This window comes from Ahaetulla prasina, chromosome 1 (assembly GCF_028640845.1).
Source record: "Ahaetulla prasina isolate Xishuangbanna chromosome 1, ASM2864084v1, whole genome shotgun sequence".
Classification (NCBI taxonomy): Eukaryota; Metazoa; Chordata; class Lepidosauria; order Squamata; family Colubridae; genus Ahaetulla; species Ahaetulla prasina.
Window position 1 is genome coordinate 177678357 of NC_080539.1, and position 144179 is coordinate 177822535.

The 144179-nt window shown below is 39.6% G+C and overlaps 2 protein-coding genes, 1 long non-coding RNA gene and 1 pseudogene across 4 annotated transcripts; 1 reads left to right on the top strand and 3 right to left on the bottom strand.

Annotated features, from left to right (window-relative positions):
* Positions 1-25629: 25629 nt before the first annotated feature.
* LOC131197204 (uncharacterized) lies at positions 25630-77668 on the bottom strand (annotated as a pseudogene).
* On the top strand, positions 48735-53487 carry TMEM17 (transmembrane protein 17). 2 transcript variants are annotated; one of them, XM_058182676.1, is made up of 4 exons: positions 48812-49059; positions 49698-49801; positions 50086-50199; positions 52505-53487. In XM_058182676.1, the coding sequence occupies exons 1-4, from the start codon at positions 48951-48953 to the stop codon at positions 52856-52858; spliced, it is 681 nt and encodes a 226-aa protein (XP_058038659.1). In that variant the 5' UTR covers positions 48812-48950; the 3' UTR covers positions 52859-53487. The 2 variants fall into 2 exon arrangements, with proteins under 2 accessions (XP_058038667.1, XP_058038659.1); XM_058182684.1 differs by lacking the exon at positions 50086-50199 and having other exon boundaries at positions 48735-49059.
* Positions 77669-83202: 5534 nt separating the features above from the next.
* Positions 83203-88744, bottom strand: LOC131198199 (uncharacterized). The gene is made up of 3 exons (XR_009155041.1): positions 88345-88744; positions 85467-85598; positions 83203-83912 (listed from the first exon to the last, which is right to left on the bottom strand). It is a non-coding gene; the product is annotated as an uncharacterized LOC131198199 (long non-coding RNA).
* A 9844-nt stretch (positions 88745-98588) lies between these two features.
* LOC131198163 (uncharacterized) lies at positions 98589-113140 on the bottom strand. Its single transcript, XM_058182667.1, has 8 exons — positions 113103-113140; positions 105232-106773; positions 103722-103787; positions 103009-103109; positions 102407-102495; positions 101911-102056; positions 101646-101798; positions 98589-99123 (listed from the first exon to the last, which is right to left on the bottom strand). The coding sequence occupies exons 2-8, from the start codon at positions 106538-106540 to the stop codon at positions 98789-98791; spliced, it is 2199 nt and encodes a 732-aa protein (XP_058038650.1). The 5' UTR covers positions 106541-106773; positions 113103-113140; the 3' UTR covers positions 98589-98788.
* Positions 113141-144179: the final 31039 nt, after the last annotated feature.

Genomic DNA, 144179 nt, shown 5'->3' on the forward strand with positions numbered 1-144179 from the left:
GTATTACAGTGATACTGTACCTGAAATGTCACAGAAAAAACTATTAAATATAGTACATGTATAATGAAGGCAATGTACTGTATCTCCATATATGGAACAAAGTGTTGGAAATTCACAAATATATGCTATTACAGTAGAGACACATATTTTACTGTGTTACATCATGAATATAAGTAAGTTAAAATGTCTTTTATTTTTATAAAAGTATAACTATTACCGATATATCTCATGTAGATAGTTTTTAAATTATCAATAATGAATGATCATTCATTTGCATTTGGAAATACTTTGTAAATTAGTTCTTCACATAATGGATTGGTATTTTAATTATTAGTGACCCAATGCACTGAATTATATCAATTATGAATAAATATTTTTGATAGTATTATAGATTGTATAATAGAATGGTATGCAGTAACATTTTGACTATAATTATTAAAACTCTCTACAATATTTACTACTGCAAGACAACACTCCACAATTCTTTTTATCATGCTAAATACGTATAAATTGCAATATGAGCCATTCTGAACTGGTGCCAGTTGAGATAACATAGAAGCCTTAAAGCCTTAAAGAGTGAATAAACAAATTGAATGTTAGTTAACGTTATACCAAAATCTATTTTGCAATTTCTGAAAGTTTTTCTTCTCCTCTGAAAGAGACTTTGCTTTCTCATATTATTCTTAGTGTATTTTACATTTTTTCCAAATTTCCCTTGGTAGTGCTTTTGGAATAGAAATGGTGTTGTAGGTTTTAATTATACAGCTTTCTGAAGTGTCCTTAGTGCTCAAATGTCCAATCTGAAAAACACAGTAGGAGGAATTTCTTCATGATGTTCTCCTTTGAGATTTAATTGACACCCGAGAAAAAAGAAAGTATATGGGGAGCCCTTAATTACTTGGTTAAAAAAATAAGTACAGAACACCATGCCTATGAAGATTTCACCCCCCTTTTTTTCCTCTTTTGAAAGAAATTTTAGAAGCAATGTCTCTTTCATCAGATCGAATGGCTCTGATGGAACAAAACGGAGAAGTATTCTGCACAACACTATCATCAATCTTACTTGACTTTCCTTATCAAAAGATATTTTATTTGCTTAGCTTACATCTCACCACCTGGCACTACTTTCTCAAAATACTAGGAAGAAGATATAGTAACAAATCCCATACACAAACTAATTCAGATAAGTGACACTATTTCAAAATTGTAAATCATATGCAACATTAGCCAGGTGATTTTTCCCCCCTTAATGCAGAGGAATCTTTCCTACTCCCCTGCTGTATGTCTAGACTTCTTGCAATTGATGGATTAACTGGGCTTTATTCTTCCACTGGATGCTAATCCACCAGTTGATGAACACCAATGGCTATAAACAATGTATTTTAATATGTCAATATTTAGCTCATGGTTATTGGATGAATTACAATTTAAGTCATGTGTCAGTCACTGTAATATCATGACTGGTAGACATATTCTATATATTCAGGCTTTTTTATTAATAAATATGGAAAGATACGGAAAGAAAATATTAAGTTTGAGTTACTTAACTCACTTTTCAGGCATGAAGACAGCTATAGAAGAACATTACATAAGTAACATTTGAGAAAGGAACAAAATGCAGCAGAAATTGAAAAGATTCTTAAGATTAACAAAGCACGGGACAACTTTAACAGAATCTTGGGCTAGGAAAAGTAAAATTAAAAACTGTCAGTAGTGTTTTAAATATTAAATCTCTTTAATACTGTTTAAAGGGCAAAGCATAAGCACTACTAAGATTTTATAAACAAATGAAAGAATAAAACCAAAGAATGCAGATGATATTTGCCAAACCTTCAAGTATCAGTACTGCGACAACATTAACAGTGTATTTAATTTTGCTCTGAATTTACTTATGCGAAACCTGGAGAATATAATGTGTTTTTAGAGTTATGATATATAAGGAGTATGTTTAAAAATTGTTGATCTTATAATTTCTGGCATATTTTTTTAAATTATTCTATGGTGTGTCTTCACCAACATGATCAGGTTCAACAGCTGCTTTAGACAGGCAATCATTTATTTAAATCCTGTTCAGACTTTATGTCAGGGCTAGGCAAGTAAACTTTTGTGTGTGTGTGTTCTGTTTCCCTCCCCCAATACTCCCAGCAAAGAGTCAGTCAGAGGCCTCCTTTTCTAATTTAATTTACATAGATAAATGTCCTGGCCATGTCTACCCACGGGCCTGCCAAGTTTCTGGAGATAACGAAGAAATTATAGATAAGGCTAGAATTACTCACGAATATATTCTTCCCTCCATTGATACAGTTTGCCCGCGCAAATTCATTGCTTTGTCCAAGACAAAAAACCAGGAAGTCCCGCCTCCTATTTATAGTCTCTGCAGATGTCACTGCATGACAATCATTACTTGGCTTTATCCCAACGCTGCTTCTGCTGCGCGCGCCGATCACGTCTGCGCAGTCTTGCATCACTCCAAAACTGTTCTTGGGGCGTTGCCAAATCAGAAGAAGGCTCCAGAGAATCAGGCCTTGCTGGCCCCTCCTCCTCCCTTTGAGTGGGTGCCAGGGAGGGAGAGGACTCAAGAGAAGCAGGGCTTGCCAGGTCTTCTCCCTCACTTACTGAATCATCCGAGTCCAGGAGTCCGGGTCCAGGAACCTGGGTCACAACAGTGTGTGTGTAAGAATTTGGAGAACATGTCAGAACTGGGCAGTGGTAGTGGTGGTGTAGGGAAGATGGTCAATTCACAATGTTAGTCAGCACCAGTCACCTTTTACTAAACAGCCAACTCAGCAGTGAAATCCAGCTGGATCTATCTGGCTCGTGCAAACTGGTAGCGCCAGTGGCAGGAGGCTCCATCCACCCACCGGAATGTCATTATGTCCCATTTTTGACCCTCTGCGCATGTGCAGAGGGGTCTATGCATGCATAGAATAGTCGCGCATGCTCACACTCCCGAACTGGTAGTGAAGGTAGGTGCTTTTCGCCACTGAGCCAACTGGTGAAAATGTTCTCTTCTTTTCAAGTCTACCACATTGCTGTTTCATGGGATAAGTGGACATACAGTTTGCCAAAGCAAAGGGCTACAATCATTCACTGTTTTTATTTTCTGAGAATTATGTCTATATATGGAGGTTAAATCATGAATAAAAATGATTTAGACGGTGGGGCTTTGCTTTGCAAAATACTAGTTTCTAATTACTGTAAAAATGCTAATTAGGTGAATCCGGAAGTCTTGAAAATGCCAAGGGAGGTATCCACAAACCCAAAGTTTGCCTACACCTGATAGATAAATATATTTGTAAGTCAGTTCCCATGGATCTTTCCTTGTTTATTCTAATGAATAACTTTTTGCAGTGATCTTGAATTTTATTTATCCCTTGAAATTGATTGCCTTTTGTCTTTGGATCCCAGCATGCAGCAGCACATACCTGCCTCAGCTGATTTCTGAAATGCTCAATAGGTTCAGGTATGTTTAATACATAGATGGGAGGCCACCAGAAACACCCAAGGCTGTAGACTAAAGCAGGATTAAATCTCAACAAGATCAGTAGGAATTATTTCTGAGTAGACATGTATAGGATTGTTGCTGCAAATTTTCCCAATCCATTACTACCAGTATATAGCTATAGAATGTACACCAAGATAGTATTGGAAAGTAAGTGTTTAATATCATGGGCCATGCAAGCCAAGATTCCTACCTCCAATAATAGTAGGACTATAGCAGAAAAAAAAATATGGCTGAAATAACAGTGTTTGGAGATATTGATGCATTTCACAGATTCTAATGACATTCCAAAAATGTTTAAAATATGATCTCAAACTTTAGGGACATAAAATTATCATTTCCCTTGATACAAATGATATGAACTGAAAAAAAGAAAAATATGGCTATAAGACATGTTTACCAGTTTATTATTTGGAACATATATTATTTACAAGTATGGGAAAGATTGAAATTGTGTATCAGTTCCATTGAATCACATTAATTAGAATGGTCTTCAAATTTTACACCAGCACAGCTACTGCTTTGAATTGTTGCAAATGCGGTGATTAAAATCTTATATGGGAAAAATCAATTTGACAGATGGGGACATAGGTTTACATAAACTATAATATTAAACTATCCATTGTACTGAAAACAGATTAAGCATATTCAAAATTAGAAAAGAAGTAGGTTATTGGCCAGACTTATACAAAGTGGAAAATGAAACCAGCAATTTGGATTTGTCCATAAACAAGATTTGCTGAACCCACTTTCTGTATCTTTTACAAAGGTGGAATAATGTACAAAGATACCAATGCCAGCAAACCAGATATGAGTTTGACAGTGCCTCCCCTTAGATAGATCAAGATTTGTATATATCTCATCCTGAAATAGAAAAACACAGGCTTGGTTTACATATTACACTAAATCATATAGTGTACTTTGTTAAATTATAATTTAGTGCAATTATGACATTTATTCAATAAATTAAGCCATGGCTTAAGATGTTATGAGAACCGGATTACTGAAGCATTTTATTCAGTTATTATAAGATCCTATTTGCCTGTCAATTGCATAATGTCATACATCTTGTATGACATTATGCATATGAATCTTGTAAAATACATGACATATCCACATAAGTACAGGTAGTCCTCAACTTACAACAGTTTGTATAGTGACTGATCAGAGTTACAATGCCACTCAAAAAAAGTGACATATGACTGTTTTTCACACTTAGACTGTTTGTGAACCCATGTGATGGGAGAACTAGCTGACATGCCTGGCAAGGCTATTACACAAAGTGTCCAATGCTTTCCAGTGGTGGTATTCAGCTGGTTCTATCCGGTTCAGGTGAACCGGTAGCGGCAGTTGCGGGAGGCTCCACCCAGTCATGCACCCATGCTCACATTTGCGAATCGGTAGTGAAGGTAAGTGAATACTACCCCTGGTGTTTTCCTGATATGTTGTAAATATAATTCTTCCCAAGTCAGCATGAAGGCTGGGAAATGTAGACATTGTCCTGTCCATACATCTGGAAAGCATTACATAGGGACGGCAACAGTAGAAGTTTACAGCACTACCGACCTTCTGCTCACAGAATAAGATGAGAGCACGGTTGCTATGCTCATAGTCTGAGGACTGCTAAATCCCAGCAAATTAATTATTGACCATATAGTACTGCTGAAAATCAGCAATGACAGTATTTGTAAAAATAAGGTCTCCAGAGAAAGAGCATGAAGAATGGCTGATTCGCTTCTCATAAAATCTAGGTGGGATTAGAGAAAATCTGAGATCTTCTCTTTTTAATTTTAAGCATTATTATATTTGAGTCAAATGAAATCTAAGCCAGTGCTGTGTCCATAAGAATAAATTTGAAAAGGAATCTCACGAGATTAGACCAAAAGTTCTGCAGTGATTTTATGGTATTCTTATACTTTTGGTCTAATAGTGAATTTACTGTGTATTCTATCTTAGCTGACACAGAAAAAGTAAGATATGAAATATAAGCTATCAATTTTCAAGGCCATAAAATGTGCAATAAGTAATTTATGGCATGTTCTAAATTAGGAGATGTAATGCCCTAATTTGTATTTTGGTCCTGACTTTTAAAAATAGGCAGAACAATACTTTTCTTTAAAACCTGTCAGGAAAACATTATGCGCATTTCTGCCAATGCATACACAGTAGCTCAAGAGCTAATGCGTATGAAAGCTGTTGGCTGCATTATTAACTTTAGAGTGATTAGCATGCATCATTTTATAAAAACAGAAGGGCCACTTCAGTCTGTTCCTTTTGCACAAGAACCATGTCAGTTATGGCTTCCTGCTTGTAGACCACCTGGCATTATTTTTGCCCTTTGGCTCCAGGCTGAAATTCTGTCCCTCCCCATGACATATCATATTTTAAATGTGACTAGATAATACATTGTATTGAGTAAAGTACGGGTGGGAGAGGCATCAGGATTTTAGAGATGCTTAGGTGGGGCATGGCCAAAAAAAGGTTGGGACCCACTGATCTAGATAGTCCTGATCTATCTGGCGAGCTATGTCAACTGCTACATTACCAGCTTTCCTGCCATGAGGAGTTGAGCTACTTTCAGCAGTACTTTGACCCCTTCTCAATTTGATCCCCAAGGAATGTCATCCTTTAATTTGCTTGTATTTAGTGCCTAACTGAAGAATAACAAAGCAACTGAGGAGGGCAATTTAATCCCCCAAGGCAACTAAAATTATTTAAGTGTAATGGCCCTTCATATGGCACCCTTGTTCATCCCCACTGATAACTCTTTACAGACCCCTAAACAGTGGAGATGTATAAAGATACTTATATCTAGATATAGATATGTAGATACAGATAAAATAAAAATCTAATCCCAGTAACTATCATCCAATCAGCATCCTAAATATGCTGAGTACTTATTTTTTTAAAAAATTGACTGAATAGTTTGATTAAAAGGTTAACAAAGGAATAAGGAAGGAACAAGCTGATTTTATATAAGGTTACTCAACTGCTATCTGGCCAGTTGCCCTACACTGTTTGGCACAGAAATATTCCAGCTCCCTTCAAGATTATCCTGTCCTACCTTCATTGATCTTTTGATTCAATTCCCTATGAGGTTATGAAGGAAATTAGTAGCTTGCACAACATTGTTATGCAATTCATAATGATGCTCCATGAGAATTATTCATGTATGTGAAATGCAAGGTTAATAACAACTTGACATTCTCACTCCAAAGGGGTTAAGAGGGCTACATTCTGGCTTCTCTAATGTTTGTGTCAACAGCATTACTCTGGCAGTTGCAAAGTGTGAATTCCATTCCAGTTTCCAGTTTCCATTCTCTTATATGTTGATGACCACCATAATATTACAAGTAATCCAAATAGGACTTTGATGAAGAACTCAAGTGCTAGCAAGATGCAGTGATGATGGAAAATTGAAAATTAAATATTCAACATTGAATAATACATAACTGGAAATTTCATATATATACATATACATATACCATATACATATACACATATATACATATACACATATATATTCACAACATGAGCAAAAGGGGGGGAAAAGCCATCAATTCAGTAATCAGATTGGCAGCTTATAAGAGCAATAACTATTTCCCTACAGCAATCCAATTATTTAAAGCTGAAGTATTAACTCTTCATCTATATTGAGCACACTTTTGCACTTATAAGGATTTAATTCTTTTGGAAGCAATCCAGTCTAAATTTATGAGAACCATGCTACATGTTTCCCAATCAATAGCAAATGTATTTATTTGACTAGAATTTAATTACTTAATTGTTGAAGCATGTATGACTCTCGATGTATGAATCAATGGATGAAGTAATTGTTTGAGGAAGTCCTTGTCACAGCTTATCTTGCTTAATAGATACCATTTTTCTTCTAAGAAGTGCATGACCAATGACAGTTCATTGACCATGAACTTTCAACTCATACTTTACTTATATTGGGCACAGATAAAGCTGTGGCAGAGATTAAGCAGACAGGTCTTGACTTGATGCCTATGGAGATTCTCAGTCATCCAGGTCATGGTTGTCCCAAAGGTGAGAGAGTCAGAGCTGAAGAAGTTTCTTGGATGACCAGCTCAAATCCCCCTGCAACTCAGACTAATCTGAGCACAACCAAGCCCCCACCCAAACAGGACACACACCCATCCAATCAGAGCACAAAAAAACCCCATCCAATCAGAGCACAGCCAAGCTCCCACCCAATCAGTTCAAACCCTCACTAGCAGTTAAAAAGGAAGAAACAGCTGCAATCACACATTGCTCCCAAACCTGAAGCTGAAGCCTAAAGATGACGATGAGACTTGCCGAACGTCAAGACACTTCCAATTTTACGCGGGAGAAAACCCGAATAACCAAAGACCTACATATAGTGTGTGTGTGTGTGTGTGTGTGTGTGTGTGTGTGTGTGTGTGGTTGTGTGTGGTTGTGTGTGTGTAGGTCTTTGGTTATTCGGGTTTTCTCCCGTGTAAAATTGGAAGTGTCTTGGCAACGTTTCGACGAAGTCTCATTCGTCATCTTCAGGCTGGTGTTTACAGCTTCGTGCTTCTAGGAGCAACATTGCTACCAGTTAACACTGGATCAGGCGCCCACCTACCCAGACGCTTCTGCGCATGTGCAGAAGATTTTGTGCATGCACAGAAGTGTCATGTGCAGAAGCACGTACGTGTCCACGTACCCACGAACGAACCGGTAGCAACGGGTTTTGAAACCTGCCCCTGGTAGAAGCCTCATCTTTGGAGGAAGGGAAATCACCTTCTACACAGTCAAATAGGGCATAGGATTTATTGGTGGAGATTGCAAAGAGGAAAGGGGGAGAGGAAGGAGATTTATATACTATGTGCTGGAATAAATCCTTCAGTTTCAACTATCTGGAGATTGCTGCTGCCTTAGAATGTTCAGACTGCTTGGAATTTTCTCTTTACAACATCTTAGGCTTGTTGTCCCTTTAATATTTTTCTTTGAGTTATTTTTTGTTCCTACCTTGTAGCCATTGCTGCCTTGCATCATTGGCAGTCCTCCGGTGCTTTTAGACTCCAGATTCTAAAATATTCACTAACTTTAATTCTAAAGTTTAAAAATTGCTAAAACTTAATTCAGGACTGAAATTACTAAATAATTTTAAATAAGATTGTTAAATGGGCTGTTTTACTGCTAAATAAAAAAAAAGGTTTAAATAAAAAATTAAGAGCTCACTGAGATGCTGTTACTTGGTGGCCATGTTGCTCTGCCCCCACAACCCCCTGTCTCTTTCAACTTTCCTGCTCTTAACCATTGCCAGATCTTATTATTATCTGTTTCCCCTATTTTTAATGTACTGGCCATGTAATGCTTTGTCTTCCCATGCCTCTTTTCGGTTCTACATTTGCTTTTAAAGATCGCTTTGGTCATTTCAGTACTAAGTAAGTCTTTCTGGTATACTAGCTTCAGTGCATCTTCTTCACTATCCTTGGAAGATATTCTTCCAATGCCCTTTTCTTCTTCTTCAACTATCTGATGCATTTACAAATTCCATGCCCACTTATTTCCCTTGGTAAGTAGAGTCTGTTAACATATGATTCATTGTCATTATTTTTCTGGCCTTCCTATCCAGAGCTTTTAGTTCTGCTTGAGTCGAGTCCACTATTCCAGCTGTGTATCTAATGACTGGAATTGCTCAGGTGGAATTGCCTTGATGATATTGCTTCCACTTTGTTTGGATTGTAGGATCTTCTTCATTCTTTTGATGTATTTATTTCCAACCTTTTTCTTGGACTTCAGTATGCTTGGTATTGTCAGCTTGAAAGATGCTGAAGGACATTTTGTAATAATCGTCACCATCCAGATTTTTGATGTTATTTCCATAAGGCATCCTGATTCCTTCAGTTTTCACTATTTTTCCCCATTTCATGGTGAGTGTGGCACATTTGTTCCGTCCAGATGCTATTGAAATCTCTTGGCTGTATGTATGGACATGTTAATCAGCAACTCTATTTCAGACAGTGATTTTCCATTCAGTTTCAAATTGTCCACGTAAAGGAGGCAGCTGTTTTTGATGCTTGATAGCCACGGCCTGAGTTATCCAGTATTGTTGACAGAGAAATCAGTGCAATGACAACAGTAGTAGTGATAGTGATTCTCCTTGGAAAATTCATCTCTTTATATTAACTAACTTCTCCCAATCTATCAACATTGACTAGCAACTGTGTCTTCCATTGTGCCATCAAACTTTGCACAAAGTTTCTGATGTTTCTACTGACTTCTGTTATTTCTAGGCATGTGGCAGAGAGTCAAATGCCTGCTTGTAATCAATCCATGCTACACTGTTGTTATTATTATGGTTCATTGCACAGTCAGCCTGATGTTCAGACTGTATTTGGTATTTTTGTCCACGTATCAAGTTCTTCCCAAGGACCTGGAATAGACAAATATGGATGTTTGATGGTGTTACAGATGCCATCACAGAATGTAAGCTCTTCCAAATAAATTATTATTATGGTTAATAGTAGTAGTAGATCTACAACTGATTTTTTTTGTTTCTGGTTTCAATTCTTTAGTTAGTTCTTTTTTGCCTATATTTGCCTTGCAGCCTGGTGCATAATATACTTGGAAGCCATTCTTCCTTAAATTTGGTTAGACTTCTTTTTGTGATTGAAAATATGCTGTTAACTTTTGCCATTACTGCATACTCACCAAATGTAAGTTCCTGCTCTGATATGTCTAATAACTTACTGTATTGCTTTTCCAGCGCTGTGCTTAATTTATTCTTTTAGCCATAAACACATGTCTGTATACATTGTGATTTTTTGGGGGGGGTTCATATTTATTGGAATTATGCCTAATAATTTTATTTCTAAAATTCTTTGAATAGTGCTATGTATTTCATTCCTTTACTTTTGAGAGTAAATTGTATAAATTTGTTCCATGGGTTTCCATTCTTGTGTTCTAATTAGAAAACAGATGTCTAGATTCTCCATCTTTGCTCCTTATCATCACATCTGAATATTGCAAATTATGCGAAGCCTTGTTGATTTTGTAAAACAACCGTACATACTTTTGGTTCCATGCCAGTGTTTTGTTTTTTTTAAATTATTTTTATTTATCAAACTTCTATACCGCCCTTCTCCCGAAGGACAAAGGGCGGTGTACAGCCTTCATTTAAAACAATTAATATACATATTAAAATAACAATTAAAAAACTTATTCAATAAAAGGCCAAATTAAAACCGTCGATTGACCATAAAAATACCCAATAAAATTACCATTAAAAGTTTAAAATTTAAATTTAAAATTTAAAAATCAGGCCAGTCCCGCTTGTATAAATAAATAAGTTTTCAGTTCACGGCGGAAGGTCCGAAGGTCAGGCAATTGGCGTAAACCGGGGGGAAGTTCGTTCCAGAGAGTAGGTGCTCCCACAGAAAAGGACCTTCCCCTGGGGGCCGCCAGCCGACACTGCTTGGCGGATGGCACCCTGAGAAGACCCTCTCTGTGAGAGCGTACGGGTCGGTGGGAGGCATGTGGAAACAGCAGGCGGTCCCGTAAGTACCCGGGCCCTAAGCCATGGAGCGCTTTGAAGGTGGTAACCAAAACCTTGAAGCGCACCCGGAAGACCACAGGTAGCCAGTGCAGACTGCGCAGGAGTGGTGTTACCCGGGAGCAACGCGGTGCTCCCTCAATCACCCGCGCAGCTGCATTCTGGACTAACTGCAGTCTCCGGGTACACTTCAGGGGTAGCCCCATGTAGAGAGCATTGCAATAATCCAGTTGAGAAGTGATGAGAGCGTGAGTGACCGTGCATAAGGCATCCCGGTCAAGAAAGGGGCGCAACTGGCGGACCAGGCGGACCTGGTAAAAAGCTCTCCTGGAGACGGCCATCAAGTGATCTTCAAACGACAGCCGTTCATCCAGGAGAACGCCCAAGTTGCGCACCCTTTCCGTTGGGGCCAGTGACTCGCCCCCAACAGTCAGCCGCAGTTGCAGCTGACTGTACCGGGATGCCAGCATCCACAGCCACTCCGTCTTGGATGGATTGAGTCTGAGTCTGTTTCTCCCCATCCAGACCCGTACGGCCTCCAAACAACGGGACAGCACTTCGACAGCTTCGCTGGGGTGGCCTGGGGTGGAAAAGTACAGCTGGGTATCATCAGCGTACAGATGATAACTCACCCCAAAGCCACTGATGACCTCGCCCAACGGCTTCATGTAGATGTTGAACAGGAGAGGCGAGAGAATCAACCCCTGCGGCACCCCACAAGTGAGGTGCCTTGCGGCCGATCTCTGCCCCCCTGTCAACACCGTCTGTGACCGGTCGGAGAGGTAGGAGGAGAACCACCGATAAATGGTGCCTCCCACTCCCAACCCCTCCAACCGGCGCAGCAGGATACCATGGTCGATGGTATCAAAAGCCGATGAGAGATCCAACAGGACCAGGGCAGAGGAACAACCCCTATCCCTGGCCCTCCAGAGGTCATCCACCAACGCGACCAAAGCCGTCTCCGTGCTGTAACCGGGTCGGAAGCCGGACTGGAACGGGTCTAGATAGACAGCTTCCTCCAGGTGCCGGGGAAGCTGCCATGCAACCACACTCTCTACAACCTTCGCTAAAAAGCGAAGGTTGGAGACTGGACGATAATTACCCAAAATAGCTGGGTCCAGGGAAGGCTTCTTGAGGAGGGGTCTCACCACCGCCTCTTTTAAGGTGGCGGGAAAGACCCCCTCCATCAAAGAAGCATTTATAATACCCCGGAGCCAGCCTCGTGTCACATCCTGAGTGGCCAGCACCAGCCAGGAGGGGCACGGGTCCAGTAAACATGTAGTGGCATGCAGCCTCCCCAGCAACCTGTCCATGTCCTCGGGAGCCACAGAATCAAACTCATCCCAAACCACATCAACAAGACGAGCCTCAGTCATCTCATCTGGATCATCGCAATCTTGGTCCAAGCTATCCCGAAGCTGAGCGATTTTATCGTATAGATAACCGCTAAACTCCTCGGCACGTCCCTGTAAGGGGTCATCCCGTCCCCCCTGATGAAGAAGGGAACGGGTCACCCGAAACAGGGCGGCCGGGCGGTTATCTGCCGACGCAATGAGGGAGGAGGCGTAAGAACGCCTCGCCACCCTCAGTGCCACTAGGTAGGTCTTTGAAAAAGACCTAACTAGTGTCCGATCAGCTTCGGAGCGGCTGGACCTCCAGGCACTCTCTAGGCGTCTTCTCCGGCGTTTCATCTCTCTCAGCTCCTCAGAGAACCAAGGAGCTAATCGAGATCTGCGCCGGGTCAGAGGCCGCAAAGGCACGACACGGTCCAAAGCCCAGCCGCGGCCTGTTCCCAGGCCGCGACTAGTTCTTCGGTCGTGCCGTGGGTAAGATCCTCAAGGAACGGCCCAAGCTCCGTCTGGAACCTCTCAGGGTCCATCAGGCGCCTGGGACGGAACCAACGCATTGGTTCCGTCTCCCTGCAGTGGTGAGTAGCGGTCTGAAAGTCTAGGCGGAGGAGAAAATGATCTGACCATGACACCGGTATTGTCACTAAATCTCTTATTACCAGATCATGGTAATAAATCATGGTAGTAAATCTCTTACTACCAGTGTTGGCAGCCAAAACTTGAGGTGATGAGACGACAGAAGGTATTCACATTACATTTTCATCTGACTTGATGGTATTCAAGTGGTGTTCCAGATATTTTGTGATTGTGTCCAAGGCATCTATTACTATTGATACTATCTTTGCTTTCTTTTGGCATATTCATTCTATGTCTATTTTCAGGGTCCATATTTGTGTTTTGTTTTCTTCTCCAGTTCCTTCTCTTATATTCTGCTATCCCCAGGTACTGCCACATCTACTATCCAGACTTTTTTGTCTTTTTTATTGACAATTGTTATGTCTGACATGTTATGTGGCAGATGTCTGTCTGTTTGAATTCTAAAGTCAGAGCACTTTAGCTTCTTCAATTTTTACTACTTTCTATGTTTATGGTGTTCCCAGTTGCAATGTATGGCTGTGAAAGTTGGACCATAAGAAAAGCTGAGCGCCAAAGAATTGAGGCCTTTGAACTATGGTGCTGGAGAAGACTCCTACAAGTCCCTTGGACTGCAAGGCGATCAAACCGGTCAGTCCTAGAGGAGATCAACCCTGACTGCTCTTTAGAAGGCCAGATCCTGAAGATGAAACTCAAATATTTTGGCCACCTAATGAGAAGGAAGGACTCACTGGAGAAGAACCTAATGTTGGGAATGATTGAGGGCAAAAGAAGAAGGGGATGACAGAGAATGAGGTGTCTGGATGGAGTCACTGAAGCAGTAGGCATGAGTTTAAATGGACTCCAGAGGACGGTAGAGGACAGGAAGGCCTGGAGGAATGTTGTCCATGGGGTCGCGATGGGCCGGACACGACTTTGCAACTAACAACAACGTTTATGGTCCCACCAATTCTTGCTTGCAGCCCTTCCAATGCACTGCTCTTGTTACTTTGTCATGCTGATGTTCATAAATCAGTCTGTGCAATCTTCTTAGAGCAGCTAACCAGGTGGTCCACAGTTTCTTCAGTTTCTTTACAGAAGTGGCTCTTGCTATCTGTTGCTGTCTTCTTAATTCTGGCTTTTTATGAATGTGTTCTTAAGGCTTGGTCTTGTGCAATCAGAATTAACCCCTCTGTCTCTTTCTTCAACTTTTTGCTTTACCGGTTATTTTTTTTTTTTTATGTACTGGCCATATAATGTTTTATCATCCCATGCCTCTTTTTTGTTCTTCTTCTTCTTCATCATCATCATCATTATTATGGTTTTCTCTGCTCTATTTTCAAAGCACTCCTAAGAGACTCCTACAAGTCCCTTGGACTGCAAGGCGATCAAACCGGTCAGTCCTAGAGGAGATCAACCCTGACTGCTCTTTAGAAGGCCAGATCCTGAAGATGAAACTCAAATATTTTGGCCACCTAATGAGAAGGAAGGACTCACTGGAGAAGAACCTAATGTTGGGAATGATTGAGGGCAAAAGAAGAAGGGGATGACAGAGAATGAGGTGTCTGGATGGAGTCACTGAAGCAGTAGGCATGAGTTTAAATGGACTCCAGAGGACGGTAGAGGACAGGAAGGCCTGGAGGAATGTTGTCCATGGGGTCGCGATGGGCCGGACACGACTTTGCAACTAACAACAACGTTTATGGTCCCACCAATTCTTGCTTGCAGCCCTTCCAATGCACTGCTCTTGTTACTTTGTCATGCTGATGTTCATAAATCAGTCTGTGCAATCTTCTTAGAGCAGCTAACCAGGTGGTCCACAGTTTCTTCAGTTTCTTTACAGAAGTGGCTCTTGCTATCTGTTGCTGTCTTCTTAATTCTGGCTTTTTATGAATGTGTTCTTAAGGCTTGGTCTTGTGCAATCAGAATTAACCCCTCTGTCTCTTTCTTCAACTTTTTGCTTTACCGGTTATTTTTTTTTTTTTATGTACTGGCCATATAATGTTTTATCATCCCATGCCTCTTTTTTGTTCTTCTTCTTCTTCATCATCATCATCATCATTATTATGGTTTTTCTCTGCTCTATTTTCAAAGCACTCCTAAGAGACTCCTATTTAAAGAAAACTAACTCCAACTAATTCCTCCTGAAATTTATGGGAGCTAAGATAGTCCTGACAAACCTATTTCCCCTCTTTCACTATGATTACATCACAGCTATTTTTTCTGGCCCCCTTTTGCTCTTTTTTCTTGCTATTTTTATAATGGTTACAATTGTCAAATTTTATTCAAAGGTCATCAGCAAAATTGACATTCTAATTAAGATCAGACATTTGTCTGTGAAGCAAGGCTAAGTGATGCATTTATATCATCATAGTATTCATTAGGCTGTGCATCACTGGCTAATTTTCTCATCAGATTGTTTGGCCTAGAATTGGAAAGAGATGAGATAAATCTTCCAACCAGCACCACAATCTTGATTACACTATAAAAATAATAACAATTATTATACTCCAGAATTTACACCTTTTAAAGGTTAAGTTCTCTTAAGATAAAAATTTCTGCCAACTCAAAATATGCTCCAGTATACTTATAAATTTTGTCAATAAATCACTTGATTAACCCATTTAAAATTAAGCCAGTTAAGCAACTAGATCAAATGACAGTATGAGTGGTTTGGCTTCCAATATTTTAACAGGGTTATGAGAGAGAGAAATTGAATACATCCATTGTATTGAATCCAATATGATTTTACATTTTTGCAGACAGACATTATTTACCCTTAAGGAACAAAAATAAAATAAATTGCAATTCTGACATATTTATGAAATGATTAATATGGCTATAATTGCAAAGTTCAGAATTGTTCTGAAATTGATGATTCTAAGTACCTGATAAGAATGATTCATGAGCATCATGAAAAAATAAGTTTCAAAAGTGTGTGATTTAGTGGGCAGAAATTTAAATAAGGAATAGAATTGAGCATTCATCTTTCATCACTGTTGCCAAAATCAGAATGACAGATAGTCCTTGACTTATGATCATAATGAAACCTGTCCATTATGCTCGTAAGTTGTGGCAGTCATTGAGCAATATACCCATGGGGTTGCCTTGCTTAATGAACACAATCCCTGCTTTCCTGTGGTCATTAAGTTGGTTATTAATGCCAGTGTAGGGCATTAAATGGAGTATGGGTTGCCTAGGGGGTGGAGGAGGCACTGGGAGGCCTAGTATGGGCCCAGGCCCACACTATAGCACTTCCCAAGCTCACACATGGTCTCCCAGGGCCTCCCACACCCCATGAGGCATCCTATGCTCTGCCTCCCATCCTGTTGGGTCCCCACAGTCTTGAGCCAGTTTCCCACCCTGCTAAGTCTCTGCAGGCTCCGGGCCTGCTTCTCACCCCACTAGTTCCACACCTTCCCTCCCACTTTCAAGAATGGTTCAATCAACTTATCAGGCACCATTTGGAGAGTGGTCATAAAGAAGTTGATTGCTCCAAAATGGTGCCTGTTCTGGGATGGTGCTCATGACCTCTCTATTGCTTAGTGAGGCAGAGAAGCCAGCTGTCCTTCCTAAACATGATCTCCATGTGGCGCCATCCTGGAAGCAGGCAGCAATTCATTGCAGCCATTCCCAAAATGGCACCTATTTCCAGGGTGGTGTTTGTAATCACCGTGTAGGGAGACTTCATGGCAGACTGGCTGCTTCCTAAAGGAAATCTATGAAAAGCTAAATGAACAAGCTGTGATGGGGGGTGGGATCCAGCAGGCTGGGCAGCAAGCTCAGGGCCTGCAGGGACCTCGCTGGATAGGGGAGAAGATAGGGGAACACTGCCAAGAACTAATTTTTGTTCATGTGACTATGGGAGTGCTGCAGTGGCTATAACTTTGGACAGGGATCATAAGTCCCTTCATTCAGCACCATTATAATTTCAAACAATTGCTGAACAAACAGTAATAAATCAAGGACTACCTGTATTCAAAGTTTCTGGCCTCATCACACCCTTCTTCCTCTGACTGTTATGTACAACAGAAAGATACTTCAAAAACAATAGGTTAGACAAATTCAATGTTTTTAAAATTGCATAGAAACATTGTCTAACATAAAATACCATGTTCTAGTAGTAGATTTAGACAGACCAAGTAGTCCTGTTCAGAAGTCTTGAATTTTAACTCCCATAATCTCAATGAGCAAATCTGATGGTTGGATCATTGGATTATAAGGTTATAATCATAATCATATCTTCTGATAGAATGCAGGTTATACGCCCACTGCTGTAGACTTTTTACTTGATTTCATTTTACATAATTCTAATATTTTAATAGCAATGCACTCCGTTTTTGGTTCTGACTGAGTGGTAAGAAAAATGTATTTTCTCAGTGATTAATCAAATGGTTCTTACATAAAACACATTGTTTTAAAAATCTGGTTCACTGATGAGTTGAAAACATTTCCTGTTTTCTTAGAAAATAGTTACAGTGCTATGAAATTATTTTGCTGAAAAAAATATTGAGAGCTGCTCTATAGCAGGGAATTCTATGGTGAATAGAATGCTCATTGTGTTTTTAAGGTCAGTTCTGCTTAGTTTTGAGGACCTAGCAATTTGAATTCCTAACCCAGATACAAAAATTAAAGTCAGCTATAATTTATATTGTCTAACACATATTACTCTTTCTCCACAAAGTGTATATGAATATCATGTATCATTAGTTATCATTAGTTATATCATTAGAACCAATAAATACTAATAGAGCATAATAATTTACATACAGCTTCAAACCAAAAGCATATTTAAAGCATTCCTTTGCCTATTATGTTTTGTTTTAAATAATAATATGTTCCTGTCTTTTTAAAGTTTATTAGAAAGTTTATCTACCACAGAGCCCCTGCTGAGTTTCATATTTCAGTCTTTGTTTTCAGAATCTAATAAAAATTAAATTTTAATTTTGGGGGAAATCTGAAATGAAAATATAGTTCTTCATTGATAATAATTTAGGAATATTAAAATTCATGCACAGTAGGAAAGGAGGAGGCTATGTCTATTTTGTATATATAGTACCTTTGCACTAATGACTGGAATAATATGGGATATTCATTGCAGATCTTGGAAAGTTCCTTTTTTTATTTACACACACAAAATACTAGCCTCTTCTTCTTGAGGCTGTGAACATTTCTATGTGGAACAGAAACCTTCAAAAGGATAAGTAGAGCTGAATAGCATATTTAAGGGACAGGGACTTAAGATTTATGTTCATTATCTTTTTCCTCATATACAAAACAAACAATGTCCCCCCTATTTAATCTGCAAAGTTTGTGTACATAATAGTAATGAGCTTTTCAGTTACATTTGGGAAGGAACTTCATTTATTTCTATACTGAATAGACAGTATCCCTAGGCAGATTTATAAATTCTAATAATTTGGAAGAGCCTTCTGCTTGAAAGACCTACAGCAGCTTCACTGTATTGTGTTAGTCAATGAACACAATTAATATACTCAGTGGTTGATTGTATTCTGTGTCCCAGTTTGAATGAAGTTGTTGTTCATGTGCTGGCTCGTATACAGATGTTTCTGTTATAAAGACTTGAGCCACAGTTCTGAAAGGCTTATTTATCAACAGATCAGTGCTGGAGTGAGATCAGTTTCAACAGGGTTTTAAGATATTTCTTATCTGCCTGTCCATGTACTAATTCTAGTGGAAGTCAGAGTTTAATGTATGTTTTATCAATAGGCTATAGTCAATATTATTTGACTATATACATTCTCAAATTTAGTCTGAGGTCCCTAGCTCTCTGGGTAAAATTTGAGACATACAGAACAGCAGGAGCAGAAGGAATTGGCACCATAAGATACAACTTAGCACCCCTCCCTGAAGAAGAAATCTTGTGTTCCTTAGAATAGAAAATTCAAAACAATTGCATTGGAAGTTGCAGTTCATATATTATTTCACCAGGTGTTTTTTCTGAGCATTCTGCCTGTTCTGATTAGAATGGGATAAATTGTCACAATTAATTTTTATCTTTGCAACATGATATACAATAATGTTTTCCTACTCCAATGTCCGTTACACTGAACCAAGTCAGGGGTATATTGTTTCAAGTAGATTTAATTGTAAGAAAGACGCACAGCAAGCCATCATTACAGGTATATATCTACATATGACAGGAACCGGAAATACCTCACAGGAGCAGCTGAAGGCAACTCCTCGAGAGGCAGGGAATACATCTCAAACTAATCCTGCCAAAACTGCAGACATAACCACTGTAACACCTTCCCTTTTTCATTAATACAACCATCACATTTTAAAACATTATAAAACCTTATTAACCTTATAAGCATTATATATATGCATTAAAATGATATAAAATATTGTATTATTAAAACATTATGAACATTATAAAACATTGTGAAACATGCAAAGTTCTGATGCAAGCAACTGTAACATATATGGTGATTAATCCGTCATCGGAATAGCGAATTGGGATCAAATGACCCAGCTAGGTAAGCCTAAAAATTTAATTAGAGCTGCAAAGAAAACAGTGTCTCTTTGGGTAAATCATGAATCAACCATAACAACCAAAATGTTGTCTGGAGTATTAGAGGATCTTCACCCTTCAACAAGAAAATTTCCACTTCACATGACCCAGGGCTGTACTACAGTTTGTAGGGATAACACACACACACACACACACACACCGTTTCTTGGGCTGTAAAGAAGACAGCAGGAGATCTGTACTTTCAGACTTGGAAGATTTTGTTAATGGAGCCTTACAATAAAATAGAATTAGCTCATCTGGTCATGTTTACTGTCTGGTCTACTTGGGAAGGCTGACAATATCCAGAGAAAAATAAACACAGAGCACATTTTGCCAGTAACTATAAAAACTGTCAAAATCTTTTGATATTTTAGATTATGTTATTTTATTTGGTTGATAACAAAAAATGTGTGAGGAACGTTTCTGCTTTAGAAGAAAAAAAATCCCCAATGACACTCTCCTTTAAAATTCTTGATTTCTAATTCCATGAAATTTATTGCTAATTTCTTGGAAAATGTAGTTGTATGTGAAGTATATAAAAACCCCAGGGTTATTAAATGCAGACATTTAGTAAGGATCTTCCATAAAAATCACTGGAACATAGTATTCTGCTTTCTGGAAATGTGCAGCTCAATCTTATGTATTAAATTTATATGTATTATGTTATTTACTGTCTCTCACTGTCAATAAATCACATAGATTTATGGTTACTCACGCACTCGTGACGTCTCGCCTGGATTACTGCAATGCTCTCTACATGGGGGTCCCCTTGAGGGGCATCCGGAGGCTACAGTTAGTCCAGAATGCAGCTGCGCGGGTGATAGATGGAGCCCCTCGTGGCTCCCATATGACACCTATCCTGCGCAGACTGCACTGGCTTCCTGTGGCCTTCCGGGTGCGCTTCAAGGTTTTGGTGACCACCTTTAAAGCGCTCCATGGCATAGGGCCGGGTTATTTACGGGACCGCCTACTGCGACCGAATACCTCCCACCGTCCCGTGCGCTCTCACAGAGAGGGTCTCCTCAGGGTGCCGTCAGCGAGGCAATGTCGTCTGGCGACGCCCAGGGGAAGGGCCTTCTCTGTGGGGGCTCCCACCCTCTGGAACGATCTACCCCCCGGACTTCGTCAGCTTTCGGACCTTCGGACCTTCCGCCGCGGGCTTAAAACATACTTATTTAATTGTGCAGGACTGAGCTAGATTTTAAATTTTGGGTTTTAAATTGGGTTTTATTTCTATTTTTAATTGGACGGGCTTTAGAATAAGTTTTTTAAATGTTTTATATTGTATTTATATTCTATTTATCTGTTTTTAGTGCCTGTAAACCGCCCTGAGTCCCTTGGGAGATAGGGCGGTATATAAATATGATTAAATAAATAAATAATAAATAAATAAAATAAATAGATCAGGAGTCCCCAACCCCAGGCCACAGCCCACTACTGGGTTGTGGCCTATTCAAAATTGCCATGTGAGTGGCTGGCTGTGCACACAGCTCAACTTGTGCAAATGGCGCACTGGCGGGCTCTCGCATGCATGTGTGCCAGGCCTCTGCTCACGTAGCCTAGTTCCCCTCTCCCCCTCCAGCTGGCCTGCCAATCCGCAAGTGTTGGAGACCTCTGCCGTAGATGATGCAGTCTTAGTTGTGGACACTCCCTCTTTATAGCTGTGGGAGCTGACTACTATGGGTTGAACTGCAGACATTAGAGACATCGCTCCACTCCTCTGAATACAACAAAATACTTTATGCCACCAGACTTGAAATCTTGGGTTTAGAAAACTTAGAACTCCGCCGCCTTCAACAGGACCTGTGTTTAACTCATAGAATCATCTATTGCAATGTCCGTCCTGTTGAAGACTACTTCAGCTTCAATCACAACAATACATGAGCAAACAATAGATTCAAACTTAATGTTAACCGCTTCAATCTTGATTGCAGAAAATATGACTTCTGTAACAGAGTTATTAATACTTGGAACACACTACCTGACTCTGTGGTCTCTTCTCAAAATCCCCAAAGCTTTAACCAAAAACTGTCTACTATTGACCTCACCCCATTCCTAAGAGGTCCGTAAGGGGCGTGCATAAGAGCACAAATGTGCCTACCATTCCTGTCCTATTGTTTTTTTTCATTATATCGAATTAATATAGTTATTGCATGCTTATGCTTATATATATATGCTTATATATTATATAGTTACTTTCATGCTTATGCTTATATATACTGTTGTGACAAAATAAATAAAAATAAATAAATAAATAAATAAATAAATCGCTATGTTGGTGTGTTTACTGAGACATCAAATTGTTTGGTCACTTTAGTAAACACCTTGATCTGTTTCATTCAATAATTTGTTTTAACATTTGATTACAGTCAGGTATGAGAAAGTTTACATATCAAAGTTTTAGTTAATCCAGCGTTCTTTTCTCGCCTTGTCAACCAGGTGCCCTTGGTATACTCATAAATCATAAGGCATTACCTGGGATTCTTCTGTAATTGGTGTTGAGAGGCCTACTATTTCCTCCACTCATAAGATATATCTATTATATATGCTAACCATTCCTACCTTTTCCCCTGCCCATTACAGTGTTAAGTTGTGATAGTCATAAAAGGGATCATCAGGTGACCAACATTTTATGTGCTGGTCATTAACTCATTGATCATTAACTGAACTCATTGGTCATTAACTGAACTCCATTGCCACTGAGTTCCACAGCTGTTAAGTGAACCCATTGTTCATTAAGAGAGATTTTTGCTGAAATATATGTTGCTTTTAGGCAAAAAATCATAGTCACATGATCACGGAACACTGCAAACAGCTTTAAATGTAGGCTGGTGGCTGAGTGCCCAAAATGTCACATGGCCGTGAGACCTATCAGAACTGGGTCATAAGTACTTTCGGGGCGGGGGGGATCTGCTGTAACTTTGAACAGTTGCTTAACAACCAGTCATAAGTTGAGGACTACCTTTACTGCATTTGTGTTTGCTCTACCAGCAAGCAAAGGAAAAGAAATTTTAAAAATGAGCTAGGAGAATATTGTGGACAATTGGGCATGTACATTTTCCTGCTAGTATGCCTAATTCTCCAGAGGTCTGCTGGTATCTCAGGCAAAGCATTTGCTAATAGAAGTTCAATTTTCCAAGCTTTTTCTTGAAGTTGGAAACTGCGGGGAAACTTCTTTGTCCTAGCACAAGAATCTTGTCAAGAAAGCCAAACAAACAAATGCCTTTGCAACAATTCAATTAATTTAACTTTGTTTTTTTAAAAAATAAACTATTCCTGTGGTAACCACAAAGGATAACAATTCATGGAGCAACATTGTTTCAATCTGTTTACTTTCAAACTGCAATAAACTGTGAGGATTATATAAGATTCCTATTCAAAACTATATGACATAGAAATATGTAAACATTTCCTGGGCTCATTTATTTTAAAACCTTTCCCATATATGAACATTTGGCTTTCTGTAATAAAGCTTCAGCCTAAAACAATTCTTTGGCCCTTTAACAGATAATTCTTCATGGTTCAGTTCAAGAATTTTTTTTTAAATGGTATGTGTCTGTATATGATACACATATGTATGCGAGTACACATATAGATATGTATGTATGTATAGATATGAGGTGCTATTCTAGCTCCACTTAGCCACCCACAATCTTGTAGGGAACTCTAAATTAAACAAATGAACCAAATAATTGGCCAGCCATAGCCTTTAGTAGCATTTGATTCTGTCTTAATTAATTGGGCTTAATTAATAAAACAAGACAGGTTTCCTCCTAAGTAATCATGCATAGTTTTTTAGTCTTTATAACAGAGCATGCTTAGGGAACCTCTAACCTGAATGTTGAATATGAACCATAGGGGACTCTTGGTTGCTTGTTGCCAGTCTACCTCACACTAAATTCCTACACCAGGGCTATCAAACTCCTGGCCATCAGACCAGATGCGTCATGCGCTGGCCTTGCCCATACCTGGTTTAGCAAAGGGGGAAAACGTCCTGATACGTCACGTGATGCTGCCGTGACGATGTGAGTTTGACACCCCTGCCCTACACTGTCTCTCTTGTCCTGTTTACATACTATACCTTTCTCAGTCCCCTTGCTCAGGCATATTCTGATGACATATAAATAGTAATAGTATATAACAACAGTTCAAGATAGCTGAGACAATTATATCAGTTTAATGCTTCATATGTGACATTCCCTTTTATTGGATATAAATAAAAGGGAATACCCCACATGAATTGCTTTGCTAATTTGCTCATTCAAATGAGGTCTATGGATTCTGTTAAATTTATGCACTCGGTGTGAGAGAATTCCTGCTTTAGATTGGCTTTATTCTCTCTGTACCTTTGTATGTAAAAGACTCAATTGGCTGCTTTTTATAACTTACAAACCCACAAAAAAATTTAAATTTTATTCCATGATATGGCATTCCAATATGGAGACCATTGACGGTCTATAAAGGCATTGGTCTGTGTCCTCAGTTAAACAGCCAGCTTCTGCTATAGATTCAAAGTATTTACTTCCATTCATCTGAAGATAACATACATTTTCATCTGAAGATAGCATAAAGTCAATAGGACTGAGATGGGTGGATATAGAAATTGAATATAAATAAATAACATTATCAGTATAAAAAAGAGGTAAGAAGAAATATCTTTTTCTAAAAAAAAAAAATTCTGGAGAGACAAATCTCAAATTCAGCAAAGATCCAAAAATAGCCAGTTTCTACTTCAAAAATTGTGGTAATCCAAAGAATATGAAGTTAGTCAGAGTTTGGAAAGTAGAATTTTATCCGCCATAAAGAGTTGATCAAACCTCAGTATCTCTTTTATAGACCCAAGTACCAGCTTGTCTAATTTGCTGAGTAATTTTCGCCAAATAGACGATTTGAGTTTCTTTATTCATCCTTTCATAATTTGTCATGTACCGTTGAATTCAGGACCTTCCCAAATCAACTGTTCCTTACAAACACAACTATCAAGAAAAATATTTTTTCCTGTATTTTACTCATTTAGTTACAACTGTACTTTAACTATTAAATTTATTTTTACTGAGGTCAGCAAACCTTTAATTGATAGCCCCTCAGAGGAAATCACTTAAATTGAAGAATTAGACTGGTCTGCTTTACATCCAATTATTTAGAAGGTCACTTCTAAATAGCTTGTTCCTAAATAGAATACTTTAAGACTTTGAAAAGGGGGGCATGTTATATATTCATATGCTTCTCCCTAAACTCGATTGCAGAAAATACAACTTCAGCAACAGAATAGTCAACGCCTGGAATGCACTACCTGACTCTGTTGTTGCATCCTCAAACCCCCATAACTTTAACTTTAAACTATCTACCATGGACCTCACCTCATTCCTAAGAGGTCTGTAAGGGGGCGTGCATAAGCGCACCAGTGTGCCTACCATCCCTGTCTTACTGTTCCCATTTATTAGTACTCATTTCTTATGTTTATACTTATACCTGTTTATATTTATATGTTTATATGTTATGTTTATACTTATATGTATTTTTTCATATATGCTTGACAAATTAATAATAATAATAATAATAATAATAATAATAATATAACTTATCATCACAAATTTTAAATAGCAATATTGTAGAATAGTGAGTCATTAATTTGCAAATGATGTAAATATTGACAGAGTAATGTTTGAGAAACTGAATCAATGAATAGGGAAACATGAACACTTTGTGTAACCATAGTTCACTATCATTGTCTTCTCCCTCTGACTCATATTTCTGGAAAATAGTTTCCACTGAGGATCTTGTTGTCTTTTCACAAGTTCTGCTCTTGCTAAACAAAAGAGGAATCTAAAATAACTCATAGTTTAGAAGAATGCCATGATCTATGGTATTGAAAACTGCTAGCCTAGTATGGAGACATTACCTGTGTGAACAATGCCTTCTTGGTGCTATATCCTAACTAGAAATTAAATTGTAAAGGGTTTAGTTCAGGGCTGTCAAACTCCCTGTCTGCGGGCCGGATGCATCACATGTTGGCCACGCCCATGCCTGGTTTAGTGAAGGGGAAAAAAGTCCCGTTACGTCACATGATGACGCTGTGACATGAGTTTGACACCCCGGATTTAGTTCATCCACTTCTTCCAAGGCCTTTAAAACTACAAGCCTATCACTTTATCAACAAAGTTCCCTAAAACAGGAAGGATGAAAATCAGATGAAAATTGTCTACACAATTGAATGCCACAATGGTGTGTTCAGGAGGGGATGAACCATTGCTTCCTTAAAGGCAGGTGACACTGTCCCCTCCTACAAAAAAAAAAACCATTCATCATTGCTTAGATCTGATGTGTCACTTCCCCTAAGTTGTTAACTAACTATGATGGGCATGGATCTGAAGCACAGTTGGAAGAACTCACATCCCCAAGAAACCTGTCCACTTCTTCAGGACCAACAGGCTCAAACTCCTCTAAATTAATTAAGCAAGACTATGCCACAGTCAGTCCCATGGGACCTGCAACTCAGCAAATCTAACCAAATTTATCCAACAGATGCTAAGAATAATTTTTACAATGACCCTACAGTACTCTTGACATAGGAAGACAGATCCAAAATCATCAAACAATTTAAATAAAATCCACATAAAACAATTTAAAACATATTCTTTCTATTTCCCTCCATCTCTCTCTTCCCGCCCCCCTCCCCGTGTGTGTGTGTGTGTGTGTGTGTGTGTGTGTGTGTGTGTGTGTTCATCAATGTTTTCTTCACTCATTCTTGGCAGCGGAATTGGGAGCCAATTCAATAGACCTAAAGCAAGTCTCAGTCAACAATGCTGAATCTACAATTCCTCTGTTTTGCAACAGACTGATTACAATCTGGTCCCTGGATGCACCTCTTATTTGAGGAAGCATTACAAGCTCCCCACCTCCCCTGTCCTTTATTTATTTGCTTCTTAGCACCATATGACAGAACAAAATATAACCTCTCATCACTTGGAGATCTTCTCTCTTGTCAAAGCAGCAAGACAGGGGGCTACAGTTGGTTGCAGAACATAATAGATCCTCTGTCTCACATAAACGATTATCTGGTGAATCAGCATCTTGATACAATGGTCTGATAGCAAAGGATGCAGAAGCTACTAACTGACAATATGTTTTGCTTCTGGCTCCAACACAGCCAGTGACAGAAAAATGCTGGCACTGGCTAATGGATTTGATGCATGCCATATTTTGCTAGATAAATCCTGGCAAACATAACTATGTTCCTGATGTCACCTCCCCTTTGCTGACATGAGTTGGGCAGTCCATAGGGACAGCATGCAGATAAATGCCTTAACTTAAATTGCCCAATAATTGCCTTTACAACTTAGTGTAGTAATATCCTTTTCCCATTTAAAAATAGAATATATAATGGCAAGTCATACAATTATTGCAGGGAGAATTGATACAAAATGGCTACATTTTGTATGATTGTGTACTTCTTTTCAATACTAATACCTTTGCAATTATTAGTTGATAATATAATAAATAATATTTTACCATTTAAGATTCTTTTACAACAAACCCATCTTTTACAACAGACCCATTACAAATTCCTCTCCGAGTCCATTTATCTACTAATTAATTAGGTCAGTTTACAAATCAGAAAATTCAAATCAGTGACAGTAATAAGTGGTTAAAAGAAAAATGAGTCATTGAAAATATAGGATGTGCAACCAAATACAAAATCTGCAGATGGTCCCTATTTAAGGGTTCTAACCAGAGAGCCAACATCTGCAATTCCCTATCCCTAATCTGTTTAACCAGTGCATCTGTGTATCCAGTCAACTTTGGTTTTAATGAAGGATTCAGAAGAACATTGGAATTCATCCTTTTACCCTCCAATCTCTTTGTCAACAAGTGATTAGTACTATTGCAAATACGTGACAGGAGGCATTTTTAGACCAACCAGGAGTTGCCATTTGTGCTCCTCAGCTATTCTTAGCATTTTCTGCTTGTATGTGTGTGTGTGTGTGTGTGTGTAAATAAATTTGTGTGCTATGTTAATATAATGCAAAGAAATTGCAAAATAGCAGCCGGGGGGGGGGGGAGCAATAGGAACTCAGGAGAAATTGTCATAATTGCTCCAGTGGCAAATGGAGCCTTTTCAAAGGACAAGAAGTTAACCCTCTTCCCTTGCTAGCCTTCTTTAGAAATTGCCTACAATATGAACAGCTTCAAAGAAGTTAGAGACCTTCAAAATGACAAAGTTGGAAATACCTGGGAAGTGCCTTCAGTCCTTAATGTAAGAACATGAAGATCTACTTTTATGATCCTTGAGAATTTAGAATAAACAACAAAAAACAAGAAAAGGTTTTCAGAAAACATTGGAATATTGGATTATGAATATTATGACCTTGAAACTACTTTTAAAGAATAGATGCCTGCTTGTGGGAAAGAAAAATGGTTCTTGATATTAGAAACTTGATAAAACAAGTAATTTACAATGGCATTCAGAAATATCTTTGGGGAATTCCACCAGGATCGCAATCAGACTTTGAATCATTTATGTCAGCTATCGTACTTTTTTGGAAACAGTCTCTTCCCAGAAAAAAGATGTTACAGAACAAGATATGTGACAAAATTTACCTGAGAAAAATATGAACCAGGCTTTAAATAAGAACTTGTCATCAGTTACAAAGAAAAAATTGGATGAGGCTTTAAAAATTAAGAAGGAAATAAAAATTTAACCCCAGAGAGCAATGAAATAATTATTTATTGGATGCAAAAAGAGACCATTTAAAGTACTGAAGAAATTTATAACAAGAATCAATAATTATCTAAATGAATTATAGAAAGAATTTTTCTGTTATAGGAAAAATGGAATACAAAATCGACCTATTTGACCAAGGATAAAATAGGGCATATTGTTATTTTGCGTGGCGTATTTTGGACTTGCTGACATCTTGCCTAGTAAAATATAGTACACTGGATTTGCTTACACTTAATACAGTAAGATATTTAAGTATTTTCCCCTATAGTTACTGTATGACCCACTTTTCAAATAGACAGCTATTTTAAAGTTATAACTGCCAAAACATCTTAGGGAGATATTTAGGCAAGCAAGATTCAATGGTCACATATGGAAGATTCCATTCTATACCCTATAATAGACGTCTCTGCATTTGCGGAGTGGCAGAGGTAGAAGATCTGGCTCACATCCTATTTGATTGTTGCCTGTATAAGAGGGTGAGAGACAGGTACCTTAATCTATATACCCAAACAAATGACCCATTGGGATCCCCATATCAAAACAACTTATTTATGTGAGGCCAGAATCTGAAAATAATATTTAACACAGCACAGTACTTAAGCAAAATGGTTCAGTTGAGATCTGCATATGTGGGACTGATTGGGGTAGATTGTAGTGGTGACACCAAAATATAATTTTATCATATTTCATCTATATCTTAAATTATTATTGTATTTTATTCCAATTTCATTTTAAATCGTATTTTATTCCAGTTCCATTCTAAATTATATTTTATCCAATTCTATTTTAAACTGTTTTTATCAGATTTTAGTAATAATTTGTTATTGGAACTGTGCACTTTGATATGGCCAAAGGGCTAATCAATAAAGTAAACTAACTAGTGTACTATAAAGTCTCCTAACTTTATAGTACTTAAACTAGCTTTGTATCTGACTTTTTAAAATGGATTTGTCTTTTTAAAGGAGAAATTATCTCTTATGTTAAATTCAAATCTTTTATTTGTATGAGGATACTGGGATTGCTTTACATTCCTGAAATGTGTATTTCTCTATTGTTTAGAGTTGAATATATTTGAATGAGATAAGATGCAATTTGGAGTGGTTTCCTCTGGAACTTCTGGTATTTAGAATTGGAATAATGTTGTGTATTGCAACTTGCATTTGTAAAGGGGAAATAATCTCTATTACTGTATGTTAAACTTTGCCTTTCTTTTATTTTGTTTACATTAGGATTTGGGGACTATTTTATGCCTTTTAAAAGGAATTTTGCTTATAGCTAAGAATTGAAATGTGGAATATTGAGCTTTGTATATGTTGTTGTTGTTGTTAGTTGTGAAGTCGTGTCCAACCCATCGCGACCCCATGGACAACATTCCTCCAGGCCTTCCTGTCCTCTACCATCCTCTGGAGTCCATTTAAACTCATGCCTACTGCTTCAGTGACTCCATCCAGCCACCTCGTTCTCTGTCGTCCCCTTCTTCTTTTGCCCTCAATCTTTCCCAGCATTAGGCTCTTCTCCAGTGAGTCCTTCTTTCTCATTAGGTGGCCAAAGTATTTCAGTTTCATCTTCAGGATCTGGCCTTCTAAAGAGTAGTCAGGGTTGATCTCCTCTAGGACTGACCGGTTTGTTCACCTTGCAGTCCAAGGGACTCGCAGGAGTCTTCTCCAGCACCAGAGTTCAAAGGCCTCAATTCTTTGGCGCTCAGCCTTTCTTATGGTCCAAACTTCACAACCATACATTGCAACTGGGAAAACCATAGCCTTGACTATATGCACTTTTGTTGGCAGGGTGCTGTCTCTGCTTTTTAGTATGCTGTCTAGATTTGCCATAGCTTTCCTCCCCAGGAGCAAGCGCCTTTTAATTTCTTGGCTGCAGTCCCCATCTGTGGTGATCTTGGAGCCCAGGAAAATAAAATCTGTCACTACCTCCATTTCTTCACCATTTATCTGCCAGGAATTGAGAGGGCCGGATGCCATGATTTTACTTTTCTTAATGTTGAGTTTCAAGCCAACTTTTGCACTCTCCTCCTTCACCTGCATCAAGAGACTCTTTAGTTCCTCTTCGCTTTCTGCCATTAGAATGGTATCATCTGCATATTTGAGGTTGTTGATATTTCTTCTGGCAATCTTAATTCCAATTTTTGATTCATCTAGCCCCGCCTTTCTCATGATGTGTTCTGCATATAAGTTAAATAGGCAGGGTGATAGTATACAGCCTTGCTGGACTCCTTTCCCAATTTTGAACCAATCAGTGGTTCCGTGTCCAGTTCTCACTGTTGCTTCTTGACCCACATACAGGTTTCTCAAGAGACAAATAAGATGGTCTGGTACTCCCATCTCTTTAAGGACTTGCCACAATTTATTGTGATCCACACAATCAAAGGCTTTAGCATAGTCAATGAAGCAGAAGTAGATGTTTTTCTGGAACTCCCTAGCTTTCTCCATGATCCAGCGTATGTTGGCAATTTGATCTCTAGTTCCTCTGCCTCTACGAAATCCTGCCTGTACTTCTGGTAGCTCTTGATCCACATACTGCTGGAGCCTAGCTTGTAGGATTTTAAGCATAACCTTATTAGCATGTGAAATGAGTGCAATGGTGCGATAGTTTGAACATTCTTTGGCATTGCCTTTCTTTGGAATTGGAATGTAAACTGACCTTTTCCAATCCTGTGGCCATTGTTGAGTTTTCCAAATGTGCTGGCAAATTGGGTGTAGCACTTTTACTGCGTCGTCTTTTAAGATTTTGAATAGCTCAGCTGGAATACTGTCTCCTCCACTTGTATATGTTAACTAATGTTAATATTTTAGAGCTGTTTGGTTGTTTGTTTGTTTTTTGCTAATAATTGGATTGTGAGTGGATGCTATTTATTTGATTTGTCTATTGTTAGGAGATGAATTCTAGAATGAAGAGTTTTGTTTGTTAATTAAGAGGAAGTGAAGAGATTATGTAATTGATTATTCTTGTCATGATTGAAGTTGCTTCCTTGGAAGTGTGAGATTTTCTTTCAGATACAGATAGAACCTTTCTCAACTTCCTTTTTATTTTTAGTTTGTATTATCTTTTTATTGTTTTATTTGAAAATTTTAATAACATTTTAAAAAAATAATAACAATAATAACAATTGATCAGTCTTTTAATTACGCTATTAGATAGCTAATTCAAAAATAGAAAGTAAACATATATCAGATTAATTTTGAGATGTTGTCTTTCCATATTGAAATTTAATTATTTTTTCTGTCTCCCCATGCTTTGTAAATCAGTAATATTTCTATAGTGATGGTTTCACATTTTTGATATATAATTCAATAGTGCATTCACATCTTTAAATCATATTATCTCTGGAATGGTATATAAAGGTATTAAACCTTTGTGAGATATGCTCAAATAGTGGGATATGCTCTTAGAATAGAATAGAATAGAATAGAATATTTTATTGACCAAGTGTGATTGGACACACAAGGAATTTGTTTTGGTGCATATGCTCTCAGTTTACATATAATAAAAGATACGTTCATCAAGAATCATAAGTTACAACACTTAATGATAGTCATAGGGTACAAATAAGCAATCAGGAAACAGTATCAATATAAATCGTAAGGATACAAGCAACAAAGTTACAGTCATACAGTCATAAGTGAAAGGAGATGGGTGGTGGGAACAATGAGAAGATTAATAGTAGTGCAGACTTAGTAAATAGTTTGACTGTTGAGGGAATTATTAGTTTAGCAGAGTGATGGCATTCAGGAAAAAACTATTCTTGTGTCTAGTTGTTCTGGTGCGTAGTTTATGTCCAGGATGTGAGGGGTCTGTAAATATTTTCATAGCCCTCTTTTTTACTCGTGCAGTATATAGGTCCTCAATGGAAGGCAGGTTGGTAGCAATTGTTTTTTTCTGGAGTTCTAATTATCCTCTGAAGTCTGTGTCTATCTTGTTTGGTTGCAGAACAAAACAAAAAAATGAAGAAACAGTTAAAGCAAACCTCTTTAACACATTCTTTGGCTCAGTCTTTGTTAATAGTGATGACACATATCCGACATTCCCAAATCGTACCAGCAATGAGTATGACGGCTTAACACATATAGATTTCACAGAAGATAATGTTGGAAAAGCTCTTCATAACTTGAAACCATCTCTATCTATTGGACCTGATGGACTATGTGCATACTTCTTAAAAAAACTTTCCACTAATATAGCAGAACCCCTAAGCATAATCTTAGATAAAGCTTTCATGACCAGTTCCCTTCCCAAACTTTGGTCACTAGCCACAGTCATCCCAATCTTCAAAAAAGGAGACCCCAGCTTAGTTGAAAATTACAGACCAATCTCTCTCTGCTGCGTCACCTGCAAAGCAATGGAATCAATCATCAACCAATCCATTACCTTCCACTTAGAAATAAACAACCGACTCTCTAATAAACAATTTGGTTTCAGAAAAAAATTATCATGTAATTTACAACTGCTTCACTCCAAAAACATATGGACTACAAATCTTGATCAGGGCAAAGCAATAGATACAATCTACATAGACTTCTGCAAAGCTTTTGACTCAGTAGTACATGATAAACTTCTCCTAAAACTAAAATCCTATGGCATTTCAGGACCCCTTCACAATTGGATAACTGCTTTTTTGTCTAACAGACAACAAGTGGTCAAAATTGGCAATGCTCTATCAAATCCTGTTCCTGTCAAGAGTGGCGTTCCTCAAGGTAGCGTTCTTGGACCAACACTCTTCATACTACACATAAATGATCTTTGTGACCATATCGCAAGTAATTGTGTTCTCTTTGCTGACAATGTCAAACTATTTAACACCACCGACAATACATCTACCATTCAAAAAGACCTTGATCTTCTAACCGCTTGGTCTAAAACTTGGCAACTCCAAATCTCAACCAGCAAATGCTCAGTCTTACATATTGGAAAAAAGAACCTACACACTAAGTACATGCTTGATGGACACTACCTTACAGATGACCCCCACCCTGTTAAAGACCTTGGAGTTTTCATATCAAATGATCTAAGTGCCAAAGCCCACTGCAACTACATAGCAAAAGAGACTCTAAGAGTTGTAAACCTAATCTTGCGTAGCTTTTTTCCCAAAAATACTACACTACTAACCAGAGCATATAAAACATTTGCTAGGCCAATTCTTGAATACAGCTCGCCTATCTGGAACCCATACCACATTTCTGACATCAATACAAATGAACGTGTCCAGAAATATTTTACAAGAACTCCTCTGAAAACAACAAAATACCTTATCCCACCAGACTTGAAATCCTAGGTTTAGAAAACTTAGAACTCCGCCGCCTTCGACAAGAACTAAGTTTAACTCATAGAGTCATCTATTGTAATGTCCTTCCTGTTAAAGACTACTTCAGCTTCAATTGCAATAATACAAGAGCAACCAATAGATTTAAACTTAATGTCAACCGCTTTAATCTAGATTGCAGAAAATATGACTTCTGTAACAGAATCATCAGTGCTTGGAACACATTACCTGACTCTGTGGTCTCTTCTCATAATCCCAAAAGCTTTAACCAGAAACTATCTACTATTGACCTCACCCCATTCCTAAAAGGATTATAAGGAGCGTGCATAAGAGCACAAACGTTCCTGTCCTATTGTTTTTTCTTACATATATATGCTTATACTTCCTTATATTTCCTCATATATGTTTATATACTATATAATCATTTTGTGTAATGCTTGTGTATATTGTTGTGACAAAAATAAATAAATAATAAATAAATAAATAAAATAAACAAACCAAAGCAGATCTATCCCCTCAACCTACTTTAGACTTCCAGCATAAGGACACTGATTGTCAACTCTTTTAAACATTCTCTTTGGTGTCCAAAATGTGAATAGAAGTGAATTAAATCTCATTTTAAGAGTGACCACTTGTCTTTATGCTAATAGTGTTGTGATCATAAAAAGCTCCCATCTCAGGGGATAAAAAGATTGCAAACTGCATAGTATACTTGTGTTTGCAGTGTACAAGCTTCTCAAGATATTCCAATTGGATTTTAAGCATAAAAATACAGTTAGTACTTTTTTTATTTTGTACAACCAGATGCTATTTGAAATGCAATCATAAAATGAAGTGAAAAAACTCAGATCATAAGTGGTATGAAAAAACAGAACAATACAACAGTGCATTTTGTGAGAACAAATAGAACAGCTCCACTCTGAATACAAATACATTATTCATTTCCAAAGTGGACAGAGAACATTGCTCTATTGTTAATGGCGTTTGGAGCATTGAATCCCTAAAAATTCCAAGATGTTTTAGGAGAATCTTAACATCATCACAAAGATGAACAACTGACCTAAACCATTAGAGAATATATTACTCTCTCAAGAGTTTAGGCCTAAAGTTATTAGTATTGGCTTTATTAATATGCTGATGATAACATTCCACTGTTTACTGATTAAAATGGGCAACTAGGGAAGAACTAGTTATTTGGTAAATGGAGAGCAAAAAATTTAAAGAGAATCCAGAGGTGAAGATGATGTTAGTAATAACTATCCAAATGAGTTGTAGATACAATCTGTATTATCTTTATCTGATCAAGCAAGTAATTTAGAAATATTTCAGGATATAAATCTGTTGGTTGAGAAACAGATTGGAAGTATAGCACCATAGCTTTTTAAAAATCTTCATTTAGCAGAAAGATCTGTTTTTCTACCTACTTTTTCCTTTCCTACCTTGGTTTGTAGATCCATGCTTTATAACTTCTGGTTGCTTATTGTAATGTATTTAATGCACTAGAGCCGTGATGGCGAATCTATGGCACATGTGCCCAAAATGGCATGCGAAGCTTTGTCACCTGGCACATGCAGCCTTGCCTGTTTGTCTTCCGGGTTTCTGGCGCGCATGCATGCGTGACAATCAGCTGTCCTTTGCGCGTGCAACCATGCCAAAAACCGGTGTGTGCATGTGCGCCAGCCAGCTGATTGTCAGGTGTGCATGCGCGCCAGAACCAGGAAGCTCGGCTTTTCTGGATCGTGATCCCTTTGTACACGACAGTGCTGAAAACCAGCCTGCACATGCATGCTGGCCAGCTGATCATTGGATGCGTATGCGTACTAGAACCCGGAAGGTCGGCTTTTCTGGAATGCAGCCCTGATGAGTGTGCATGAGTGACGTTTCCGTGCAACCTTTCTGGCACTCAGTGCCGAAAAGGTTCGCCATCACTGTACTAGAGCTATCCTTAAGGACAATTCAGAACCTTCAGCAGATACAAAATGCAGCTGTTCAGCCCTTTCTGGCTACAGGGAAGGATGTCTATATTCTGGTCCCCATTTATCATGCCAATTCTGGATTCACTTTCAGAAAATACTTTTAGCCTTTCAAACAACATGAGGTCTAGAAGGTAAGCAACTAAAGATGTTTCGTACCACTTGTGAGTCCATTCCACCACTCCTACCAAGTTAAGGAACAGTCATTGCTGCAAGTGAAGCTCTTTTGCATCTTTATTAGGTTCCCATAAAGGTGATATATCCTTTTCAATCAGTATGTGGATGAATTGTTCCCATCTGCTATTTTGAAATGCCATTTATTTTGACTGAATTGTTATTTTATTTTTAGAGGAGTCTTAGTAAAGGCTTATTCTAAAACGATGATTAACAACTTGCCTAGAAATGGGTTAAACAAGCAAACAAATCTAAAGATTACTGAAGATTTCTACAAGGCAGCGCAAATGTCATAGGGCTCATGCTGTTTTAAAATCTGCTTCTTTTTATTTGTTCTCACAATGTTTGATAAATGATGGTGTCTTTAATTTATGCAGTAAGCCTGAGGAATAAAACATCACTTGCTGCCTTTCCCTTTCATAACAAGACAGGGCAGTAGAAGCTTCTCCTGTTCTATTCTTGAGTTTCTATGAAATGGGCTTGAGGCAGAAGATCTTCCCTCTCTCCCAATGCCAAGTTCTCTGCTCTTCTCAGAGAAGCCTAGGGGATGGAAAATCTTAGGTCTTAATCTGAGTTAGGTATCCTGAAGGCATATCAGAAACACCTCTGAACTTCCCACCTTCGCAGTGAAACCAGAAATAACATTCTGTAAGGCTATCCTTAGAAAAATATGCTGATTGTCTTTGGCTAGCATAATCTTATCTTCCTGGTCTTTTCCTCCATTGGGTAAATTGAAGCCTTCAGATTCATTCTTTTATCAAAAATATAAGCTAAAATGCTTTGTTAGAAAGAGTAACAAGTTTATGCTTAATAATATGACATTCTATAATTCAACAGCTTTTGCCAACTCAGTAATTTGCCTCTACAAATGCATCAACACTGATTTTCTCAACCACTTATTTGCCTACCAGAACACTGTTTTTAGATTGCTTCTGAGAGGAAGAAGTTGCAAAATATTGTGGTTGGTTGACTGTTTCCTGAGAGCAAGCAGAGGCAATGGTAGAAATTGTAGAAATAATGTAGAAAGCTCCATGATGGGAGCTCCCTAAGCAAGTCAGTATGAAGTAGTAACAGGAATTTGTAACAGTTCAGCAGGGGTAATTCAAGAGGGGGACCTCCATTGTATTTTAAATGGGTTTTAAATCGGTCTTTGACCGTTTTAGTTGTTTGGCCATTAAATATTTGGTTTTAATTTGTTTTTAAATATTGTTATTTATATATGTATTTTAATATGGCTGAGTCCTTCGGGAGAAGGGCGGTATAGAAATTCAATTATAAATAAATAAATAAATAAATAAATAAAACGATTCTGTTAAAAAAATAAAATGGGTTAGAGTGCACCTATAGATTGTACAACTTTGAAATGAAGAATGCTTTTCACTTTGTACAGTATTTATATGGCTGTCCAAATAGAAAATACATTTTCTTGCTCCATAATAATGATTTCCTATTGGAACTGATTTTTTTAAAAACAACAACAAAATAACAAGAGCAAGGAACTATATACCTTGATTCAAATCCTATGTTTTTGACTCTGAAAAACCTTGCCAAGAAAACTGCAGGGACTTGTCCAGGCAGTCTCTGAGAGGCGGACATGATTGAACAGAATTTTTTAAAAATTACATATGCAGATTTCTCAGCGTGATAAGATACATGCATATTTTTCTATCTGAAGGCAAAACGTAAAGCAAATATAAACTGACTGTGGGGTCTTTGGTGCTTTCTGAGCTTGGGAGCCCCCCCTCCCCAAATGAAATAGGTGGCATCATCAAATATGAAGTGACATTTCTAGCTCTTATCCTATTTAGAAACAAAGCAAATCCTGTGGAGTTTAATGGACTTTACTACTAAGTATGGAAGGACAATAATCTTAAAAAGAAAAACATCTGGCTATGTTACAGCAATTGCATATGTAGGGGGACAAGAGGGCTTATAATATATTCTATATACCTATGTCCAACAAATGATTTTATTAGTTACTGTCTTGCAAAAGGGTGTAAATGCTGTTTCCTGTTTCTGAACTAATTAACGCCCAAAGTGGGAATCATGCATTCCACCCAAATAAACATTTTAAGTGGAAAAATCATTTGATTTTTTTGAACATTGTCACAAATACTTTGATTTTTAGTCAGAAAAGTTCAACAATTGCTTTTTTGCAATTTCATTGTAAGACAAAAGCTTTTAAAAGGCAGATTTCCAGCTGGAAATCTGAAATTATTTCTGATTCACCAAAAATGAGAATACAAACCCAGTAATTTACATGCCTATGAAGTGGCCCTGATAGCCATCATCAGCAAACAGCTCTGCATTTTTATCTTGGAAAAAGACCAAATACGTTGCCTACCTCCCACAAGGACTAAGGCTCATTTGAAAGCAATTTTAAAGATGTGCTCTGTTCAAATGATGAAGCCTATTTGCTTCTGGCTAGCTACAATGTATTCAAAACAATTAAAGTACCGGTACTTTTTAATGTGGATCTTGTGGACAATTTATTTCCCATCTATAGAGATGCTTGCCTTTCTGCCTACACAAATGTTTAAGTGCAAACTCTCAGCTCCTTCCCCATCATAGGAAGTGCTCAGATTATTTTACATATGACCAGAAAGCTCTACAAAACATGAAGAAGGAATGAGGCTGTAAGCCATGTGTACATTTGCTCTTTGCTTGAATTGAGATGAGAGGGTATTTATTACTCTAGGGCACGCAATAAACAAGGAAACAATTTAATTAAGTGTTTTAAGGAGGGAAGAAATGAAGATTATATTCAATTTATTTTTGCAATATTTAGGAGTACAAAATGTGGTGATACCCAAAGTCATAAAAGAGCAGCTAGTACAAATCTATTTCAAAACGGGAAAAATATTTTGGAGAAAATTTGATGAGTCAATGCTGCTTTCATGCTTAAGGAAAAATTAAATGGCACATATAAGAATATTACCCAGACCAGAATAATTTCAAACTGATGAAATTGGAAGAGCAATGCAGTAATTTACTAGTATAGGGTTATATTTGTTAATATGGAATGAAACAAGTTTCTTTAATTGGTTTTTCCTTTTCAGTTCCAGCATCCAGAGTTATTTTAGAAATAGAAAACCAATTTTGCTGAGCTGGAAATAATGCTTCATTTATGTATATGAAGAAACTTCACATATTTAGGGGGTGGGAAGTAACTCTTTTTCCCCACAAAGAAGTCCTTTCCCAGAAATGGTCATTTTGTGGTTGCTACAAATAGGGATTGGTTATACCCAACAGTGTATTCATTATTTAATTTCCAGAACACCTGATGCAATCTCTTTTCCTCCTGCTACTTTCTATGATTTTATGAGGCTTCTTTTGCACATTGCAATCTTCATAGGCTGCAGAGTACAATATGTGTTAGATTTAATATCTACCAGTTTCTCCTGCAGGAAGCTGTTGTGTGTGTGAATTATTACACTACTGCTAGGAAAACGTGCCTAGCAATAATCGCAGCCTATAATAGTAGTATTGAACTATTTATCAAATTTATTTGGCTGCCTATGTCATGTAAAAGTGATTATTTGCAGTGTTCAGACAGGACTATAAAAATATTAAATATATAAAAACAATTACCGTATATACTCGAATATAAGCCGATCCGAGTATAAGCCGAGGTCCCCAATTTTACCCCAAAAAACTGGGGTAAACTGGGGACTCGAGTATAAGCCGAGGGAGGGAAATGAGGCAGCTACCGGTCAGGGAAAGCCTCCCTCCCTCAGCCGAGAAGGCTGGCGGCTCCCCCGCCCCGCCCTCTCATTGCACCGGCAGGGCTTCCCCGCGCTAATGCAAAAGCCCGCCAAGTTTGCACCATCCGGTATAATGTGAAAAAAAGAAGAAAAAAAAAAAACCTCGAGTATAAGCCGTATATACTCGAGTATAAGCCGAGGGGACGTTTTTCAGCACAAAAAACGTGCTGAAAAACTCGGCTTATACTCGAGTATATACGGTATTATTAAAATGTTTAAAAATCATTTTTTTAAAATTATGACGCCTGAGAGAGAACGCAAATGTCAGTAACAAAGTTATTTATATTGTTTGTTAATTGCCAAAAACATTTTAACTTAAAATATATTGGGTTTTTTGCAACCTGCAACAAATTGTGGAAGGAAGTAGTCTGTCACCGAGAATTCCTTTAAAAAAATTTTTTTTAAAGGCCTAACATTTCCTGGTAGTTTCTTGTCCAAGCGCTATCCAGGGCCAATCCTGCTTAGCCATTTTTTTAGATTAGGGGTGTCAAACTCACGTTGTCATGGCGGCATCACATGACATATCAGGACTTTTCCCCCTTTGCTAAACTGGGTGTGGGCGTGGCCAGTGCGTGATGTTTGACAGCCCTGTTTTAGATCAACCAAGTTGCCTGGATATTGCAAAATACATCTGCCAATTCTCCAAGGTTATAAAATCTTGCCTTATATTGTGTTATAAATGTTTTAAGAACTTTTAGCTAATTGTTGGTTATATGCCTATAGAATAGGAATTGGTTTTAAAAAACACTTAAACCTCACCTCTGCCACTATGTCATAGAATGACTGAAGGATGAAAATTAGACAGGATAAAAAGTATATCCTACTGAGAACAGACTTCCTACCATTCCTGGACTATAGATTTTTGGGATGAAACTTAAATAATTTTTGAAGTCAAATACGGTATCTAGTGTTTTATCTTTGATAGAACTTGCTTATAGCCAACAAACCATGCTTTCGGTAGAAAAATTAGTAGAATTAGATTCACATCTGGGAATTCAAAATTGGACCTTTTATTAATCCTGTGACTTCTACAGTAACAACAGTTTAGTATTCCCTAAATTAGATGGGCTAGGCCTCTGGGCTTTGCTGGAATGTGCTCATTGCCAGTGTGGCTAGTAAAGTAGTGTGGTTTCATCATACAACAGGCAGGGACCCAGACACTCAGGTCTAGAAATAGATTCCAAGATGATCATTGTTGGATTGTGGTTTTATCCATTTTATATGAATACTGAAATATCGGACCTTTTGAAAATACCATGATATTGTTTTTTTCCCCACTATTGACATTAAGGTTGCCCTCTTTACAATATGATGTAAGGTCCCAAAGGAAATGCTTCATGTCACCTTGAGGACCGAAAAAATGGCAACGTCATCCACATCTAGGAGGATTGACGCTCATCTTTTAACCAATGTAAGTAGATGGTTTCTTCTTTTGACATAACAGTTGCCATAAAAATTTAAATAAATAAAACATTTAAGAAACAAACAAATCATATAAATATTGAATAAATTCTGAGTCAGGATATCATACTGTTTCATCCCCCTTAGGGTTGGTACTGGGGGAAATATATATATACAATATGGTCTCAGAGGCCCATACTGAATATGCATGACATTAATAAATTTGCATTTTTATAGTAAATTTGCATCTTTTTCCAAATAATAGAAATCACAGTTGCATCTTATGACCTAAACTAATGTTCACTGGGAGACATGCTACTGGTTCGCCGAACCGGTAGTAAAAAATGCTTAAAAAGTTTTTTAAAAAAGGTCCAACGATCAGCTGATCGTCGGAACTTTTTTTTTTACATTTTTTTACTACCGGTTCGGCGAACCAGTAGCATTTTTTACTACCAGTTCGGGTGAACCGGCTGAACTGGTAGCATTTCACCTCTACTTTGCCCCTATGATCTCAGAGAGGTAGAAACAATAGAACATGTCCTTCCTGTTGCTCCTTTTATGGAGACATCTGAAACAGACTCATATGTCCTCTAATTAGCAGATAGCCTGGTCACCAAGATTTGGCCTATGTCCAGGTTCTGCTGATAGATGAAGTATCCCTTGTCACAGCACATGTAGCTAGGTTTTGTGCAGTAGTACAGAGGTTCTGTCAAACCCTGATGAGTCAACATCCTGTAACACATTCCCTGTAACTATAATTCATTTAAATTTTAGATACTATAGCTTAAATTCTTTTAGTTTGTTCTAATTTTAGATGTTATTATATTTAAAGTAATTTTGGTGTTTACATTATAATTTAACATAGGCTACATCCTGGATCTCACTTATTAGGTGTTAGCAGGGTTGAAATGCTCCCGGTTCGGACCGGATCGCCCAATCCAGTAGCGATGGCAGCGGGTGGTTTGGAGAACCGGTAGCAAAAATCCCTGCCCCCCCCCCCGCCCAGCTGACCCACGCGATCATCAGAGGTTTTTTTTTCTTTTAAAAGCATTTTTTCTTCAGCCGAAAAAATGCTTTTCAAAGTAAAAAAAAAAGCCTCTGATGATCGTGCGGCTCAGCTGGGATCGTCAGAACCTTTTAAAAGCATTTTTTCTACAACCTCTTTGGCCGAAGAGATTGTAAAAAAAATGCTTTAAAAGGCTCCTCTGGTGATCCCAGCTGAGTTGCCTGATCGCCAGAACCCTTTAAAAGCATTTTTTACAACCTCTTCGGCTGAAGAGGTTGTAGAAAAAATGCTTTTAAAAGTAAAAAAGAAAAGAAAAGTTGGCCATGTCCACCCAGTCATATTACCCCACCACCACCAAGCCACGCCCACAGAACCAGTAATAACAAATTTTACATTTCATCCCTGGGTGTTAGTTAGGTTATTTTAGAAATGCATTTTAATTTTGTCTTAAATTTTATTGTTTTTTTATCTGTACTGGTCTTTGGCTGCAATAGATTGAATTGAAATTGAATCAAGTAGGGATGTTAAGAATCAAAGTCTAAAATCGAATGGAGATACATACCATTTACTGACTTAATCCAGGCCAAAACACAAAAAGTGAAAATTATTAACTGTGATTCTTAGACATCTGGGAAATGAATTTTAAACTGGTATTTTACAATCATATCTTAAAATAAATAAAATATTATTCTTGACACTTTATCTGCTACTCATTCACCATTGGCTGAATATGCAGAAAGCAATTATATCAAGTCTTTAAAAAGATTAACAAGATGAAGTCATGGATGGTTGAATTAGTGTTGTTAGGACCATGAGAATAGATAAAATTTAACCCAACACTACTCAGTTTAAGCACTACAATTCTGAGGAATTGAGTCCTATGACTGCATGATAATAGTATAAAAATCATCCTTCCTGAAATGTCTTCAAAGTTTAGAAGACTGGGTGTTTTGTAATGGAATATTTAGCACCTCCAACTACAGGTAATCCTTGATTTATGACGGTAATGCAGCCTGCACATTTTGGTTGTAAGGCGGGAGGACGTTAATTGAAACTCATGAAGTGAAAGAGCCCTCATCCTGAATCACCCCAATGCATATGCTAAACGAATGTAGGGGTGAATGCAGGGGTCATTATATATACATGGGGTGCCTCAAAGATGCCTTCCTTTGGCTTCCCAGGCCTCCCTCACCCCGAGATACTCCACTGCTCTTCCTTGGGGTCCCCAAAGCCATCTCCACCCTTCACAATGCTTTGCTTACTTTCCGGAGATCTACAGAACTCAGTATTGTAGGCCTGTCTTACTGGGCCATGTGGAGCAGCCATTTGCAAACTGACCTTGGCAAAGCAGCATTTCCCCTGCCTTCTGCCTTTCTACATGGCTTCTTTAATTCAAAATAGGATAATGAATGAGCTATAGTTTGTGCTTTGCAGTTTTAAAGGAAGGGGGAGAAACAAGAGCAGTGGGACGGAGAATAGACAATGAAGGGTTGTGTTAAAAGGGTGCTGCAGAGGAACCTGCTTTGATTTGTTTACAACCTGACCTGGAAGGTAAAGCTGCTCTTGCCCCTTCCTCTGCATTGCCCAAAGACTAAGAAAGACTGGGTTACACAGTCAAAACTTAATAACATGCTCAATTTGGTACTTTGCTGGGATCAAGGAATTATTCTGAGCTTTGGGATGCCTCAGGTTTCCCCATTACTGGGAATAGATCCCTATCTTGTTAAGGATGTATTTGTGGCTAACCTTCACTCCAAACAAATAATGTATTTATTAGTATGGTCTGCCTGGAAAAATCATTGGATGCATCTGGATTTCAAAAAGAATTTGGAAATGTTTAGAGTTGGTTCTACCAGTCATTCTCTCGATGTCCTGGCTAATACCAATAAGAAAAAGTTTGCTGATGATCAACACATTTTTTCCGAAATATTCTTTTTGAGGAATATTTGAGGAATAGGGGGAATAGCCACTACCAAGACTATCATAAAATCCTGTGAACTAGCAAAACGACCTTAATGTTGCTCTGGCAGTAGGATGGTAAATTGATTGGCCATCTTTTAAAGAATACACACAAACCACTATGATAATTGTTATTTACTTTTTTTTTTGCCTTGGTAACTAAAAAGCAGTACAATCAAAAGCCCATGAGTCATGTACTTGAATATCGGTACAGAAAGTAATTTTTTAATGGGTACAGAGAACCACTATTAAGCATTGATTCAAAATAGCAATTTTTCTCCTTGTAAGAAGTAGCACTCACATTCATTCATGGTTATATTACAGCAATTTATAAGCCACTCAGTTCTGAAAATGTTCTAAGTAGCCTTTTTTGTAACAAAATGTTATATTAGTACTAAAGATCATTATATTTTTGCATTGATTCAGAAGATCCTCTTTGTTTAGCTTAGGTTGAAAATAAAATACTTTGTTTTCATAAACTATTATTTTAGAGATGTGTAATATTACAGCTTACTATCTGTCTATCTGATACAAGAATGCACCAGGTAATCCTGTTTAATCAGTGTTTCATTTAGCAACAGTTCACAATTATGATAGTGATGAAAAAGTAACTTTACAGCTAATCCTCACATTTATGACTTATGCAGGTTTGTAAAACAAAGGAAAGCTGAAGTAAGATCATTAGCAGAGTTACATTTCACTTAGAACCGCTTTGCTTAATGTCTGAGTTGCCGGTCCCAACTTTGGTGCTAAACATGGACTGCCTATACAAGCTACATCCTTTGATGAATTAAATCCAGAACCTGCCTCACCAAAGCAGGTTGCAGCACCAGCCATTGGTTATGAATCCTTTTTAGAATCAGAAAACTACGGTAAACAGAACTATCAGCTGCTCAGTGGTAATGCTGATTCTCTTCTAAACAAAAAATCAAATCATGTTATGGAAGATTCTGGTGAAACATTAAACCATTGGCTTGCCTATGCTTAAGTGGATGCTTGTGTTTCTAGATAGGCGAATGTAAGAACTGCAGAAGATTTGTATATGATTTAGTTACAATGCATCTACATTTATAGTCCTGTGCTGCTGCCAAACATCCCCAGGACCTAAATCTGGGAGCACAGCCAGTGACCAACTTATTTAGTTGAACAAATGCATTTAAAAAAAACAACAACCAATATTCTTTTTGATAAAAATAAAAGATATGTCTTTGCTCTATTTGTAGAATATATACATGACAAAAACAATAGCAATTCAATGGACATGTGCCTTTCCCATTTTAAAGCCAAAAGTGCAGCAGATATGGAGATTTCCATTTTATTGGCCAGTAACCTAACATTCAAAAATAAACTACTGAGAATAGAAACTTACAAATAAGTTTGAGAGTAAAGCTCATTAATCAAAAATTGCAGAATGTATTGGACTCCCCAAAGAATGTAACTGGAAAGGATGACACCAGATTTTTTTCCACCTTTGTTTACAGAAAATTGGAGGGATTATGATGATCTGGTTCTTTGGTATCTTTTTGGAAAAGTATTTCAATATAATGTATTCAAGCAGATTTATGAGGACCCTCAATATTAAAAAAGTTTAATATGATACTGAATTTTATACTAAATCTCTAAAATCTGACTGTTTATGTTTTATGGTTACAATAAGGTTATTATCATGCACAAGGGTTAGCAAAATGAATTATGCTGAAACACTGGGAAAGTGTTATTATTCTAAAGGAGCAACTTTTGGAAATTTGCAATTTATCCATTTTGGAAATGGCAATATTTTCTACTCATCGAAGAATAAACCAATATTTTTAGCATTCATTTTATATTTTATAATAGATAATACAGTGGTATCAATTTACAATTTCCACTTTTTACCTATTTATTATATAGTATTATAAGTTATAATATAGATTTTTTTTGTAAGCCAATGTCTACATTTATTTATTTATTTATTTATTTATTTGATTTTTATACCGCCCTTCTCCCGAAGGACTCAGGGCGGTGTACAGGCAAGATAAAACAATACAATATACAGATTAAAATACCATTTAAAAAACTTATTTAAATTAGCCTAAAATTAAAAAATTCCCATACTAAAAACCCCGTTTAAAAATTGATAAAAAATAAAATTCAATTTAAGACAGCCCCGCGCAAATAAAAAGATGCGTCTTCAGTTCGCGACAGAATGTCCGAAGGTCAGGTATTTGGCGTAAACCCGGGGGAAGTTCGTTCCAGTGTGTGGGAGCCCCCACAGAGAAGGACCTTCCCCTGGGGGCCGCCAGCCGACATTGCTTGGCGGACGGCACCCTGAGAAATCCCTCTCTGTGAGAGCGTACGGGTCGGTGGGAGGCATGTGGTAACAGCAGGCGGTCCCGTAAGTACCCAGGCCCTAAGCCATGGAGCGCTTTAAAGGTCGTAACCAGCACCTTAAAGCGCACTCGAAAGGCCACAGGCAGCCAGTGCAGTCTGCGCAGGAGCGGTGTTATATGGGAGCTACGCGGAGCTCCCTCTATCACCCGTGCAGCTGCATTCTGGACTAACTGAAGCCTCCGAGTGCACTTCAAGGGGAGCCCCATGTAGAGAGCATTACAATAATCCAGGCGAGAGGTAACGAGCGCATGAGTGACCGTGCACAAGGCATCCCGATCAAGGAAGGGGCGCAACTGCCGAACCAGGCGAACCTGGTGGAAGGCCCCCCTGGAGACGGCCGTCAAATGATCTTCAAACGCAGCCGTTCATCCAGGAGGACACCTAAGTTGCGCACCCTATCCTTTGGGGCCAATAACTCGCCTCCAACATTACAATAGGCTTAACATATTTGTTAGATCTTTAGTTTCGATCTAACTCTGATCTCTTTGTTTTTAATTTGATGTATTTTATTAGAGGTTTTTGAGGGGGGTGTCTTTTAATTTTTTAATTTTCAATTTTTTAATCCTTCTTTTCTTTATTTCTGAACTGCCCATCACCGCCAAAGATTTCTTAGATTGATTAGTTTGATTTTGCTACCGTTACAATCTGTATTTTGGTAGTCTGTTTACATTGAATCTTGGGTTCTGCAACTCAACAGACACAGACTTCAGAGGTTAATTAGAACTGCAGAAAAAACAATTACTACCAACCTGCCTTCCATTGAGGACCTGTATACTCACGAGTCAAAAAGAGGGCTATGAAAATATTTATATGTCCCATCCCGGACATAAACTGTTTCAACTCCTACCCTCAAAACGACACTATAGAGCACTGTACACCAGAACAACTAGACACAAGAACAGTTTTTTCCCGAACGCCATCACTCTGCTAAACAAATAATTCCCTCAACACTGTCAAACTATTTACTAAATCTGCACTACTATTAATCTTCTCATCGTTCCCATCACCAATCTCTTTCCACTTATGACTGTATGACTGTAACTTTGTTGCACAGATGTTGAAAAGTCAAGAGACTAAACAATCCTGAAACAGTCCCTGCCTCTGCTGGATAAATGCCATTTGCGCATTCTATAGCAGAGGTAGTTTGCTCTGCAATATTCTTGCCTTGCAAAGCCTGCTTCAGTTTGCATAATATGATTTTAAGCATTATTGATGCTTTTGTTTATTTTAATGTGTATTTATTTAGTTAACTGAGGGAAGTTCAAGGATTGTAGCAAAGCAAAGGAAATAATATTCACAATCGCATAGCATAAAGCTATCAAGAGCTATTAAGTATGGCTACATATATTATTTCCAGTATCAAAGTGGCAGAGCTATTGAGACTTGCTACTAAGCAAAGTGAGTTTTATCAACCTGCTAGGTATTATATGTTATGAACATATAAGAACAGTTTTTCCCCCAAACGCCATCACTCTGCTAAACAAATAATTCCCTCAACGCTGTCAAACTATTTACTAAATCTGCACTGCTATTAATCTTCTCATAGTTCCCATCACCAATCTCTTTCCACTTATGACTGTATGACTGTAACTTTGTTGCTGGCAATCCTTATGATTTATATTGATATATTGACCATCATTTGTGTTGTAAATGTTGTACCTTGATGAACTCTTTTCTTTTATGTACACTGAGAGCATATGCACCAAAACAAATTCCTTGTGTGTCCAATCACACTTGGCCAATAAAAAAAAATCTATTCTATTCTATTATAGACACAGAATGTGGATTAATAACACCAATGGCATGAATGCGGACAACTCAAAAAGAATGCTGCTTTTATTCCTTTCTTACAAATGCACTAACTGGCAATATACCAAACCATTAGGCTTAATTGCACACACAGGAGCTGCACCCACGCTAGGAAAATTCATTCCGTTTATCCCTTGGGTCCAAAGGGAGCAAAGTACTGTCTCTATCTGATATGCCACTGAGTGATTATCATTCAGAGCTGTGTTTTTACAGTATTTTGTATCTCGTCAAACTTCCCGGAAGAAGGCAAATGGCAAATCATTTCTATTTCATTGCCAAGAAAAATAGACGGGAAGTCACGGGAATCAAGCTCAACTCAAAAGGGGATTTGTTTAGTTCAGGAATGACTGAAGGCCGTGTTCCTAGGTCGGCAGGATGCTCACAGCAGTTCTCTGGTTTAAAAATTATTGATGAACAATTCCGAGGGAATTCATTGTTAATTGCCTTAAGATGCTTGAGCCAATGCAAACCGTTTAAGAAACACACCGCCCTGCTAAAACTCGGGCATCAAAGGCGACTTCGATTGCAATTCTTCTAACGCGGTCCCTCAGTAGTAAAGATTCAGTGAACTACAAACGGCGCCGTTTCCAATGCCTTGTTTATGAGCACCTCCTCTCTTTGCCTTCACTAAGGAGAACTGCAACTTCTCCTTAGCGTTTCACAGAACCACACTGTCGCTCAGCGCCGTCAGCATCTTTACACAGCACTGACGCTTATTCTTCATAACTTCATTTCTTTGCAAATGAAGCGAACCAAACGAACTGCTTGCCAGACTTCGATTTCCTTTCTTTCTCTGCAAAAAAAACCAACCGCCTAAGAGAGACAGCCCCGAATGGAACGCCGAGGGTTGACCCTCCCTCTTGCCCGGTGTCGGGCAGAGCATCGGAACCGGAAGCTACGACCGCGCGGCCATTCCCCCAGGCGACGGGAGCTTGCACTGACACTGCGTCGAGAACTTCAGCCGGGCCCCGTTGCCATAGCAACGGCTCTCGAGCGGCCGTTCTCATTGCTCCATGTCGTTGCCGGAGCCGGTGAGAAGGCGACTGAGTTCCTTCAGCCGAACTGTTTTTACGGACAACAACCGCACGGGACCCGATAACAGAGGCGACGCCAGCCCCATTGGTGAGGGAGTGTCCCCGGCGTGGTGCCAGCTACAAAGATGGCGGTGTTGGCACTGTCGCCGTTCTTTGCGATGGTCGCTGCGAAGCTACTGCCAGACTTCCTGGTAGAGCCTGGATCTCGATACAGTGGTTGGAGCGTCTGGGCTCTGGAGAACCTTTTAAAATTTAAATCAAGGATAGTCCTTGTTTAAAATTACACCACCTTCCAAAACCAATCTTTAAAAGTATATAAACTATTCAAACGCTCCTTTCGTTTTCTTAATATGACACTATTGCCAAAAAGACCAGCTGCAGTCGCGGTGCCCTCAGCACACAAAACAGAAGATAACCTCTCTACTGCAGCCCGAGATGTGAACTAAAGATAATGCCCGTATTTAGGCTAGAAGAGGTACATGATCATACAGAAAATTATTACCACTTGGGGCACAGTGCGAAACCACAATGTCTCAACTCTAAAGGCTGATTAACACAGGTTCAAAAATATGTCTGCATGACATGTGGAATGGCAGTGCTTCGAAGCCACTGTTTCAGCACAAACCTATAGACATGCTTAGGTGAGAAGAGAATAAGGGATCCTGCCAGCAGAATATACTGTACCTCACAGGTTCCTTATGACTGTTTTCCTGTCTGTCTCTTCAGATAATGAAATCGTCTCCAGTTTGCCCTTACAGATGTCTCTGTATTTCAACTTCTGGTTCTTCCCTTTTTGGTGGGCAAGCAGTATTGCCATGTTGCAGCTGAAGGTAAGATCTAGAAGGCAATAGACACACTTCTATTTTGAGATTTGTTGCTCTTGTTAGGGTATTTGATTATTGCTTTTTACCATACCCCTGTAACAATGCAAAAAAGATTTCCACTGATCTTATTCTGAGTGGTACGTTTGATGCAGAAGGATTGAGAAGTAGGTAAATTTGTAGAGAATGTGTAAAAAATCTCAGTGAGTTATGATTTACAAAAAGACAACTTCACACGTAAAATTAATTTGTCCAAGCGGAATATTTATTTTCCATTCTCTTCTCAATTCTAGTATTCAGTTTTACCAGATTACTACAAATTCATCCTTGTGACAAGCATTATATTAACATCTTTAATTGAGGTTATACGTCTATACCTTGGATACATGGGAAATTTGCAGGAGAAGGTAGGTGTCCTTCACATACTTAAGAGCCACCTTTCTAAAAATAAATGGATACCGTTCTTTGAAAAAGATAAAACATTGGAAAATTTATAGTTTGAATTCAGGACCATCTTTGAGTCTTAATTTGTTCTTAATTTAGTCAGGTGCAGAGTCATGGGCAATTATGTGCATTCCTAGGGCAGCAAATGTTGTATTCTGCTCTGTGTGCTGCATTGCTTGCCAGTTTGCTTCTGGGTCTGAATTGAAGATGAGGTTTCAGCCTTTAAAACCCTTCATAGCAGGGGCCTCAGTTATCTAAGGGACCATCTCTCCCCAATTACATCAGCCTACGCCATTAGATCTCACCCAAAAGATATGCTGCAGGTACTATAGGATAGTGATCTGCATCTTGTGGGTCGCAGGAGACATGCCTTCTCTGCTGTGGCACTTGTCTTATGGAACATCCTTCCTCCTGAAATTAGATTGGCCCCATCCCTTTTGATTTTCTGTAAGAATCTCTAGACCTGTTTATGCTGCCAGGCCTGGAGCTCCAAGGGAACTTGAGATCTGTCCCAATGGCTCAATTGCTGAAGAGTCATTTTTATCCTTCCTTCACCCAAGGTTAGTATTTTTGATTTATGTTATTTATTGCTTTGACTTTTATGTTTTTATCTATTTTATATTGCTTTTTTATTTATTGTTCTTTGCTGCCACAGTCCCCTTTGGGAAAGATTGGGAATTGTATGACTTTGATAATAAATAAATAAATATTCTTTTTGATACATTTAAAATGTTTTTTTATTAAATTTATGTACCATCTGACTTCCAATAATATGAATTCTATGATCAGGAGACTTTCTTCATCTCTTCTTGATCCTTTTTTAAAACATTGAAATCATGCTGATTTCCTTGAGAACAGCAATATCAAACATAAAAAGAAGTATATTTCCTAGGTCTATTTCTGTTGCAATAGACTCAAAGTTTGACAAGTTCTGTTGGCTCTTTCTTACTATTGTTCAAAATTTCACAACTGTGGTGGGGCTTATTTAAATACGATCAAAGTCCTCTGAATTCCTGAAATACACTAAGAGTTAATAATATACCAAAACACTATTTGTAATGTTTAAATTGTAATGTTTAAAAATTAACATGGAATTAAACTGAAAATTATCAAAAGTGTGTGTGTGTGTAATATCTGTAAAAAAACTTTGGCAGCATTTGGGCGAGCAAAGACTACAGTTGGTATTTGGGTGTTTGAGAGGCATTCTGAGAATCATGGAATTTGATTTAACTTACATTTAACGTTAATTAAAATTAACTTTCGTTTATAAAATTTCCTCTATTTAATTTTATTTCTTTTTCAGCCACATTAAAAATCACAACTTCTTAACAACTTTGGGGTTACTCCCAGACTTTCCAGGGACTATATACAATGCTGGACTTGTAGTTTTGGAACATAGATTAAGATGGAGGGCTATACTGAACTCAGTGTGATTTAGTTCTGATCTTTGATCTTCTAGACTAATAGAAGTTTGATCTTCTATTAGTCTAGCATTCTGCCTACAGTTTCAATAACAATTTAAAATTGTGCTATGCTGCATAAGGTTTAATTAAGTAAAGTCTTAATTTTAATTATGCTGTCCATATGTAGAATGTATTTTCTGGTAAATGAAAAGAATTGTGCTAAGTTTTACAAGTTACATAGACTGTAATTAAGTATGTTAATTTCAAGGTCTTATGGTTTGGATTCAATTCTGGTCTTTATGTGTAAGATTAGTGTTGAAGTATTTATTATCTTTGCCTTTTCTTTGTCCTGGCTGTTGCTAAATTCTGCATCTTCCTAGCTCCCAAGATTCTACATGATCAGAGCCTGGTATTTGAAATCAGATCCCCTGAAATGGACCAAGGCCTTAAAGAAAGTGATTGATAGCTAAGATGCTATATTTCCTGTTGAAATGAAATAAACAAGCATCTTGTATCTCTTGTGAACCTTCTCTCATTGGCTTTCAGTCCTGAGTTTTCTTCTGTCACTAAAACAATATAGAGAATTATAGTTGGCTGTAATATCTACCTGAAAAGTCTAAAAATTTTGCTTCATTTACTGACAGAGTTGTCTTCAAAGTCATATCCCCAACAATTGAAAAGGAGCTTTTTCTGCAGAGGAAAAAATACAAAATTGGATTCTTGTACTATAACTCTGAATTTGTATCCGTCTGTGTTTATATCTTGGATACTGACAAAGTTCAATTTTCTGTACCACTCTGCTCTTTGAATTATGTTGATAGAGTGATATAATATTTTGATTCCTTTTTTCTCCATGTCTTTATAGGTTCCTGAACTAGCTGGGTTTTGGCTCCTGAGTCTCCTTTTGCAAGTGCCCCTAATTCTTTTCCTACTTTTAAATGAAGGGCTAAGGATTCAACCTTTGGAACGAGCAGTCAACATCATTTTTGTAGTATTTCTTGTCTTCCAAGTTGTTACTGCATTCCTTGCTCTCAAAAGAATGGTGAACCAACTGGCAACTCGTTTCCATCTTCATGAGTTTGACCGGTTAGATACTCAGCTTCCCTCTGATAACTTAGCTTGCCAGGCAAGGAGACTGGAAGCTGGAGGGATTATGGGACAACAAGTGGGAGAACTTCATTCAGCAAGTGGTGTTTGGAAATCTGCAGTGAGAACCTGATGGTAAGCAGAGCAACCCCACCAGTAAAGCTCCTCTGCTTGTTGCCTTAACTATGTGAGTTTTAGAGAATTTGATTTAGAAATTCACCTAGTTCTGGATAGCACAAACTAAGTGGAGTGATATCAACAAGGTATTCACTGTTGCCCATCTTTTGCAAGCGTGATTCTTGAGGGGATTAGTCTTCTGCTCATTTCTGCTTATATTATCTATTATGAAATCTGTATTATAATGACTTTCATCTGTTGTTTTTTCAACATGTATTCATATCCAGACATTTTTCAGTGGAGAAAAAAAAACATTGTTTGAATAAGTATTCAGATTTCACAATCCTTTATGGACACCTGAAAAGTGATAAATAGGGTGAGGATTTCTATAACCTAAAACTGTTAGAAATATGAAAGCTTTTATGACCTTAAAATCATTTAAATAGGAACAATTAAATCAAAAATATAACTTAAAACAAAAATAAGATTTTACATTTTTTCCTGAAATTAGCACCTTCTTTTTAAAAAATAAACGCACACAAACACACACACGTCTCCCTGAGTTGTGGAGAGAATAAGTAAAAGGAAAAGAAACAGGCAAGTTCTTACTTTCTTAGCTGGCTCAAACTTGCTAGCTTATCAGGAGGGTTGCCAATGACGAAAATATGATGTTTGTTATAAAATTTAGCAAAAATATGATAATAATACTTTTAACAAGTCAAAATATGACTTTTCAGGCAAAATAAAAAGCATCTAATTCTCACCAGATTATTCTAAAACTTAAAACATGTTTTATTTATAAATTCAAATAAAGTTTCCAGAAAAAATCTGACATGTTATAGAAATCCTCGCCCTAGTGGTTAAAGTTTTTTAAACAAAATTGTTTTTATTTTGAGATATGTATTTAAAAGATTCCATGGTACTCTTTTGTAAACAATAAACTTTTAAAAAATATTCTTTTAGTATATTCTAGTTTTAACCTTTTAAAAACAAACTAGCACTTTTCACCGAAAGATGCTACAAAAATTACAACCAAATATCTCCCAGTGTTTATTTTCCAGAAAGGGGAAAGTATCATTCCTTCTGTATAATTTAAAATAGACTAGTTTTAAGCAATTTATATAAAGTGAAGCCAAGACCTATTCATATACTGTATGTAGTGTTATGATCTATATACAAGGAATAATAGCTCTACTATTTTCTAATAGAGTGTAAAGTATTTAAAAGAAATGTTTTGCAAAATGGACATAATAACTACTTAAAAAGTTAAAAATATTCATATTCTACTTTGTTAAAAAAATTAGAATGTTGGGAGAAGCAGATGAAGTAGAATGCCCAAAATTTGACCCTATTGAAATATGTGGCTAAGCAAGCAAGCTAGCTAAGATAAGGATGTTAACTTTGAAATCAGACAAGAACCGGATGACAGCAACCAGAGATAAAAAAGTTAGCTGCCATGCATCAAGTCATGTTTGACTCACTAACCTAATTGCCAACAAAAGGACAGCTGAGGTGACATATGATGAAATGTTGGCAAAGGATAAAAGGCAGAGCTGTAAGGGTTTCTGTGAGAAAATCTTTATTTGGGCATGTTGCCATCAATGTATGCCAAGCATTCCTGTCTTCCACAACCCCATGCATCACCTGGCCAGTTCTGTAACAGCAACTGAGTATATGCCTGCATCCATGTGTGGGTGTATGTGTGCATGTATGTTTAATGCTTAAAGAATTGTAATAAAGCTTTTATAGGTTAAGAGAGCAGGGGTGTCAAACTCGATTTTATTGGGGGCCGCATTAGGATTTTGTTTGACATTGGGAAGCTGGGGTGGACATGGCCAGGATGGGTGTGGCCAGCTCCATGTCACTCGTTTCGGGGGCGCCTGTGGTGGCCTGAGTGCTTTGCCAGTGAAAACAGGCTCCCGAGCTCTGTTTTCGGCTGCAACGGCCTCCTGCAATCCTCTGCCAGCAAAAATGGAGCTTGGGAGTGCTGCCGGCAGCCCTTGCAAGCTCCGTTTTTGGCTGCAATAGTCTCCTGCAACCGTCTGCCAGTGAAAATGGAGCTGTCCTGAGAATGCATGTAGCCCTCCCGAGCTCCATTTTTGCTGGCAGAGGCACTGCGGGCCGGTCCTTCACTGTTTCCAGGGTGGCCCCACAGGCCAGATCCGGCCCCCGGGCCTTGAGTTTGACACCCCTGTTCTAGAGCATTTAATTACTGCGTAAGTTCCTGAACCGTATCTCTGTTGGAAATGTGTGAGTGTTATCTATTAATGCCTCTCTTACTGACCAAAGCTATGAACCACCAAACCTTGGCTGTATTTATCTGGTCTCCAGACTAGGTAGAACCTAAAGAAGGCTGAAGGTGACTGTATCTCAATATGGAAGTAAAAGTGAATGGATGAACTATAATATCCTTTACAAAGCTCATGTTGCTCCAACTTTGGTCTTCTCAATGTTCTCATTGCACATCCACCACTTCTGCTGGGGCAACCAGCAAAGTGAAGTAACTCTGCATGCATATACATGCAGCAAAATGGGAAAATTTTGAAGTAGGCACATGAAATTTACAAATGATCTGGCTGCTCTAAGTCTTCAAATGAACACATTGTTCGCACAGATGCATATTGTAAAACTCCTGTTTCAGATCTCTTGTTCAGCCCTATTGTGGCATCACAAGAACTTTAGTAATTCTGAGAACAGAAAGAGATATCTCAAATTCAGAGTAACAGTTCAAGTTCTCAAACTTGTTCAAGTGAAGACTGATAAGTAGAATATCTTGGTGTGTTACTTTATTCAGTATATATAAAAGATTTTGCTGTTTTTGAAAATACAATGTGCTGTTTATGTTATTGTAACCATATTTTAAAAGGGAGACGGTAGCCAGTGGCTAAGATGCTGAGCTTGTCAATTGAAAGGTCGGCAGTTCAGTTCGAACCCCTAAATGCTGTGTAATGGGGTGACCTCCTGTTACTTGTCCCAGCTTCTGCCAACTTAGCAGTTTGAAAGTACGTAAAAATGCAAGTAGGAAAATAGGGACCACCTTTGGTGGAAAGGTATCAGTGCTCCGTGCGCCTTTGGCATTTAGTCATGTTGGCCACATGACCACGGAGATGTCTTCAGACAATGCTGGCTCTTTGGCTTTGAAACGGAGATGAGCACCAGCCCCTAGAGTCAGGAACAACTAGCACATATGTGCAAGGGGAACCTTTACATTTAACCATATTTTGGAGTCAAAATTGTATAAAAACCCAGATGCCATCTAGAGGTTATTCAGATTTTGGTAGCCCAGATTTATTAGCCCTATGTTTGTACAATTAACATCCACAATCTTTACTCCAAACAGATGAATTTTCTGATAAATCTATATCATATATTATAGATGGTTTTCTTTACATCCTTCCTTCTACACCTACCAGTTGTGTCCCATATCCTCCTCTATAAAGATTGACTGATATTTCCTGTTGATTGAAAATTGTCCAGAAACTTCAAGCATTCAATAGTAGCAAAAATATATATTTAAATCCAGATAAAATAAAAGAAACTAGATGCAGGGAGTGATATTCGGTTTGTTTTGCATGGGTTTGCTCTCCTTACACAGGAGTATATCTATTCTTTGTTTCTTGATCCTTCATAGGAGAGGAGCAAATGTGCACAAAGAGGGCTACTATGATGGACTCACTAGATCTCAGCTTCCCCTTTAAGCAATTTATATTAGAACATCTGCACTGGTTGTCAACTGTTTACAAATGCTACTTTGACATTTAAAGAATTACAGCATGACTGCCTGAGAGATTACGTTTCTTGTTATAAATCTGCCCAAGATTTGTAGGAGAGTCTATTGAAAACATCCTGGTTCTGTTAAAGAATTACCACATATAGTATACCATATATCCATTTATTAAACCTCCAACAAGTAGAATGAGCAAAGGAATAGTTCAAGAATTTACCAAATCAGAAGTCAAATTTTAAACACAAGAGCTAATCAGATTGGGCAGGTATGATAGATACCAGGATTTTTTTACGGGATAATTTGCTGGTTGTTCAAAAAGTGCAATTATAGTTGTAACTATTGTTATAAAATTGTATGCCACCAAATCAAAATTCTTCAGTTGACAATAGTAAAATAAATACCATTCGAAAGTCAAATTCCAATAAAATACATTTTTCCATGAAACCAGTAAACAAAATTAAAAGAGAGATATAGAATAGAATAGATTTTTTTTATTGGCCAAGTGTGATTGGACACACAAGGAATTTGTCTTGGTGCATATGCTCTCAGTGTACATAAAAGAAAAGATACATTCGTCAAGGTACAACATTTAGAACACAATTGATGGTCAATATATCAATATAAATCATAAGGATTGCCAGCAACAAAGTTACAGTCATACAGTCATAAGTAGAAAGAGATTGGTGATGGGAACTATGAGAAGATTGATAGTAGTACAGATTTGGTAAATAGTTTGACAGTGTTGAGGGAATTATTTGTTTAGCAGAGTGATGGCCTTTGGGAAAAAACTGTTCTTGTGTGTAGTTGTTCTGGTGTGCAGTGCTCTATAGCGTCGTTTTGAGGGTAGGAGTTGAAACAGTTTATTTCCTGGATGTGAGGGATCTGCAAATATTTTCACAGCCCTCTTCTTGATTTGTGCAGTATACAGGTCCTCAATGGAAGGCAGGTTGGTAGCAATATATATGGAAACCTATACCACCAGTAGAGTCCAAAGAGCTGTTGAAACAGGAACATTTTTACTGGTTTCTGGAAAGCTAACCAAGTAAACTGCAAGGAATATGTTCTACTTTGTCGGGTCCATCAAAAGCCCCATCCCCAAGATCTTTCATATGTGGGGACTCTATACATTCCCTCTTAGGATAACCACATAGCACTTGAAAAATGCCTAACTTGACTGCTGGTGTGTGCGTGCACACACAGACACATAGAACAAAAGAGAAACAATTTCCTCTCCCTAGTAGCACTCAATGGCAGCACTGAAGCTGGACCTGAAGTAGACAGGTAGGCCTGAAATAGAGGCTGGCCCTGAACTGCAGTGCTGTCACCAGTGTTGCTGCTCAAAAGGCCACCTCACATCATTTCCCGAAGGATTGCATTGCTCCCATAATCCAGCATCTTCCAGGTTCTGCTGCATGCCGGATGCCCAAAGCTGCTCCATGTCGCACAAGGTCTTTGTTCTTGAAAGTGGCTTCAGAGAATGCTCTGAATGCTCAGAAAACTGCAAAAGCATGCTCCATCTCATTCTTGCTCAGCCTCTATAGCCTCCCAAAATCATGATTTCGAGAAAGATATGCTGCATCATTACTGCAGATTCTGCATCATTACTCGGTCTAGATTCTAGATTTAGTCTTGGAATTAAGTTAAGTCTGTGAAGTCAAATTCTACCATCTAAGCATTGTTTTAAGTTAATTTACAAATTCAGTAAAGCAAAGCTGGCACCTATTTTGAATTAGCTTTCCCAAGGAACATTTACATAATGAGAATCCACTGATTTTATGCAATCGGCATACCTATGATACATTTGCATTGCATTGCCATATTTCAGTTTCCTGGGAGTGTTGTATTTCAAACATTACTACATTTCATGCAAGGATGCCAACAATGCTCTTTCAGTTCTTCTATTATCTTAAATAGATAATGTTGTGGTTAGTTCTTTCCCCCCTGGGGAATTTATTCATTTTGTTCTACACTGTTCTTATGAGATTCAAGTCAGTTTAACTCAGGAGATTAACATGGGGAATGGGGGCGGAAGGGGGCAAGATTAGCATTATGGAAGAAAAGTTTCAGAAGATAGTGATTCATTCAGTATGACCAATTTGGAGGTTCATTTTCTAGTCTGCCTTATCAATAATGGCAATCTTCAAGGGGCATAGCCTTTTATTGGAAAATGGTGATTTTCTCTCTTGTTGATGAGAAAAATGCAATGCTAACTGTCAAGATGTGATGCTAACCTCTGGTCACGTCTTTGTGTTTCTGACCAGAAACCTGAATGAAAGACCGTGAAGGAAAGCATCAAGCCTCTTAAAGGAGGCAAAAATACACACTAGTAACTTGTGAAGGCAAAACGGACAAAATTAAAGCGGGTGGGGGAGGGAGGCCAAGAATAAGTGATAAGGAGCCACAAAAAGGATTAGACAGGCTGGTAGCAACTAGCAATTGCCAAATGCAACACAATCGAAACCAGCCATTCAGATGGGACAGCCCTAGGATATAAAGGACAGAAATGAAGGAAAGCCCTGGATTACTCTGTTCTTCGATATTGAATTTTTCCTCCAGATGCATCAGGCATGAAATATGATACTGATAAGCCAAGATTGAAAACAGAGCCAGGGAAAAAAGAAGAAAAAAGAGGGAGGGGGAAGGAAAGGGAAGGGGTAAGAGAAGGAGAAAATTGTAAAGGGGTTCTGTGAAATTTGCTGGAAGAATAATTTAATTTGATAGTTATTGGAACTCATCACCCAAAATAAATCAATACAGGAATTGTAAAGTGAAATATTCAAACAAGGCTGTCCCACTGAATTCACCAAGATTTCCTTCAGAGTAAATCACGTCTAGGATTATGTTATTAGCAATCACCAAATAGAATTGACCTGCTCTATTATCTCTTTGTAAATAGTGGGAAAAATAACTTTAAAGTATAATTAATAACCAATACTCAAGGCACTGACCTAGTTCACACTGCCAAACTATGGTTCGTGTGCACATGGCTTATTGATGAAAAATAACAGACTGGCTTCATACCTTAAAAAAGTCTCCATTGCTGGAGGCTTTTAAAAAGACACTGGACAACTGGACAGCCACTTGTCTGGAATGGTATAGGGTCTCCTGCTTGAGCAGGCGGTTGGACTAGAAGACTTCCAAAGTCCCTCCTAATTCCTGGGATGTTCTCTATCATCCTAGAGCAGGGGTGTCAAACTCAATTTCATCAGGGTTGTGTTTGACCTTGGGGGGTCAGGGGGCATGGCCAGGGTGGGTGTGGCCAGCTCAATGTCACTCATATCTGGGGCACCTGTGGTGGTCTGGATGCCTCCCCCAGGCTCCGTTTTCGGCTGGGATGGCCTCCTGCAGTGCTCTGCCAGTGAAAACAGGTGTGCCCCCCGAGCTCCGGTTTTTGCTGGCAGAGGCACTATGGGCTTGTCCTTTGCTATTTCCAGGGTGCCCCCATGGGCCAGATCTAAGCACCCTACAGGCAGGATCTGGCCTGAGTTGACAGAGGACCTTTGTGACATCCAGTCTCATTGCTGAAAGTAAGTATGATGCTAGAGACTTGGGCTTTGCTTTGTAATAATAAACTTCCTACTAGTGGTGGGTAAAGGTTCCTTAATATTTTATGCAAATGTTTCCTCCTATTTAATTTTTTTCTACTGAAGGAATTATGATGCCATAAATGTCCTTTGCTGAGTGGGATCACATAAGAACTATTGTTAAACTAAATCAAACAAATCACATTCTCATTTAGTGCATTGTTTGAACACACACAGACTTTAAAAGCGTAGGATGGAGTGATCCTACTGAAAGAAATTAAACCTGGTCTGTCCAGAATCTAGGAGCAATCCACTGAGAAGCGTCCTGAATATTGCTTTGAGTTTCATGCTAGATAAAAATAAAAATAATTTATGTTTGTATTTGTGGCAAAGATGTTGCAGTCAGTGCGAACTAAACATTCAGGTGGGGAACTTATGCTGCTGCAATAATCCAAATAAAGACATGGATAACTGGTCTCTGAAAACTAATTAGGAACATAATGAATTACAATTATCAGGGGAATTATGCGCCCAAGGATTTCTTTGTATAGAGACTACTTGAGTCAGGAGTCAACAGCAGGCAACAAGGTAACTGACTGAAGAAATTTTGATTCTTTATGAAAACATGCGTGCATTTTTAAAAAAAAATAAAAAATAACCTGTGACTCTAATAGGCATGTAGGCTGCTTTTTAATTTTACCATATGATTGTGGTGCCAATATGTTGAGGCTGTTTTTCACTACTAATACTGTTACTATTGTTGGTTAATAGAAGGCTGATAGTGAACTTGAGATCCTTAGTTTGAATCTAGGACACAGTTTAACAAAGCAAAATGCAAGAGTGGGAAGACTTTTTAAGAAATAACACCTTGAATCAATCAGTAGAAATGTCACTTCTTCCTCCTATATGACCTCAATAGCCTCAGATTATAAATGCAATGATCTGATTATTTATATCCTGGACTTAACATCAAATTGCTTACAAAAAAACAAAAACAAAACCCAGCTAATCTATCATGAATGGACACTGCCTACATGTGTTACTTAATTGGCAGATATAGTAGAGCAAATATTTAGGTAAAAGAATCTGATTTGCATAAAATAGTGTAAGCATGCTTGGCATAAAACTGGGCTTTGATTGTACTTGTAGGATACTTTGCTGAAACTAACCAGAGAATGCTGCAAATGATATGGGGTACCACAAAGGCTAGTTAACTAGACTATTCTTATCTTATTAAAAAACATGGTGTGAAAGGTAGACATCAGGCCATCTGTTGGTGATGATGGAAAATATAGATAGAGGGAAGAGGGAGGATGGAGGGAGGGAGGAGGAGCATAGCCCAATCTTGTGGACCAGGCTCATGAACATAACCATGGAAATGAAGGTGCAAATTTATTTATGAATGCAAGAGCTAAATGAATTGGTGTTACCTTGATTGATATGGATGTGAATAAGAACAAGAATTCAGAGGTTCCAAGTTATGCTTTGGGAAGGTAGGAATAATGAAAGAACAAAACCAGGGATGACTTTTGAGGAAAATTATGCAACATACTTTATGACCATGATTTAGAAAAAAAAATTATTCTCCTAGATGACATGAATGGAAGACAATGTAAGACAATATAGAAAAATCAATGGCTCACAAAACCAAAATGAATGAGAATGGTGTCTGCTTGGTGGGTGTGTTTACAAGAGCATCTTTTTGTTTTGAATATTAATTGGCTGAAAATCTATTCATGCATACAAGTGGCAAAGGAATGAGTTGAATGTCTGCTTCGTTTATGATGAAAGATTGAGGAATTACAGAAAGATACAAGAACAATGAGAGATTCTGAATGTGGAACAAACCGTTATTTGGTACTATCAAGAATGGATCTTTAGAAAAATGGACATGGAAGAAAAGGAAAGAAACGGGGGGAAAATAGTGGAAAAAAGTAGAATTACAGGATCATGGAGGTGGAGGGTGAGAGATCATCAAGTCCAACAAAGTAGAAAACCATAAAAAAGAAAAAGTATGTGTCTTGGATGAAAAATATTAGGTAATCAAAATAAATGGAAAATGGATATAAATGTGGGCAAAGAGATTTGATTTGATTTTTATTAATTTATTTATTTGTCAAGCATGTATAAATTAACAGATATAAATATAAACACAGTTATAAATACATAACTGGATGGATACGAATAAATGGGGACAGTAGGACAGGAACAGTAGGCACATTGGTGTGCTTTACACGCCCCTTACAGACCTCTTAGGAATGGGGTGAGGTCAACAGTACACAGTCTAAGGTTAAAGTTACAGTATTGGGGTTAGGGGATGAAACCACAGAGTCAGGTAGTGGAATGTGGAAATTTCTTTGAAAAGAATGAAAATATCTTTTAAAATGCCACAGAATATTTGGAGTTAAACAGGAAATAAGGAAAAAAAGGATGCTTCATGAATGAATAAAGTGGAAGAAGATATGGATAGGAAAATTGCTGAGAAGGGAATGATTGTTGTAAGCAACTTAGAGATTGTCTTTAGGCAAGATGGGTGGCATATAAATTTCACAGTAAGTAAATAAACAATTGCTCTGAGAAGGAGCGAACTACTGTAAAATGTGTCTACACTATTGAGAAAATAGTAATTTTAAAGAATGTTGTCAAAGAGAGCAAGGAACAATTCAGATTGAAAGAGAAAATGCTGAGAAATTTTGGTGGGAATTAAACATCATTTTGAAAATGGATTATGAGCAGAGTGAATGGAGTTAAAAATAAAATGAATGGAAATTATTTGGGAAAAAAGTCAGTGAAATGATAGAAATAGCATTTTAGAGATTTGTATGGAAATGAGAATGATTTGTTGAAGAATGGAATTGAAATTAATTGTATAAATATAAATTTCTAAGAAATAAACCAAGGGAAACAGAATTCTAAAAACTGTAAATGTTGGAAAATAGCAATGCTGCATAAGTAACTGGAGAAATGTAATTTGGATTTTTTATCCATTTTTGTTCATTTTAATGTCCAATGCTTAATATTTTAATGTTTTTAATGCTCTAATTGTGTTTTATAGTGCTTTGTGATATTGTACTGTAAGATGCCCAGAGTCATTTGACAGTGAGATGGATAGCATATACATTTAATAAATAAATCAAATGAAACCATCTCTCTCTAATCCACTGGTGGGTTTAAAATAGGTGTGAGTTGACTCTCTCTAAGCCTCAGTCTGATCCCAAAAGCCAAACTATAATCTAGTAATTATAAATGTAGTAGATGAAGTAGATGAAGAATTAGCATACACCATGATTAATTCTTTAATCAGACTGATTAAACAATCCACAATCCAGGAGGAAGTGTAGACTTCCTCCAGAGAAAGCTTAAAATGTGCTATAAAGGTTACAACACTAACACTTTAAACTGGGATGACGTACAGATGAGTTACCAATGTAACTCACATACAGTTGGGACAAATAGCTTTGTCTTCCTCTTACATTTCTGCCTGCCCTATGTGTAGAATGCTGCAGTAATCTTTCTAAAAGGTTATAAGTATTTCAATCCCTAAATCTGCTTTCTCCAGGCAGCATCTCACAGACTAACCAGCCAGAGGAGATGAAAGATGTTCATGTCCATAGATGGGGTTAGTGGAATTATCTGAGACCCTCTTTATCCATTCTTGGTTCCTTGGGAGAAACCAACTTGAAATAGTTTCACATCTGGTTCGTTGGATGTCAACATAGGTTTAGGGAGTGTGTGGTCTGTTTTGCATGAAGTTTGCACACCAATGGCTACATTACCTTGGGTAACAGGTAGTATAGTCCAATACCTCTGAATGGCACAACACTGAGAAAGGGTAAGTTATCATTTAGAATCCATCATTCCTTCTTCCAAAAACAGATTCAGTGGCTCTCTCCTTTTTCTTCCCCATAAACTTAAGCTGCTTTTCTGGCAAAGTTCCCAAGAACAAAGAAACAGGCCAAAAGATTTTGATATTTTCTGGTTGGTTAGTAATCCAAATGGAATACACGTCCGAGTCAGCATGAACTTTTATCGCAACTGCTTTGTTTAGACAATGATCATATCTATTTCCTCCTCATCCTTACCTACTTTTGGAGCACAATGGTACATGTTGTGAACTGCATGGAAACAGCTCTGAGCAGTTGAGGCTTGATCTGAATGTTTCTGCTTAAGGCAGTATGATCCAGTCATGCATAAATATTACCCAGGTTATGTGGGGCAACAAAAGAGCTGTCAGTCATGCAGATATAGGGTGGGGCATCTCCACTTATGAAAAATAACTTTTTTTAAAGAACTAAGAAGGTTTTTTTTAAAGTATAACACACTTAGTAAGTGTTCTGGGTTCCCCCAACTGCATGCCATAGCAGAAAATATCATTTCCACAGAATGTGGAATGAAAAGGGATTTAGGGACCTGTTTTAAAAATGCAGTTTCTGAAGATGTGGAATCACTATCATGCTTATTAAGAAAAGCAAATGGCAATGGCAACATCTTCAGTTGAAATCTATCAGGCATTCAAAGAGAAAGAATTGATGAGTGACTAGACCAGGGGTGAAATCCAGCAGATTCTGACAGGTTCTGGAGAACTGGTAGCGGAAATTTTAAGCAGTTCAGAGAACCGGCAAATACGACCTCTGGCTGGCCCCAGAGTGGGGTGGGAATGGAGATTTTGCCCCTGCCAGGCCCACTAAGCCACGCCTACAGAACCAATAGTAAAAAAAAATTGGATGTCACCACTGGACTGGACCCTTTTTTATGTTGAAAAGACAAGGGCATTTTTAGTGCTATTCCTATGCAAAGAAATACTGGGGTGAATTGAGTGTGGCTTAACTTATACCTACTCAAGTTGTGACTGTGTATCTCAGACAATGGGCAATTCTGGACTGTCCAAGCTGTTTGTCTCTCTCTCATTCTACCCCTAGCCATTTCTGAAGGCAACTTCAGAAATTCCAGTCCAGTGTGTTGTGTATTGACAATAGGACCAGGACTGTGTTCAATCTGAACTATAAAACAAGATCTTACTGGTCATTTTCCTTCATCCTGCCCTTCTCATCCATGCAAAGAATGTAAACCTTGTTGGCTAGCTCCTTATGGACTGGCTGACTACAGTAATGTCTAACATTTCCTTTAGGGGCTGGCTGCTTTCCACCAGAATTTGTGTTTTTACTTTTCTTTCTGAGATAGTTGCACGTATGGATGTCTTCATCAACCCTTCTCACATACCTACTTTGACACTAATGCAAACACTTTCTTTTTTTCTGTCATAGTTCCATCACTGTTTTGCTACTACAATAACCAAAGCAAAATGGGCAGGTTATTCTTTTGCCCCTATGTTCCTCAGTAGATCCATGGAAACTTTATAGAAAGGAAAAATTACTAGTTCAGCTTCATAGAAATAAAGCAGCAATGTTCTTATGCTTCAGCTTAAAGATGTAAAAAAAAAATATTAAGAGAGTTTTGTAGTACTTTGGCCAGGGGAAGGAAGGGAAGAGGTCTAGGGAGCACTCTAGGGTTTTATTCATTGTGTTAAGAAGCCATTGCTAGATCAACCACAAGATTGTATAAAAAATAGCAATTGCCAATCAACAAGGAAAAGAATACCTGAGCAGCCCAGGATGGGGTGTTCTGCAAGGCAGCAATCAGCCACTGGAGAAGAGGGGGCTTTCCAGGCCCAGCAATTAAAAACTAGTAATAGAATTAAATAAAATGCTGGACACCATTTGCTTTGAAAATCTTAAGGCAGCTCAAGCTGGGGAACAAAAAGCAGTTTTGAAGCAAAGCTGGAAAACAAAAGGTAATGGGTGCATTCACAATAAACTGAGGTTGGGAGAAAGACGATATCATCTGCCCGTGGGGAGTAGTGAATGGGCCATATTAATGATCAGCCAGGCAGAAACTGTGGTTTTGGCCAATGTAAAATTTAACTGGGCAAAAGATGGCATTAAAACTCACCACTAGTACCAACTCCCATTCAAGTCAATGAAAAGGTCCCCACTATTTCTTTAGTATCTCTACCTGCCCATCCAGGTTCATCTGAGAGTAGATTTCTGATTCAGGCTCTAAAAACAACATAGTGAGATAATTATATAAACCCCAGTAGAAAAACACTAATTTCACCAATATAGCATTGAAACTACATACACTGATATACACAACAACATAACTTTGTTGGGATGATGGAGTCACAGTGTTGTAAGATTACATGGTTCAGTAAGGCAGCTCTCATCTCTCACATGCACACCACAATATGTAGCTAAATGCCCACAGCCAGGGAGTGTTACTTCTATCTACTTGCCTCAGAAATACACATTGCAGCCTCTCCAAAGGATTGGAGGAGTCACAAAATTCAACATATCTGAAGCACTTCAAATTGGGAAAGATTCTCCTATTGGCTTCAACTCATCTAACCGATGAAATAGTAACTAAAGAATGTCTTTATGAAGTAACTGATAAATTCCTTGATAAGAACTTGTGAGAATTTTATCAGTGAGTGGATTTTCTCTTCCAGGAGATAACGTTCAGATTTTGACCTCATAGGTCAAATAGATGAGTAGGCAGGACAGCAAGGCACAGGAGAAATTCTGAAGTAATAATATCTTTTCTCAAAAGACGACGGCTCTGTGGCTACAGGATTTCAATACTGCATTAAGTCAAAATATTATATACTTTATTACTGTGGTTTATAATTCACCCTGGTCAGCCATGAACTATTAATCCAACAAATCTGGTTAAAACCAACTGGCTTATTGCAACAGGGTGATTCAGGTATATCTTCCTTTTACTGATATAATTTTGCTTGCAATTTTCTTTCTAGTTGATAGAAATAGGACTGTGCTTTGTCACTGCAATGCAATAGGGGGATAAAAAGATTTCAAATCAATCAACAGTATTACTGTCAGTATAATCCATGGCTTAGGGCCCGGGTACTTACGGGACCGCCTGCTGTTACCTTATGCCTCCCATCGACCCGTACGCTCACACGGAGAGGGTCTTCTCAGGGTGCCGTCCGCCAAGCAATGTCGGCTGGCGGCCCCCAGGGGAAGGGCCTTCTCTGTTGGAGCACCTACCCTCTGGAATGAACTTCCCCCCGGTTTGCGCCAATTACCTGACCTTCGGACCTTTCGCCGTGAATTGAAAACGTATCTGTTTATCCAAGCGGGACTGGCTTGATTTTTAAATTTTAAATTTTTGAATTTTTAATAATTTTAATTGGGGTATTTTAGTATGGGTCAATTCGACGGTTTTAATTCTCGGCCACTTATAGAATATGTATTTTAAATTGTTTTAATTTGTATATTGAATTGTTTTAATCTGGCTGTACACCGCCCTGAGTCCTTCGGGAGAAGGGCGGTATAAAAATCTAAATAATAAATAAAATAAATAAATAAAATAAATAATTGCCTATAAAATCCAACTGTTGGATTGATTATGCAATTTAATTTGGCCCTGGAATTTACCACAAAATTTAAGTTATTGCTTTGTCAAAAACAATGCAATATTCAAAATGGGATTTCACGTGTTATGACATCATTCTACAAAATAACAAGATTATATAATTTGCATCATTTGCACAATGATGTTATGACATGCATGACATCACTTAGGTCCTCCCAGCAGATGACTGCATAGGCAGGCAGCCTATATGCAGCACTTTAATCCTGACACTGGATAGAGGCTCTGGACATGTGCTTTTAAGAGCTGAAGAGGATGGCAATTTTTTCCAAACTGGTATCTCATTAATTTCAAAGTCAAATTTCAAAGTTGCACTCAGAAAACAAAAGGTCGGCATGTTGTTCCTGAGTTTTAAAAATAAGGCCACTGATATCTGACAGGAAGATCTGCTTTGGAAAATATAATAAAGTGTATGCCAAGAGGAAAATATTTTTAAGAATTTATGTAAGAAACATCAGCTCTCCTTGTTCCAAACTAAAATCAAGGCTGGGTCAGTGGAAAGTCTTTTTTGAACACGGTGAAAAGAAAAACACTCTTTTCCTTTCCTATTTTAACTACAGTACTTGAATAAAGACAATGTTCCCTGATCTCTGTTTCAGAACAGTTTGATAACAAGAATATAAAACAGAAGAGAAATTCCAGCGTTTCTGGAGAAATTTAAAAGAACATATAGATATATTGGGGAGAGGTTAAGTATGGAATTTAATAGTTTAAAAAAAAAAAAAAAGAATTATACGAATTAGACATTGCCGTTAATACAGTTTTCTTTATTGATCAACAACATTGATCCTCATGTGAATCTTTTTCCAAATAAAACAAAATGAAATAAAACTATCTGGGAAAAAACTACTTAAATTGCAATTTGAAAACATTCTTGCAAATTGGGAAGTAAAATGAAATGAAATTTTCCCTTATTTCTATGCTTCTGTCAGATGCAGTATCTTTACTTTGGGAATCCAGATCAGAAAAGCAGGTTAGAAATCATTATAATTAAACACAGTCAAACCAGTGGAGTCTCACGTGTCATTTGATGCAATCCTATATTATCAGTTCTCATATTTTGCTTACAATAATTTCTGAATTGCTTTGTTTTGTTTTTTAAACATGCAGATCCGGACCGTGGCCAGTTCTGCACTAACTTGGTGTGACAGGAACTGGTGTAAACTTCTAGCCAAAGATTTTTCCTCAGTTCCCCTCACTTGAGAACCTTTTTTTCTCACTGGCCGTTAAATTCTCATGCATTTTGTTCTGCTGAAGTATTCACTAAAGTATCAGGACTGACTTATGCTTGTCTCTTCAGCTTAATTTGCATTATATAAACATTATCACAAAAACCATACCTGATATTCCAGAACTTTCCTGTCCCTTCAAGCAGAATTTGGTTCACTGGAGTCCAGGCTATCACCGGCACAGAATTTGGGAGTGGCCATGGCTCATATAAACCAGAGGATGTGTGTGATTCAGCCTTAGCTTTATGAAACTCTTCCTTTGCTGACCTCTTGGCACAATCACAAGGAACAGCAGAGCATAAAGTTTTTTTTCTAATCAATTATTCAAGGGTGGGTGGGAGAATGTTTGGCTTACTGATTGCTCAGTAGAAGTTAGGACCTCAGAGATGCTGCACAAGGGCTGCTTCCAGGTATCCTCCTGAATTCTTTCACTTGTGTTTTGAATATCATCATTTCTTATTTCTTTATTCGGTGTCCAGTGCTATACAAACACAAACAGATGCTCTATTTCCTATCCAGCTGCACTCTGTAACCTTTTAAGGTTTGGTCTGTGGGATGCCAAATGAAGTCAGTGAAGCAGGCAACATTGTTCTATTGTTGTTGTTGTTGTTGTTGTTGTTGTTGTTGTTCTTCTTCTTCTTCTTCTTCTTCTTCTTCTTCTTCTTCTTCTTCTTCTTCTTCTTCTTCTTCTTCTTCTTCTTCTTCTTCTTCTCCTCCTCCTCCTCCTCCTCCTCCTCCTCCTCCTCCTCCTCCTCCTCCTCCTCCTCCTCCTCCTCCTCCTCCTCCTCCTCTTCTTTTAATACACGTTACTGAACATCTGTGAATAGTGTTACATCATACAGAGAAACCAACTGTATTGATGAATGACACTATGATGGAAGAGGTGAAGATACCCCAGAATGGTTAAGTAGCAAGGCTGTCAATGATCAAAATGGACCAATTGGCCCCTGTTAAAATCGTGCTTGATGCAGTTGGGGATGTTCTCCTTCCAGCAAGCAAAACTGGTACTTTAGGGAGTTACTAATTCAATGAATCAGATACAAATCTCCACCCAGCTAAAAAAACATGCACAATGTCCTTGAGTCAAGTTTATTTTTTAGACTATTCTATCTGCCATGACTGCCATGGCATTGCAGAAGACCACTGTATTTTGAGGCTGGTAGTGACATCTTTTAATTTCTCCTTTATATTAAGAAGTGGTCTAGAGTCCTCTCAGTTATGATAGTGTATAAATTGCTTTCTTTCTCACTCCTGTTGACAGATAATGATAAGGAAGAAATCTTAACATAGCTGTACTATATTAAGGAGGAGCCCACGAATATTTAAGGTGGGGTACCTGCTTCTCTGTACAGTTACCAGAGTCTTTTATTCTAGGTGCAGTCAGTTTCCACGATGAACAGGTATACCGTCTTGCTAAGGTCAGGACATGCAATCATGTAAACAAGGCTATGAGGTTTTGTTACCAGGTGTAAACAACCAGTCTCTTGGCATAAGATCTGGTGCAAGAAATGGATTAAAGACCTTGATATTGCCTCTTGAATTTGGAGCTTTGAAACAGGCCTGGTGCCAGGTGCAGTGTGCATTGGCTATCTTGGGGTCTCTCCATTATCATTCCACTGGGGCTCTTGATAGCAAAACATATATTTATTATCATCTCGCTTAGTATGGTATATTTTTTGTTTTTCTGTTTAAACCTGCCTGATAAACTTAACAAAAATACTTACTCATTGGTGTATTTATTGCCTCTGGGTCCTAAAAAAGAAACTTTTTTTTTAGCTTGGAAATACAGCTAACACTAAAGAAAGTACCGTGATTGCTCCCATGAATTTCTTCAGAAGTGAAAAAGGTTAAGATTTCCTCAAATCAAATCAGGCTTGACTCCTGGTGACCACATAGGTATGTCCATGTGATATTCTTGTCAACAATGCAGCAGCATTTTGCTGTTCCTTAGTGCTGGGATTAATTTTTAACTTCCGTGTTTAGCCAGCAGTAAACTGGCTTTTTTGCAGGTTTCCCATCAAAGCATGACTGATCCTATTTAGCTTTTCAAACCCAGCCAAGGTGCTATACGGTATATGGGGCTTTGCCAAAACATGCACTACAGCTTCCTGCTGTTGAGAGATCCAGTCTCTCTTTAAATTACTCCATCCTTCCCTATTCCTTCCCTTCACTGACAGCTGATATCTTTTCCAGCATGCCCTGTTTTCATTGGACTGTTTGCTTTTTTCATCATTAAAAAGGAAACTTTGAAAAATGTTCTTATACACATCTCCTGATCCCATTGATATCCTATGCATGACAATCCACTTATGGTAAATAAGCATCTTGTTTAACTCTTGAGATTGAGGCTGAAGGACATTATTTTCAACTATGCTTACTAACTGGAGGCAACTGAGTTCTGTCAAAATTTTCTTGTTTTCTTAACATGTATCTAATGGTGACAGTTTCTACTCATAATCAATATTAGCCAAATCAGGATAAATCAAACTTAAATTGTTTGACCAGCCGTGGTTAGTTTGGTGATATGACTTTCGATGAGTTGTATGATTTTTTTAAAATGTATTTTTAAAAAAATAAAGTCATTCCCCCCTTTCTTTCTTGGGGGAAAAATATTATAGCCTTAAACTAAGAGTTGAAAGTAAGTTTCATTATATTAATGGAAGAAGTAGAAAGATATTCTTTGTAAACATTTGTGTTTTCCTTTCTTTTTCTTCCTTATTCTCTTTTCCCTCTTTATTATTTCTTGATTGTTAGTTTATGTTGAGTTTTTGCTCTATAACATGTAATAAAATATTGGAGAAAAAATGTAAATAAAAAGGATTTATTTTTGTAATAATATAAATTACTTGTTCAAGAAGGCTCTATTTCTTAATAGATAATTATAAAACAGATTAAGGGGAGGAGGAAATTTGTCTGCATTTTAATGCATTTAATGCTTTTCAATATTTCCATGAACTTTTAAAGTTTTCTATGTGTACCATTTAAAATAAAGTTCAGATAGTGAGAATTGGAAGCCCCTGAATTGAACCTCATCTATTTGCCTTTCTAAATCATTGTTCTCTTAAGAGACATTTAAAGTGCTGTGAGCTGAAGACTCCAGGGCATCTTATGCATGCTGGCTCAAAGAAGATCATAAGTATTTGCTGTTCCTGAATCAAAGGACTTGTAGAGACAAATGTTGCTACACGATCAGTTTGACAATGCTGCCACCCCTTGTCCAAATAATGCTACAAGTGCAGGTGGTTCATTTTTTACTGATATGATTACCTTTTAGTAATGGCTTGCCCAAGCCTTTCCATTCCAAGATGAAAAAGTACAGCTGCATCCAAGCAGAGAATGGTAGAAAAACTCAGTTGGGAAAATGGCATGGTTCTTTGAAAGATTTGGCTGCATATGTTGCCTTAAAGAAATCGTATCTGGTTAGCCTTGCAAAGATTTTTTTTTTTAATTGGCCAAGTGTGATTGGACACACAAGGAATTTGTCTTGGTGCATATACTCTCAGTGTACATAGAAGAAAAGATACCTTCATCAAGGTACAACACTTACAACACTTAATGATAGCCATAAGGTACAAATTTAACACTTAATGATACAACACTTAATGATAGTCATAGGGTACAAATAAGCAATCAGGAAACAATCAATATAAATCATAAGGATACCAGCAACAAAGTTACAGTCATACTTTCATAAGTGGAAGGAGATGGGTGATGGGAACGATGAGAAGATTAATAGTGCAGATTTAGTAAATAGTTTGACAGTGTTGAGGGAATTATTTGTTTAGCAGAGTGATAGTGTTAGGGGAAAAACTGTTCTTGTGTCTAGTTGTCCTGTGCAGTGCTCTATAGCATCATTTTGAGGGTAGGATTTGAAACAGTTTATGTCCAGGATGTGAGGAATCTGTAAATATTTTCATGGCCCTCTTCTTGATTCGTGCAGTATACAGGTCCTCAATGGAAGGCAGGTTGGTAGCCATTGTTTTTTGTGCAGTTCTAATTATCCTCTGAAGTCTGTGTCTTTCTTGTTGGGTTGCAGAACCAAACCAGACAGTTACAGAGGTGCAAATGACAGACTTCCCCGATAGTATCTTCATTTTATAGGGGATGGGTGCATTTTATTTCAGAGCTCCTTTTGCCCCCTTAATTATTATTTCTTCAAATCATTTCTCTGAGTCAAATTGACTTTGACGCTTTCCTGACAGAGGACAATGGCAAGCTGACACTTAAAGCAGTGGTCAGAAAAATGAGGATAAATCACAAGTGATTTGAATTTTCATAACTCCCTGTGTGAATTTGTAGATCAGGAAAAAGATCTGGATGGATTTAACCAGTGATGGAAAACCTTTTCGGTTTGACATATCAAAATTTCAAAAAAATGCCTAACTTGACTCTGCTGGTGTCTCATACACACACACACACACACACCTGAACAAGAGAGAAACAATTCTCTATCCCTCCCCCATCTAGACCATCTGGTACAGAAGTGTCAAACTTGCGGCTTGCAGGCTGGATGTGTCACATGCCCACTCCCATTTTAGCAAAGGGGGAAAAGTTGCGATATGTCCCGTGATGACAACGTGATGCCACAAGTTTGACATCCCTGATCTGGTACAATGGCATTTGGCAGTGTCGGGGCTGGGGACTGAATCTCCACTTCACCCCTAATGCCACTAACTCAGGATTGCTCATGCACCTTGGAATGGCAGGATTGTTGTGACCCAACTCCAAGTAGGTAGTAGTAAAAGCAATCAGTTCAAAAACAAATAGACTTTATTAGAACAGCTGAGAATTAACTCATTCTCAGCATCGTCCAAACTAAATCAAAGCAAATTCTTCATAACATAATTCTTCAGTCTTATCACCAACCTTGGTCTAATTAGGCAAACTGCCAAAGGCTTTTCTTGGCAAAAGTTTAAAAGCAGAAGATGCCCTCAAGAAATAAATGCAGCAAGACAAGGAGCAAGGCTATCAATATTGTTTTCCGACAAAGAGCCCAAACGCCGTTGCTGGTCTTTTAAGTCTTATGGGAAGGGCCAATCATCTCTTGGCCTTACTCCCAAGTCACTTTGCTTTAACTGCTCTTGCCTTCTGGCAGCTCTTCTCATGCATGCATTAGGAACAGGCTCCTCCTGTTTCTCTGCCCCACTACTGTCAGCCTCTGGAGGCTCTGGAGTCAGCACATTACTCCCAGATGGCCCTGGCCCCACCTCTGCCTCCGATGCAGAGCCCTCATCTGGGCCTTCCCCAGCCTCCAGGACTGGCTCATGTTCTTCCTTAGCCTCATCGCTGTCCGACTCCATTAGCAGCTCCATAGGCTGTTGGCAGACCACAAGGATTGCCCCCATGGCCCAGTGTTCCCCAGAATCTTCTGTGCACCACTTAACTTCAGGAAGTGTTCTTTTTCTGTTGATAGGCCCCTGAATCTCTTCCAGTTCAGCCTGAAGGCCTTTTTGCTTGAAGTAGCTCCAATGAATACCCTTCCTCTGCAGTCTCTGAAAACCACCCAAAAGCCTGCTGCATTCTCATGTGATTTCTAGAGGCTCCAGAAGCCGTGCAAGAGCATAGCCCCTCACACACTATTCAGAGGCCGTGTGAGAAGCGGGTATGCTTTCAGGAATAGTTGTTGTCAAGTATTGGTGAATGCCTGGTGTGTCACCCAAAATGTCCTGGCATATCACTTTGGACACACGTGTCATAGTTCGCCATCCCTGGATTTAGACTATTAGTGTGATTCAAAAGGTTTGTTTTTGTTTCGTTTCCAGGCTCTGCTCCAGCTATTCAGTTCTCACCCAAGCGATTCAGAATCCTCCCCCAGCAGTACTTGTTGGACATAAAATCTGTAATTAAGCAATTGCCCTTATGACTGAAATTCGGTTCTGCAAGCATCACATAATAATAGTTGCCTTCAAAAGTAGCAACCCGAAAATAATGTGTGGCATAATAATTAAAGGCTAATCACTTGGGATCCTGCATTCTCTGACAGTTTATAATCAGTACTATTTACCCAAGAAATATTTCTGGAATACATTTTTCCACTACAAGAAAACAGTATCTTAAAGAGAGGCCAATGTTCTATTATTATTCCACTCTGATCCTCTGCATGCCAATTTATTCAGAGGCCCCATGAGTGGAATGGAAGAGACTATTAAATAAGCTGTTGTGGTTCAGACTACATCTTTGCTGGTTTACTGAGAAGAAAGCTTCTCAGGATTCAACAGAGCTTTCTCTCCAGAAATGATCTTCTGGGTTTCAAGTTTAACACTGAACCTGCTTTCGGGTTTGTCCTGTTTAACTCATCACTTGTTGTTGTTAGTTGCGAAGTCGTGTCCGACCCATCGCGACCCCATGGACAACATTCCTCCAGGCCTTCCTGTCCTCTACCATCTTCTGGAGTCCATTTAAACTCATGCCTACTGCTTCAGTGACTCCATCCAGCCACCTCGTTCTCTGTCGTCCCTTTCTTCTTTTTCCCTCAATCTTTCCCAGCATTAGGCTCTTCTCCAGTGAGTCCTTCTTTCTCATTAGGTGGCCAAAGTATTTCAGTTTCATCTTCAGGATCTGGCCTTCTAAAGAGCAGTCAGGGTTGATCTCCTCTAGAACTGACTTGTTTGTTCGCCTTGCAGTCCAAGGGACTCGCAGGAGTCTTCTCCAGCACCAGAGTTCAAAGGCCTCAATTCTTTGGCACTCAACCTTTCTTATGGTCCAACCTTCACAGCCATACATTGCAACTGGGAAAACTTTGACTATACGCACTTTGGTTGGCAGGGTGATGTCTCTGCTTTTTAGTACGCTGTCTAGATTTGCCATAGCTTTCCTCCCCAGGAGTAAGCGTCTTTTAATTTCTTGGCTGCAGTCCCCATCTGTGGTGATCTTGGAGCCCAGGAAAATAAAATGTCACTACCTCCATTTCTTCACCATCTATCTGCCACGAATTGAAAGGGATGGATGCCATGATTTTAGTTTTCTTAATGTTGAGTTTCAAGCCAACTTTTGCACTCTCCTCCTTCACCCGCATCAAGAGACTCTTTAGTTCGTCTTCGCTTTCTGCCATTAGAGTGGTATCATCTGCATATCTGAGGTTGTTGATATTTCTTCCGGCAATCTTAATTCCAATTTTTGATTCATCTAGCCCCGCCTTTCTCATGATGTGTTCTGCATATAAGTTAAATAGGCAGGGTGATAGTATACAACCTTGCCGGACTCCTTTCCCAATTTTGAACCAATCAGTGTTTCCGTGTCCAGTTCTCACTGTGGCTTCTTGACCTGCATACAGGTTTCTCAAGAGACAAATAAGATGGTCTGGTACTCCCATCTCTTTAAGAACTTGCCACAATTTGTTATGATCCACACAATCAAAGGCTTTAGCATAGTCAATGAAGCAGAAGTAGATGTTTTTCTGGAACTCCCTAGCTTTCTCCATGATCCAGCGTATGTTGGCAATTTGATCTCTAGTTCCTCTGCCTCTACGAAATCCTGCCTGTACTTCTGGTAGTTCTCGATCCACATATTGCTGGAGCCTAGCTTGTAGGATTTTAAGCATAACCTTACTAGCATGTGAAATGAGTGCAATGGTGCAATAGTTTGAACATTCTTTGGCATTGCCTTTCTTTGGAATTGGAATGTAAACTGACCTTTTCCAGTCCTGTGGCCATTGTTGAGTTTTCCAAATTTTCTGGCAAATTGGATGCGTCGTCTTTTAAGATTTTGAATAGCTCAGCTGGAATACTGTCACCTCCACTAGCTTTGTTGTTGCTCAGATTTCCTAAGGCCCATTTGACTTCACATTCTAGGATATCTGGCTCAAGGTTAGTGACCACCCCATCGTGGTTATCAGGGATGTTAAGCTCATTCTTATATAGTTCTTCTGTGTAATTTTGCCACCTCTTCTTAATCTCTCCTGCCTCTGTTAGGTCCCTGCCATTTTGGTCCTTTATCATGCCCATCTTTGCATGAAATGTTCCCTTCATATCTCCAATTTTCTTGAATAGATCTCTGGTCCTCCCTATTCTATTGTTTTGTTCTATTTCTTTGCACTGTTCATTTAAGAATGCATTCTTATCTCTTCTAGCTATTCTCTGGAATTCTGCATTTAACTGGGTGTATCTTTCTCCCTTGCCTTTCGCTTCCCTTCTTTCCTCAGCTATTTGCAGAGCTTCCTCAGACAGCCATTTTGCTTTCTTGCATTTCTTTTTCTTTGGAATGGTTTTAGTTGCTACTTCTTGTACAATGTTGCGAACCTCCGTCCATAGTTCATCAGGCACTCTGTCTATCAGATCTAATTCTTTAAATCTATTTGTCACCTTTACTGTATATTCATCAGGGATATGATTTAGTTCATACCTGAGTGGCCTGGTGCTTTTCCCTACTTTCTTTAGTTTAAGCCTAAATTTTGCAAGAAGAAGCTCATGATCTGAGCCACAGTCAGCTCCTGGTCTTGTTTTTACTGACTGTATAGAGCTTCTCCATCTTTGGCTGCACAGCACATAGTCAATCTGATTTCTGTGTTGACCATCTGGTGATGTCCATGTGTAGAGTCGTCTCTTAGGTTGTTGAAAAAGAGTGTTTGCTATGACCATCGTATTGTCTTGACAGAATTCTATCAGCCTGTGCCCTGCTTTATTTTGTACTCCGAGGCCATACTTGCCTGTTATTCCGGTTATCTTTTGGCTTCCTACTTTAGCATTCCAATCTCCCATGATGATAAGGACATCATTTTTTGGTGTTAATTCTATCAGATGCTGTAGGGCTTCATAGAACTGGTCAATTTCATCTTCTTCAGCTCCAGTGGTTGGGGCATAGACTTGAACTACTGTAATATTGAATGGTTTGCCTTGGATTCGGACTGAGATCATTCTGTCATTTTGGGGATTGTATCCCAGTATTGCTTTTCCTACTTTTTTTATTGATTATGAAGGCCACTCCATTTCTTCTGAGGGATTCTTGCCCACAGTAGTATACCTGATAGTCATCTGAATTAAATTCACCCATTCCTGTCCACTTTAGTTCGCTGATTCCTAAGATGTCAATGTTCAGTCTTGTCATCTCTTGTTTGACCACATCCAGCTTGCCTTGATTCATGGATCTTACATTCCAGGTTCCTATGGAGAAAAAATCTTTACAGCATCGGACTTTCCTTTCACCACCAGATACATCCGCAGCTGACCGTCCTTTCGGCTTTGGCCCAGTCGCTTCATTCTTTCTGGCGCTATTAGTACTAGCCCTCCGCTCTTCCCCAGTAGCATATTGGACACCTTCCGACCTGAGGGGCTCATCTTCCGGCGTCATATCTTTTTTCCTTTTTGTACTGTCCATGGGGTTTTCATGGCAAAGATACTGGAGTGGGTTGCCATTTCCTTCTCCAGTGGATTATGTTTTGTCAGAACTCTCTGCTATGATCTGTCCATCTTGGGTGTCCCTGCACGGCATAGCTCATAGCTTCATTGAGCTACGCAAGCCCCTTCGCCACGACAAGGCAGTAATCCATGAAAGGAAAGTGATGAAACTCATCACTTGCCATCCTATAATTTACCATTTGAAGGAACCACTATTTTGGCCAAAATTGAGAAAAACAAGCAATATAAAATGTATAAATAAATAGAAGATACGTTTCCAAAATATATATTTTTCAAGTCCCACATAACTGGCAAATACAGAAAGCCAGAATCATATGGATTTTAGGGTCTTTACTGCTAGTTGGGGTAAACCAGAGGTGGGTTTCAGCAGGTTCTGACCAGTTCTGGAGAACTGGTAGCAGAAATTTTGAGTAGTTTGGAGAACCGGTAATAAAAATTCTGACTGGCCCCACCCCCAACTATTCTCTGGCTCCCAAGTCCCAGCTGATCAGGAAGAAATTGAGATTTTATAGTAACCTTCCCCTGGAGTGGGGTGGGAATGGAGATTTTACAGTATCTTTCCCCTGCCACGCCCAGCAAGCCACGCTCATAGAACTGGTAGTAAAAAATTTTGAAACCCACCACTGGGGTAAACGCATGATCTTCAAAACTGTCAAAGTAAATTTACAAGACAGACTTCTAACAGGCCAAATAAGAAATTTCCTTCCTAAAGATCACATAGCTGAATTTGGCTTCTCAGGAATTCCCACTGAACTCCTTCTCTGCCTGCTTCTCATAGTCTCTCACAGTCCTAGAAGAGCTAGCTGCTTGTCCAAAGCCCCCCCAAAGCATGCCCTTCTCTCACATATGTCAGTTCCTATGTGAACTTCTGGCCAGTGCCCTTTCAAAATTGTATGGCTGAAATCCAATTTACTGTGTTTCAGTTTGAGGTGCAACATCCAAACTCTGCTCTGCTCTGTTATGCTGCCTCACTATGGTAGGGTATCTGTGGGAGTTCCTGGCAGGGATGAGTGAAAACTATTGATATACTCCCAACAGGGGCCACCCAATTCTTGAAGATCATTCCAGCTGCCCCGCTAAAGCAAGCAGGTCCCTATACTGGGCCATAGTAATAGCAAATATGCTGGAGGCAGATGATCATTTTAATACAACAGCAAAGGCTTCACACTGTATGGGAGAACCCAATGGTAGACCACTTAGATATTTTTACAGAAAATGTAAAGTGACTGATGATACTAGTCTCAGATGATGAACCCCTCAGGTTGGATGACACTCAACATGGTACTGAGAAAGAGCTGAGGTTCCTTTGGAATTCTAGATTAAAGCCTTTGGCACATCTGCTTGCTGATGTGTCCATGCAAGAAGAGAAAATCTAAAGCTGTAAAGGCAGCATTATAGCTAGAACATGAAATCAACTATACATATCTTAGTTGAAATGGCCTGGAATTTTATCATTTATTACTCAGGACATGAAAACTATTGCTTTCATTGTGAGAATGAATATAGCAAAAACAGTAGCATCAATGACTGAATAATATAATTTAAGCTTCGCAGACAAACCCTTTAATAATATAACAGTAGTCCAAGTTTTGGCTTCAGCCACTGATGCAGAAGAAGCTTGACATGTTTTATGATCAAGTTCTATCTAAAACTGACAGCACATGCAAGCAAGATGTGCTGTTTGTGGTTTGAGATTAGAATACCAAATCTGGAAATAATAAAGAGAAAGAATAGTTCAACTGCGTAGCTGAGGCAATAGAAAGGAAGTAGGAGAATGACTTGCCAGTTTTTGCTGGTTAAACTAGATGTTCAAACTGATTTTAGAAAAGGTTAAGGGACAAGAGGCATGTTGATGCAGATGGCATAACTGAGAAAACCAAAGAATTCTAAAAAAAAGTCGATCTGATTATAGATTAAAGAAAGGTTTTTGATTATGTCAATCATTTCAAACAATGGAATGTTCTTAGGAAAATGGTAATCCCAGAACATCACATTGTCCTCAGGCAAAACCTATGCCCAGCTCAGGAAGTTACAGTCTGGATAGAACCAAAGCAGACTGGTTCAAGGTTGGCAAAAATGTGAGATGAGATTGTATTATTATTATTATTATTTATTAAACTTATATACCGCACCATCTCCCATAGGACTCAGGGCGGTTCACAGGCATATTAAAACAATATAAAATAAATAAACATTTAAAACCCAGATTAAAACTAAATATTATCAAAGCCTGATCACTAAAACAATAAGAACCAATAAAACCCCCATTAAAATTTGGTTAAAACATTTTGTTCTTAGGCTAGTCCCGCACGCTGAAATAATAGAGTCTTCAGTTCACATCTGAAGGTCCGGAGGTCAGGGAGTTGTCGTAGTCCAGGAGGAAGCTCATTCCACAGGGCTGGTGCCGCCACAGAGAAGGCCCTCCCCCTGGGGGTCGCCAACCTGCATTGTTTGGTCGACGGCACCCTGAGGAGGGCCACTCTGTGGGAGCGCACAGGTCGTTGGGAGGCAATCGGTGGCAGAAGGCGGTCTCGAAGGTATCCCGGTCCTAAGCCATGGAGCGCTTTAAAGATGGTAACCAAAACCTTGAATTGCACCCGGAAGACTACCGGTAGCCAGTGCAGGCCGCGCAGGATAGGTGTTATATAGAACAGCGGTGCTCCCTCTATCACCAGCGGCCGCATTCTGGGCTAACTGGAGCCTCCGGGTGCTCTTCAAGGGGAGCCCCATGTAGAGAGCATTGCAATAGTCCAGGCGGGAAGTGACGAGGGCATGAGTGACCGTGCGTAAGGCGTCCCGGTCAAGGAAGGGGCGCAACTGGCGAATCAGATGGACCTGATAAAAAGCTCCCCTGGCGACGGCTGTCAAATGATCCTCTAAGGACAGCCGGTCGTCCAGGAGAACGCCTAAGTTGCGCACTCCCTCCCTGGGGGTCAGTACTTCCTCCCCCACAGTCAGCGATGGTGTAAGCTGACTGTACCGGGAAGCCGGCACCCACAGCCACTCTGTCTTGGATGGGTTGAGTCGAAGCCTGTTCCTCCCCATCCAGACCCGTACGGCCTCAAGACACCGGCCCATCACCTCAACGGCTTCATTGGGGTGGTTCGGGGTGGAAATGTACAGCTGGGTGTCATCAGCGTACAGATGATAGTCCACCCCGAAACCACGGATAACCTCACCCAGCGGCTTCATATAGATGTTGAACAGGAGAGGTGAGAGGACAGACCCCTGAGGCACCCCACAAGTGAGGCGCCTTGGGGTCGACCTCTGCCCCCCTGCCAACACTGTCTGCGAACGGTCAGAGAGATAGGAGGAGAACCACCAATACACGGTGCCTCCCACTCCCAATCCCCCCAACCGTCGCAGCAGGATACCATGGTCGATGGTATCAAAAGCCGCCGAGAGATCTAATAGAACCAGGACAGAGGAACAACCCCTGTCCCGGGCTCTCCAGAGGTCATCCACCAACGCGACCAAAGCCGTCTCGGTGCTGTAACCGGGTCTGAAGCCGGACTGGAACGGGTCCAGATAGACAGTTTCCTCCAGGTGTTGAGGAAGCTGATTTGCCACCACACTCTCAACAAGCGCCGGTTTAGCTCACGCTGGTAAAGCCTGTTATTAAGAACACAGTAGCCTGCAATTACTGCAGGTTCGAGCCCGGCCCAAGGTTGACTCAGCCTTCCATCCTTTATAAGGTAGGTAAAATGAGGACCCAGATTGTTGGGGGGGCAATAAGTTGACTTTGTAAAAAATATACAAAATAGAATGAGACTATTGCCTTATACACTGTAAGCCGCCCTGAGTCTTCGGAGAAGGGCGGGGTATAAATGTAAACAAAAAAAAAAAAAACCTTCGCTAAAAAGTGAAGGTTGGAGACTGGACGATAGTTCGCTAAAACAGCCGGGTCCAGGGAGGGCTTCTTGAGGAGGGGCCTCACCACCGCCTCTTTCAAAGCAGCGGGGAAGACACCCTCCAACAAAGAAGCGTTGGTAACTTCCTGGAGCCAGCTCGTGTAACCTCCCGGGTGGCCAGCACCATCCAGGAGGGACACGGGTCCAATAAACATGTGGTGGAGTTCAACCTGCCCAACAAGTATACTGTCTACTTTTTTATTCAACCTATATAGGAGGACCATATAGGGACAGGGAACAGATTAGAACCATGATGGCAAACATATGGCACGTGTGCCAGAGGTGGCATGCAGCGCCCTCTCTGATGGCACGCGAGCCATCACCTCACTTCAGCTCTGCTGTGCATGTGCTCATGACTCCCACCAGCCAGCTGGTCTTTGGGTCTCTGCCGCGCATGCATGGGGGTGAGGCACATGCGGGGGACATGCATGCATGCATGGGGGCGGGGAGTGTGCGGGGGGGGTGCACACACATTGCATTTTGGGGGTTCGGGTGTGGTTTGGGCACTCAGTCCGTAAAAGGTTAGCCAAGGAAGAAACACCAAGAACCTATGCTGGGCTGATGACACTACTCTGATAGCTGAAATGCAAATGATCTGTAAGCTCATGAATGAAAGAATGCTTCAATATAAGGACAACCAAATTCATGACGTAGGTACAGCAATCTGTCTTCCATTAGAACTGATAATGGAAATATTGAAATGGTGAGCAACTTGTGTTTTTTAGGATAACAGTAAAGGAACCAGTACTCAAGAAATGTGCCAGAGATTAGCACATTGTAGGATATCAATGAAGGCCTTGGAAAAAGATAGTTAGGTGCCAGAGCATATCTATATTTACAAAGGTCAGAATCAAGCAAGCAATAGGATTTTTTTTCTGTGATATTCTATGGAAGTAAAGCAGGGGTGTCCAAACTTGGTCCCTTTAAGACTTGTGGACTTCAACTCCCAGAGTTCCTCAGCCAGCTTTGCTGGCTGAGGGACTCTGGGAGTTGAAGTCCACAAGTCTTAAAGGGACCAAGTTTGGACACCCCTGAAGTAAAGATTGGATTTTGAATAAGCAGGACTTATTTTAATAAGCAGTATACTGATGCTTTTGGACGTTTGGTGTTAAATAACATTCCTGATAATGGATACCCAAGAAAACAAGCATATAGATCATAGAACAAATCAATAGTGTTTGCACTTGAAGCATCAACAATCAGATTCAAATCATCTTATTTTGGACATTGATATGAAGACTTAGTTCATTTGAGAAATCTGTAATTCTGGGAAGGAAAGAGAAAAAGAGGATAACTAGCAGTAAGCTGGATGACTTTGATTATAGGAGCTGTCGTGTCCCACTCCTCCGCTGACGGCCGGGTCAGGGAAATCCGAATCAGGCTTGCCTCTGCAGCTCTGCCCAAAGTCCTAGCAAAGTCCTCAGAGCAGGCAGGAGACCAGTAAGTGACTTCAGCAAGATAAGTTCGACTTTTGCCTGACTCAGAGACTGCCAGAAAGCAGATCCTTTATATAGGCCATGGGGTGTGGCTCCATGACTCAGCACTCATTAAGGCCTGCCCCTCCCTTCCTTCTGTTGCCTCCGCCTATCCAGCCTTCTGATGCGAGGGTCACACCAATCAGCAGCTGTTGGGAATAAACCCTCCTCAGGCTCACATGCTGTGGAGGAGGGAGGTCTAGCTGCTCCGTTTGCCTGGGCATGGAGTCAGGGCTGGGGGAGGGAGATGCTCCTTCTTCTGCAGTTTGTGTGGGCATGGAGCCAGGACTTGGGCCGGGAGGCATACATTCCTCAGTGTTCGGGAGCAGGTAAGAAGGCCCCGGCTGCTCTGAGGGCGGGCAAGACACAACAGGAGCCATGCAGGCAGCCATGGGGATGATCCTGAGGAAGATATCCAGATTCCAGAAGCCATGAAGATAACGAGAAGTATGTATTAACAATGAAGATAAGAACAAGCATGTAACAGATTAATAGACTAACAGAGTTGGAAGGGATCTTGTAGGTCATCTAGTCCAACCCCCCGCCCAAGCAGGAGACCCTACACCATTTCTGGAGAGATGGCAGTCCAGTCTCTTCTTGAAAGCTTCCAGTGATGAAGCTCCCACAACTTCTGATTGCTCTCACTGTCAGAAAATTTCTTGTTTCCAGGTTGAATCTCTCCTTGTTCAGTTTCCATCCATCATTCCTTGTCTGGCTTTCAGGTGCTTTGGAAAACAGCTTGACCCCTTCTTCTCTGTGGCAGCCCCTCAAATATTGGAACACTGCTATCATGTTTCCCCTGGTCCTTCTCTTCACTAACTATGCCCAGTTCCTGCAACCGTTCATTGTATGTTTTAGCTTACAGTCCCTTAATCATCTTGGTTGCTCTTCTCTGCACTCTTTCTAGAGTCTCAACATCTTATTTATAGTGTAGTGACTAAAACTGGATGCAGTATTCTAGATGTGGTCTTACTATGGCTTTATAGAATGGTATTAGCACCTCACTTGATCTTGATTGTATCCCTCTGTTAATGCAATTTAGGATTGCATTGGCTTTTTTGGCTGCCACCACACACTCTTAGCTCATATTTAATTGCTTGTCCACTGAGATGCCAAGATCCCTCTCACAGTTACTGCTATTAAGCCTGGTTTCACCCAGTTTGTATGTGTACTTTTGGTTTTTCTTACCTAAGTGTAAGACTTTACTTTCCTCTACATTAAATTTCATTTTGTTAGATAGGGCCCAGTATTCAAGGCTGTCAAGAGCCATCTGTATTAAGCCTAGGGAGGCAGGAAAGTATTAGAAAAAGATTCAGACTACCTCTCCCCTCCCCCAATTCTAGAATATAAGAAGAGAAAGTACAATTAGATTTGCAAGACAGATTGTTACTGTAGTCCATCTTAATAAAGTATAGCCTTTATGTGCAGTTTCCTGATCTGTTTACCTCCTAGAGGTGAAAGGCCATGAGCGCACTGTTAGAAGACTGGAAGGTTTAGGCTGGGGACAGATCATTCTGAGGAAGAAATATTTAGGCAGTTACTAAGAGTTGGCTCCAACCATAATGCATATAAACAATCAGCCAATAGTGTCTGAATTCCAGGATCTACTCCAGGAGTGATATTCAGCAGGTTCTGACAGGTCTGGGAACTGATAGGAGAAATTTTGAATAGTTCGGAGAATCGGCAAATACCACCTCTGGCTGGCCCAGGAGTGGGGAGGGAATGGGGATTTTGCAGTATCCTTCCCCTGCCACACCCACTAAGCCACACCACACCCTCCAAGCTATGCCCACAGAACTGGTAGTACAAAAATTTGAATTCCACCACTGATCTACTCCATTACCCAGAATGTGCTTTATATTAGTCCAATACTAATGATTTGTAGCTCGGAAGAAGGAGCCAAGGAGGACATCCAAAGGCAATAGAATTAGGGACAACTAATTATTGTAGAAATACCTTATTGTTTTCCTTTGATATGTTCTGTATTCCAACTTTTAGAGCCAGGATGGTGTTGCAATTAAGTTGTTAGACAAGGAGCAGAGAGATTCACTAGATGTTTTTGGATCAGTCTCCTGAAGAGGTTTGTTACTGCAGAATGGAAAGAAAGTTAGAAGGAGGGAATTCTACATACCTGGCTTTGAGCTCCAGTACAAAGAATTTGACACAAATCTAATGAATTAGATTGTGCACTGTGTCTAATTTATTAGATTTGTTGTATTTTGTTGACCATACAGTAAATACATATACCTTACTATATGTTGATTTTAAAGTTATTTATGGTTCTTTATAGTATTGTGTTTTCTCAAAGGCAGTTGCTTTGAGAAAATACAATTGGGGGAAAAAAAGTGGCCTGTAAGTATATAATATAAATAAGATAGATAGGTAATGTAATGGAGGTAAGATGTTGGACTGGGTCCAGGGAGATTTATGGTCTAATCTAATCCAGCCCAGTCACCCAAAAGTCACTCTCTGGATGGCTTTGGGGTTATTTACTCTTTTGCAATTTACTCCACAGGTTAATTCTGGGGTAAAGAAATGTTGTATATGCTGAGTTGAGCTCCTAAATAAAAGGCAGTGCTTTGTTGGCTCCAAAAAAGAGAACAATGTTGTTGTCCCCCACATTTTTGGTAATATACAGCCTGTTTAAAAGTAATTGGGTTAAAGACAGAGGGAACGGAAAAGCAAAAAGGATTGCATGAGGCAATTTATCTCTTTCCAAGATCACTTTGTCTCTGCACATTCCCAGGAAGAAGTGCCTTAGTCTGCAGTCCTCTGTTCACTGACATGGATGGAAGCCTTACAAAATTTAGAAATGCTTTGTGAAGTTGCTCATTTTATTTTATATACAGGATTGCTTTTTGACAGGAAATCTTATACAGATAGAGCAATTTGGACATTAGGTTATCTTGCACATATTTAGGCAACTGTATGAAAGGTTAAAAAGCAATGTCATTTATACAAGTGGATTATCTGAGTGAATAAAAGGCAGGGGAATAGCTATCCAGGCCTATCAGATTCTGGATATAAGTAGTATTTTTATACTACTTTGAAAACAATACCTTAATTGATGTGCAAAACTGAAACCACAAAGGGCGTGAACCCATGGATTGCCCACAAAGGCAAAAGAAAAATCAAACTTCATCCAAAGGGAACACAATGCTGCTAAATAAGGAGTGGAAATACTGATGTGTGTGTCCAAAAACAAACAGATGCTTTGTTAGACAGCAACAAAACAGTGACTTACGCAGCCTGTCATAGGGCAAGAGTATTAAGCTTAAATCTGCTCACGTGACAAGGCTGGGGATTAAAACCTCATTTCTTGCCAGCATTCCTCTCTGTCAGAGCTTGATTCTGTTTCTTTAGCTGCAATAACCCATCTGTCAAGCACCGCATTGATTCCAAAAGAACGAAATGTTGAGCCTCAAAGTACTGTTAACATATCCTCACTGCTACACAAGATGCACACTATTTGCATTTTTCTGTTTCTATTTCTTGATGCAAGCATGCCCACTTGGGCAAAGGAGCAAGGGTCACACTAGACCTTTGTTTCTAATTTCAGTTAAAGTCTTTTAACTTTTAAATGAGGGGAGCACATTCTTTTTCAGATGGGGGTGGGGTTGTGCTTGGCTTTTGAATGGCACACTTGAGGGCACACTCCAGAAAGTTGTCAGGATCAGATTAAAAACTGGGATATATTGAATCTAAATGTACTTCAAGTTTAATTTTTTTAAAAAAATACATTCCTGCACATTTAATAATATCCCATCATATTCAAATGTACAATCTGGAAGAAATATGGGGAACGCACATGACCCTTGAGTATCAGATGAACTCATCAACTATAAAAATTCAAACATCAATAGTATGTTAGGGCAAACACAAAAATTAGGCAAATCTGCAGTCTTTCAACCGATATGCTCCCATGAAAACAAACCCTATTCTAAAGCCATTTTAAAATACACCCACTTCCGTATTTCTGGGTACCATGATTGGAGCAGAGATCCTTAAAAGTATGCAACTATGGCAATCATGCTTCCTGTATGCTTTGTGTCTACCAACAACAACGTTTGCTGTAAAAAGGACTTTAAATATATAAAATACTTAATGTTGAATCACTGCATTTCTATTCCTTGCTGTCATCTGCTGGCTTGTTCTGCCTTCCAATTTGTTTGCAGAAAGTCAAACACCTTGAAATGCTTGAGAATCACTTGGGAATCAAGGTCGTTTCAGCAATGTCCCTTCTGCTCCTTTTTCCAGGAACACAAATTATAGCCAAATATTTCACTCAGGCATTGCCACATGCAGATATTTGGAGTTTGGATCGTTGGTGATGGGCTCAAGTGCAGAAAATGGCTCTGGATGGAAGTTCCTAATGGTTCCTTAAACAAGGGCTCCTTGATGCTCTCTAAGTTTGGTTGTTTTCTTGCAGACTTTTCATTACCCAAACATCATCGGTTCTCCCTTATTGGTTTCTTAATCGTTACAAAGCACGTGGCTGCACTAGAACAGGAACCCGGCTGCATAGACATAGCTAACCTTATTCCTCCAAAAATAACACTGGGAGTGGATAGACTCCATGGTTCTCAGTGCTCTCCCCAAGGAAATATAGGAAATGTAAAAATCCCCAGGTGAGAAACTGTTCGTGCACAGAGAAGCTCACCAGCAAGATCGGGGATATTATTATTATTATTATTATTATTATTATTATTATTATTATTATTATTATTATTATTATTATTATTATTATTATTATTTTGATAAAGCCACACAACTATTTCCACTCCCCCTTTAAAAGGCAGCTTTCAATTGATCCTTAGAAAATCCTTGGGGTCACCTGATGGCCGTGGACGACTCGCCATGCAAAACTCTCTTAAACGGCCTCTGAGGCGGCGGTGGGGAGGGGGGGCGCGAAGGCGCTGCGCGAGCGGTTGCCGTAGGCAAGTTCTTGTTTTGCTTCTCTCCTCTGCTCCTTTCGCATTCCACAGCATGGTAATTAACAGCACTCAGAGGGTTTTAAAATAAATATGCTGGTGACGTTTGGTGGTATGTTTTGTTCCCAGACGATCAACAGCCATTTCTTGGAAAGCAGCTGGAGACTCAGCTGACAGCAGCCCTGAAGCGCTTTTATTCAGCACCATTGCAAGTGACTGCCTGAGAAAATAACAGTGTCACACAATGCTGTGCCTCTTTGCGCAGGCACATTGCTGGAGAAGAAAACATGGGGATTTACCGCTCTCTCCTTCCTCATTTATCTCAGGGGCCCCTGGCAGCCCGTCCTGTTTGTCCTGGGGTAAGAAATGCATATAAGTGTGCTAGTAAAAGATTATAATCCTAGGTTTCTCCCATAAATCCAGGGAGAACTGTAAATAACTCATCTAAAATTGCCTTTAGTGCAAATACACAGTTAAAAAGGCTAATTAAGTGGTAAAGAAAATGAGAAAAATGTAGATAAAATGCCACTATTATATTTCAAGGAGCAATAAAGAATCTCCTTTAAGCAATAACAAACCAAACCAAAGAGTAAAAAAATACAGAGTTCTGAAGGAAAATCCTTGTGGGGAGGGAGGTATTCATACCAACTAAAGATTTCTCCTACCTGAAGATTCATAGTAAACATTACTGCATGGACCATAGGCCTTGATATATCCAGGCTGATGAATAATAAGAGGATCAAATGATAAAATGACTGCACCAAGTTCTCCCCAGTACAACCATTCCCAATCAGATGACTCCCTGTTTTTCCATTTTGGCAAATTAAGATGCATAGACTTCAACTCCCAGAATTCTTTAGCCAGCAGGCTGGCTGAGGAATTCTAGGAATTGAAGTCCACCCAGCTTAAAGTTGCCAAAGTTGAAAAACACTGTAGTAAGGACTACAGATTGTCCTTGGTTTATTATGGTAATTGGAACCAGAATTTCGATCACTGAGTGATGTCATAATGTGCGATGTCACATGACCATGCCACTTAGTGATAGCAGTGCCATCAAACCCTGTTAAGCAAGGACCTCACATGATTTTTGACATCTCACTTCCTCCATGACTTTCTTGAAATATGTCAAAGTTGTGTCTGCTTCAGTGCTGTCACATGGCTGAACCTCCACTCTGCCTCAGTCAGCTGTGAGCTACATTTTCAATGTTCCCAGCCTGCTTCGCACAAAGATGCTTCCCACAAGGATTCTGCCAGGGGAGGGGAGCGAGTGAGGGATGTGGGGGAGGCATCGCACAGGTAAGGGATGCTGCATGAGAGGCGTCATGTGAGTCAGGGAGGGTGCATGGAAGGGCACAAGAGATATTGTGCAGTTCAGGGAGATTGCACAGGGGCGCCGTACAGCTTGGGGTGAGTACACAGGTGTGCAGAGGGGCAAATGCATGTGTGAGGGTGCAAGGAAGATACAGCAAGGGTTGGGGAAGATGTGTGGGGGTGTGATGCAGGTTGGATTGAGATGGATGCTAGCAGGTGCATGAGGGTGTGGGGGAAGTGTGATCAGGTAGGATGTATGAGTGATAAGTAAATAACGTGAAGGGTCATGGGTTATTTAATTTACAATAAAACGCAAGTTTAATTTCTGAAAATTTGAAATAATATCACAATTGGGATATCCCAAGAAAAGGAAGTACAGGACCTATTTCACAGACAAAAGCCAGGAAAAGCTCCAGGCCCAGACAAGATAACTCCTTCTTGCTTAAAAGTCTGTGCTGACCAATTGGCCCCCATCTTCACCCATATTTTCAATAAATCACTAGAGATGTGCTATGTTCCTTCTTGCTTCAAACGCTCTACCATCATCCCAGTGCCGAAGAAGCCCACCATCAAGGAACTGAATGACTACAGACCAGTTGCTTTAAAATCTATAGTCATGAAAACCTTTGAAAGGCTAGTGCTTTCCTACTTGAAAACCATCACAGATCCGCTGTTAGACCCCTTGCAATTTGCATACCGAGCAGATAGATCAATAGATGATGCTGTTAATATGGCTCTGCACTACATCCTACAACATCTTGAGTCTCCAAAGACCTATGCAAGGGTCCTCTTTGTAGATTTTAGTTCAGCATTCAATACCATCATTCCAGACACTCTTCTAACTAAGCTAAACCAGCTACAGATACCGGAACAGACTTGTAAGTGGATCACAAGCTTCCTAACAAACAGGAAGCAGCAGGTGAAGCTAAGCAAGATCACATCAAATACCTGTACAATTAGCACAGGGGCCCGCCAAGGCTGTGTGCTCTCCCCACTTCTCTTCTCTCTGTATACCAATGACTGCATCTCCAACGATCCATCTGTCAAGCTACTGAAGTTCGCAGATGACACAACAGTGATTGGTCTCATTCGAGACAATGATGAATCCGCATATAACATAACATAACATCAGAGTTGGAAGGGACCTTGGAGGCCTTCTAGTCCAACCCCCTGCCCAGGCAGGAAACCCTACACCATCTCAGTCAGATGGTTATCCAACATTTTCTTAAAAATTTCCAGTGTTGGAGCATTCACAACTTCTGAAGGCAAGTCGTTCCACTTATTAATTGTTCTAACTGTCAGGAAATTTCTCCTTAGTTCTAAGTTGCTTCTTTCCTTGATCAGTTTCCACCCATTGCTTCTTGTTCTACCCTCAGGTGCTCTGGAGAACAGCCCAACTCCCACTTCTCTGTGGCAGCCCCTGAGATATAGACGAGAGGTCGAACGACTAGCCTTGTGGTGCAACCAAAACAATCTGGAACTGAACACACTCAAAACCGTAGAAATGGTGGTAGACTTTAGGAGAAACCCTTCCATACTTCCACCTCTCACAATACTAGACAACACAGTATCAACAGTAGAAACCTTTAAATTTCTAGGTTCTATCATATTGCAAGATCTAAAATGGACAGCTAACATCAAAAACATCATCAAAAAAGGACAACAAAGAATGTTCTTTCTGCGCCAACTCAGTAAGCTCAAACTGCCCAAGGAGCTGCTGATTCAGTTCTACAGAGGAATTATTGAGTGTGTCATTTGCACCTCTATAACTGTCTGGTTCGGTTCTGCAACCCAACAAGAAAGACACAGACTTCAGAGGATAATTAGAACTGCAGAAAAAATAATTGCTACCAACCTGCCTTCCATTGAGGACCTGTATACTGCACGAATCAAGAAGAGGGCCGTGAAAATATTTACAGATTTCTCACATCCAGGAAATAAACTGTTTCAACTCCTACCCTCAAAACGACGCTATAGAGCACTGCACACTAGAACAACTAGACACAAGAACAGTTTTTTCCCAAAGGCCATCACTCTGCTAAATAAATAATTCCCTCAACACTGTCAAACTATTTACTGAATCTGCACTACTATTAATCTTCTCATCGTTCCCATCACCAATCTCTTTCTACTTATGACTGTATGACTGTAACTTTGTTGCTGGCAATCCTTATGATTTATATTGATATATTGACCATCATTTGTGTTGTAAATGTTGTACCTTGATGAACGTATCTTTTCTTTTATGTACACTGAGAGCATATGCACCAAGACAAATTCCTTGTGTGTCCAATCACACTTGGCCAATAAAAAATTCTATTCTATTCTATTCTATTCTATTCTATTCTATTCTATTCTATTCTATTCTATTCTATTCTATTCTATTCTATTCATATGGAGAATGTCTTTTCTTGATGACTGTACAGCATATATTCCTGAAAAATTAGGAACCCACCCATTGAAGCTTAATGTTCCAGGCAGGAACATATCCAAATATTAAGCTGTTTAGAGCTTCATATCCCATTACAAGTACCTTGAACTTAGTCCTGGCAGCTAACTGGCTTAAAATGGTGCCTTTCAGTTCATAGCTAATAGGAGTTGTAATCCTGCCCATCTGCAGTGTGCCATGTTACATCCCCTGCATTAATTCAATTTCTGTAGATTATGGACATTATCAACTCTTACAGGTCAATGGAGCACATAAGAGTTTTCCCTCATGCTGGTATGCAAAAAGGAAGTCTGTAATTTTTGCACAATAATTTCCCAGACACTAGAAGGCATAAACAGGAGAACTCTTGATGCCTATGAGACGAATTATTTTGGATGGTGGTGGTTATCTGAACAAGAAGTTTGAACCGGAACATTGTATACTAGTTTAAAGAAAACTTGACCAGAAATAATAATGGAGCAATATATCTGTTACAGGGTGAACTCCTTTGCCTGATTCTTATGGCAGAAGGTGAGGCAGCTCTCATGTGATGGCTCCCTGTATTTGTGATAGCAATAGCATTTACACTTATATACCGCTTCATAGTGCTTTTACAGCCCTCTTTAAGTGGTTTACAGAGTCAGCCTATTGCCTCCAATAATCTGGGTCCTCATTTACCCCCTTGGAAGGATGGAAGGCTGAGTCAACCTTGAACCAATGAGACCTGAACTGCCATATTGCAGGCAGACGGCAGTCAGCGGAAGTAGCCTGCAGTACTGCATTCTAACCACTGCGCCACCACAGCTCTTGATGGACAATGTTTGCTTGGATAGGCTCCAGTTCTGCTCCAAAAACATTTCCACATGAAAAATGGATGTCTGTCCTCAGACAATCTGCAAAAAGTAAGGCTCAGCCTTCTATGTGGGAACTCTGTGGGATTTTTCCAGTTGTATGAGTATCCCTGCTTTCTGACTTCTTAGCCTTTGCCACCAGAATTTTGCCAGTTTTTTGAGCATGGCTTTTGCATTGAGTGAGGGGAATACAGTTGTGGTAGTTTGTTCACCTCCCCTTATTATAGCAACTACAGTATTTTTTAAAATAATCAGTAAAGTCCAAGGAAAAGAGCAGATTAAATGTATTTTTTAAATTAGTGTAATTGCAAAGGGTGGCAATATTGGAGACATGGAAGTACCTTCAGAACACTTTCTTCAAGTGAATCATTTATTCACCAAAGTAAGATGAATCTAAATATATCCAAGTAGGAATATGGGCAGACTTGTAACACTCCTTTAAACAGGTAATGAATATTTTGATTCCAGCCTGAAGTAAAAATAGAAGTCCTTAAGCCTTTTTTTCACTTGTCTCCAATATAATGTCTCAGATTTATATAACTGATATTACCTAACAAAAAAGAAAAGAAGATTTTGTTTCCTTCTTTTTTTCCCCACCCCTTTAACTTTTATTATACATCTTCAGCTAGGGTTGCTAATGGCCAGAAATGATGAGAAATGTTGATTTTCCAGGACTATTCACCCAGGTTAATGGAAAGTTGCTATCTTTACTGAAGTTCATAACTGTAGAATCTTAATATATATTTTAAGAGTATCTGTTTTTACATAAAGATTCTGATAGTTAGCTTATTTTTAATTTCAAAATCCAACATATATCATTATTCCTATATTCATATATGGGATATTTAAAAGAACAGGGTAATAGGATAAATTCCAGTGTTCTCTTTCCTCAGAACTTGGAGAGTAGATTCTCCATTTCTCAGTTAAATTGTTCTTTCTACAATGCCAACCCAAAAAATCTTCCCAGATAGTCCTTGATATACGACCATAATGGAGCCTGCCCATTATGGTTGTAAGTCGTGATGGTCTTAACCTGTTTTAATGACAGGTCATTCATTTGGCCAACCTGATTTTGCAACCTTTTTTTATGGTGATCATTAAGCGAACCACTTGTGTGCTATGGATCGGTTTTATCCATAACTGTCTTGTTTAGCAACAGAAACGTTGGGCTCAATTGTGGTTGTAAGCTGAGGACTATACCTGTATTTGTTTCAAACAACAAGGCCCTGAAGAAATTCTCACAATCCCAATACAGAACAACAAAGGTAAAATATATTCCAGAGAGTTTTGAGATAAGAAATCAGAGGAAAATAGAGAAAAGAGGGTATAAGAAAATATGCATTCTTTATTACGTACAGAAAAAAGTCCCAGAATGTTTTGACAGAATACCTCTTCATCAGGGAATACTACTCAATTCTGGCATGTTATGAGGTATGAAGCCAAAATGTTCAAGTTCTTAGGGTTTTTTAGAATCACCTGTATTATTTTCATATATTGTTTTTGTTTTGAAAAAAAATACAGATTGAAAGGGAATAAATAGCTACACAAACATTGTAAATAAAATCAGAATCAAGTTCTAATTCAGAGTACCCTCCCCTTAATGAAGATTTATTTTTTAGGCGAGCAAACACCCTAAACAGAGATTAGGTCTATGCTATCACTTCCTTTGATGTCTTCGCTTGCTCCAGAGTATAAAAATATTCACTTTAAGAATGCAGAATGGAAGACCTGAGGATATTTAACACAGAGTTACCTGAAATGCATGCTTTATACAGCACTATAGGAGTTGTAATAAAGCTGAAAGTTTCATTCTGCAGAAGACACTTCCCTCTTGTGGACAAAGCTTGCCCTGAAAGTTAAGCTCTTTTAAAACCTGTTCAAGACATTCCTCACCCAAATTCTTTCCCAAGTTTCCAACATTATTGGTCGCTGAAAATTTTGTGCCCACTTAATCATACAATCCTTAACTAGTTCGGACTCTGAGTCTATTTCTACTAATACATTATACAACCTCTTAATATGCTGTTGGCCTTGATCTCTCATTTGTTTTAACAAATTATCCTCAGTTTGCTTAACACCTATTTTTTGATCTAATTTCCATCTAGCTTGTAATTGTCCATATTGGAACCATGTATAATTTTTCCCTTCTTCCCCCATCTTTTACACAAGCGCAAAATATGAGAGAAAATTTTTATAAGATGTTTTATAGATGGCATTTAGACCCCAAAAAGTTGTCATGTATGTATCCTAATGTACAGGCTAAATGTTGGAGATGCGATTGTGAAGATGCCACTTATTACCATATATGGTGGACTTGTAAAAAAGTTAAAGCATTTTGGATTAAAGTATGGTGGATCATGCAGAATATTTTGAAAAAGAAGATTAAGTTTACTCCGCAGTTCTTTCTACTAGGAATTATTATGGACTGTACAGCTATAGAGACTAAATTGATTTTGAACTTAATAACAGCCGCAAGACTTTTGATTGCTCAGTATTGGAAGAAAGAAGAATTACCTACAATTGAAGAATGGACACTCAAAGTATCAAATCTGGCAGAGATGGCAAAAATCTCCGCTTACTTGAAAGACTATACACTAGAAAAATATATTTTAGAATGGAAAATGTGGATTGATTATATTCAAAATAAGTATCAGATAAAAAAATATCGAATAGCATATGAGTAAATTTAGGAAATATTTTGTATTAGATATATTTTTGAAGGAGAGGGGAATTGAGAGTGTGACTAAGTGTGGTGTGACTAGAGATTATAATTTAGGAATTATTTTAGATTATGATTGTTAGTTTTGATACCCTGCATTTTGTTCTGGGAAGTCGGGTGGGGGTGGGGGTAAGGGGAGGGAATTGGGGGGGCCTTGGTAGAGATGGAGTGATGGTTAATGTTCAGGGATTATTGAAGATGTATTAATATAATTATCGCAGGGTCGGGTCTGCCCAGTTACCATTTTAGAACGGTGGGGAGGGAGAAAAGAGGAAAGAGGAGAAGAGGAAGGAAGAGGGGTAGAAGAGGGAGAAGGAAGGTGTAGGGTGGAGGGAGGAGAGGATGTAGATAAGAGAAGGAGAGGAAGGTCTGGAAAGTAGAAGAAGGTAGAAGAGGGAAGAGTGTTAAAAAGGGGGGTGGTGACTGGGCAAGCCCGACTAATTGTATATAACTGTACATTGGATGAATTATTTGATATGATTGTAAAAATAAAACTTTTTATTAAAAAAAAAAACCTGTTCAAGACAAAACTTTGGGATCTTGCACTTGGACTTGCTTGCTCTGAAAAAACCTGAGTTTAATGAACTGAGGCCAAACGATGGGGATGAAGATAACAGAAGCCAAGCTTAAACAGGAACAAACACAAAATAAGAGCAGGGCTATAAGCACGCTGTAACCCACGCTTTTCTTTTGGAAACTGACAATTTAAATGACCTTTCAGAAAGTGAAATGCTTGTTGTTTTCAATGTACTATCCATATTAAGAATTTTACACCATTTTAGACGATGCACTCTCCCTATTCACTAGGCCTTAACAGCATTATTAAACTGATGCCATCTAAGTGTTAAGCAAATGACTGTGTGTCTCTGTAATTTAATTAAGCAAGAACACAGTAGATAGTAGTTTTAAAGTATACATTTCTAGTTCTCATGATCCCAGCAAAAAGATAAAAGAACTCAACCAGGGAACAGAAAAAGTATTTATTCTTTTATTTACGGACTGTGCTGTTTGAGATTTTGTTGAAGACAGCAAGTCAATTTAAAGAAATAGAAAATTCTTCTAGAAAGTGTATGAAAGCAAAGGTGATTGATTTGAAGCCGCCATGTGTATGGGAGTCTCTAGCAGTCACTAATTAGCTCTAATTGGAGACTAGATTAGCTCTGAAACACACACACACACACACCAGTACCATGGACTGATCCACATATATTCCCCAATGGAAATCCATCTTGAATGTGCCAGACTATTTGTTCTTTAAGGACCTGTCCTCATCCCCCGTCTATAGCTGAGGCTGCCTAACCTCATATTTAATTGATCCAATGTTAGAACAATGTTTTCCATTTGTCTACTGGCACAAGCCTTGCCTCAGGCATGATTTTTGGTGCTTCTTCTTCCTGCCTCCTGTTGGCTGGGCACCCTGCTCTCCATGACCATTGTGGTTCATGCTGGTGGAATGACGTGACAGCTGGATTCTACAGACATCTGCCCGCATAAGGCATGCCTGGTAATTTTCCAAAGTCCAAGTCAGATTTTGCATGGATTCCTTGCTTAATTCCGCCCTTGTGAGAAAGCACTGGAGATTTCTTCCTTCCCATTTTAAAGATCTTTTTAGAAACAGGAATAGAGGAGCAGTAACAGCCTGATTATCAACAAACTAGTCTTCACCATCATTGCCTTTAAAAGCAGTGGAAGCAGTGGTGGACATCAATCTTCAAAGCCATCAGGCAAAAAAAGGGGGGGGGTTTCTTGAGGAGGCAGTGAAAGAGGACAGCACTCGGCTGGTGTCACCCTCATACTGCACCTCTGATCGGTCAGCCTGCTTTTCAATTTTGGGCACATGTCTGTTCCTCTCCTGAAATAACACAGGATGTGAGTTCAGAGCGAGTCGAAATGACAGCACTTCTGGACTGATGTACTGCCATTAGGACAACTTGAAAGACGGGCACAGGGCATTTATTTTGTTTTCAACACGATTATTAAACTGTCAGCATGGTTATAATAGCTTCTGGTGGAGGAAGAATGCCAGCTTTTTGACTTCCAGTTTCTCAAAAAGGCTCACTGTAGTGCATAGGAGAGTGATCTGTGGTGGGTTTTCCAATTCAGGGGAGGTGGAGAGATGCTGCTGGGAGAGGAAAGGCATCAACCAATCACTGCTTTCGGCCTGGACCTCATTAAAATGCCCAGGGCAGTTCCACTTGCCAGCATCATTATTGAGGGGAAATAGATGTTGGCTATCAAGGCAAAGCAAAGTGTAGCACACAAAGCAGCTATCTGAATCAGTTGTACATGACCTGCCTGCACTCAGCACTGTGGAACAGTGGCCAGTGAAAAAATACAGCCATCTGCACGAAGAAATATAGGCATCTGAGCTGATCAAGCCAACAATTTAACTATTAAAGGAATTGTGTTTCAGGGACATCAGCAAGAATGGTGTTTTCTGATTTATTTTGCAATATTCTCTAAAGCCGGCACATGAAATTGTAACCATAGTTAGAAAATGCACGGCTCTCCCCAGTGAAATCCAATACTGAAGCCACAGCAAAATTCTGATAACCACATTATACCTTACACTTTCTACCAGATAGTTCTGGCGAAACACAGGCTGCTTTCATATGTGACAATCAACCATATTTTTTCTATAAGCCATAATAGTCTGAATTGCATCCAGTTAATCCGTAAAGAACTCTTTCCCATTCCTTATGCAACTTTCCAAAATATTAACCAAAGCACAGAATTGCATGAAGAGCAAGATGCCAATTTTATTAACAATCAGAAACAGTAGTTACATTCATTTCTATCTGTCAAATGAAGATAGGCAGACAATTCAGTATTCAAAAACCTAAGGAGAATATTTTTCCAGCATTATATTTCCATTAAACTTAAGAGGAAATAAATACAGGGAGAAAGGTATAACAATTTATGTAAGATCGATCGAGAAACAAAAAGTTGCATCTGCCACAACGAAGAAAAGTTTAATATGAAATAAGGAGGAAAGAGGGTTCATTACAAGGATGTTGTAATTTTTTTCTTTTTCTTCTTCACAAACGTTCAGATTGCTCAATAGATACTCTGCATGTTTCACTGGAGCCAGCCCTCAACTGCAGGGGCAGTTCTGGTGGCTTGGCTCTGACCTTTAGCTGGGCAGTGTCCAGCGTAAGGAGTTGACGGATGTTATTATGATCAAAGGTTGATGGTTGCAGCTGGGGCTCTACTGGCATTACAGGCAAAACAGTCTCTTGGAACTGCGTATCTCTTTTAATGCATCTTTTCTTTATGATAATACACAGCACAGTGATCACTACAATGAGCAGAGTGATGCAAAAAGCAGTGATTCCGAGAATAAACTCAATGTGGTTGTAGAAGGAGTCCAAACCTGCAGATAAAAAAAAAAAGACTGTTTTTTCCAATCATGGAAATGGCTCTCCTATACAAATATGTTGGTCAACAGATTAAAGCACAGGTTAGGACAGTGATGGCTAACCTTTTCCAGACCGAGGGCCCAAAGCACGTGCCTGAACCCCCCAAATGCAATGCTGTGCGGCCCCCCTGCATGCACCTGCCCCCCTGCGCCCCCTGCATGCACACCTCCCCCCGCACATGTGTGGCAGAGACCCAAAGACTAGCTGGCTGGCGGGAGGTGCACGTGCATGTGTGGGGTGCTCGTAACTGGGGTGATGGCTCGTGTGCCACCAGAGGGGGTGCTGTGTGCCACCTCTGGCATGCGTGCCATAGGTTTGCATCACGGGATTAGGAATTCTAGAAGACCAAGCATCTGAATCTTCTCTGTTTCTGTCTCACGCCTTTCAGGATGAGGCCAAGCAACTTTGGGTAATGTCAGACAAAGCAGATTTAGAGTTAAGCCAGATATCATCAGTTGCTTGCTACATTCACTATAGCTGTCCAACATATTTCCTCCAGTGTAAGTTCTAAAGCTTTTTGTGGTACAGTTCACAGCTGGAATGTTTTCATTGAAAAATTTTCAGTGAAAACTACTGCTTGGCTGTCCATCATTTGTTAGTAAACCTCTCTGTGCACTATTTGGAGCAATTTTGCAACTATCATTAAAATGTTTTGATTTGTTCATTCAGGAAGAGAATCTATAAAAGGCCTCAATAAAGTTTGATACCCTACAGATAAAGAAAGCCAACCTGAAACAGGAATGGAACATTAGACTGACAGCTGAATTAGCATGCACATTTATAATATTGGTGCGTGCACGCACACACCTGTGCGTGGGGAGTGTGTGTGTCAAATTTCAAAAGTGTTACACTACGGCAAGGAAGGAGTACTTTAAAAAGCATGTCCAGCTTCATCATTACATTCTCAGATGATATGAGCCTAAGTGTAACTACATCAAAGCCTCTCCAGAGTTTCATTGGAACTACAACGGCCTAATCTTACTGCACCAGCCTCGGAAGCTGCCACGGGAAGTTGCCAAGTTGAACTGCCAATGCATAGCAATGTTGTCAAGATAAACTCTTCCTGACTTGCTTGCTGTTGAACTTTCCTAAAAACTGTGCTTTTTCTTAGAAAAACCAACTGCTGCCCCCACAAACTTTTATGCTGAGAAGGGAATTTCAAATCCAAAGAGGCATCCGTGGCAAGCAGGCGGTGCAGCTTGTGGCTTGTCTCTAGCTTGTGAAGCCCATGATAGCAAAGTCTTTTGCATAAAAGGACTGAATCACAGGGTGAATCATGTGAAGCATTATCAGACAGAAACATATTTCAGTCTAAGCGTTTCCTTGGGGTGGGCAGCCGCATGGAGAGAGGGAAGAATCAACTGATTGCATCACCTTAGGCTCCTGCTAACGGCCTCACATTCACTATGAACTTTTGGCAGCTACGTCATATGACATTTCGTGATGCAATGTGATGTGGTGATAGGATGCTGTAATGATTTGATGTGATGTGATGTTATTTTTGTGCCTTTGAGTCTGTGTTGACTCCTGGTGATTTCCTGGGCAAGTCCCCGTAGTTTTTTTGGCAAGATTTCAAAAGTGATTTGCCATTGCATCCTTTCTAGGACTGTGAGGGAGGTGGCTGGCCCAAGGTCACCCAAAGCAGAAATATAACTCAGACTCCTGGTTTCTAGCTTATGCCTTAACCGCTAGATAAAATGTTTTGTTTTAAGAATAAGAATAAGAATAATTTAATTTCTATACCGCCCTTCTCCCGAAGGACTCAGGGCGGTTTCCAGCCAGGTAAAAAACACAATAAAACATACAATATACAGTTAAAAACCCATTAAAAAAACTATTCAATTTGGCCCATTAATTAAAATACACTCTAAAACCATAAAAACCCAATTAAAATTACTAATAGTTTTATGCCAGCCCTGCATGGAAGAATAAGTACGTCTTCAGCTCGCGGTGAAAGGTCTGGAGTTCAGGAAGCTGCCGAAGTCCTGGTGGAAGCTCATTCCAGAGGGTAGGTGCCCCCACAGAGAAGGCTCTCCCCCTGGGGGTCGCCAGCCGACATTGTTTGGCTGACGGCATCCTGAGGAGGCCATCCCTATGGGAGCGCACAGGTCGATGGGAGGCAAACGGTGGCAGCAGGCGGTCCCGTAAATAACCCGGTCCTGAGCCATGGAGCGCTTTAAAGGTGGTAACCAACACCTTGAATTGCACCCGGAAGACCACAGGCAGCCAGTGCAGCTTGCACGGGAGAGGTGTTATATGGGAGCCACGGGTAGCTCCCTCTATCACCCGCGCAGCCGCATTCTGGACCAGCTGGAGCCTCCGGGTGTATTGTTGTTTTGTTTTTGAAGCAGCATACTAAGGGCAATTATTTTGTTCTTTTAGCGAATAAACAGCAAACCATTACCGAGCAACTGATAGAACCTTTTAGTGTCCAAATCCCAAAAAGGGGTGGGGATTGAGTATCATAAGGACCCACCTGACCGTGGATTACGAACACACAAAGTACCCGATTTTGTCAGAGAACGGTCCTCGTACTCTTCTTTACACTGGCAGGAGTATGTTCCATATTCGTTGAGACAAATGGCCTCATTGCCACATAAACCAATTTCAGAGTTGCATTCATTCACATCTATCATGCACAGACAAAGCAGTTTTCCATTAATAGGCAATTAAGCTTGCAAAGACAGGAGTTGCTACTTTTATTTGATATTCCCTAATTAATAAAATAATCGCTCACCTACCTCTCACCAAAACAGTTTGGACCTTACCAGCTCCCACAAATATACCATTAAGATCTTCCAGTTGAAAATGTAGTGAGTGAGATATGTTCTTTTCTTCCGATGTTAAATGCAACCAGAATGCGAATATGAGGTCTGGGCCATTGTGTCTACATAAAAACATGGAAACATCTTATTTTCAACCAAAAAGTTAACTATCACTCTCTCCCCCCCCCCAAATCTTGCAGCAGTAACTCACCAGGAGTATTAAAAAGTGTAATTCAATCAGATCTGAAAGATGAAAATTGCCTAAAGTGCTCTACTTTAAGGGTTAGCCATATTTGTCATCAAGTTATATAAGTGAAAAACAAAGCAGATTTCAATTTTATTCCAGATAGGAGGGAATCAATTAACAAAATGAATATTATTGCTAATTCCTCCTCCCATATAGAAACACAACGGACAGAAAATAACACTTGATTTTGAGGTATATTGTAATCTAGTTGTCAATTTCAATTACCTGTCCATTTCAATTTCTTTTTTTCTCATAATTTCTTTTAATTTGAATTCTTTGATTTTGTTAGAGAAGAGTTTCATTCTTTCTTGTACCTGGAAAAAAACCCAAAGAGTTTAATTCTTTTTAAATATGTCTTAAACCAGGGGTTTCCAACCTTGGTCCCTTTAAAACTTGTGGATTTCAACTCCCAGAGTCCCTCAGCCAGCAAAGCTGGCTGAGGAACTCTGGGAGTTGAAGTCCACAAGTCTTAAAGGGACCAAGGTTGGAGACCCCTGTTTTAAACAATAAACATAATGTACCCAGAGCATCATCTTTTAAGAGATGTCAGCATCTTTTTATCTAGCCAGTAGGATACAAACTGAAGCCTACAAAGTGTCCTTAATTATTCTAAATGTTATCGTTGTGTTCCATTATTTTATTAGATATGAAACTTGAACATCCAGCCCACCAGCTGAATTTTGGTTACTAACATCCCCTTGATTTGCCAAGACCAAATGCTTTTCTCTTCACCTTCAAATGAATGCGCACACTTACACACACACACACACACACACACACTTCCCAATCCAGTTTTAAAATAAGTTCTGCATCACGAATTTTCTTACCTGGTGCTTAATTGAATCAATGTAAGCTTTTTCCAGATTGCTTCCAACAGGTGGCAGTTGTCCTTCCTGTTCTATTTCAAAAACTGTTTCAAATAGAAGATCTGTAGAAGAACCCAAAATTGCCAAAACGCAATAAGGCAGAGAATATATGTATGATGTATACCATTTTAAGAAAAAAAGCCTGTAAGGAAGCAGCCTATTACAGCTTTTCTACACATAGGATGGTATATTCTAGCCATACATGGCATGAGTAGTACAGGAGATGATAAGAGTAGGAGACTAAAGTAACATTGCTTATGGTTGCTCTGATATTTAATAGGGAAGACTTTTTTACCTGCTTATTTAATGTTACAGCTGACAGAAAAGCTGACCCCATCTGGTACAGACTAATTTTGTATAGACTGAGATAACAAATGTTATAAATGCCAAAAAAAATTGCCTTTTTTTGGGGGGGGGGAAATCAGAATCTCCTATTCAAAAGAACTTACTATAAAGATAAGTAGCTTTTGTTAATAACAGTCAATTGCTAAGTCATTTAAGAGTCATTAAACTTTGCTTTCTCCTTTGTATAAGAAAACATCGTGAGGGGGAGAGAGAGAGGGAGGGAGGGAGGGAGAGGGAAAGAGAGAGAGAGAGAGAGAGGGAGAGGGAGGGAGGGGGAGAGAGAGAGAGAGAGAGAGAGAGAGAGAGAGAGAGAGAGATTGATTCCTCACCTCCAGGATTGTGCTGAGAGTTCAATGCAAAATAATTTTCATCAGACCTGAATTCGGGATTTGTCTCTATGGAAGAAGAACAATAACAAGATATCAATCTAGCATTTGGACAGGGCTGTTTTTCTCCAGCATCTTAAAAATACAGTAATTTGCCACACAGAAATATTTCCAATTCTATCAAAGTCTCAGTTAGCAAGAACCATATAGGCAAATTTATTCATTTATATCTCAACTCTTTTCTGGGAACGCAAAATGGTGTATATAATAGTTCTTTATATTTTCTCTCACACCATCTTCCCTGTGAAATAAGCTGAGCTGACTTGGCAACTAGCCAAAATGTTTAATTAACTCTCCATGGCTGATGAAAGACAAACTGGACTGATGTTACCTCAACTCAAACAAGGGCTGATCACTCCAGTAGCTAAGATAAATGGACCACTGTTCCCATCCAAGTCCCACCGCAGATCATTCATGGAGGTAACTAGTGCAGATTCAGATCCATCCCCAGGACTGAAATCTGACTACAGCTTTAATAATGGCTCTTTGCAGTAGTCACCCATTGCTTTAGTGCAGAGGTATTCAACCTTGGCAACTTTAAGACTGGTGGACTTCAACTCCCAGAATTCCTCAGCCAGCAAAGCAAAGCAAATTTGAGGAATTCTGGGAGTTGACCTCCACAAGTATTAAAGTTGTCAAGGTTGGAGACCCCTGCTTTAGTGGTTTCCAGAAAGGGGAAGTTGCAGATAGAAAAATATTTGTCCAGTACAGGTAGTCCTCGACTTACAACAGTTCATTTAGTGACTGTTTGAAATTACAACAGCAATGATTTATGACCGTTTTTCACACTTACGACTGTTGTAGCATGCCCATGGTCACGTGATCAAAATTCAGATGCTTGGCAACTGATTCATACTTATGATAGTTGCAGTGTCCTGGGGATATGAGATCAACTTTTGCGACCTTCTGACAAGGAAAGTCAATGGAAAAGCCAGATTCCCTAAATAACCATATCTTTATTTAACAACTGCAGTGATTCACTTAACAACTGTGGCAAGGAAGGTGATAAAAAGGGGCAACATTCTCTTAATAAATGTCTCACTTAGCAACAAAAACATTGGGCTCAATTGTGGTCGTAAATCGAGGACTACCTGTATTCTAGGATCCAGGCCTCTTATGAAGGTCCAGACCAATGTTTCTTTCAAGGCTCTTGATATCTCCTTTTGTAATCATTAGTCAGCCTTAACAAAGCAATTGCAGGTGAAAGCTTAGTGAATACTGAATATTTGAAGCAGCTCACGTACTACATTTACTGTGATCAGAGAATTTCAGCTTCAGTGTAATTAAACATTTATGGTGGTTGGAGAATTCCAACTTCAGTGTAATTAAGTTTTCTTAAATAAACAACTCGTTCTGGGATTATTTCTGTATCTCTCTTCCAACGGAGTTCAGCTGCACAAGGCGTTTATCAGATCCAGCATGCAGATAAAACAGTTTAAAGAACAGCACTTACCATAGGATTTATTTTTTACTTTCAAGAGAATGCTACTGGTTGGCAACCAACTAGCAGGGGAATACAAAAGAGTTGTTTTGGTCTGCTTCTTTTGCAAATGTTCTCTATTCCTGCTTACTGACTTCTTGTATTGCGTAGTAAAAGCTGTGTTTATCTGAGTTGCCATCAGCAAATATGAAGGCATAACTTTGGGATTCACAGTGGTGGAAGTACTCATCAAGTAATCATTAAATGACTTCAGAGAAGGAGTAGGAGGCATATCAGTAGAGGCTAAAGTCAGGGTATGATGGAACTTGGTTTCCATAGCAGACTTGCAGGGGCTTGCCTTAATTCCTTCAGATACAGTTATTTGCACAGCAGTGTTGCCATTCTCTGCTGTATACACTTGATTGACCGTCTGCTCTCTTTTATATATTTTGGTCTGTTCCCGGTGTTGTGGAGATTCTGTTAGGTCTGCCTTTTTCTTGGAGACCTCAGAATTAGGAAGCAGCATTTGAAGCATTTGTTTCTGCATCTTCGGTGGGATACTTTTAAGAGATTGGACTGGAATTCTCTGTTCTTCCAAGGAGACTTGAGGAAAAGTAACAGCATTCGTGATTTCTCCTTCAGTACTTCTCACCTGTGTTGTCATCCATCTTGCGGTTGTAGAGCCATCATTCTGAGGACCGACAAATTCAGTCATAGCTCCATGATTTTTTGTTGATTCCAATTTTGTCATCGTTTGAGGATTATGAGTCATGTGTGGAGAGGTTGAATAAACACCTGGCTTGCGTGTAAAAGCTTCTTCCTCATTCTCTACATCATTTGATTCCGATACTAGTGTAGGAATTTCGTTTAAAGTTCTACTATTGTCAACAGATGGTTTTGTAGCTTGCCTTCTCTTCAAATCAAATGGATTCAAGCTAACTGTTTTTGTTGATTTTAAGAGAGAAACATGCATATGCTTGCCAACAGCAGGTTTTAAAAATGTTTCTGTCTCTGCTTTAATAGTCTTTTCATTTGTCACAGATGGCCAATTCTCTTTGCCAAGCGTTGGGGTAGTCGCTGTAAAGTTCAAACTATGTCCTCTATGAGATATATATGACTTGAATCCAAAACTGCTGTTAGATTTCAAAACTGATTTTTCACTACTTGTAGAATTTACATGATCTTCAAATATATAATACCGTCCTTTAAAGTGCTTATGACTTTGGTTCTGAGAAGAAACTTCTGACAAAAATACTACATAGAGGGCTACTGCTTGAGTAGCATAAATCAGAGTACCGTGATTTCTGCAGGCATAAATCACTTTGTTTTCAACACTCGACATAACCCCTTGGAATAAGATCCTATCCTGATTGTCATCACAGTTTGACTTCCCTTCAAATCCTTTTATGTAAATCAGGATATGCTTGTGAGGACCAGCCCATATGGTCCAGTTGCACCAGTTATTGGTCTCAGGCCAGTTTAATGATGGAGGAGAAAAAGTCCCAGTTTCATCTTTCAAAATAACATGGCAACGTTTTGCAGGAAGGTACACAGATAGCCAAGGAATTCCCAGTTCTGTGGTAGGAAACATAAAGACATGGCATTGCCATCATTTTATTGATCAAGTCTGGTTTATACTAGTAGAAAATATAGGCTAGTCTTGCTGGAATATTTCACACTAGGAGTAGCAACCTTGACAACAGTTATTGAATTTATCTCATTTCATTTTGCAAATATTATTTCCCCATGGTTAGAATATTAGAACTAGAGAAATAAAGTAGTCAGACTCTCTTTGGTGTTTAAATTAAATGCTTTGGATTTCCTCTAGGAACCTAAAGTGATTGTATATACACATCATCCCTTCCTTCACAAGACACAACATTTAAACTCAGTGTGAGAAAGGTGCATGTTATCTGGAAAATTGAAACTCAAATACTTTGGCCACCTAATGAGAAGGAAGGACTCACTGGAGAAGAGCCTAATGCTGGGAAAGATTGAGGGCAAAAGAAGAAGGGGATGACAGAGAACGAGGTGGCTGGATGGAGTCACTGAAGCAGTTGGTGTGAACTTAAATGGACTCCAAAGGATGGTAGAGGACAGGAAGGCCTGGAGGAACGTTGTCCATGGGGTCACGATGGATTGGACGTGACTTTGCAACTAACAACAACAAAATCTGAAAAATAATGATCTGACAACCTCTTTTAGGTAGGACAAGTTATCCAAGCAGTTTTAAAAACTGGTAAAACTGGGCTAGACTAATACTATACAATTTCTTATTTTTTCCATTTTCTCTGAGAATTATCCCATAACTTTTGGATTCTTCTCAATTTGGGGGCTATTCTACTCATTTGCAAAGAGTGGCTATAATCTATCTAATTGTTCAACTTTGCCAGCAACATTTTGGAAGGAATAATGGTAAAGCAAAGTTGATATTTGAAAACAACGTTTTAAACCCCATGGCAGAAAGGTCACAATCCCTGTGTCTTAAACTACAGTGCAGCTAGATACTAGGCACAACACAGCAATATACCAAAAATCAAAATGTAGGAAATATTAAAAGAATGAATCCTCAGAAGATATAAATATAGATAGAAATCAACAGAAAATTCTGTTATTGAAAACTAACATGACAAATATTTCAAGCAAAAAAAGGAGGAGGTTCATTTCCAGCCTAACCTATTCTAACGCCACAGCAATGCTATATGTATTTAGACAGATGTATTTTCCAACTGTGTTCATTGGGGCTTAATCTCTTTTCAGCCTCAAATTAGAGGGGAAGCCCCCAGCCTGAGCCACATTTGCACCATTAACCTCAACTCATATACTTGAAGAGTATTTGAACTAGACTGAATTGGATTGTCTTTGTGATCAGTGTGCCCATTCTTGAAGCCACTACTTCTGCAAACAATGCAGTTCTCTGTTTTACCAACTCTTAAGCGGATGAGCCACTACTGGTTCATGGAACTGCCCTCAATTCAATCACCTTATATTTTTAAATGGCATCAACTGAAACACCTTTGTGCTACAACACTGAAATGATTTCACATAACTGCAGTGGCTTCACATTGTGCCTGGACTTTCTATTCTAAAGATAAATTTAGTGAAAGTGTGCAGTATAGACAGAATCCTGAGCTAATTCTGTTCTACCTTTTACGTTCCTATTGCTTTTAGGTGAGTGCTAAGCATTTGAAGACCAGTGAAGAATTTTAATAAGCACCTGAATAATGCAGTACATGTATACATGTATTACATGTATGTCATTGATGCCAAGAGGTCATCTTCTAGATTGGGAATAGCAAGCAGAAGAGCTGCTCTGGTTGTATCATGAGAAAGCTGAGGTTCTCATCCATCAGCTAGGAAAGGACAAGGGCTTTGTGTCCTTAAAGACATAAAATGGGAGCTTTCTAATCTGTAACTAAAGGAGCAGCTGTGGTTTTGTTAGGATGAAGATATGGTTTGGGTTTGATAACAAAATTCCAAAGGAAACTCCTTTTCAGTTCTGACCTAAACTTGTCTGATTCATGTGTCATTTTGGAAGCTAAATATGAGAAATATCAGTTCTAGAAGATTCTTGGTAAAAAATTCTGGGACTCAAATGTAATTCTTTTAGATCATTGTTTGGCAGTATCAGAGATGAAATGACTTTTAGATGACTGGCTGCTTCCACAAAACTTTTTACAATAGTACCAACATTATCCAACTTTATAGTGGCTTAATCATCAAGGATGGGTGCAATTCCAACTTTCCATTCAGTAGTAAATTTGGCATCACTGAAAACTGGCACAGTTCTACACAGCTGACCTATCGGTTCACTTTTTTTGTGTCTCCAAAGAGACAAGTAAGTCATTTTCATACAAGAATAACTGCAATTTTATAACTGTGCAATTTTCTTCTATGTTTGGTAGCAAGATCCAGGCCAATTTTTCTGTTCATTGTTTCATGAAATAGAACATTTTTTGGGGGGTGGGGGGTGGACTCCTCATCCCGTCTGGTTCCAAACTCTGAGAGCTAGTCATTTTATTCCTTTCTGTCAGGGGAGATAGAAAATGTGCAACCAAAGTAAGACAATACAATTGCGCCAATTTGCTACTTATCCACAGGTGGTTCATAATAAAGTGATTATGATAATTCCAAACTGGACTTTATAATTTGACTTGGAAATTCCATTTCTCCTGTGGCACTAGGAGACTTGATTAGGGTTGATAATTTTAAGTTACTATTATCAAAATAAACATTAATAGCACAGCCAATGATGCGCTTGGCAAGCTTCATTCTAAACTTTCTCCTGGACAGAGGAACACATTTCCAGCTCAAGCACTGAGCTACAACTTCCTGCCATTTTAATTTTCTGTACCCAGAGGCATACTTATAAATAAATATGATGTTAGAGGTGCTGGGTAGCATGAATCAGAGGAACACATCCTAGTTACAGAAGACACTTATAGGTAAAGAACTGTCGGCCAGACAATGTCGACTGGCGACCCCCAGGGGGAGGGCCTTCTCTGTGGGGGCTTCTGCCCTCTGGAACAAGCTACCTCCAGGGATACGTCAACTCCCTGACCTCCGGACCTTTAGACGCGAGCTAAAGACATTCTTGTTTCATCGCGCAGGGCTGGCCTAATAGTTTTAATGGGGGCTTTTAATTGAGTTTTAGTTTTTTATTGAATTTTAGTTGTTAGCCAAATTGAATGAGTCTTTTAATAATGTTTTTAATTTTTATATTTCTGTTTTATTTGGCTGTAAACCACCCTGAGTCCTTCAGGAGAAGGGCGGTATATAAATCAAAATAATAAATAAATAAATAAATAAAATAAATGAAAATCTACAGATTACTGCTAGGATTGCCAGAAACTGACAAATTTTACTCCTTCCACCCCACTGAAGAAATGCCTATGTAACATATGAAAGATTGCTATGATGATGAAGCCTTTCTTATCTTTGGCACTCACACTGGGACTCTCAAAGCACTAAATACAATTCATAAGCGACTAGATTTTTTAATAAGCCGATAATTCTATATTTATATCTACAGTATATGTGTGTGCGCACGTATGTGTGCCTTTTTGCTTTTGATTCTACATTATACTGCATAATTATTTTGTTTTTTCAATATTATTACAGATATGTATTTTTGGAAAAAAGCATAGGGAGGTGTATAATGTTCATTTTGTTATTGTTGCATGAACATTTTTTGACAAATCTATATTAGCTTGTTAATATTGACTAATGTACCACATAAACAAAAAAAAATCTGGTTTATATTTTCAGTCCTGGTTTCTTTAAGCAATACTACTATGAAGACACAACAATGAATATTGTCAAAACAGGCAATTGATATTTCTAGGTTAAATTTATTATTTATTTATTTAAAAAAGTTATATAGCCGCCTGATTCACTCGTGTATTGGGGGGGGGTGTCTTATCTTTGTAAGCTGTCCAACTCCAGAGAGCTTACAAAGACCCCAAATATAAAACTCAGTTTACAAAGACCCCAAATATAAAACTCAGTACATTCCCACCTGTAGGAGAAGAATGGTAGAACCTGGGGGTAGAGTCAAAAGATGGATCAGCCTAGAATCCCCATGTAGCCAACAAGCAAACTAAGTCCAACTCCCCTTGAGTATCATTGACCCTTATCTAATTCTAACCAGGTGCTGACCTAGTCAAGAAGTTTCCTCTGCATAGGCTTTTAGCAATAAATTAAATTGAACTTTCATGTGTGGACCTGGTTCTTTGCACCTGACATTACCCCACTTGTGGACAACATTCAGACAAAACACTTGATGGGCTGTGAATCAGCCTGGAATCCACTGGCCTGTTGACAAAACCCTGTCTCCAGGGCCTTTGAAGAGACTATCCAGGTGGGGCCCAAATCTTAACTCTGCAGGGATGATGTTCCATAGGGAGGAAGCCACCACAGAAAAGACCCTTTGTCTTGGTCCCACTAGATGGACCATCTAAATGGAGAGAACCCAACATACCCCTCCTCCCAGGGGTGCTATTCAGCAGATTCTGACAGGTTCTGGAGAACCGGTAGTGGAAATTTTGAGTAGTTTGGAGAACCGGCAAATATGGAGATTTTGCAATATCCTTCCCCTGCCATGCCCAACAAGCCACACCACGCCCACAGAAACAGTAGTAAAAAAAAATTGAATTCCACCACTGCTTCCTCCCCAATCTGGTGGGTCAGGTAGATATAATTGGGAAGAGACAGTAATTCATGTAACCTGGCCCCAAACCATGTAGGGCTTTAAAGATGATAACCAGCATCTTGAACTGGACGTTAAAACAAATTGGCAACTAATGTGGGCCATTACATTTTTAATCAAGTAAAGCTTTTGGATATTTTTCAAGGGCAGCTTCATGAAGAGTGTATTACAATAACCGTAATGAAAGGTGACTAGAACATAAGTGACTGTGAGCAGGAACAGTAGGACCAGGAAAGGGCGCAATTGATGCATAATCTGCAGTTGTGCAATGGCCTTCCTTTGATTGTCACTTCATTGAGCAGGAGTTGCAAGTCCAGGAGAACCCCCAGATTATGTATCAGGTCTGTTTGGGGGCAGTAGAACTCCATCCAAAACCAAAATGGCAATTCTCCATGAACAAAAGAATATCAAACCCAAAACTCTATGAACAAAAGAACCCCAAACTCAGAACTGAACCCTCTGGTTCAGTTTCAACCTGTTGTTCCTCATCTAGCTGTTACCAGTCTCCAGGCACTGCGAGAGGGAAATCACAGTATTGCTTAACTCACCATGGCCGAGATATACATATGAGTAATTCCAAAACTTCAAAAACAACTGTTGAAAGTAAAGCCAACTACAAAAAGAGCCTGCCTCAGTTACAAATCATGCAGATTTATTTTGAGAGGCTTTTATTGTGACAGTTCAATTGCTTCTTCAGGATTCCGATCCCATATCCATAGTTCCTATCACTTGCCTAAGCATTCTGCCAAGTTAGATCTCCTTTGGCTTATTCTACTAACAGAATCCATTTAAAGAAAATGAATGGCAATACAGGAAACTGGTGAGGAATTAGTACAATTTGAAAAATCAACCAACTAACAAAAAACTCCAACATTTAGAAAGAGGGGCCAGAGATTATAGGACAAGGATGAATGGCTTTGTAACATGAAAGCGGCAGGAGATTTTGGAAAGATTGAGTGAAATAATTGTTCTGAGAGCATTGCTGTGCTGGAGGTTCAGATGAATGTTGATAAATACAGAACATAGTCTTTCTTCCCTAGATATTTGGATTGGAAACTCCTGTAATTTTCCTGCAAGTAGTATACTGATTTCAAAAGAGGCCAAATTTACGTTTTAGTTAGAAGAGAACTAGTAAAGGTAAAGTTCCCCTCACACATACGTGCTAGTTGTTGCCGACTCTAGGGGGTGGTGCTCATCTCCGTTTCAAAGCCGAAGAGCCAGCGCTGTCCGAAGACGTCTCCGTGGTCATGTGGCCGGCATGAATCAACGCCAAAGGTGCAGGAAACGCTGTTATCTTCCCACCAAAGGTGGTCCCTATTTTTTCTACTTGCATTTTTACATGCTTTCGAAACTGCTAGGTTGGCAGAAGCTGGGACAAGTAATGGGAGCTCACCCTGTTACACGGCAACACTAGGGATTCAAACTGCTGAGCTGCCGACCTTTCAATCGAAAAGCTCAACGTCCTAGCTCCTGAGCCACCGCGTCCCTCAGAAGAGAACTAATCTAACACAAATCAGAAGAAATAATTGCTCCTGCTATCTGACTCCAAGTAGTTTAGGAACAGGGAAAAGCTTTGCTGGAGTTCATATGTTTTTTCTTAAATGTCTGGGCTACACTTCAAGTTTAAGGTAATTCACATAAAATTCACATAAAAACAACCACTTAATGCTTTATTTATAGAGATTTTAAAGCTTACCTGGTTGGACTTGCTGGGATACTTCAAGAGAAACCTTCGTCTGTATAAATAAAAACCCAGAATTAAATCATGTTCTTATCTAGGCATGTATTCAGGGGTTTGCATATATAGACAAGATCCAAGCATTCTTCCTTGAATGGCAATATTCAACTTATTCTGACTTACTTACTGCTAAGTTCAAAGTCAGGTTAGACCAAGTTTGCCAACAAACTAATGCATTTATTTAGCCTATAGTGGTACTTGAGATAAGGATCTCCTAGATACTTGGCATGTTCATAATAAATTCATATAAAAATGTGCTTTGTTCTGAGATTTAGTGCAATAGCTTTACTTACCAGTTCCTTGTCTTTTACTCCATCAGCATTTGGAGTCTGTAAAACCCTTGAAACTTGAGTAGTAGCAACATTTCCCAACAAAAAAGCAAAAAATAATAAAAGAAAAAGCATTGCAATAATTTGTCAAGCACCTTCATTGAAGATAGATGCCTATATATGATAGAATGCAGTTGTTTCCCTTCTACAGCATTCATGAAATATTCTGCTTCTTAAATTTAGAGCACTTAATTTCCTTTGTTTCCTAGCCTCTTGCTCTAGGTAGAAAAAGGAAACATTAAAGACTGTTCTTTTTGAGCATGCCTTTCTCTTTGAGCATGTCCTCTGCTCAAATGTTCCCTATTATCTCATCAGATTTAAAGGTACCAAGTAGCCTCAATTAACAAGTAAAGGCCTCTTTACTGTGGAAGATCTTGAAACAGAGGGAGGAGAAGTGTTTGCAGATTTACTCAGGAGTTTTATGGTTTTAATGGTTAATTAGGTCCACCTAATAGGTTAGCAAGCATAAGGAACTCCAGTGTGATTTGGGATATAATCCATTGATGGTGATTAAGTTTAGGATAAAGATTTATAACAGAACTAGATTCTCTGCATGTCTTCTCAAAGGTGAAAACCATATGCTTAGTAAAGTTTGCTTAATAAATAATAAAGTTCAGAATAGTCACATACATAACTTTAAAGCAATGTTTCTCAAAGCATGGTCCAAGGACCCCTGGAGATGCCCCAAGACTCTCTTAGGAATCGATGAAATCAAAGTTTTTATCATCTTATGTTTAATCAATATTAAAATTCCATCACACAATTGTGTGAAGTGGCAATCAATGTGTCATTTTAATTTTTCATATGGTAAATACAAGCCATACAAACAAAAGTTGTTTTGGGGTCTTCCATAATTTTTGGAAAGTGGGAAGTATCCTGAGAAAAAGAATTTGAAGAAACATTGCTTTAAAGTATTGTGTAAATCCAGCCTCGATTTTTCAGATCTTGTAAGTTTCATCACAAACACTTACAACCCTTTATTTCCCATTTTAAAGATCTCTCTGTTGCCACCTAATTCCCCTCCCCTCCCCAAGATAGAAAGGTGGCCCTGTAGCGTCCTCTTGTGGCTGTCTGCTATGTAGCAAGAATCATGAACAATAGTTAAAAGAACACATTCCATGGAAACTACATTTCCCCAGGAGAGCACATTCAAGCTAATTGAATAAGAGCATCTTATTAATTTACCTACACTATCTCACTCCAAAACCTGCCAAATATTTTAGTATGTGCTTTAGAGAAGCAATTATGTCTCAAAATGTGGCATAAAGGAGGATAGCATCTACTAGAGATTACAACTTTTATATTGAATAATCAGTGGTTTCATTTTGACTCTCCTATGAGACTGATCTGCAATACTAAAGAAACAAGAAACCATCAATGGAGGAGTCTTCTCGAAGGATAGAAAAAGCTTTATCCGGTAGATTTCTTTCTTTCTTTTTTCTCCAACTGATACACTTAATATGTTTCACCTGCAACACAGAAACTTTATGATAAAGAATTCGCTACATAAATTTTGGAACAAGGCTCATTTGATACTATGGAATTTGCTTCTGAGTAAAAATACACAGACGAAAGGACCCTACTGCAACGTTATAGAAAAAAAATGGAAGAAGATTCCCACTTTAAAGAATAGGCTTAAATTTATCAGCTTAATCCTTTCTCATTGATGTACACCTAGTCATTAGACTTTTTCTTGAGTTAAGCCAAATGTGTATTTGCTTTGTTTTGCTAAACACTTGATATATTTGAGAATGTAGCCAATGAGAATTATAAGCCATAGTTTATAGCTTAGCTCATTGTGTCAGTTCAGCAAATTGTGGGTGATTCAAGAAGTCACTTGACTTAAATAACAGTGATAATGTAATTAGATGATCTATAGGATCAGGTTAGGGAGAGATCATCATGATGAAAATTCATGATTGTTGAGTCAGCACCAATTTGATGGCACATAATCAAGAAGCCATGGTTAAGCAACCCAAGTATGATGTTTGAACCCAATTATTGGCTTGCATAGGACAGAACTCTACTTGAAGCAACTTATTAGTACAGTAATGGCAACACTGAAGCCTAGATCATGTTGATAATGATAATAAAAGAAAAATACTCGTCCCATCCTGGTGAGTAATAACAGCTTATTCAATTTAGCTGCATTTGAAAAACATATTTTTCAGGTGAGAAGTTATGGCCTGGAGGCAGAAGTGAGTCATGGCAACTCTTGTTTTTAAAATATTGAGTGTGGGGAGAAGGAAAACAGAGCGAGTTACTACTGGAATTCTAAAGTGTTATAACTTTTACTCTAAACCAAGCAGGAAGCCAGGATTTGATAGTTTTAACTTTGATTCCACATTTTATGGCATTCACTGAAATCAAACTGGAAAAACACTGAATTAAGGTCAAAACTGAAAAAAAGTTATTTATGGTCATTGTCCTGGTTTCAGACTTTTGTTTCTTTTCAAGCTGATGTGCTCTAACAGAAATACCGTTAACCTAGTATCCAAGGTAAATGTCTCTGGAATTGGTAAGGAGATGGGAAAGGTATATGATAAGGATGTGTGTGGAAGAGGGATGTTAAAAAATCAAGATAGTAGCAAGCCTGGTGCGCCAGTTGCTCCCCTTTCTGGACCGGGATGCCCTGTGCACGGTCACTCACGCTCTCGTGACGTCTCGCCTGGATTACTGCAACGCTCTCTACATGGGGCTCCCCTTGAAGGGCATCCGGAGGCTGCAGTTAGTCCAGAATGCGGCTGCGCGGGTTATAGATGGAGCCCCTCGTGGCTCCCGCATAACACCCATCCTGCGCAGGCTGCACTGGCTACCTGTGGCCTTCCGGGTGCGCTTCAAGGTTTTGGTGACCACCTTCAAAGCGCTCCATGGCATAGGGCCGGGTTATCTACGGGACCGCCTACTGCGACCAGATACCTCTCACCGACCCGTGCGCTCTCACAGAGAGAGACTCCTCAGGGTGCCGTCAGCTAGGCAGTGTCGTCTGGCGATGCCCAGGGGAAGGGCCTTCTCTGTGGGAGCTCCCACCCTCTGGAACGAACTCCCCCCAGGACTCCGTCAACTTCCGGACCTCCGAACCTTCCGTCGCGAGCTCAAGACACATTTATTCATCTGTGCAGGACTGGCTTAGATTTTAAATTTATAGGGGTTTTAAATTGGTTTTAATATTTATATTTCCATTTTAATAATTTGGGCATTAGAATAAGTTTTTTAATGATTATTTTAATTTGTATATTGATGTTTTATATGCCTGTGAACCGCCCTGAGTCTTTTGGGAGATAGGGCGGTATATAAATTCGAATAATAAATAAATAAATAAATAAAGTAAAGCCCTCCTTTTTTTTGCCAATTTTTTTTTTACAAGCATAATAAAAAAGAATCATTGTGAACAAATTATTGGTCAGGTACATCTTTAAACATATCAAGTTTCACCTAAGTTATAATCTAATACAATGTATTTTCCTTCTTCTTTAAATTCAATTATTTATTTGCACACAATCTGATTATAGAAGTAAATCAAATTCAACCCATTCAGGAAAATATTTAAATGAAGTCTAGTCCCCGTGCTTAATTCCCTTCAACATCATTAATAAATTCTATTAACATTTTAAAATTTCACCACTCTCAGCTTTATATCTACATTACTAATCAGAGATCATCCTATTTAAAATCTCTTTCTTAAAACTGCCCAGTGATCACATAGACAATTTCATTCTTCCCTTCGTCTTCCTCTGACTCTAAATCAATAACATACATTTAAAGTTTTTCATCTAATCCATTTTAATATCAAACAGAAAATTTAACATTTGCAAGGGTAATCACTAATTATTTCCCCCAGTTATTTCCCCAAAATATTAACTATTTCCTTAGAAGTTTTATCAGATCCTTTCATTACCTAAAGCCCTCCTTTTTAACTGAGCATTGCACACAAGGTGTATGATAAGAAACCCACATATTTAATTGTGTGATTGCCAAGCTCATTTTTTTTGCCCTCCTCCCCCAGGCATCCCTGGTGCACATGACTATAACAGAATCAAGGGCAGGGAGACCCTCCCAAGGGGAACACTGATTCAGGGATTATAGGGTTTCTCTAATGCTAGTTTGATAACAAAACATATTGTTTTCTTTTTCTGGCAATAAAAAAATTGGTCATTGCCAAGGCAATTTTCTCTAGCCTACAAATGCACTGAGATTTATTTAGATATTTTATGAACTGTGCCTGAATCTAACATCAGGAATTGTGTGATAGTTGCCAGACAAAGCTGTAGAGTTCTTGTGACTTTCATAGTTGCAGAGCAGAGTGTGTTATAGTTTCTTGTTTCAGATTGAAAAAACTCTGCACTTGCTCAAGTTCCCTTGTTTATCATTTAAAAAATGCCTTTTGCGTTTAGCATCAAGTAGAGTTAAGTGTATCCTTGAAGAGCAGATTAGTCCCAATAGTATGTTCATTCTCTAGTTATTGTCACTTTTCTCCATTATGCAGCTATAAACCTAGACATTCAGGAGGTACATATGGTGACAATGAAACTGTGGCCTAGTTTGCTTGATTTTTACTTAACACTGCTGTAGAAATCCAACCCCTGTATTTTCTAAACTATGAATTGTGATTTAAGGTATTATATAAGCAAAGTACTTTATTTAACAAGCTATGGTTTAACAACATGGTTGCTTACTTTAGATACTAAATTAATAGACAAAGAAAAATTCCAATATATATAATAATTTATTAAAATTAGAAAATTAGAAAATCTGCACATTGGCAGAGTTTACTTCTGTCAATTACATAAGGCCACACTGCTTGGATCTGCATATACAGTATACTATGCTGGTATATTACAACATCCTAGATTCTTGGGAAAACTCAATGCAAATAAAGGCCTCCATCAGCTAAAGAATTGGCAGCTGTGATTTCACACTGTTGATTGTATAATAGTTTATTAAATTTATATACCTTAAAGAGTGAAGACAACATCAAAATAGAAAGTTATGGCAATAGAAAAGAAAAAAGGACAAGTACCTAGAAAATGTATTCAACAGATCAACTGTAACCCTTTGTCTGAAAGTTCTTTTCCTTGTTCCTTTGTAGAATAAATACATTCAAATGTTGCCTAACAAGAAACTAGGGTTTCCTTAATTGTGGATCTCAGTTTATTGGATACCAGCCTCAGAAGAGGTACTTGTTTCTGTGTTTTTTGCTGGTAGATAATTCTTTGTTGGACTAAGGTATTGTTTGGCTGCACAGGAGTCCTGTATCCTTTTTTAAACTTGTGGCTGTTCAGTGTAATCAGTCTCATGATGTTAATATGTTTGTGGGTTTTCTGTGGATTTTGCTTGCACACAATTTTGAGTCATAGGCAGTAGTGGGTTCTACTTACTTTTGCTACTGATTCAAAACTGTGAGCACCCATGTGCGCATGCTTGCTTCGCTCACACGTCGCGCTTCTGCACAGCGCATCCTTCTGCACATGCCTTCTGCACATGCACAGCGCGTCCATGATGATGGTTTGCCCAAACTGGGGCGAACCAGTAGAAACCCACCACTGGTCATAGGGCAAAATAACCACCGAAAGAACTAAGTAGTTTATTGCAAATATGCTAGTCAGTGATATGCCTCAGTGATACTTGAGTCGAGTGGACTTACACATCTTTGAGAAGTGAGAGTATAATACCGTATTACCTTGGTTGCTCCAAGGTGGCTATTACACCCAAACAGCACATTTTCCCCGTTATTTTTAACAGCTATTTCAACTGGAGAAAAAATAAAAGCGTAAATGCTTTGTTGATGTTCATGCTGAAAAAAGAAAAGAAAAATGAAGTTGTAATTTATGGGTTTGAAGATTAGAAAAGTAGACTATGGAAAGAGGAAAATTATGATGAAACCTTAGGGCAAAATATAAATGCATTTATAACTGCTGTAAAGCGGATTAGAAGTTGATTCTTTACAATTTTTTCTTTTGCTATTTTCTTTTTTCATATATTCACGATGTTTCTCTATTTTCTAAAATTTGCATTATTTTCATGTTGTGAAAAGTCTCTTTAATAAAAATTTATATCCACGTGGGTATGTGGGTATTTATACATAGAGACAGATAGGTCATAAGGTCTTGACTAGTGATTCTCACTCCTGAAGACATACCTCACTTTAAAAAAAAAAGTGTAGGGAAATCTGTGCCGCATTTATAAATATGTTTAGCTTCAAAACACCGGTACTTTCCGTCCCTTTCCTTTTGCACCAGCAGGTGTCGCCATTGCATTCTAGGATTTGGTGTAGCACTTAAATTGGGTTCTCAAAAACTATTCCCGGATTGTTCATGCTCTGAGCTGGTCGTGCTTTGTTTTATTGTTTATTTCAAAGCAAATAAGGGTGTTCCCCATGCAAATATATCTCTATTAGAATCTGTAAATGTGAAAATTTCCACATCAAGCTGCTTTCTCCTCCTCCGCAATCTAAAGCCGAACCGCATTTGCCTTCGTTGTCCCAAAGGTGCTTTTTCAAGAGGCAACTGGACTGTCTGGTTTTTCTTTGAAGATGTTTCGCTTCTCATCCAAGAAGCGTCTTTGGCTCTGCCTTCGTTTTACCAATCTTGAAATATGTAGAACACGTATTAAGCAAGTCGGAGGTTACCAATAAATGACTGCAAGAAGTAGTATCCAATCAGTGTCCTAGTTAAAATATAGATAAAATGCTGTACAATCAGGCCAGAAATGCACTAACAAGGGAGATAAGAGCAGCAAAAAGAAGCTACTCTGAAAAGCTAAAGAATCAGTTTTCAGCAAATGAACCAGCAAACATGTGGAAAACTCTTAAAAATATCACCGGCTATGGCAAACCTCCTTCCCAGGCTGAAGGTAATCAACAACTGGCAGATGACCTGAATGAGTTTTACTGCAGGTTTGAAAGGAAACTACAGCCACCTATCTCCACAACCCCCATCTCAGACACACCAACAACAGCCAAGCCTCCTACAACTGACCCCATTTCATTGGGTTCACAACCCCTAGTGATCACAGAAAAGGAAGTGCAGGACCTATTTCACAGACAAAAGCCAGGAAAAGCTCCAGGCCCAGACAAGATAACTCCTTCTTGCTTAAAAGTCTGTGCTGACCAATTGGCCCCATCTTCACCCATATTTTCAATAAATCACTAGAGATGTGTTATGTTCCTTCTTGCTTCAAACGCCTACCATCATCCCAGTGCCAAGAAGCCCACCATCAAGGAACTGAATGACTACAGACCAGTTGCTTTAACATCTGTAGTCATGAAAACCTTTGAAAGGCTAGTGCTTTCCTACCTGAAAACCATCACGGATCCGCTGTTAGACCCTTGCAATTTGCATACCGAGCAAATAGATCAACAGATGATGCTGTTAATATGGCTCTGCACTACATCCTACAACATCTTGAGTCTCCAAAGACCTATGCAAGGGTCCTTTTGTAGACTTTAGTTCAGCATTCAATACCATCATTCCAGACATTCTTCTAACTAAGCTAAACCAGCTACAGGTACGGAACAGGCTTGTAAGTGGATCACAAGCTTCCTAACAAACAGGAAGCAGCAGGTGAAGCTAAGCAAGATCACATCAAATACCTGTACAATTAGCACAGGGCCCCCAAGGCTGTGTGCTCTCCCCACTTCTCTTCTCTCTGTATACCAATGACTGCATCTCCAATGATCCATCAGTTAAGCTACTGAAGTTCGCAGATGACACAACAGTGATTGGTCTCATTCGAGACAATGACGAATCCGCATATAGACGAGAGGTCAAACGACTAGCCTTGTGGTGCAACCAAAACAATCTGGAACTGAACACACTCAAAACCGTAGAAATGGTGGTAGACTTTAGGAAAAATCCTTCCATACTTCCACCTCTCACAATACTTGACAACACAGTATCAACAGTAGAAACCTTCAAATTTCTGGGTTCTATCATATCGCAAGATCTCAAATGGACAGCTAACATCAAAACATCATTAAAAAGGACAACAAAGAATGTTCTTTCTGCGCCAACTCAGTAAGCTCAAACTGCCCAAGGAGCTGCTGATCCAATTCTACAGAGGAATTATTGAGTCTGTCATTTGCACCTCTATAACTGTCTGGTTCGGTTCTGCAACCCAACAAGAAAAACACATACTTCAGAGGATAATTAGAACTGCAGAAAAAATAATTGGTACCAACCTGCCTTCCATTGAGGACCTGTATACTGCACGAATCAAGAAGAGGGCCGTGAAAATATTTGCAGATCCCTTGCATCCTGGACATAAACTGTTTCAACTCCTACCCTCAAAACGACGCTATAGAGCACTGCACACCAGAACAACTAGACACAAGAACAGTTTTTTCCCGAAGGCCATCACTCTGCTAAACAAATAATTCCCTCAACACTGTCAGACTATTTACTGAATCTGCACTACTATTAATCGTTTCATAGTTCCCATCGCCAATCTCTTTCCACTTATGACTGTATGACTATAACTTGTTGCTGGCAATCCTTATGATTTATATTGATCAATTGTGTTGTAAATGTTGTATCTTGATGAACGTATCTTTTCTTTTATGTACACTGAGAGCATATGCACCAAGACAAATTCCTTGTGTGTCCAATCACATTTGGCCAATAAAAAATTCTATTCTATTCTAGTTTCTTAAGCTATCAAAGAGCAACAAGCATTTTTCCTATCTCCAAGCAAAAGGAAAAAAGAAAAAGACGTTACTGGGATCCCTGCCTCTCTCGTATGTTTTGGGATCACTGCAAAAAAATAAGTTCTGAGTGGGCGTTGCTTTTTGTTGCATACAGAACTTTTTTATGAACTAGAATGGGGAAATAATGGATCTCAGCACTTTCGGGACCGGGGATTTTTCCTGAGAGAGGGAAGAAGAAAGAAAGGCAAGTTTCAGTATGTTGAAACTTTATGGGGTGAATGAATTGTTTGAAGGCTGATTGAGTGAAGAATTTCCAGAAATGAGGAGAAAGCCCCCCCTCCTCCCCCAGCTCTTCAAATTTGCCGAACTCAGATGGAAAGGCGGTAATTTTGGTTAAACTGCAGCTAACCAAGAAGTAATAAATTGGCTCCATTTCTAAAATGGGTGCACACATTATGCTAAACCAGAATGTGATTTAATTTTAACTTAATATGTTCTGTGAAATGGCCAACTGTGATTAGTAAAACTATGGATTAGGAATTCACCTCATGGGAAAATTACACCATTTATACTTTAGACATTAACCTAACTTGGCTTAGTGAGATGCATGATCCAGCCAATAAGATGGCACATAAGAATGCTGAAAATATATATATGTGTGTGTATATATGTATAAATATGTGTGTGTATGTATGTATGTATTTGTATTTATATTTATATATAAAAAGACTAAGAAAAGACCAATCCAATGAAAGTGGCACTAAAATTTAGAACAAGCCAAAGGAAGAACTGTTTTTCTAAAAATAAATTTAATATGCTACATTAAACATTGTAATTTCTTTTTTGCTATAGGTTGTAGAGAAAATACAGGATGTAGATAGTAAAATCTTAAATCCAGGATGTAATTTTTTTAAAATTTTTTTTTATTTACATTTATATCCCGCCCTTCTCCGAAGACTCAGGGCGGCTTACAGTGTATAAGGCAATAGTCTCATTCTATTTGTATATTTACAAAGTCAACTTATTGCCCCCCCAACAACAACAATCTGGGTCCTCATTTTACCTACCTTATAAAGGATGGAAGGCTGAGTCAACCTTGGGCCGGGCTTGAACCTGCAGTAATTGCAGGCTGCTGTGTTCTAATAACAGGCTTCTTACAGCCTGAGCTATCACGGCCCAAATTAGCAATATTTTCTTCAGATGCCAGTATTGTATGTATCCCACTCTTTGGGATAGAGTGAATTTTGTAGAGTTTAGCTCCAGAGTGAATGTTCAAAGGAGAAACAGAAGACCACATAGAAATTTCCCTACTATCATAACTTGAATTTGAAAGGAAAATTAAAACCCAACCCTTTTTTCATTTCCACAATATTCCTTACCAAACCACAAGATTTAATGTTCTGTGACTGTTCTAGCTTGGCTAGAATTTAGTCCTGATAGTGTGAGGGAGTCTGGGTTACAAATATCTATATTGTTGGAAGGAAAATCCGTCTGGTGCAGTTTCAAGCTGGGAGAAAGACGCTGGAAACAACATGGAGGCTGATTGGAAAGAAAGTTTAATGATGAACAGAACCAACAGCACTTCTGGGTCAGCTGAACAACTAGCTAGATGAGTGCCATGATTTTATACAGGTCCTGAAATGCTGCTGAGCAGTGTGGTGTGTGTGTAATTGTGCAATGTCTGAAATGCCCTTGGGAAATGGTGCAATGTAGTGAGCTCTGTGTCTTCTGCTAAATAGTAGTGGGTGGAGGAGAATGTAAATTTTTAATCCCATCACTGGAGGTGAAGGTCTTTTGTTTCTGAATAGGCTGACCCAATCTTTCTTAATGGACACAAAGTATCTGCTGGGGGCTATTAAGAAAGTCTGACTCTGCTTTCTGTCTTTAAGAGCATGTTTTTCCAATTTCTCATTTAGGGAAATATAATATTCTGCCTTTTTAATATTTCCCAAAATATTTCATTCTTCTGAGGTGGGGGGCTTCCCACAATACCATCATCTGCCCAATATGTGGGCAAAGCCAGATTCTAAACGCTGTTGAATTGGAAACAGGTATATAGGACACAACAATTACCCAAGACTGGTTGCAGTTGGAATACAATAGTTATAGTGTAGATGAAGAGTTTTGAGAGAGCCTGAGGACTCCCAATAAGAATGAAACTTGTCACATCTTGCCTTCTGGTGGTCAATATAAGAGCAAACATCTCCTCCTCCTCCTCTTCCTTCAGTACTACTACTACTACAAAGCAGGGGTGAAATGCTCCCGGTTCGGACTGAATCACCTGATCCAGTAGCAATTGCGGCTGGTGGTTCAGAGAACTGGTAGCAAAAATCCCTGGCCCCATCCACTGCCCTGCTGAGCCATGCCATTATCAGAGGTTTGTTTTTTTTTACTTTTAAAAGTATTTTTTCTTCAGCCAAAAAAATGCCTTTAACAGTAAAAAAAAAAAGCCTTTGATGATCCCGCAGCTCAGCTGGGATCGTCAGTGTAATGTATCTTTAAATATTTTGGCGGGAAACAAGCACGTTGCTGATTGGTTGAAGCCGCCGGTTAGACTGTATATAAGGAGAGGTTTTTCCCCAGCCAGGGGCTGGGTTCACCATATATTAAAGAGCTGTTGTCACTACCCTGGTCTCCAGCCTCGTTACTTACCGAACTTAACACTGGCGACGAAGGTGGGATCTCGAGGCTAAGAGCACCAGGAACGAGCTGAACACGCGAAAAAACCGAACCCAGCAAATTCAGGGCAGAAACGCAGCGATGGCCAGCTACACTCCGCCCGCACCGTTTGACCCATCCAGGGAGAAATGGGGAACGTACATGACCCGTTTCGAGAGTTTCCTCGAGGCAAACGAACTGCAAGGAGTTCCAGACAACCGCAAAAGGGCGTATTTCCTGAGCCACTGCGGTCCCGAGGTCATCGACATTGCGGAAGCCCTGGCAGAGCCAACGCCGGTACAATCGGTATCGTGGCAAACTCTGCAAAATCTATTGAAGAACCATTTCGCGCCAACACCGTCCAAATATGTACGGCATTTTGAATTTGGAGAGCGCAGACAGCAAGAGGGCGAATCCATCAGCGATTACATGGCCGCCCTGAGAAAAGCCTCCAAGGACTGTGGGTACCGAGACTTGGATGAGGAGCTGTTAGAGCAACTCATCCGTGGGGTCAGAGACATTCGTTTGCGGAGGCGGCTGCTATCAAAAAGCAATCTAACGCTGGCAAACGCTCTGGACGAAGCCAGAGCTCATGAGATGTCCACCCAAGCGGCGGAAACCCTACAAAAGCCACTCACGCCAACGGCGAGCGCGAAATCAACCCCGGTCCACAACGAAGAAATCCAGACCGAATCAGACGGCGAGGATGAGGAAGGGGTTTGCCTCACCGAAAGAAGGGGCAAAGAAGACCGGGATGAATGCGGAAGTTGCGGAGGGCAACACCAGCGTCAACGATGCAAGTTCAAGGACGCTACATGTCGGCGGTGCGAGAAGAAGGGGCACCTGGCTCAAGTCTGTCGAGCACCCCAACCTTCCCGCCGAAAATTCAAACCAACCAATCAGAGCGCGGGATCGGCAAGGCAACCCGCGATTGGTCAAAACAAAAAGGGCGCAAATTCAAATCGAACGACCGTGATAATAGGCCGTGCAGCAACCCGCGTCGAGAAGAAAATCTTCACGAAACTGAAAATCGAAGGAGTGCCGTGCCGACTAGAAGTGGACACAGGGTCAGCGATCACAATCATGTCCTGGGACACTTTTGTGAAAGCTTTGCCGAAAATCGCTAAACGCAAACTGCAAACACAGCGGCTAAGAGTTCACGACTACCAAGGGAATCGCATCCCTGTTCGAGGGACCACCTCTGTCCGCGTCGAGTACGGACCACACAAGAAGACCCTGCCCATCACGATAGTCGAAGGGACCCTGCCAAGTTTGTTGGGACTAGACTGGTTCCGTGCATTGGGCATGGGAATGACTGGCATCTACAGAAGTGACGTTAACCTAAAAGACGCACTCATGGACGAATTCGAAGATGTGTTCAAGGACTGCCTGGGCAAGTACAAGGGGACCCCTATTTCCTTCAATTTAGACCCCCAGGTAGCCCCCATACGGTTAAAAGCAAGGAGGGTCCCTTTTGCCCTTAAACCCAAGATTGATAGGGAGATAGACAAGCTCATCAGTCAGGGGATACTGGTGCCAGTCGATCATGCAAAGTGGGAGACGCCAATCGTCACCCCAGTGAAACCAGATGGGTCAGTTAGAATCTGCGCTGATTACAAGGCAACGTTAAACAAAGCCTTGCAAAAAAGCGCTTACCCGGTCCCCGTGGTGCAACACTTGCTGCACTCGCTGGGGCAAGGGCACGTTTTTGCCAAATTAGATTTGGCCCAAGCCTATCAACAACTGCCCGTAGACGCCGACACAGCCGAAGCCCAGACAATTGTGACTCACAGAGGTGCTTTCAAGTGTACCCGGTTACAGTTTGGGGTGAGTGTGGCTCCTGGTCTATTTCAAAATTTAATGGAGCGACTTCTGCAAGGGCTCCCGGGGGTAGTCCCCTATTTCGATGATGTATTGGTATCAGCCGAAAATTTAGAAGAATTGGGGGAGCGTTTGAGAAAAGTTCTGGGCATTTTCCGGTCAGCCGGTCTAAAGGTTAAAGTGAACAAATGCCAAATAGGGGTAGAATCCGTAGAGTTCTTGGGCTACAGAATAGACAAGGAAGGAATAGACAAGGCAATAAGGAAGGCTCCAGCGCCCAAAAACAAAACAGAGCTACAGGCATTCCTGGGTCTAGTGAACTTTTACGCAGTCTTTTTGAAAAATAAGGCAACCGTTGCCGAGCCGCTACATAAGTTACTGGGAAAGAATACTGCTTGGTCTTGGGGAAAGACGGAAGCTAGGGCTTTTGAAGCAGTAAAAAACCTACTCTCGAGCGATAGCTTACTGATTCAGTATCATAGCACAATGCCATTGGTATTAGTTTGCGATGCTTCCCCTTACGGGGTGGGTGCTGTGCTCAGCCACAGGCTTCCAAATGGCACAGAAGCCCCAATAGCTTTCTACTCCAGAACGATGTCCTCGACAGAGAGGAACTATAGTCAGTTAGATAAGGAAGCTCTAGCTATAGTTTCAGGAGTAAAAAAGTTTCACGAATACGTTTTTGGTAGAGACTTTGAAATTGTTACAGACCATAGACCACTGTTAGGGTTACTGGCTGGCGACCGCCCAACGCCTGTGGCACTTTCGCCCCGATTGACCCGATGGACTATCTTTCTAGCCGCCTACTCCTATAAACTGCAGCATCGGCCAGGAAAAGAGTTGGGGCATGCGGACGCATTAAGCAGATGCCCACTACCAGGGGCGATCGAGGACCCCACTCCGGGGACGCCCATACTGTTAATTGACTCTCTGGACTCTGGCCCAGTCACGTCTAAGGAGGTGGCTCGGGCGTCATACCGGGACATTATTTTGAGAACTGTACTTGGTTGGGTACAAAGAGGGTGGCCCGCTGCGCCGGGCGAGCATTTTAAAGAGTTTGTAAAGAAACGTGGGGAACTGTCGGCTCAAGGGGGTTGCCTGCTATGGGGGGATCGAGTGGTGATCCCAGAGAAATTGAGGAAAAGGGTGTTGGATCTCCTCCACGAGGGCCACCCAGGGATCGTAAGGATGAAGGGTCTAGCAAGAAGCTATGTGTGGTGGCCCTTAATGGACTCGGAAATTGCTGAAAGGGTAGGGAAATGCCAGGCCTGCCAGGAGTCCAGACCGCTACCCCCAACGGCACCGGTTCGGGAATGGGAGAGACCCCAAGGGCCCTGGTCTAGAATCCACATTGATTTTGCCGGCCCCTTCCACGGCCAAACCTTCCTGGTAGTAGTCGACGCCTACTCCAAGTGGCTGGAAATCATTCTCATGAGATCCATGGCAGCCGAGGCCGTGATCTCAGTTCTACGGCACCTATTTGTAACCCATGGGTTGCCCGACACACTAGTTTCCGATAACGGCCCGCAATTCACGGCAACCCAGTTTGAGGAATACTTGGCAGAAGAGGGCATCCGACATGCCCTCTCGGCGCCTTTCCACCCTGCGACGAATGGCCTTGCAGGCGTTCGTCCGGGCGCAAAGAGGCATTGTCAGAATCAAGCCAGGCGACTGGCAAACAAAAATCGATGTTTTCCTGGCGTCCAACACAGACCCCTGTGTCACAACCGCAGAAGCCCAGCAGAATTATTAATGGGCGGCTCAGGTGCCGCCTAGACCGTTTAAATCCAAACTATACACCGGAGGATTACAAGGGGGGACTTGGAAAAACTAGAGGGATGGAAATAGGCGACCAAGTGTGGGCACACAACTATGGTGAAGGCCCAATCTGGGTAGCAGGACAAATCCTAAACATAACAGGTCCAAAATCATACTTAGTGGAGTTAAAAGACGGCCGAGTATGGAGGCGCCACATAGACCAAATCTGACGCATGGCAGAACAATCCGTACTAGACGAAACAGGCCCTGACTATACAATGTTTGAATCCACAGCTGACTCAAACCCGGGAAAATCGCAGGACTTATCTGAGTTCCCGGAGGTCCAGCGACGCCAACAGGTTCCAATAGAAAACAGCAGGGACGACTCTGCAAATAATCCAGGGCCGGATGGCCTAGAGGAGGAGCTGAGAGGAGCAAACAGCCCCTCCGGTCAGCTCAACCCACTCCCAGGGAATGAACTGCGCAGGTCCGAAAGAGTCAGGAGACGCCCAGTCTATTTGCGTGATTACGTTGAAAAATAATATGTAAATATCATGTAAATAGGGGTAAAGTGTTTTCTGGGAGGGAAGGAGTGTAATGTATCTTTAAATATTTTGGCGGGAAACAAGCACGTTGCTGATTGGTTGAAGCCGCCGGTTAGACTGTATATAAGGAGAGGTTTTTCCCCAGCCAGGGGCTGGGTCCACCATATATTAAAGAGCTGTTGTCACTACCCTGGTCTCCAGCCTCGTTACTTCCCGAACTTAACAGTCAGAACCCTTTAAAATCTTTTTTTTAACAACCTCTTTCGCTGAAGAGGTTGTAAAAAAAAAAAGGTTTTAAAAGGCTCCTCTGGCGATCCCAGCTGAGTTGCCTGATCACCAGAACCTTTTAAAAAACATGTTTTCTACAAGCTCTTTGGCCGAAGAGATTGTTAAAACAATCCTTTTAAGAGGTTCTGGGCTGTGATCAGGCAACTTCAGCTGGGATCGTCAGAGGAGCCTTTTAAAATCTTTTTTTCCTCTGGCGATCCCAGATGAGTTTCCTGATCACCACAGGCTTTTAAAATCATTTTTTAACAAACTATTACAACAGTCCCCACCCATGCCCACCCAATCGCCCCCTCCTCACTTGCTGCTTATTTGCTTTGCTTCGGCTGCTGCAATCAGTTGCATCAGCTAGCAATTGAATCTGCCTGCCTGGAATCCATCTTCTCGGTGAGCAGCTCAATCTGCCTACCTCCAATTGGGTTAGTAAACTATTAAAAAATAGTTAATTTTTTTTTAAGGAGTTGGGTTTTTTTAGACAGCAATTTAAAGTTAAGGAAGTTTTAAATTTAGCTGCTTTTATCTAAAACAGGGATCTCCAACCTTAGTAACTTTAAGGCTTGTGGACTTAAACTCCCAGAGTTCCTCAACCAGCTTTCCTGGCTGAGGAACTCTGGGAATTGAAGTCCACAAGCCTTAAAGTTACTAAGGTTGGAGACCCTGATCTAAAAAATATAAATAAAATAAAATAATAAAATAAAATATTTGTGCAGCTTTCTGAGATTTGGTGTGTTTCTGTAGTGTTTCACTCTAATTACACAAACACACAAAATCTCACAAAGCTGTATGTGGCATTTTGTGTGTGTGTGTGTGAGTCAGTTTTGTTGTGTTGTGTATAAAATGTGAAAGTTGATTTTTGAGCTTTTTGTGGCTGTGTGAGGTTCCTGCTTGTTGCAGGACCCATTTTGGGTGAAGTGCAGTTGCTCTTACATTGTGTGTGAATCCGTTGTGTTGCGTGTGCGTAAAGTGTGAAAGTTGGTTTTTGGTACCTCTTATTTTTTGTATACTTTGTTTATTATTTTTATTATTTATTGTTATTGGCCATGCCCACCCAGTCATCTGACCACCAAGCCACACCCACCAATTAAGCCACGCCCACAGAACTGGTAGGGAAAATTTTTAGATTTCACCCCTGCTACAAAGTTCTGGTTCTTGTACTTCTGGTGGACTCAACCATTGTAATTTGATACTGTTGTAGTGTGTCTTTGAAGATGAATAAAAGCAAATATATGTGTCCCAGGATAATGTTGCAGGATCCAATCTGGGTCAGTCATTGGGACCAGAGGTTTAGTCTTCCGAGCTTTCGGACTCGTGCTGGAGCCCAGCCTCAGGGACCATTTTTCTCACCAGAAAGAGAGAGTCTTTGATGTCGTCTCTCCATTTTCTTCTAGGTCTGCCACATGTTCTTTAGCCTTCTCCTTTTGTATATGATTCGTTTGTATGATACCCAAATCACACAGGTGTCAGCGTTCCAGAAAACCTCTCCTGCAGAAAAGACTCCGAAGCCAACATCTTTCAAAGTTCTTTTACTGGCATAGGTAAACTGGCACCGTTGGATGAAAACCAAAACTGGGGATTCCAGTTCCTCCCTCAATAATACAAACCCCAAAATCTCCACCCTCGTGACCCCTCTGCTGGTAACATGCTCCAATCCTCAACTGTCCCATGTCGAAGCATCACTCCAGCCACTCCTCCAGATGCGAACCTAGCCTAACCTTGACCGGCAGGAAGAATGTTGTTTTGTCTAATCATCTCTTGTACTACCACCCTCCTCCCGTCCTTTCCTACAGAGGAGAAAGTGGCAGCGTGTGGAAGCCTTCAGCCTAGTATAGCTTCCAAAGCTGACAACAGGTTATACTGTACAAAAATAAGGAATTTTACCCCATCCTCCACTCCAAGAAGAGTGGAAGTCACATAGAACCTTGTTCACAGGCTCATGACATAATACACCCTCTATATTTTCTTTCTCAGAGCTTAATGGAAGATGGAATTATATAGCAATCTCATAGATTCTGCCTCAGCCATTGGTAATGCATTCCATGAAAGCCATTACAGTCAGATTTAGCATAATTTCCTGGTGTGATTCTGATTTTTTTTTCCCCAGAGGAAAAAAAACTCCTTTCCAGAGTAACTGACTATCACTTACCTGTTGAGGTGAGCTCCTGACACCGTTTTTCCAGGTTTATCAATTCCCAATCAATGCATTAGAAATCAGAATAAAAATCAGTTCAGTCCTTCCCACAGATTCATCTTGGGGAGAAGTTGTACTTCATTGTAAAATGGTTGATTCAGTAACCTCAGGCCTATCACCAAGGAGACAGTGCTGCACTGAAAAGAAATGCTGGAAATTGAAAATCTTGTAAGAAAATGCTCAGAAATATCCTTGAAGTCACCAAAAGCTCAGCTCAAAGGAGACTTGCCTAGACAATGCTACAGTTTGTCCTTTATATATAAAATCTGACAGAACAAAGGCAATTAATTTGAAGCTGTCTTAATATGGAATTGACAAATCAACTAAGGAAAAAGAAGCATAGCTTCCGTTGTTGGAAGAAATATCCATCTGGGTTCAGTTCCAAGTGGGGATAAAGACACTGGAAACATGGAGACTGCTTGGAAAGATGGTTTAATGGTGGTCAGGATCACATGGCTTGAGTTCCTGAACAGAAAAAAATGGGTGAGATGCTGTGCGCGCCCTGGCTTTATGCTTTCTCTGAGCTTTGAATTTCCTGGGGCACAAGAAGAGTATTCTGATTGGTTGTCAAACTCCCAGGTTTTTAGCTAGCCTTGCTGGCTGATGTAATCTTCCCAGGTGCCATGTGGTGAGTTTCTGTTGCTAGATGGGTCCTATTGTGTTGCAGATGATGGACCATTGACAAAGGTGGGGGGGAGTGAGTTTCTGCCTCTGACCCATTGACAAAGGTGGGGGGCGGCAGGAAGCTGCTTTGTCCTTAAAACATGTTTCTCCATTTCTCATCCAGGGAAATATAATATTCTGCCCTTTTTAATATTTTCTAAAATATTTCATTCTTCTAGGAGAGGGGTGGGTGCTAACTTCCTACACCCTAAAATCTGAAAAGATTCCTTCATTACCAATTAGCTCCCTGCTGAAATGTTAGGTTACAAACTATTTTTTTGATTCCTAAAGTCACTACTAAAGGCAATAATTTATTAAGGGATGGTTTAATTATTAATTGCAGAGCCTGTGTACTTTGCCCAAGGTTAGAATCAGGAGGTCATTCATTGCTTCTCTGACCCAGAATGATAGGTATAATCTGATTTGTGTAACTTTGCTGGTGTGTAATGCCTTAAGTCTACAACCTGCATCTTGAGACCAATTATTTACCACAGATCTCAGGGCAAACAAAAACATTGGTCTTAATCTTTAAAATCTTCTGCTTCCTCCTCCCTTTTATGTCATTTCATCTGTTAAAGTGTTCTTGAGAATTTGAAAACTCCCATGTTGTTGAGTCATCTTGGTTGTAATGCAAACCTATCACTCAACTATAGATTTGGTTTCTTTGCTTTCCTCAGTGATCAAAAGTGGACTCTCTTGATCATTTTTTTTTATTGCTGGAAAAAATACTTTGCAACATGCAATATTTCCTGAATACATATATCTTCCATTCAGTGACTGTGTTGATAATAATGGCTTCCCTGAATAAATGCCTGAATATCATTTTCAATAGCATACATGCAGTTAGAGTACATACATGTATACTGTAATTTATAATTTAACAAAGTTGGAAGGGACCTGGAAGATCTTCTAGTCCAACCCCCTGCTTAGGCAGGAAACCCTACACCACTTCAGACAAATGGTTATCTAATTTCTTCTTAAAAACTTCAAGTGTTGGAGCATTTGCAACTTCTGGAGGCAAGTTGTTCCACTGATTAATTATTCTAATTGTCAGGAAATTTCTCCTAGGTTGCTTCTCTCCTTGATTAGTTTCCACCCATTGCTTCTTGCTCTACCTTCAGGTGCTTTGGAGAATAGTTTGACTCCCTCTTCTTTGTGGCAACCAATGAGATATTGGAACACTGCTATCATGTCTCCCCTAGTCCTTCTTTTCATTAAACTAGGCATATCCAGTTCCAGCAACCGTTCTTTATATGTTTTATCCTCAAGTCCCCTAATCATCTTTGTTGTTCTTCTCTGCACTCTTTCTAGAGTCTCAACATCTTTTTACATCGTGGTGACCAAAATTGGATGCAGTATTACAAGTGTGGCTTTACCAAGGCATTAGAAAGTGGTATTAACACTGCACGTGATCTTGATTCTATCCCTCTGTTTATGCAGCCTAGAATTGTGTTGGCTTTTTTGGCAGCTGCAGCACACTGCTGGCTCATATTTAAGTTATTGTCCATTAGGACTCCAAGATCCCTCTCACAGGTACTACTATTGAGTAAGGTATCACAAATACTGTACCTGTGCATTTTGTTTTTCTTGCCTAAATGTAGAACCTTACTTTTTTCACCATTGAATTTTCATTTTGTTAGATAGCGCCCAATGTTCAAGTCTGTCAAGATCTTTCTGTATCTTAAGCCTATCTTCCGGAGTGTTGGCTATTCCTGCTAGCTTGGTGTCATCTACAAATTTGATGAGTTCCCCATGTATCTTCTCATCCAAATCATTGATGAAGATGTTGAAGAGTATTGGACCTAAAAGAGAGCCCTGGGATACCCCACTGCATACCTCCTCCATATAGATGCAGTTCCATTGAGGACTACACGTTGTGTGCGGTTGGTCAGCCAGTTACGAAACCATCTGGTGGTGATGCTGTCTAACCCACATTTTCTATTTTATCTAGTAGTAGGTTATGGTCTACTTTGTCAAATGCCTTACTGAAGTCCAAGTAAATTATATCAGCAGCATACCTCTGGTCCACTAATTTTGTCACTTTGTCAAAGAATGAAATAAGATTAGTCTGGCATGATCTGTTTTTGACAAACCCATGTTGGCTTTTGGTTATTACTTTGTTTGTTTCTAGGTGTGTAGGAATTTAGCACCCACCCCCTCCTAGAAGAATGAAATATTTTAGAAAATATTTAAAAGGCAGAATATATTTCCCTGGATGAGAAATGGAGAAACATGTTTTAAAGACGAAGCAACTCCCCCCCCCCACCTTTGTCAATGGGCCATTAAGGCCTGAGCCAGTCCATTGTCTACATGACAGATAGGATTAGCCCCTACCCATCTAGCAACAGAATCTTACCACATGGCAAGGCTCAAGCAAGCTTGAGAGACAACCTACAACATTAGCTAAGACCCCCACCCCCTGGGAGTCTGACAACCAATCAGGATACTCTTCCTGTGCCCCAGAAAGTTCAAAGCTCAGAAAAAGCATAAAACCAGGGAGCACACAGGATCTCGGCCCTTTTCTGTTCAGGATCTCAAGCCATGTGATCCTGACCACCATTAAACCATCTTTCCAAGCAGTCTCCATGTTTCCAGTGTCTTTGTCCCCACTTGGAACTGAACCCAGATGGATATTTCTTCCAACAGTGTTAGAATTTTTTCTATAATTTTCCCTAGTATTGAGGTCAGGCTGATGGGTCTGTAGTTTCCTGGATCTATTTTTTTCCTTTTTTGAATATGGTAACTACATCAGCTCTTTTCCAGTCCTCTGGTGCTTCAGGATCTTTGAAAGCAGTGGTGAAATCTGAACTGGTTTACTACTAGTTCACTGACTGTGCACTGTGCGCGCGCATGCACAGTGCACAGCACGGAGACGGCTTTGGTCGCGTTGGTGGATGATCTCTGGAGGGCCAGGGATAGGGGTTGCTCCTCTGCCCTGGTCCTATTAGACCTCTCAGCGGCTTTCGATACCATCGACCATGGTATCCTGCTGCGCCGGTTGGAGGGATTGGGAGTGGGAGGCACCGTTTATCGGTGGTTCTCCTCCTATCTCTCCGACCGGTCGCAGTCTGTGTTGACAGGGGGGCAGAGGTCGGCTCCGAGGCGCCTCACTTGTGGGGTGCCGCAGGGGTCGATCCTCTCGCCCCTTCTGTTTAACATCTACATGAAGCCGCTGGGTGAGATCATCAGTGGTTTCGGTGTGAAGTACCAGCTGTATGCGGATGACACCCAGCTGTACTTTTCTACACCGGACCACCCCAAACGAAGCTATCGAAGTGCTGTCCCGGTGTCTGGAGGCCGTACGGGTCTGGATGGGGAGAAACAGGCTCAAGCTCAATCCCGCCAAGACAGAGTGGCTGTGGATGCCGGCATCCCGGTACAGTCAGCAATCGCGGCTGACCATCGGTGGCGAGTCATTGGCCCCGATGGAGAGGGTCCGCAACTTAGGCGTCCTCCTGGACGAACGGCTGTCTCTAGAAGACCATTTGACGGCCGTCTCCAGGAGAGCGTTCTACCAGGTTCGCCTGGTACGCCAGTTGCGCCCCTTTCTGGACCGGGATGCCCTATGCACGGTCACTCACGCACTCGTGACGTCTCGCCTGGATTACTGCAATGCTCTCTACATGGGGCTCCCCTTGAAGGGCATCCGGAGGCTGCAGTTAGTGCAGAATGCAGCTGCGCTGGTGATAGATGGAGCCCTCGTGGCTCCGCATAACACCCATCCTGCGCAGACTGCACTGGCTACCTGTGGCCTTCCGGGTGCGCTTCAAGGTCTTGGTGACCACCTTTAAAGCGCTCCATGGCATTGGGCCGGGTTATTTACGGGACCGCCTACTGCTACCGAATACCTCTCACCGACCCGTGCGCTCTCACAGAGAGGGTCTCCTCAGGGTGCCGTCAGCGAGGCAATGTCGTCTGGCGACGCCCAGGGGAAGGGCCTTCTCTGTGGGGGCTCCCACCCTTTGGAACGAACTACCCCCCGGACTCCGTCAGCTTCCGGACCTTCAGACCTTCCGCCGCGGGCTTAAAACATACTTATTTAATTGTGCAGGACTGAGCTAGATTTTAAATTTCTGGGTTTTAATTGGGTTTTATTTGTATATTTTAATTAACGGGCTTTAAAATAAGTTTTTTAATTGTTTTTATTCTGTATTTATATGTTTTTAAGCGCCTGTGAACCGCCCTGAGTCCTTCGGGAGATAGGGCGGTATATAAATATGATTAAATAAATAATAAATAAATGCACCAAATGCAAGGTCCGCATGTGCGCAGTGTTCAGCAAAAGGAGGCATGGGATAAATAGAACAGCGTGCGGGAGATTGATCAGCTGTGACGCGCGATCTTTTTTTAACCTTTTAAAAGCATTTTTTAAACAATCTATTCAGCAAAATAGGTTGTAAAAAAATTGCTTTTAAAAATAAAAAAAGGCTCTGACAATTGTGTGGCTCAGCTGTGATCATCAGAGCCCTTTTTTTAACCTTTAAAAAGCATTTTTTAAAAGAAGCCGCAAGCGGGGAAGCGGGCGACCGGATATTGGGTGGGCATGGGTGGTGGGGGGCAGGGATTTTTGCTACCAGTTCTCCGAACCACCCGCTGTCATCGCTACCAGATCAGCCAATCCAGTCCAAACCGGGAACATTTCACCCCTGTTTGAAAGATCTAGTTCAGTGGCTCTGAGATCACATCTGCCAGTTCCTTCAGAACCTTGGGGTGTAATCTATCTGGTCCTGGTGATTTGAACTCATCTAGGGTAGACATGTGCTCACTTACCATTTTCTTCCCTATTTTAATTTGTGTTCCTAATCTTTTTTTTTGTGGTGCTGTTTTTGAAAGGTTGGACTGTTTTTCCCCTTCGTGTAAAGACAGATGCAAAAAAAGTGTTAAATAGTTCTGTTTTCTCCCTGTTGCTTGTCACTTTCTTGCCACTTTCCCCCAGCAATGGATCAATTGTTTCCTTGAATTTTTTCTTGTTTTTAACTTATTGGAAGAAGCTTTTTTTTGTTATTTTTTACTTTTATCGCAAGCCTTTGTTGTGAGCCTTAGCTTTCTTCACTTCATCTTTGCAGACTCGGGCTATTTGCTGATATTTTGCCTTAGTTATGTGCCACTCTTTCCACTTTTTATACTTGAGCTTTTTGTCATTTAATTTGTCAGAGAGTTCTTTATGTAGCCATGCTGGTTTCTTTTGAGAACTGTTATTTTTACTTTTATATGAAGCCTTTGTTGTGAGCCTTAGCTTTCTTCACTTCATCTTTGCAGACTCGGGCTATTTGCTGATATTTTGCCTTAGTTATGTGCCACTCTTTCCACTTTTTATACTTGAGCTTTTTGTCATTTAATTTGTCAGAGAGTTCTTTATGTAGCCATGCTGGTTTCTTTTGAGAACTGTTATTTTTCTTCTTCATTGGTATTGTGCTAGACTGGGCTTTTATAACCTCACTTTTCAAAATTTCCCAAGCTTCTTGAATTGTTTTCCCCTTGAGGATTCTCATCCATGGAATCCTTCCCAGGCTCTCTCTAAGTACATGCAGTACTGCAGAACTGATTCCTCCTTAGATCTGTCCTTGTCTCTGTGTATTCTAACATATAAGTTTAAAATGATTAACATAAATACATTCTTTATTGAGTCAAAGTAATTGAGGAGCTGAAAAGGAACTTAGCTTCTTAGAACAGTGGCAGTTTCCGGAAAAAGTTCAGCACTATTAACAAAGGGGAAAAAATATGACATTCACGCAGGGCTAGTTCAACAAGAATTTTAGAGGTATATTAAAGGTTCCCCTCACACATATGTGCTAGTCGTTCCCGACTCTAGGGGGCAGTGCTCATCTCCGTTTCAAAGCCGAAGAGCCAGCGCTGTCCGAAGACGTCTTCATGGTCATGTGGCCAGCATGACTCAACGCCAAAGGCGCATGGAACATTGTTACCTTCCCACCAAAGGTGGTTCCTGTTTTTCTACTTGCATTTTTTACGTGCTTTCAAACTATTAGGTTGGCAGAAGCTGGGACAAGTAACGGGAGCTCACCCCATTACGTGGCACAAGGGATTCGAACCACTGAATTGCCGACCTTTCGATCGACAAGCTCAGCATCTTAGCCACTGAGCCACCGCGTCCCTTTAGGTGTATTACAAGATGGCAAACTGGCCTTCAAAATAGCTTCCTTTTATTGTGACGTAGTTTCTTAATCTAAGGAGTGTTTCCAGGTCTGCTTTCTTTCAGAATTTTTGGAAATGTTTGAAATATTTAAGAAAAATAGCCAGGATCGTTTGACCACTGGATGTATAATGTACATAGTTATTTCACCGAAGAAAAGATCTGTAACTCGGGTTGAATTGTAGAGCGCTTGATACTCTTTGAGCTCGGTTGTTTGCTTGCAGGTATTTTATTACCTAACTAGTAACATCATCACTAGGTAATAATCTCCTCCTCCTCTTCCTCCTCTAGTTGGGTACGCATCTGCAAGCAAACAAAAACTCAAAGAACATCAAGGACTCAGTTTGACTTAATTATTCCTTAATAGCCTTTATGGCAATTAATAAAAAAATAGCATTCTAGAATAAGCTTCTGCTTCTATTTTTGCATCTTGGCTTTTTTTTTTTTTTTGCTAATGAAGAATTGTCTTTTTTAAAGTGGACTACATGGAAAGGAAATAATTCTATTCATTTGACTTCCAAATCACAATTGAAACTAATTTCTGCTTAAGGTTGCTGTTTATATGTTGTTGTTAATTGCGAAGTCGTGTCTGACCCATCACGACCCCATGGACAACATTCCTCCAGGCCTTCCTGTCCTCTACCATCCTCTGGAGTCCATTTAAACTCATGCCTACTGCTTCAGTGACTCCATCCAGCCACCTCGTTCTCTGTCGTCCCCTTCTTCTTTTGCCCTCAATCTTTCCCAGCATTAGGCTCTTCTCCAGTGAGTCCTTCTTTCTCATTAGGTGGCCAAAGTATTTGAGTTTCATCTTCAGGATCTGGCCTTCTAAACAGCAGTCAGGGTTGATCTCCTCTAGGACTGACCGGTTTGTTTGCCTTGCAGTCCAAGGGACTCGCAAGAGTCTTCTCCAGCACCAGAGTTCAAAGGCCTCAATTCTTTTGCGCTCAGCCTTTCTTATGGTCCAACCTTCACAGCCATTAATTGCAACTGGGAAAACCATAGCCTTGACTATACACACTTTTGTTGGCAGGGTGATGTCTCTGCTTTTTAGTACGCTGTCTAGATTTGCCATAGCTTTCCTCCCCAGGAGCAAGCGTCTTTTAATTTCTTGGCTGCAGTCCCCATCTGCGGTGATCTTGGAGCCCAGGAAAATAAAATCTGTCACTACCTTCATTTTTTCACCATCTATCTGCCAGGAATTGAGAGGGCCGAATGCCATGATTTTAGTTTTCTTAATGTTGAGTTTCAAGCCAACTTTTGCACTCTCCTCCTTCACCCGCATCAAGAGACTCTTTAGTTCCTCTTTGCTTTCTGCCATTAGAGTGGTATCATCTGCATATCTGAGGTTGTTGATATTTCTTCCGGCAATCTTAATTCCAATTTTTGATTCATTTAACTTTATTTTTTATTTATTTACTTTTTATTTTTATTTTTATTTAGCTGTTTATATACATCTCACCAATTTCTACCAATTGCATACAGACTGTGTTAAAATTTCCCAATTGGTTTCCTATTTGTTTAAAAGATTGGGAGTTGTTATTTATACTTGAATTGGAAAATAGAAGTTATGTGTTACTATACTTTTCTTTTTAATGCATGGAGGCTACAGCTAGAATGATTTGTTGAGTCTAATTGGCTTCAGATTTCTCAATGAGTTTTGGTGTGTTCAGGAAGCTGAAGTTTTTTGGGATGTGATTAAAATTTATCTTAATACGATCCAGAATTCAAGTCTGATCACTTCATGTTTCTCCTATTACAATATATTGTGTTTGGTACTCTTAACAGGGCTGGTCAAATGGTCTGTAAACAGTTGAATCCAGCAGTTGAATTATTATAGTTGCATCTCACTTCGTTACATAGATTCCTGGTAGCCTGATCCTTTGAAGCAGTGCAACAAGACCATTGCAACATGAACATTGGCACTCAGTGATCTGTCCTAATTACATTAACTCCTGTCCAATGATTTACCTGGATTGAATCACCTTGGGAAATGTTTGTGCATGCATTTAGGACTGGCAAACAAACCTCTGATTCCTAGATTTTTGACCTCAAGAGAACTGGTTTCCTGATATCTTCAGTTAAAAATAACTTTGCCATTTAGTGATAGGTTGGTGGTACAAGTATTTTGGAATTTCCAATAGGACTAAAAGGTTTAGCATTTCTTTTAACAATAACTTTAGAGCAATCATTTCTGAGCAATTGTTAAGACTATACTAAATCAGATGTCCAAGGATACAGTGTGGTATAGAATAAGATAGAACTACCATGTTTTCCCAAAAATAAGACCCTGTCTTATATTTTTTTGAAACCTGAAATAAGCGCTTGGTCTTATTGCCATGTGCTCAAAAGCCCAATTAGGCTTATTATCTGGGGATGTCTTATTTTGGGGGAAACAGGGTATAGGTGTTATATTAGATTTAAAATTAATATTCTTCAATTCATAATCTTTCCCCCTCTCATCAAAATAAGCAGTGCTGTGTATTTTAATGGCTTGTGTGGCAGATTCTACGACCTTCTGTCTCTTTTTTACGGTGAATAATCAAGCAGCAGTTGGCCTTTTACTGGGAGGTGACATGGATTCAGCTTTCAAAAGGCACTGTGACCCAGTTCTAATGGTATGTCTGTTTTTCTTTTCCCTCCACATAAGGGTGAATTTGTGCCTTTGACCTCTGACACACCTGCAGCAATTCACACATGGCTACAGCTTTGGTCCTTTGTCTATGTTCTCCAATTTACAACAGTGTTTAGATCTCTTTTCCTCAATTCTCCCATGCCATTTGTGTTTGCAGTTCTTTGCTGCCCTTGCTTTATCTCTTTCACAGTTTAATTAAAACAGTCCATTTTCCTGGAGGTTGCCACCCATAAGTCTTATGTTACACCCTTTCTCTGTGGTATATTTTTCTGTGAGCTGACTTGCCTCAAAATCTCTGTCCCAGAGCACCTCTCCTTCGTCTGATGAATGGCATAGTGGAATTTTACAAAGCCTTTCCCTGCTGAGGTTATTTTTTTCTCCGTTTGCAAAATAAACGATAAATTTATAGTTATTTAATTCAATACACTTCAGAATCAAGGCCAACACTGTTTTATAGCCCCTTTACTATGACAGTGTATTGCTTTTTTCTGGTTTTTTTCTGACACTGGGGTGAAGTGAGGGAATGTAGTATAACTGGTTGGCCTAGTCTCCCTTTCCTAAGGGAGTTATTATTATTATTTATTCGAAAATGATCCCCAACCTGCTGCATGCAAAACCTTCCCTCTCTTTCTGCCTAAACTTAAAAGTAGATTATTGACTGAGACCAGTTTCTTGCTCTTAATCGTTAGGCAGATTACAATCTTGAAAGCCATTTATTACAAAATAATCGTCTGCTTCCTCTTTTATTTCCGCTGCCTGTATTTAATTTAAAATAAAGAACTTAAAATAAATGCAAAACGTATTTCTTCCTATGTTGGATTGTTACTTACACTTTAATTTTCCTCAGGATGCCTGCTCACTTTTGAAAATTTTGAAGGACTCCAAAAAAGCTTTTGTCTCTCTGGGTTATAGTTATTAATGTAATATATTTAATATACTATTAAAATATAAAATTGACACATTTGTAGAATATGTATTTATTGAACCATATAAAAATATATATTTAACACTCTGATATTAACATAAACAAAGTGTCAGGGTTCTGATCAATGCCTTAATTAAAACATAAATCTCAAGCCAAGGTTCAAAATAAATCCAGTTATTTATTAGGAGCATCATGTCAGCATGGACCAAATGAAGCCAACTCTGACCTTATTTAATTCACGGCTTGGCTCTGATCCTGTTTCCCCCTCCCCATAAGGTGTGTCATCAGTCACATTCCCCAAGGAAGCAATTTTGTGGGTTGTAGAAGTCCCTCCCTCTGGCCACTGTGGATCTCCATGGAGATGGGCTTGACATTTGCCAGCTGGAATGTGCTTTGTTTTGAATGAGGTGCAAACCCCTTGATACAGCTGTGAGATTTGATTCCCCATCTCCCTGTCTACGGCAACCCGCGAGCAGGTTGGGAAGGCTTCGCAAGTTGACACAAAATATATTTCATGAAAAGAAACTTTTTAATAAATAAAAAATGGAAATGAAAGACATAGTTTAAAATGTTTGCTTATTATCTGGCTTAATAGAAGACAGTTGGATTCTCATGTCTGGTTTTGCAATTAGTTTATTGCAATACATTTTTTGTGGAAGTATGTCATCTGGCTTTAACACAGATATGTTTGGAAAAAGGGAAAGGTATTTTGAGTATTTGTCAGATAATTGTGGATAGGTTTTTGGATGCTACACCAAAACTCTTGAGTGTTTGTTTCTTAAACATTAGGAGCAATGTGGAATCTGATATATCAATGAACTTTTTGTATTCGATTACATTAAAACTTATTGATCAATCTTGCACTTTAAATGAATCTTGTACCCAGGCATGCCTTTGTAATATGATACTTCCGATAAAGAGAATATGGATTCACTGAGTTCTGTAGATCTTCTAAATTTTGACACATTTCGTTTTTTTTGTCCCACACCAACAAGACAGGCCAATATCCTCATTGGTCCAGGCCTTCCCTTCAGGCTGCCAGCTGCCACAATCAAATCAAAACATTTAATCTAGCTGAGTCTTGAGTACTATAAACAGGGAAGATTACCCTGGGACACTACAACTGTTGTAAATATGAGTTGCAAAGCATTTGAATTTTGATCATGTGACCAGGGGGATGCTGGAGCGGTCGTAAGTATGGAAAGTGGTCATAAATCACATTTTTAGTGCCATTGAAACTTTGGACAGTCACCCAGAGGTCTTCAGACTTGGCAGTTTTAAGACTTGTGGACTTCAGCTCCCAGAATTCTCCAGCCAGCATAGCAAGTGTTACAGCTTAAAGTATAAAACAAGTCTTGAAGCTGCCAAGCACTAAACGAACTGTTGTAAGTCGAGGACTACCCGTATTATTATTATTTTAATATAGGCTGGAAAATAATTTTGAAGGCAGTCTGGGAGACCCCTTAGGGATTCTCAGACCACATTTTGAGAAACACTGCTGGAGAGGCATGTGCAGCTTTTCAAGATGACTTGCAATATTTTTTTTTATTTTTTTTAGATTTTTTTCCTCTTCTCCAGATGGTTATTGCATAGTTTCCTGAAACCTCTGGAGTCTGTGGATCATTTCTCATGAAAGTCTGAAAGGGTTTTTCCCAGTGTCTTTAGCTTAATATAGATTCCCTTAAATGCACAGTGATGGAATCACTACTTGTAAGACACGTCGTCCCAACTGCTGTGTGGTTTGCAGCATCCCAGGCTCTTTGCTCTCTGTTGTCTAGCACAAGGCCAATCCCTTGAGACTTCAGGATTATTTTCATCCACTTGAGTGGCCAAAGGGGGAATTCTTAGCCTTCCAGCTTCTGCATCTGCTGAAACTTCCTAACTATTTCTGAGAAGTTTATGGTTATTATTGTAACATTTTCCTTAGTTGTGCAGGGAATTATTCTTCTGTCTCCTCTTATGATATGGCTCCTTTTGCACATTTGCTTCAGTCACTGGAACCCAGAATCCTGTTGGAAGTTGTAACATTTTTTGTGTCTCTGTGAACATTCAAGAGAAGAAATAGCAACCTGAGCAGAATTACAGGTAGTCCTCAACTTACGACTCAATAGATCCCCAAATTGTTGCTAAGCAAGGCCGTTGTTAAGTGAGTTTTGCCCCATTTACAACCTTTCCCCCTCCCCACAATTAAGTGAATCATGTCGTTGTTAAACGAATCAGGTTTTCCCATTGCCTTTGCTTACTGGAAGCTAGCTGGGAAAGTTACAAATAATTCGGAAGAGAACAACTGTCATAAATACATACTACCTGTACTTATTTCCCCACCCCCCAAATTTGAAATTAAATATTCTTATAAGGTGATAATTTCTCCCCAGGTTTTTTTTCCTATTGATTGAATGATGGACATAATAGCAAAAGAATGATGATGTGTTA

Excerpts from the sequence above, each read along its gene's own strand:
- TMEM17 (XM_058182676.1), top strand. The coding sequence starts at position 48,951 with ATGTCGTTGCCGGAGCCGGTGAGAAGGCGACTGAGTTCCTTCAGCCGA. Across the intron at positions 49,060-49,697 it reads AGGCGACGCCAGCCCCATTG|ATAATGAAATCGTCTCCAGT; the intron begins GTGAGGGAGTGT and ends CTGTCTCTTCAG. Across the intron at positions 50,200-52,504 it reads TGGGAAATTTGCAGGAGAAG|GTTCCTGAACTAGCTGGGTT; the intron begins GTAGGTGTCCTT and ends ATGTCTTTATAG.
- LOC131198163 (XM_058182667.1), bottom strand. The coding sequence starts at position 106,540 with ATGTCGAGTGTTGAAAACAAAGTGATTTATGCCTGCAGAAATCACGGT. Across the intron at positions 102,496-103,008 it reads TTGATTCAATTAAGCACCAG|GTACAAGAAAGAATGAAACT; the intron begins GTAAGAAAATTC and ends GTTTTTTTCCAG. Across the intron at positions 102,057-102,406 it reads AAAGAAATTGAAATGGACAG|ACACAATGGCCCAGACCTCA; the intron begins GTAATTGAAATT and ends GTTTTTATGTAG.